Below are 144,179 nucleotides of genomic sequence, written 5' to 3' on the forward strand. Positions count from 1 at the left end.
TAAGTAATCCTTATTGGGAAGGGAGTTGTGTATCCTACAGTAAGTAATCCTTATTGGGAAAGGGGGAGTGCAATCTACAGTAGTAATCCTTATTGGTAAAGGAGACATATATTCTACAGTAAGTAATCCTTATTGAGAAAGGAGGCGTATATTCTACACTAAGTAATCCTTATTGAGAAAGGAGGCATATATTCTATGTTCAGTTATCCTTGTGGGAAAACGGTGGAGCATATCTTGTGGTTAGTAATCTGAATTTTGACTAAAAGCAAAAGTGTAGAAATTAAGTAGGGTTTTGGTACTCAGCAGTGATTAGATTCTTTTAAGTATTTTTGTGTCGCCTGCAACGCAAGGAAAAAAGGTTTCCGTGCGATTAGTTTAGTATTTATCGTCCGATTTCAACCAAATTTGGTATATTGCTTTATATCAATGTGATCTGGGATGAGTTTGATACTGTTCAAAATCTGTCAATATTTGAAAGAGTCATGGGACTTAAAATGTCAAAACAGATAAATCCATTTATTGTCCGCTTTCAACCAAATTTGGTATATTGTTTTATATCAATGAGATCTGAAATGGGATCGTTACTGGTCAAAATCCGTCAATTTTTGCAAACGTTACGAGACTTTTAAATTGTAAAAACAGATGAATCCATGGTTTCCGCTCGATATTTAAATATTTATTGTCCGATTTCAACCATATTTGGTATATTGTTTTATATCAATGAGATTTTAGGTTTTGATAATTGTCAAAATCCGCCAATATTTGCAAGGGTTACAGGACTTTAAAATCGTCAAAACGGATAAATCTATGGTTTCCGCTCGAAATATTTTTTGAAATAATATTTATTGTCCGATTTCAACCAAATTTTGTATATTGCTTTATATTAATCAGATCTCGGAGTGGTTTGATACTGGTCAAAATCCATCAATAATTGCAAGAGTTACGGGACTTAATAACCTAATTTTACAATAAATTCAACTATAAATAACTGTTTTTTGTGATGCTGTGCAGACGACACATCCACTTCCGTGGAATTCTTCTTAAAATGTAGTATAAAATAAATGATTTTGTTATATATACACCCTCTGCACGCTTGCTTATGTTCTTATTAGATGGGCAAATTTCAAATAAATGTTTCCAAAATTATATCATTATTAGAAAGAAACTTTTCGTAGGTGCTGAGAATTAAGCCACCAATGTGTCTTACAATGGAAGATGCCAAGTTTGCCGTAGCTGTGTTCCGCCGCGCACTTGAGAATCATTCAGCCAAGTGAACATATTGGAGTGTAAGACAAAATGTTGCTGCCAAATTAGACTTCAATTTCGGCACTGCAGGGAAACAAATGTGTTACAATGCACAATTCTTCAAAACAAATGAAGAACTTCTAAATCCAAGCTCTTCTGTCTTATAAAACATATTGTTTCCAATTAAAGCTATTGATTTTCGGCCGTAAAAAATACATCTGTATCCAAATCTATCTATGTGCATAGATAGATTATAATTTTACTACCAAATTTAAAGTTTCTGTAGGTTAATGATGGAAAAGATAAATGTCCTGATTCAAAGTTCTACACAACGAAAAAAAATTGACTGCCATATTTAAAGTTTTTACTAAGATTATTCATAAAGTGAATAGTCGGCAAAGAAAACTAGTAAAGTTATGCTAACATTTGCATTGTTGACCATTGAAAAGCCCTATGTATTGACTTAAGCCTTCCTTTGCCCGACTATCCATTTTAAAGTATGTTGTGACTAAGACACTTCATGAATTTTGAAATATGCATTGCTTGTATTTTTCGTAATGTTTTGATATGTCTCTCGTCTGTTTCATGTTTTTTATATGCTATTTGTATTTCAACACTATTAAAACTATGCTAGTCATGTAATACAATTATTATATATGCTTTTATAGAGGGAATACCAAATGTGAATTTTGGTGTGTCTCTTCATATACTGGTTCATTAATCATTTGTATATTAACTAGTACTGATCTGTGTATTGTATACTACACATGTACACAGGTAAAATGTCTTCAGGTAAATTCAAGTCAGTTTGATGTGATCCTTTTCAAGTCAATTCTATCAGAAAAGCGTAAACACCACACCGTTAATTGATGGTAGAAATTTCCCTACTCATGTGAAATTTCTACCATGAATACATATCGAAAATGGCATGCCCATTTGACTTGAAAATGATGTTTTGTTCATTCAAAATTTATATTTTGATGATTTAAATGTCAGGCCAAAATCTTCCTGTGTCAATGTTACCTGCCAAGTGATGACTTTAGTCTGTGTTCTTCATCTTCGATAGTGATTTTTATAATCAGCTGAAATCCTGCCATTTAGATAATCATAAGTTGTTCAAAGATGTAAGGTATCAATGTGAATATGTAATTATTAATTAATGGTGCTCAGTAATTGTGATAACCGTCAGACATAAGGTAATAACCATTTGTTGACATCAATAATACGGGGGTTTCGGGATCCAAAACCGACGTGGGTAAAGTACAATTTACCTTCCAGTGAGTGTGACGTCATCTTTTGTCATCCAATCGACGGTAAATTGTACTTAAGCCACGTCATTTTGGGTTATCGAAACCCCCATATTGAGAATTAATGGCCTGTGTTTATGCACATCATGTGATCACTAGCAATGCTGATGCAATCGCTATATTTTGTCTTATCTAATCTAATTTCTTTTTTAATTTTGATTATAACATTTATCACTATTTTTATATATATATATACAAATGAAACTTTATTCTTAGAAATGCTCGAATCACAGTTTACATGTATACAGAACACTTTGATATAAACAGATTCAATTCGTATGCACAAATTCTTGTTTTTATTTATCCGTGCAATACCTTCTCTCTCCATCTCCAAGAAAACACATAGTTTGGAGTATACTGGAATATCCCTATATCTGTCTGTCTGTTCTGTTTATTTGTCGGTCTGTCCGTTCCGTATGTCTCTCTGTTCTGTCGTGTTTGTCTGTCTGTTATGTACTTTCTGTCCTGTTCCGTTTGTCTGCCTGTCTGTACTGTTCGTCTGTCTATCTGCCTGTCTGTTTTGGTTCCATCTGTGTGTCTGTCAGTTTGTCGTTCACACAATCTTGTTCAGACAACTCTTACATATGTGGACCAACTTTGGTGAAACTGTTTCTTTGTTATTTTACTCTGGATTTGTGAAATGCCAGATTAGTCTATAAGGAAGTAAATTTTTATAGTCTCTGTATGGTATACAGGGCAATGAGATATTCCTTTGTGATAAAAACTAAATAATTGTAATAACACGTATGAGAGATAAATATGTACTTGTAGTATAAGTGGTTATGAAGGATAGGAATGTCCACCCGGAGGTACCACAACATTTTGTGAATACCTTGGTAAGCCTCGGGCTTTCATATTAATACATTGTCGCATTATATAAATACCTTAAAGCTGCAAACGCAAAACGATCTTTAGTAATCAATTAGTGATACTCTTCCGAATGTAGTACTGTCTACCTGTATCTTTGTACAATATGTATTATGTGATTCATTTGAATGCCATGTATTAATGTATGTATGTATATCCAACTGATGAGTCAGCAGACTCAAAGTAAATAAAACTTGAAACTTGAATATGACCCTCGGGTAGAATATCCCTATTTTTCATATCCACATATATGAGTATTTCTTCATACCTCGACATTTCATTACATTTAGTTAAGTTAGATTAACTTCAGTAATGTTTATTTTAACATTAAACAAAAAACACCTTCCTTATATAAGCTGTGATATAGTATGACGATTTACAAAGCGGAAAGTTTCTTTGTTTCTTTGATTCGTTCATGTACAAAAACGATAACTGTGCGAAGAGAGCTTCTTCACGTTTGGAGTTTTCTGCCAGATGATCAATCAATCGATCAGTTGAGATTCGGACCGTATCACTAAAAGTACCAATGCGCCATAAAAACTAGTGCGAAAAATAGCCAGTATATTTAATGTATTAATCTAGTTTTATCACGCACGTCATTATCAAAGCTTAACATGTAAATGATTTGATAAATGAAGCGACAAATTCTATGCAAGCAACAATGTTGAAATATATCACTTTTGTAGAGCATAAGCGACTACACATTATAAACACGTTCCACAAATGGTTCCCGTATGTTTACGGTCCATGCTTGTCTACGTATGCCCTGTATTGCAATTGTTCCTCCTTGTATGTTTGTGTAATTGTTACATGTACATGTGTTCTCTACATGTTTTGCTGTATTCGATGATTCGGTGTAATACCGTTCTAGACGTTTTATTCTTTCTCTAGAAGGATCAATGTATTGCCCTGGTCGTTTTCCACCCAGGGAGTCCTCATACTTCTTCCGCGCCCTAACTTTGTCTCCGACCATTTCGTAACAAATCCCCAGAAGATTGTGCACAATCCACCATTTACTCTCTCCATGGTATCCGTCATACTTCACGGTTCGTAGGTCGATCAGTTCTGCATCACGTCTTCTAGTGTCACCTATGTCATGGTAACACAGAAACATGAGGAATACAGCATAAGGGGGACAAACAATATGCCGTAGGTAGATTCTTGCAGCTTTGCGAACTCTGGCAGCAACTGGGATTGGCATAACCGGGAAGATGTTTTAGTATATTCAACTTTTGCCTCGCATGCCTGTTGATACTTGCACAGTAGATCACATCCACGGTCAATGTAACGCTCTTCATGCCAATTAAATTTTACGTTATCGGGAAAAGTGACATAAAAGATCTTAAACAAAAACACGCGTTGGCACATTTCCAGTGTTTTTATGTAGTTGCCAGTCTGATGATAGTGGTACGATGCCAGAATCAGAAGTCCGGGACTTCTGCAAGCTGATGCCAATGGTGTCATCAACATCTTACATTTCTTAAAGGACTGATATTTCTTTCCTACTAGAGGGACATTTTAATTAAATGTCTCTGTTCTCTGTTCCCGTAAGAGACAACGCACGTACTGAACTAATGTAAGCTACGAATTCACCTGTGTCAGTATTTGATTTACACAGGAGCTCTAAGATAATGTCCGGGAAAGGTAACTACTCTCAATAGATATTGAGTGTTTTTGAGAATATCAGTCCATCACATTTTCTTTATAACTGAGCCTGTGTAAGCAGCACTAGTTCCCATTCCCCATTGTTCACTCTACGGATATACTGCCCTACAGATGCATGGTTTGAAGAATGATCCATGTCAGATGAACATCCCGCTCACCTTATCCCTAGACTAATTTATTTTGGGATCTTTCGTTAGGTATATTGGACGATATTTGTTAGCTGGACTATGAAATGACGACAGAGGCGTTGAGATACATTTAACATTTAATTAGACATAATAACAAAACAATAGGGGGTGTCGAGTTAACACAATAACACTATAATTATACCAACAGTCTACTGCCGCCCGCGCTGTGACCCAATTTCCACACGGTGTACACACATACACAGCCGTCACAAAAGTTCCACACGTATTACACCGACATCACAGTTGATACACACGTTCATGACGTTAACAAGGCAATCTCCTTCAGTTCATTTCGAAGACACGCAATGTCGTATATATACAGTTCATGGTCACACCGCTCCTTCTTGAGTCGTTGTCCCCGACGCGCGTTCCTGTCACTCTCCAACTAACGCTGTCGTCCCTCCTTCTGAATTCAGCGCGTTCTCTTTCATCTTCACATCCGGTGAAGGGCGATAACTCCTCAGTGGACACAATATAGGGAGCACAACACCATCTTATATATATGTCCATAGTAGTGTATAGAAAAATCACTAAAATTTATTCTGACAATCCAACAGATAAACATCCCCATGACATACCACGGAGTTCGTCAAGAAAACAAATCAGAGTTTGCTGACTAGGTAAATGCATTTTTCCCTAAAACATATTGTGGTCACGGATGAAATAATTCGGACAGTGCCTTGCCTTCACCCACAACGCTAAGATTTTAAATAGAACATAAAACAAAAGAAAATATTTCTCTCTTGCCATAAGAACTGAGGTTATTATCCAGAGCATGAAACATAGCTGTTTTAAGTATGTATGACGTAATGATATATGCATCCCCATATATAGACTGGCCACCAGTTTCTAGAATATTAAAAAATCACTAAAATTTGGCTTGATTATTTTTGTCTCTACTACATGCCTGATTCTAAGTATTAAACTAGGGGGAGATAATCTAGTAAAGAACTCTGCTGAGAAAGTAACTTAGGGTTTGGTGGCCAGTCTACCCCATATATAATGTTCAACTTTTCGGATATCTGTTTAAGGAAGTACTTGAGGAGGCAATACACCAGAAACATGATATGGGTGAATGAATGTACGAGTTTTCTTTTGGCAATGACAAATGAATTCCTCCACTGTAGGAATGTCTCGGTTGATGTTATATCTCTCACCGGAACAAGATAACAGCCACTTTGCACTATCTGATCTCTCAGACGTTTATCTGGCCAGCAATGTAATCTAGGTATACTTTTCAATCCTCTGACTTCGTTTGTCCACCAATTACAATGGAAAACGTCCATAAGTCCATGAGTCTCCGGAGGTATAGTTCCCATTGGTCCGACATATGTACGGTTATGCCATATATGTCCTACAATGGAAAAACAGAAAATCATTTCTGAAATACTGATTTTTTTTGATTTTTTTTTTTTTTACTAAAAGGCTTCTAGCTTCCAGATATTCTACCAAGAAAATGATATTTGATCTGGGAATCTCCGTATCATTTTCATTTGTCTGACTATCAATGTATACTATTTAAATAGTATAGCAGCTAATAAGCGATTTTTTATAATAATAACACAGATATGGACATAAACATATTGCCCGTAAGCATTCAAGATAGCCACCACAAAAACTCTCATAAAGTTTTAAAGGGCCACTACCTTTCCGAAATGGCTTTTAATTTTTAAAATAGGAATGTGAAACGAGATCAATAATTTTGTAGAGTCGCAGAAGTTATTAACTATACGTTTACTAGCACACTTATCACCACCTTCAGAACTGTTTAATTAGAATAAATAAAATGTTAATTTTCATAACGCGGGTCGTTTTATGTTTCCCGCCGTCGTCCTAAATGCCGCGCGGTAGTTGACTATCACTGCGCCAGACGGCAAAACAGCGAAATGAATTTCCACTGTTATCGTACATTAGACAGGAAATCTTGCATATGTTTGGTGTTGTAACCTCATCTTAAGCCATCGATATATATTTTCTTTTGTTATTAATGTTTTTAAGAAACCTATAAATTTTGCTCCGGAAAGGTAGTGGCCCTTTAATATAAACATTTCAGCTTTGTATGGTGAAAGCTTCAAAGTTTATGATGTTAAAACATTGGAGATATGGATCTCTCGCCAAATAAATCACTATTCCAGGTAAAAATTTAAGATTGCGCCGCAAAATCTTACAAACAAACCTTAATCAAAAACTTGATTATGAAATATTAAATCTTGAAAGTTGGTACGAACATAGTTGATGGTGTTTCTCTAACACTAACTGCTAAATGCAAACGTGTCTGTCTGGGGAAAAAACTTTTTTTGAGATGATATATTATATGTCATATTAATTTTCAGGTTTTTCAGGATAATTATTTTGTTTGTATCAAGCGGTATCAAAAGGGGTCGTAATAAATAGAGGATCTTACATGTGTGACTATATTATATGGAATTTATGTATTAAGCAGGTTTAATTCGTTCTAAAGATGTGTTATATCACCAAACTGGTACGTGATTACTGTTAAATAACATAGGATTAAAATCGATGTATATTGTATTATTTTTGTTTAACTTTGTAAGTAGAATGACTACTCGCCCACGGCGGTCCCTACATACCTGTATTGTTTTACTGAATCGGTAGATAACTTACCAATATTAGATCAGTCACCGTCCATGGTGTGACCAGGAGATGTATTTCTCCCTGGCGAATCACAGTACAAATGTAATATGATCTGTCCATCACTGCTGTCATAGTCCCTTTTATTGTTTATTTAACCCCCTTAACTCCCGAGAATTTTTTGTGGAACTCACGGAAATCCAATATTTTGTTTCAAAGTGATTTTTCGCCCTTTTGCATCAAACATTTTAGTAAACAACCCATATATATTTAGAAACTTCAGATCACATCCTTTTAAGATTTTGTATGAAAAAATATGTTTTTGTGTTAATGGCGTTACCATAGCAACCGGAATTTAGAACTTTCATTAAGAATGTAAAGTTTCTTACATTTAAAGCTCTGAAGCCGATGCAAGTGATTTAGATGCTCATTTAACAACTTAATAATCAAGGATATCATTGAAAAGGAGATGAAAGTTCCATTGGATGTCACATTTTCTATTTAGTTTTGGTTGTTACCATGTTTACCAAGAAATAATCATTTACCAATGATTTTTGAAAATGTTTTGATTCAGCGCTGTACCTGTCTTGCTTTCGCGATAGCAAAAATGCTTTATATTATATTTTTGGTTACCTTTCAACGTGCATATCGATTTTGAAGAGAACATGATAAAATTGATGACAAATCGTTTATTTTTGGCACTAAAATTTTACCATGGCAACTGAAAGCGAACCTACAAAAAATGCATTTTTCTGCTTATAGAAACATTTATGTGAGTCTCCAGTCGAATGAAACATGGAAAGATATCTTTATTATGTTGTACAACGTTTTGTTTGACTCATTAACTTTTAACAACATTAGATATTTTATATTTATGCACGGGTTTTATTATTTTAGATGAGTTTTGGAATGTCAGTGATATTCAACAATACATGTATAATATTCTATATCAATTCTTCCATATTTCGTCATATGTAGTAAACCAATGTTACTATTTTTTAACTTCATAGGGGTATGAAAGAAATTTTGTTTGCAAACTGTGTGAATCTGCGTAGCATCAAACCCACTCTTTCACACCCAATGGTTCTTTTACTAGGTACAGTCTGAACTGTGACACGTGATCAAATATCTACAGAACATTGTACACTAACCATGGCTCAATACAGACGAGACAACAAAAACACACAACTGACGTCACTCAACAGAACCGATAGAAATACATAAATCACTACAAATGAGGTAGAACTTTCGTCTATTGGCCAACGTTCTGACCGTCTAAACGGTACGGGTACCGCTCAGAATGTCACTAACTGCCGAGAGACATTAGCAAGCTTCTTTCTTAATCATTATCATGCAGACAGACGAATTGACAAACAAACGCAGACAAATGAATGGACAACTATACATGCATACAGTCAAAACATAAACTCAGAATTGTTTTTATAATTTTTGTTTAGATATTCAATGATCAAATCAATATGACCAACCTCACATTCAAACCACATACATGTACAAACAACCCATTCATTCAATCGCAATGTCTCAATCTAAAAAGTATCATTTATGTATGAGGTCCAGAGTGAAGTCAGAATCGTCGAATTCGATTATGATAAGGGATTTTGATCATGTTTCTTGCTGTGAACAAACAATAATGAGATTGATAACAATTATGATCTATAGATTTGCGAATGGATATATTATGTATTTCCAACCTTAAAATTGGCACTCATTTAATGTTCACCTTGACGAACACCGCGTTTGGATCACCGCCTAATTTTTAGGATTGTAACAAATTCAGAAATACACAATAAATGTAGACTTAACGCCAATTTTACCACTACATATGTGACCTCTACTCTAGCTTCAACTAAAAAAGTCGTGTAGTTAACAAGAGATGAAACAAGACCCAAAATATAGTACAGAACAATCAGCAGAAATTCAAGACAGAAAACACGCAGAACTCTTCGTTGAGGAAAGAAAGGATGCAATCTGATTAAAATACAGATCCATATCACCACTAAGTTCAATAGAGGATATGACAGCATTCTATACAGGGTCATGTTCAGATGACCTTTTTGCCACGTGTACGTCAGATCAAATGCATTGTTATGTCAATTGATAACTCTTTTTCGTCCCCGTTTATATATACATATAGCTTTGTTGTGCGCTTTGGGTGAGATGACTATATACATGAAAATAATGAGATTTCGTCCCAGTCAAGATTCTGACAGCAGCAATTTGATTGGCCATTATTTTCCAAAGATCACCAGAACGTGACCCCTAATGGGATGTTGTCGGATTCTCTTATCGTAGTGATAATAAGGATCTGTATTTTAATCAAATACGAAAGGATGGAAAGAAAGAATATAGAGACGATATAAGATAAATTGAGGAAGATAACAAGATAACAGTATAGATGGAAATGGAAACTAAAATGAAGAAAGTAAATTAACAGACAGGTAGGAACGAAGGAAATAGATTGAAGCTGGAGTGTTTTCTACAAGTTAAATTTATAACAATTTGAATATCGTAGATAAATACCTGAGTGGAAGTGTGGCCGTTACTTTCATTTATATTGTGAACGGCATCATGACTGGTTACCATGGTGCAAGGATTTATAAGTGAGATATATATATATACGTCCTTGTCATGGTGACATCAGTAGAACGTTCTGATATCTTGGTCACCATTGATGCGGAACAGGAACTTGGAAGCCGTTTATTTATTTATATATATAAATTTATATATACAATTCTAACACTATGTATTGCTGAGCCTATACAAGAGTTACGTCCCTTCTTTTTACACCGTGGCCGCTTTCGACAATGCGGTTTGACTGGTTGGACCTAGTTGTTCGTTACGGACCTGGTGACTTTATATTGTTTCCATACGAACTTTGACAAAGCCCTCACAGGCTTGTATCAAAACCTGCAGGTCCGTCTGGATTTTTATTAGAAATAATGACATTAACAAACGCTCGAACCGGTTGTTCCGAATAAACGAAAACAGCCCGTCAGTGAATATAGCTCATTATTATATGACTGGTGATTTTGCTGTATTTTGATTGGCCAATACGTTTCTAAAAAGTATTCATCAACTGCGATATCAACTCCGAAATCGGCGGTGAAAAACACGCGAGGTTACTGGACTCAGTCTAGTTGCAATATTGTAGCTCCAAAGACTTTTAGACAGAAAATAGTGTCGTCTTTAGAGCTACATTTGGTGCCTATTACTACTAATGGAGCAAAGTAATGATTATGCAAACCACTATAAAAACGTTTGTTTGCATTTTTTGAGATGATATATTATATGTCATATTAATTTTCAGGTTTTTCAGGATAATTATTTTGTTTGTATCAAGCGGTATCAAAAGGGGTCGTAATAAATAGAGGATCTTACATGTGTGACTATATTATATGGAATTTATGTATTAAGCAGGTTTAATTCGTTCTAAAGATGTGTTATATCACCAAACTGGTACGTGATTACTGTTAAATAACATAGGATTAAAATCGATGTATATTGTATTATTTTTGTTTAACTTTGTAAGTAGAATGACTACTCGCCCACGGCGGTCCCTACATACCTGTATTGTTTTACTGAATCGGTAGATAACTTACCAATATTAGATCAGTCACCGTCCATGGTGTGACCAGGAGATGTATTTCTCCCTGGCGAATCACAGTACAAATGTAATATGATCTGTCCATCACTGCTGTCATAGTCCCTTTTATTGTTTATTTAACCCCCTTAACTCCCGAGAATTTTTTTGTGGAACTCACGGAAATCCAATATTTTGTTTCAAAGTGATTTTTCGCCCTTTTGCATCAAACATTTTAGTAAACAACCCATATATATTTAGAAACTTCAGATCACATCCTTTTAAGATTTTGTATGAAAAAATATGTTTTTGTGTTAATGGCGTTACCATAGCAACCGGAATTTAGAACTTTCATTAAGAATGTAAAGTTTCTTACATTTAAAGCTCTGAAGCCGATGCAAGTGATTTAGATGCTCATTTAACAACTTAATAATCAAGGATATCATTGAAAAGGAGATGAAAGTTCCATTGGATGTCACATTTTCTATTTAGTTTTGGTTGTTACCATGTTTACCAAGAAATAATCATTTACCAATGATTTTTGAAAATGTTTTGATTCAGCGCTGTACCTGTCTTGCTTTCGCGATAGCAAAAATGCTTTATATTATATTTTTGGTTACCTTTCAACGTGCATATCGATTTTGAAGAGAACATGATAAAATTGATGACAAATCGTTTATTTTTGGCACTAAAATTTTACCATGGCAACTGAAAGCGAACCTACAAAAAATGCATTTTTCTGCTTATAGAAACATTTATGTGAGTCTCCAGTCGAATGAAACATGGAAAGATATCTTTATTATGTTGTACAACGTTTTGTTTGACTCATTAACTTTTAACAACATTAGATATTTTATATTTATGCACGGGTTTTATTATTTTAGATGAGTTTTGGAATGTCAGTGATATTCAACAATACATGTATAATATTCTATATCAATTCTTCCATATTTCGTCATATGTAGTAAACCAATGTTACTATTTTTTAACTTCATAGGGGTATGAAAGAAATTTTGTTTGCAAACTGTGTGAATCTGCGTAGCATCAAACCCACTCTTTCACACCCAATGGTTCTTTTACTAGGTACAGTCTGAACTGTGACACGTGATCAAATATCTACAGAACATTGTACACTAACCATGGCTCAATACAGACGAGACAACAAAAACACACAACTGACGTCACTCAACAGAACCGATAGAAATACATAAATCACTACAAATGAGGTAGAACTTTCGTCTATTGGCCAACGTTCTGACCGTCTAAACGGTACGGGTACCGCTCAGAATGTCACTAACTGCCGAGAGACATTAGCAAGCTTCTTTCTTAATCATTATCATGCAGACAGACGAATTGACAAACAAACGCAGACAAATGAATGGACAACTATACATGCATACAGTCAAAACATAAACTCAGAATTGTTTTTTATAATTTTTGTTTAGATATTCAATGATCAAATCAATATGACCAACCTCACATTCAAACCACATACATGTACAAACAACCCATTCATTCAATCGCAATGTCTCAATCTAAAAAGTATCATTTATGTATGAGGTCCAGAGTGAAGTCAGAATCGTCGAATTCGATTATGATAAGGGATTTTGATCATGTTTCTTGCTGTGAACAAACAATAATGAGATTGATAACAATTATGATCTATAGATTTGCGAATGGATATATTATGTATTTCCAACCTTAAAATTGGCACTCATTTAATGTTCACCTTGACGAACACCGCGTTTGGATCACCGCCTAATTTTTAGGATTGTAACAAATTCAGAAATACACAATAAATGTAGACTTAACGCCAATTTTACCACTACATATGTGACCTCTACTCTAGCTTCAACTAAAAAAGTCGTGTAGTTAACAAGAGATGAAACAAGACCCAAAATATAGTACAGAACAATCAGCAGAAATTCAAGACAGAAAACACGCAGAACTCTTCGTTGAGGAAAGAAAGGATGCAATCTGATTAAAATACAGATCCATATCACCACTAAGTTCAATAGAGGATATGACAGCATTCTATACAGGGTCATGTTCAGATGACCTTTTTGCCACGTGTACGTCAGATCAAATGCATTGTTATGTCAATTGATAACTCTTTTTCGTCCCCGTTTATATATACATATAGCTTTGTTGTGCGCTTTGGGTGAGATGACTATATACATGAAAATAATGAGATTTCGTCCCAGTCAAGATTCTGACAGCAGCAATTTGATTGGCCATTATTTTCCAAAGATCACCAGAACGTGACCCCTAATGGGATGTTGTCGGATTCTCTTATCGTAGTGATAATAAGGATCTGTATTTTAATCAAATACGAAAGGATGGAAAGAAAGAATATAGAGACGATATAAGATAAATTGAGGAAGATAACAAGATAACAGTATAGATGGAAATGGAAACTAAAATGAAGAAAGTAAATTAACAGACAGGTAGGAACGAAGGAAATAGATTGAAGCTGGAGTGTTTTCTACAAGTTAAATTTATAACAATTTGAATATCGTAGATAAATACCTGAGTGGAAGTGTGGCCGTTACTTTCATTTATATTGTGAACGGCATCATGACTGGTTACCATGGTGCAAGGATTTATAAGTGAGATATATATATATATATGTCCTTGTCATGGTGACATCAGTAGAACGTTCTGATATCTTGGTCACCATTGATGCGGAACAGGAACTTGGAAGCCGTTTATTTATTTATATATATAAATTTATATATACAATTCTAACACTATGTATTGCTGAGCCTATACAAGAGTTACGTCCCTTCTTTTTACACCGTGGCCGCTTTCGACAATGCGGTTTGACTGGTTGGACCTAGTTGTTCGTTACGGACCTGGTGACTTTATATTGTTTCCATACGAACTTTGACAAAGCCCTCACAGGCTTGTATCAAAACCTGCAGGTCCGTCTGGATTTTTATTAGAAATAATGACATTAACAAACGCTCGAACCGGTTGTTCCGAATAAACGAAAACAGCCCGTCAGTGAATATAGCTCATTATTATATGACTGGTGATTTTGCTGTATTTTGATTGGCCAATACGTTTCTAAAAAGTATTCATCAACTGCGATATCAACTCCGAAATCGGCGGTGAAAAGCACGCGAGGTTACTGGACTCAGTCTAGTTGCAATATTGTAGCTCCAAAGACTTTTAGACAGAAAATAGTGTCGTCTTTAGAGCTACATTTGGTGCCTATTACTACTAATGGAGCAAAGTAATGATTATGCAAACCACTATAAAACGTTTGTTTGCATTTTATCGTACTTGTTTGATATGACTTACCTACTAGGCAATAAAACTGAACCACATAAAATATAAAATTCTCATCGAAGCATTATATTTTTTCATAATACATATGAAGGTCTTTCTGAAGGAAATTTATACAGCAAGTCCACAAATTGTGAATTTGACGTCGTATGAGCGGTACAGTAGATAAAAAGAATGGTAGTTATGTTTGTTTTGGACAAAAATAATATGTTAATGCATGTATACGCATAAAATAGTTGGAAACTTACGAAAAAGTCTAGAAAGCTGTGCCCGAGTGATTTTCGGAGGCAGTGCTCCACTACGACACATAGGGACCAATTCATACCCGGCCGAAAGGTATAGTAGGCCGGGTACGTATATTCGTTCTAGACTCAGTCCAGATACCTCTCGCGAGTCCAGTAACCTGTGTCAAAAATAGATCGAGGAAAACACCCTTTAGATGTGACGTCATAATCACTTTTGACGTCGAGTCGTACCAAATATAGCGTACAATGACATCCTTGCGTACGCTTCACTGAGGACCGGTAGCGAGTAGCCATCTTGAGTGAGAATTCCAACTCCAGAATATATTTCTGCGCATGATATGTCATCATGGAGACGGCTACTTCCGTTAAGAGAAAATAACGTCATTAACGTCGTTCTATGAACACACTTAACCACGAAATGATTTCAAACTTAAGATCTTCATCGTTCAAATAAATTATTTAACGTTAAGATCCGTCGCTTCGTGCATAAAGGGGTTTCCCACGTCTAAAAAAAGTGATACCAGCGAACCGGATATGTAGATTGACCTATTGGTTACCCGACCGGTCCCTAGTGAGCGGAGCGCAGCCTGGCGGAGAGTAGAGAACTAAGGGAAGGGAACCAGTCTAAATGACATCGGGATAGTCTATTGTGACGTCATTATTATAGACGGCAACATATATGGCGGAAGGCAGCAAGTTTACTGCGTTCAACGGTGATCAACAGAAATGAACTGCAAACTTCAATTTATGGAAAACGTTCAAGAATGCCAGACGTGCTGCAGTTGATACAATATTCCGGTTCTACCAGTCTACACCGTTAGCAAGAAGCAAGAAGCATTAGCAAGGAGCATTCGGATATTTACCATTAATACTACATGTAGCTACTTTTGTAAACAGAAAGTTTGCAAATATCATCCTGTTTTTGTAGTTAATTCTTTTTGAAGAGCCGGGTAAATATATGTAAGTGTCATATAATAAAACAGTTATCGACCTATTTTCAGGTCGATAATTGTATAATATTTGGGGTGGTACATGTAAGTTAGTTGCAATATTGTAGCTCCAAAGACTTTTAGACAGAAAATAGTGTCGTCTTTAGAGCTACAATTGGTGCCTATTACTACTAATGGAGCAAAGTAATGATTATGCAAACCACTATAAAACGTTTGTTTGCATTTTATCGTACTTGTTTGATATGACTTACCTACTAGGCAATAAAACTGAACCACATAAAATATAAAATTCTCATCGAAGCATTATATTTTTTCATAATACATATGAAGGTCTTTCTGAAGGAAATTTATACAGCAAGTCCACAAATTGTGAATTTGACGTCGTATGAGCGGTACAGTAGATAAAAAGAATGGTAGCTATGTTTGTTTTGGACAAAAATAATATGTTAATGCATGTATACGCATAAAATAGTTGGAAACTTACGAAAAAGTCTAGAAAGCTGTGCCCGAGTGATTTTCGGAGGCAGTGCTCCACTACGACACATAGGGACCAATTCATACCCGGCCGAAAGGTATAGCATGTAAGTGAGCTACACGATGTTTCAATGGGGTTTCTACAAAGTACGGGTCATGACACCTCCAAAGGAGATTGTGGATGAACACAGTTATGGATACTGTTAATTACCACCACAAGCGTAAATTTTTGTGATTTTGGCTTGGTTTTTGAGGTGCCCATTAGAGCCGAGACGACATTTCGACCGGACAGGGAAATGTCTACCTAGCATATTTTTCGTAAATTTCCCGATTCATCAAGCCATAACTTCGTCAATACTTGGCCAATTTTGTTCATCAAGCACTCAATGGAAAGATAAATTATTTCTCTCTAAGGTAAGATATCCGTCAATGTTGTGTAGAACCCATTTATTAAAATAATCACGGTTTAAAAAAAATAGGTCCGTTTTTCTCTACCGCCGAGTTCATACCCTTGATACTATAATATATATATATGTATACTGTTAGTTTAAAAAAGTCGTGCCAGGTCCCTGTGGTCTGAAATGTTTTATATTTATTTTTATAAAAACCGGATATAAATGTCCGCTTTCGATTTTCTAGTGTGAATTAGTTTATTTTGAAGCGTTTAAGTGATCATGACCACCAGTTTACATTGGATTGGACTTTCGCAATATTCACACCGTCGGTAAGTTTCCTTATTCATTATGACGTCAGTTTGTAAATAGGGTCTAGAGCATAATCGATCAGCTCTGTTTAATGTTTATGTCATGTTGAAACAATCCATGTACCTCTGAGAGTGTTTTATGATGCGTATTCAAACTATTGTGTGCTGGACTTTGAAAAGTTGACAGCGATCCGCCATTTCTTACCTGGATACGCATTATGAGCAGCATTAGTAATACCTGGTTATCAAATTACGTGCGCAGCGGATAGTTCACTGAAGTTTAATGTACAAATCTAATTGTTTGTCTCATCAGCGGACGTTTTATTGTGATGTTTTGAAAACATTATTCACGGCCTTTTGTCAGAAGTTGAACAACACCATTGGCATTGTCCTGTTTTGTATAAAAACTTGATATAGGCCTAGAAGTCTGTGATTAAGTAACCTTTGACGAAAAAAAACCGCCTTAGTCGGATATACACCAAAGGTATATATTTGCAATCACTAATCATACGTGTATCTGTGTTTATTATACATCTTACAGTGTACATGTATAGGGCCTTTCAGGCTGACGTCACACTGGTCAGAGCCATAGATTAGGCCACGCCCATCTGTGTTCTAAATTGGCTTGGGTTTAGTAGAGACATAGAGTAAGAAAAATACAGGTAAGTTGATAACTATCGACACAGAAATGTCAGCGAAAATTGGAAGACATCATTGGAAAGGGAATAATCCTATCTCCATTTTGATGAATGACATTTAAGGATCCGTCGGAAAATAAGGAAGAAATCATTAATTAAAAAATTACACTGTACAGTAATGCAATGCCAAACCACGGCACCAAAGTTAGACCACCAGTGGGCGGAGCCTTTAACTGGCGATTGTGACGTCACTAATTACTGTATGAATGGGCTTATACTAATTTGCTTGGTTTAACATTTCTTCATGTGTATTTATATGTACATTCATTGTATTTATGAACTTGTAGATTTAATAAAAAAAACCCACCTCACATACTCAATTTTAGCTGAGTGTACTTCACATAAGTGATGAAAGATGCCCCATAATCTAATAAAAAGGTTTCTGATGTTGATCAATACTACGTGTATATACATAATTGTATACCAAGATTTTGTCCCTATAGCTGCAATTAATATGTAGTGGGATTGGACTAGGACTATCATTATATACAGTTGTAGTCATAGAACCTGATCACCATCCACTGTGCAATTATCCTTCTACCAGTACATGTACAACACAATTTAATCATCCATGTTGTGGGAATTGGCACAGATTTAGATTAATTTGTCAAATCATCAATCATATGTTTCCAACATGTACAAAGTGTTAACTATAACCTGTCTTTAAGTTTTTTTGTTTTATTTTGCATCATGGTTTGGGGTTTTGAAGCATGTAAAGTTACAACCATTACACATCTGTATTGCTAATCATTATTTATGTGTATGTGTATATTGACATGGAAGATTGTACTGTGAAGCATGTGTGATGAGACAGGGTATACATTGTATGTGTACTCTAGGCCTAATGATTTATGATGCTATATATGTAATTGTAAAATACAATATTTCTCAGTATTCCTTATTTGTCCTGTCTGCCCTATATTTATTTCATTACACAGGATTTATTCTGTATTCTTATTCTACAGTAGTTGAAGTACTGTATATGTATGAGGCATTTATGTAATATACATGCAGTATGTTATATGCACTTATAATTACCACAAGAAAGCACACATTTACCAATGGATTTGTTTACTACATGTATATATGTTGACACTGATAAATTGTATGCATGCATGTATGCAGATAACAGTTTCGATGTACATACTAAGTGCATACATGTTCGTTGTATATCAATTCATTTTTAGCTCACCTGGCCCGAAGGGCCGGTGAGCTTATGTCATGGCGCGTCGTCCGTCGTCCGTCCGTCGTCCGTCTGTCGTCCGTCCGTCTGTCCGTCAACATTTCCTTTAAATCGCTACTAGTCATAGAGTTCTACATGGATTGTAACCAAATTTGGCCACAAACATCCTTGGGGGAGGGGGAACAGAACTTGTATAAATTTTGGCTCTGACACCCCGGGGGCAGGAGGGGCGGGGCCCAATAGGGGAATTATAGGTAAATCCTTTAAATCGCTACTTGTCATAGAGTTCTACATGGATTGTAACCAAATTTGGCCACAAACATCCTTGGGGGAAGGGGAACAGAACTTGTATAAATTTTGGCTCTGACACCCCGGGGGCAGGAGGGGCGGGGCCCAATAGGGGAAATATAGGTAAATCCTTTAAATCGCTACTTGTCATAGAGTTCTGAATGGAATGTAACAAAATTTGGCCACAAACATCCTTGGGGGAAGGGGAACAGAACTTGTATAAATTTTGGCTCTGACCCCCTGGGGGCAGGAGGGGCGGGGCCCAATAGGGAAAATAGAGGTAAATCCTTTAAATCGCTACTTGTCATAGAGTTCTACATGGATTGTAACCAAATTTGGCCACAAACATCCTTGGGGGAAGGGGAACAGAACTTGTATAAATATTTGCTCTGACCCCCCGGGGGCAGGAGGGGCGGGGCCCAATAGGGGAAATAGAGGTAAATCCTTTAAATCGCTACTAGTCATAGAGTTCTGCATGGATTGTAACTAAATTTTGCCACAAACATCCTTGGGGGAAGGGGAACAGAACTTGTATAAATTTTTGGCTCTGACCCCCCGGGGGCAGGAGGGGCGGGGCCCAATAGGGGAAATAGAGGTAAATCCTTTAAATCGCTACTTGTCATAGAGTTCTACATGGATTGTAACCAAATTTGGCCACAAACATCCTTGGGGGAAGGGGAACAGAACTTGTATAAATATTTGCTCTGACCCCCCGGGGGCAGGAGGGGCGGGGCCCAATAGGGGAAATAGAGGTAAATCCTTTAAATCGCTACTAGTCATAGAGTTCTGAATGGAATGTAACAAAATTTGGCCACAAACATCCTTGGGGGAAGGGGAACAGAACTTGTATAAATTTTGGCTCTGACCCCCGGGGGCAGGAGGGGCGGGGCCCAATAGGGGAAATAGAGGTAAATCCTTTAAATCTCTGGTCCCCAGGGCAGGAGGGGCGGGGCCCAATAGGGGAATTATAGGTAAATTCTATAAATTGCTACTTAATTGTCCTAGAGTTTTGTATGGATTGTAACTAAATTTGGCCACAAACATCCTTGGGGGTAGGAGAACAGAACTTGTATAAATTTTGGCTCTGACACTCAGGGGGCAGGAGGGGCGGGGCCCAATAGGGGAAATAGAGGTAAATTCTATCAATCGCTACTTGTCCTAGAGTTCTGCATGGATTGTAACCAAATTTGGCCACAAACATCCTTGGGGAAAGAGGAACAGAACTTGTATAAATTTTGGCTCTGATCCCCTGGGGGTAGGAGAGGTGGGGCCCAATAGGGGAAATAGAGGTAAATCCTTTAAATCGCTACCTTTCATAGAGTTCTGCATGGATTGTAACCAAATTTGGCCACAAACATCCTTTGTGGAAGGGGAACAGAACTTGTATAAATTTTGGCTCTGACCCCCAGGGGGCAGGAGGGGTGGGGCCCAATAGGGGATTTAGAGGTTAATATTAAAATTCCTTTAGAAAAGAAACAATGAACCTGTATTCAGAAAATTATTTGGCATTACAAACCAGGTGAGCGATACAGGCCCTCTGGGCCTCTTGTCTTTTAATGGACAAATGAAAATATTTTGTAGCCACTCAGACTTTCCAAACTTGTTAATTGACCTCAAAATCTACTGATAATCAATTCATTCACTTCCATTATAGTTGTGTTTTAGCTGTGTCTCCAAATCTAAGACATGGATTATTAAACGAGTCAGTGTTTTTTCAGTGAAGAAAAACAAAACCAAGATGGCATACAGTCAGATTACTTTTAGTCGTGTGAGGGAATATTTGATGAACGCGAATAATTCGGGTCTTGAAGGTCCTGCTGGGGCACAACCAACTGTGATGATGTTTCAGTTTCCAGCTTCACCTAAAGATGATTACAATGAAGTCTATCCTGGCATCATAATTGGGAATAAGTAAGTTAACTTTATTGTCTTCTACACAACTTTAATATTTGTAATATTCAGATGTGTTGATATGTCTGGTTTTTAGCTCACCTGCCCGAAGGGCAAGTGAGCTTATGCTATGGTGCAGCATCCGCCGTCCGGCCGTTCGGCGTCAACTTTTCCATTTAAACAACTTCTTCTCCAAAACTTGAAAACCTAGAGTCCTGAAATTTTACTTATGGCATGCTGGGATGAAGGGCTACCAAGTTTGTTCAAATTTTTCAACTAAATTCTTTCAACTACACGTGGATATTTAAAAATAAAACCGGAAGCGAAGTTGATTGGCTGCCGTTTGCTCTACTAAATGTGTATACGGCGGCCATTACAAATGTGTGAAATAGAAGGGTCTCGGAAGTATTTCATTGTACACAGTTGTTTAATTTCATAAATGGGATGTAACATGGGGGCAAAGGAGTACATAAGATCCCAATATAAAGGTATGTGTACGTTTTCCGGCATTACATGGACGATATATTAGAAATATGCCACTGACGTAGCGTAGGCCAAATCTGGCCTACGATTTCACATTTTTAAGAGGTACCGCGAGCTGACTATATATTAGGCAAAAAAAAAAATTTAAAAAAGCCTAATAATATAGGCAGGTTTAGCGGACTAGGGTCAAATAGGCTGAAATATTTAAACAACTTCTCCTTAATAACCAAGAGGGCTAGAGATCTGATATTGGACATGTGGCATGCTGGGATAGAGGCCTACCAAGTTTGTTCAAATGAATGACCTTGACCTTCATTCAAGGTCACAGGGGTCAAAAAGGCTAAAATCTTTAATTGACTTCTTCTTAATAACCAAACAGCCTAGGGACCTGATATTGGGCCTGAGGCATGCTGGGATCAAGGGCTACCAAGTTGGTTCAAATGAATGACCTTGATCTTCATTCAAGGTTACAAAGGTCAAAAAAGCTAAAATCTTTAAACGACTTCTTCTAAAGAACCAAAAAGCCCAGGTTACTCATATTGGGCTCGCAGCATGCTTGGATGAAGGGCTACCAAGTTTGATATTTTAAACGACTTCTTTAGAATAAATAGGAGGTCTAGAGACCTGATATTGGGCCTTTGACATGCTGGGATGAAGGGCTATCGAGTTTGTTCAAATGAATGACCTTGACCTTCATTGAAGGTCACAAGGGTCAAATAGGCTTAAATCTTTAAACAACTTCTTCTCAAGAACTAAAAGGCCCTGGATACTCATATTGGGCCTGCAGCACGCTGGGATGAAGGGCTACCAAGTTTGTTCAAATGAATGACCCTGACCTTCATTCAAGGTCACAGGGGTCAAAAAGGTTAAAATCTTTAAATGACTTCTTGAGAATAACTAGGAGGCCTAGAGACCTGATATTGGGCCTGTGACATGCTGGGATGAAGGGCTACCATGTTTATTCAAATTAATGACCTTGATTTTCATTCAAGGTCACAGAGGTCAAATATGGTAAAATCTTTAAACGACTACATTGTATTGTGCTAATAGTCAGATGACTGTTAAGGCCCATGGGCCTCTTGTTTACTAAAACATTTTGTTACCTATTTCGTCACACACACATCATTCATTCAACATGTTTCTGCACTAATACTTCAATAAAGATATGTTAGTTATAATTTAACATCATTTTCTTCCTCCCATTGTACACATATCTCTCATTCTACACTCTCTCATTTTATTACAGTCATACTTCATTTCCCAATATTATAACAAGTTTTTCCATCCTCCGGCTCAGTGTCCCGTCCATTGCAAGTTCTGATCAAATTATTTTCAGTGTGTAAAATTTTCATCATGATCATTGTTTTGATATTTAATGATATTTTTATGTCATCATTATAATGAAGGTGATAATACTTTGCTGTTGATATGTCTGCTAATTATGATAATGAATTAAAATATGAACAACCATTAAAACATTTATAGGATGTTTTAAGGGGAGTCCAGAACACCTGACTATATTTTGAGTTTGTCGAGCCCCAGTACTATGAGACATATACATGTAGTGGGTTCTCAAAATTTTGGTGAGTCCCACAGGAAGTTCACGGGTTCAGGTCCGATTTCTCAAAAATTAAAGATGCTCCACTGCTCAAATGATATTTTTTCACTGTCAAAAACAGGAGCAGACGATTTAGTATTTTCTTCATTTACGAAAGTTACTTACTTTACACCATTACTACCATTGAAAAGTTTGAGCTTCTAATTTTACTTCAAATTTAATATACAGTATTGAAAATAATTAATTGCATCCCGAAAAAATTGCGTGGCACTATATCCTATATGGAATGAAGTATTAATTGCATGTGTACCAAAGGCAAAATAAATTGATTTCATATACTTCAGAACTGCTAATAAGACCCCACCCCACCCCTCCCCACCACTTTTGACATTTGAGTACATGTATTTATTTATTCTTTGGGGTGTGTGTGTCTTATTTGTGGTAAAATATGGTATACAAATCAAATAAAGAACTTTAATAGTGATGAAATTGATAGCAGAATTAAGTAAGCCTGGACATTTTAATATTTTTGTTATAGGGAGTGCAGTAAAAATAAAAAACAGTTAAAAGCAATGGGAGTGACACATTTGGTGAACTGTTGTCAAGGAATCAAACCCAACCAGATCGACAGTGATGCCACTTACTTCCGCAACGTCGGAATATCATTCCATGGCATACATGCTCTGGATCATAGCTCCTACAACATGAGTCCACATTTCAACTCAGCTGCCAATTTCATTGACAAGGCATTAGAATCTAACGGTAAGTTATGGACAATAAACTTGTGTTCATGTTCGTTGATTTTCACCTTCTTTATTCAATTTTGCATTAATTATCCTTTGAGATTGCTAAAAAACAACTCTCGAATGTGGTTTATCATGCATTGATTTTTATAAATCTCATACAACTATAAAATGTTCTAAAACATTGTGTACTGAATGAATCAATAAATTTATCATAAGATGTATCAAATTTTTTATAATTACAAAAAATCAAGATGCCAAACATGAATTTAAAAACTAGTAGGTATACTCTTTAAATTTCATTCAATTTAGGTTACAAAAAAATTCTCGTAATTTTTCATATATGTATACTGAACAGCTAATTTTCAATTCTACAGGTAAAGTATATGTACACTGCAGTATGGGAATCAGCCGGTCTGCCACCATTGTTTTGGCTTTCCTCTTACTGAAGAGAAACCTTTGTCTGATGGAGGCTGTGAAGATGATTCGTTCTAAACGAGAAGTGTTTCCTAACGAGGGATTCATCAGACAGTTATGTATACTAGAGGGCAGTCTACAGGCATCTAAATAGTAAACACCTATGTTTTTTTCTTCATTTTAATTCAAATACTGCTGAAGGGCAAAGAAAACTAGATCAAATGCCTGGATTGAAAAAAGGAAGCAAAAAATATTTCAGATTAAGTGAAAGTTCTTTTGGATTCAAGATTAGCTCCTCTCTACAAGCTCACTGATCCTAAATAGAATTCATTTAATGGCTAATTATGCATTTGATTTGTTATGACTTTTTCAGACTGACATGTTTGGAGTTAGAAATATCATGACTGTTTTTACTCAACTTTTGATGAAAACTTGACAAGGAGTCAATTTGAGAAAATCCTATTTTAACAAAAATAGGTAAAACTGATTGAATTCTCTCTAAATTTCATCAATTTTCCGTATTTTTACCAAGTTGATTTAGGAAGTTTAGATTTTACTTCAATGCTTTGGGTAAAAAATTTTTTATACATTTTTGTCTCTTAATTTTAAAATAGATAAAATACTGTAATTGGATCATCTTTCAATTGTAAATAACTGGCTTCTTTCCTGGATCATTGAGAAAATTTTCAGTTTTACTCTGATCAGTCAATTTTCAGCTCATCTGGCCCGAAGGGCCGGTGAGCTTATGTCATGGCACGCCGTCCGTCCGTCTGTCCGTCAACATTTCCTTTAAATCGCTACTAGTCATAGAGTTCTTCATGGATTGTAACCAAATTTGGCCACAAACATCCTTGGGGGAGGGGGAACATAACTTTTATAAATTTTGGCTCTGGCCCCTCGGGGGCTGGAGGGATAGGGCCCAATAGGGAAATAGAGGTAAATCCTTTAAATTACTAATAGTCATAGAGTTCTACATGGAATGTATCCAAATTTGGCTAGAAATATCCTTGGGGGAAGGGGAACAGAACTTGTATAAATTTTGGCTTAGATCCCCCGGGGGCAGTAGGTGCGGGGCCCAATAGGGGAAATAGAGGTAAATCCTATAAATCGCTACTTAATTGTCCTAGAGTTCTGTATGGATTGTAACCAAATATAGCCACAAACATCCTTGGGGGAGGGGGAACAGAACTTGTATAAATTTTGAATCTGACCCTCCGGGGGCAGGAGGGGGATGGCAATAATGGAAATAGAGAGAAATTCTATAAATCGCTACTTGTCCTAGAGTTCTGCAAGGATTGTAACCAAATTTGGCCATAAACATCCTTGTGGGAAGGGGAAAAGAACTTTTATAAATTTTGGCTCTGACCCTCTGGTGGCAGGAGGGTTGGGGCCCAATAGGGGATTTAGAGGTTAATATTAAAATTCCTTCAGAAAAGAAACAATGAACCTGTATTCAGAACATCACTTGGCATTACAAAACAGGTGAGCGATACAGGCCCTCTGGGCCTCTTACTATATTTTAACTTAAAATAGATAAAGTTATCAGTATTTTTTGGGTGATAAAAACAAAATCCCAATCACACTCACAGTTCTACCTCTATGAATTTTCTTGAATGAATTATTTTTATTTGTGTTTCTTTTGTCATTTAGTATCATTTAGTAATCTGTATTGGTGTTATTGACAATATATAACATTAACATGTATTCCTTATAAGGAATAAGTAGGAATTAACCTAAATAACACAACATCTGTATATCCAAGTGCCTTCTTCACTCTATGGATACTGAAACAACTTTGTGATAGATATCTTGTGGAAAAGATGAACAGAGCAATCAAAATTTATTGCTTAATATGTAATACATAGATGCTTAAAATTACATTGAAACTTGTTTAACCCAGATGTCACCGGGCCCAGTGTATTTGGTCGGTCAGTATAGCCAGGTTTCCACAAAATTCTGGATTATACAAACTTTTTAATAACAATGAATCATTTTGTATTCAATGTTGTAGTATGGAATATTGTTTTGTGATATTTTTAATGTTGTGTATTTTTATTGGTAAGATATGAATGTAGTTTGTGATTACCTTTATACTTATCTTTATGATAATTAAGGCTGATGTGATAAGATGTTACAGTTTTTGTGATAATTGTTATGCATAAGATGTAAATACTATTTCAAACAATTTTAAGATCTCAAAGCTATTAGTGGGTAATGAAAACCATTAACTGAATAATTTGCTCTACATATGTATTTTTATATGGACATTTGATTTACTATATGACCGATTGTCTTCTGTGCTTTACTGCTGTACATTGGAGGACAATACAACAATGAGTACTGAACTTGCCATTGTTTTATATATATATTTAGTATACATGAACAAATCATACTCTACCATCATATTTATGTTAATTCAAGTGACCATGACCTAATTATTGTGAGAGACAATGCTTATCAACACTAGCACTACATCATATGTTCTAACATACTTTCTGGCCTCATAATATACAGTTGTTGACTGAGATTGAGGGCAAGAAATCATCTGTTGTCCGAAAACCCAGTTAATAACTGTTTTGTTATACCCATTGACTCAAAACAATGCATTGACATCACGAATTGTATATGTGACGTCACTCTGGTCCAAGAGCACATTTTAACAGTCAATTTTAACAGTTCTTTGGCCCGTTCAATGAAATAGTTCATTTAATTAATGGCATTTTTATCAATAGAGTTTATATAGAACGATTGTGTGGGGGTATATCAATGAATATTAATTGTTGACTGAAATCCACAAGACTCTGCACTGCAATATATGTATCGTTTAAGTCTCAAATGATTATGCATATGATTTTATATATACGGTATTTGACCCAATGAGTGCCCAGGGCGCTTAATATTTGAAAAACTAAGAGGGGTGTTTATAGAACCAAATTTAGACTAGCCTTTCATGAAATTATTACATAAATTAAGCCATAAATCAACACTCTTTGCAAAAGAAATCAAAGTGAAAAACACACACAGTTTTCATATTTTCAGTCTGCATTTAATACCAAATAAGTGAAATTGAGGCTTCAAAAAAGGTGATTGGGCACTGATAGGGACAATGGCACTTATTGGGTCAAATATGGTAGCTATAGTTTGTGATAGTCCTATTGATATGTATTTTTATACTGGTGTCATTGAATCTTGCTACTAAGTACATGTACTTCAAAATGTTATCAATGGATACAAAATACAAATTGAGATGAGTGTATTATATACATGTATAGTCTTAATTAAACTATTCTTGGAATTTCACCAGGCCTCCATTTTGGAGACACAGGAATACCAATTTAAGTCAAAACTTATGTTATACATATATATCTGTATGTCAAAACTCTTACTTACCAGGTAGGTTTGTTTTGAGAAATGTTTTTTTTATATGAATGAAGTGCCATTATAATCATAGATGATATATTACAATTTGTATTTTATTATTTATCATTTATATTATGTTATAAATTGCATATATATTACAGAGTTAACTCCCATGTTGGTAGGTATCCATTGTGACGTCATCAGTTTGTGTGCAAAATTCTCGTCATTTTCTCTGAAAAGTATGCCGTTATACTCGCCCCTATTTCTTGAAAAAAAAGTGCAGACTTAAGTGAAAACTTAAGTTTTTCTCCTTATGTAACTTATATGAAAATTTATGATTTACCGTAAGTCAGTTTTTGACTTAAAGTTTGTTTTGAGAAATCGGGGCCTGCTGGTCTCACAAATGCATGATATCACAATTAATACCTACCCACAAGGGCATGTAACTATGTAATATACAAATACAGAAAAGGGGGATAGCAGATGTTTTCTAACCAAAGGATAGGTGTACATATTTTATTGTTAATGTTGTATGGTATTTTATTCATTTTTAATCATGTTCTGTTGATTGTCAAAAGTATGCATGTGATGAATATGAGCCATTTCAGAATTTTTTAATACTCAGAAAGAGTTTTTCATGTAACTATTAATATTTATCAAAACATATGAAATGAATGATGTTATGCTCTGATACTTTTATGTTTGTAGTACTGTTCATTATGGCACTAGTTTTTATCTGTTATTTTGTGTTTTGTTTGACTTTATTTTTTATGAATAAAAATACTTACTAACTGAATATTTTTCCGTGAAGTTTTTTGGTGAAGTTGAAAGTTCATATAAATGTATACTATAAAATTTATTTCAATATGTTTCAAATATGTCAGCTGTCCACATAGATAGTTTCTGTCTTATCAATCGACTCAATACTTTCTGAGAAATCCCATTGTTCAAATTAAATCATTCATCCATAAAGACACATTTAAACCCTTCTAAATCAAAGACCTGATCAGTTTATTATGAAATTTCAGGGATGAAATAGTTTCATCGTTTATAGCTTGCTGTTTCAAATTTATGAAAAATATTGTTATTTTCTAATGAAAAATATGTAATGGGAACCTATGACTTTTTAACCGTTAGTCTGTTTATGACCGAATTGAACGGCATATGATAGCGATAGTTTTGTTATATTGTTTTTATCAAATTTGTCAGCCTTATAGAAATATTACACAAACGTTACAGAACATACAGAATTGCAATAGTTGTAATTCTAAGAGATCTGAGTACTGGTGATCACTGATGAGTATCAGTTTATTTTGCTAAGGGAGATCTACATGTACTTTCGTTTTCATTCTGTCCATATCGATAATGAAACAGAATCGTCAGGTTTTTCTTTTGAAACTGTGTTATCGCGTTTGTACTCTGTGTATGAGATGACAGTTAAGAGTCTCTGACTGATTGACTAGAGTCTAGTCATTTTCTCTGGTAAATATGCACACAGTTCGTATTGACATCCAGGTTCAAAAGCTGTGAGCACTCAGGAGGACGCTAAGGCCTCTTCACATAAATTATTATATGAAAGCTGTGTAACCATTAAAATTTTAATGAACACGATATATTTCTTTGTGTTTTAAAAATATACGTTAATTCATCAATGCATCATATAAATATAGCATGTATTACATTCGTTGTTTTGTATGTTATTTCATATTTTATTTTAAAAAATCTTGATTGATTCTTATTCAAAGTTGTTAGATAGAAAATGCACGTTAATGTAATGATAATGTTATACAACCTGAGAACATTTTATGTGACGTTTCCATGATAAGTGCTAAGTGTACAATGTCTCCATCAGACAAATGGCAAGGCAGCACAAAGGTGTACAAGTGTTAAAGTTGTCTTTAAAATGAAAGTAGAAGCTCGATGTCGATTTCGGAACTACTGAGTATACAAAAATATTTTATGTTATTGTAATTAACCGAATAAATGACTCGATTTTGCTACCCTTTGGCTTACAGCGGCGTAGCTAGGTCTGTATAGGCCTGCATGCCTTGGGGTGCAGGGGCGAAGCCCCGGTAGGGGGTATGGGGGGCGAAGCCCCCCAGAAGCTGACGGGAAATTGTTTCAATGTAGTAACCATTTTACTTCTTTGGTAACTTTTAACGTATATAACAAATGGTTAAATGGAAGTCACAATATTTAGGTGATAACCATGCAAAACTATATACATTGTATACATACTAGACTCCCGTGACAAGTGCTCGAACAAAAAACACGGATTTGGGTGTAAATATTAAATTAGTAAGTAATGGAAGAATTTTGAGTTATTTTAACTGGTGAAAAACTTATGGAGACTATTTTAAATAAAATTATAATTAAGTTTACGTGTTGGTTTGTTTATGACAGCGAGTCAAAGACCACTGTCAAAATGGTGGAAATTGCGTAAGAAGGGACCAGTCCTCGACCACCTCAATAAAAAAAAATTGTATTAATGACCTATTTTTTACTTATTCTTTTCTATTTCTAACAATTACAACAACAAAAATTCTTTTCTAAATCAAAAATCTGTTCATATTCGACAAAATAAAAGTCAACTATTTCGTGACACCAGAAATCACGGATTAACACGCGTTTTAACGGGGCGGGAAGTGAACCAAATTTGATCAATTCACTTTTTCGTTACTAAGGTCAAGAACATGTTGCAATTGCTTTAATTAAGTTGTTTTGCTATCATTTTTAAGATAATTATATGTTTTTAGAATATTTCTTTTCATGCGATGTTGTTTATTTTGGTATTCGTAAGTGTTTCCCGATTCAAAATCCACAATTGCTTGAGGGATTTTGGTGAAGAAGTCTTCTTCTTTAGTTTAAGTCTAATATTGTCTTCGACAAAATTCAAACATATTTAACAACTTGTTAACCGGAAATATATAGACTATTCTAATAAATTTCCAGAATTGCCAATCTTCAAGTCTTCAAATGTGCACAAAGTTATGTTAGGCATTCAGTTGGGCATATCATATGTATTTATACATAATTTATATTCTGCAGTGTCACGTGTATTCAAATGTTGTGTTTTTTCTGACTGTTCAAAAATGTAAGTCAGATTAATTTTTGCATGCTTGAGCATGCAAGCATGCACGGGCGCTACGCCACTGGCTTATACCTGGTCATATGCATGTATGTGAGAGAGGGAGTTATCAAAGAGGCCCTGAAATTTTGACCCTCTAATTTATCTACACGGTTAGAATACCTTTGTTTCGCTAAATTTACTGTTTGAAGTAATTCATATCCTACATACATACGTTTGTAAAGCGATGGCGAATACGGCGTGTTCACCTAAACTCACTGGTCGATATTTTGGATTTATTTTTATTTTCATGTGTAGTACAAATATAGATATTTGCAGGTCTGGATAAAGACTTAGGCGAAGATAAAGAATAAGTGAAGATAAAATGTCGGAATCGCACATAGAAGATGACTGTGTTGTCATTGACAATGGATCCCACACAATCAAGGCAGGTTATGCTGCGAATGATGCACCGCTAATTTTATTTCGAACAGTGACTGGAGCTCCACTTCATCAGGTAATTTCTTATTAAATCAACTTAATTTAAACAATTAATTGACACTCTAATAAAATAAAACATCTGTCAACCAATAATGCAAAGGTCATCTGGGAATATGTTGTAAAAAATATCAAGAAAGATAAAAGGCCGCAATTCCACATAAGAAATTAAGAGATGTGTCCGACTCTGATGTTAAGCATTGTCACCAAAGCTGGCAAAATACCGTATATCGAGACGTTAGGATCCATTGAAAGGGGATGCTACATATAATGTGATACAAGAATGTAATTTCCAATTCGCCATGCCGTATGAAGAGAAATGGTACTAGACAGAGGTCTGTACTTAGTATTCTTACTTCCCATTTTACTCTCGAAGCTCAATGTAGAATTTAACATAAATACCATTTTAATTAATTGTCAAACATATTCAGTGTGATTTTCTTCTAGGACAAAACGAACGATGGCGAATCGAAGAAGTGTTATGTTGGCGATGAGGTTATTAATGATATGGACGCCCTTGATATCCGCCGACCTATAGAGCGAGGCGTTGTGACTGATTGGGACGCCATGGAAAGAATATGGGACTTCACTTTTAAAAGTCTTGACGCAACACCATCTGACAAAAACGTACTTCTCACCGACTTACAAATGAATCCAAAATGGAACAGAGAAAAGATGGCACAGGTGATGTTTGAGAAATTCCAGCCACAAGGAATGTTTGTATTCAGCCCGAATGTACTGTCTCATTATGCAAATGGGCGGGTATCGGCTCTCTTGTTAGAATCGGGATTTGAAGTGACGAGTGTTGTGTGTATTTACGAGGGGCGTAAAATCGCTCAGTCTATGTTCAGATCAGATATAGGTGGTAATGACGTCACTCATTATTTGATCGAGCTGCTAGGAAAACGAGGATACTCCTTCACCACACCAAAAGAAATAGAGGAAGTAAGAACGATGAAGGAAACGTGTGCGTTCGTTTCTTTGGATCCTGAAGCGGAAAAAGAGGATAAAATAAAAAAAGAATTAACATGTTCAGACGGAACTACAATTTGTCTCGGAAACGAGAGATTTCAGTGTATGGAAGCCATGTTTAATCCGACTTTGATTGGAAGTAGTGCATGCGGTATACATGAATTGATCCTCAAAAGCATAGAGGCCTGTCCTATACATGTACGAGCAGATATTTACGTCAATCTTATACTTTCCGGGGGAAACACGAAAGTAGCAGGATTGGCAGATAGAATAGACCAGGAATTGAGGAAGGTATTGCCTACCAGATTCAGAAAACGAGTCATTGCGCCTCCTGAAAGACTTTATTCTTCGTGGATAGGGGGGTCTATCGTGTCAAGTCTAACGACTACACAAAATTTGTGCATGAGATCTGCAGATTACGAAGAGTTTGGACCAAACGTTGTTTATAATCCAGGATTTTCTGTGGTATGGTGATATTTCAAAAGACCTAACCAAAAGCATGCATTTTCAGGGGCAGTAATCCGCATCCTGATGACCAATTCTTCATATATACTATGATTTGTATCTCGACGTATAATGTGTGTTAATACTCCACCCAGTATCAGGTCTGACAGTGAAGCGGATGTGCTGCGTTGATGCTACGAAATTAAAAGGGAACACTATCAAGTCTATCATCACCATTTAGATGCGTCCATAGCATATATATACATTGCAATATATTGTTTTAATGGTGCTATTATATTTTGTGATATACTGAATTTTTTCTATGATTGCCACTTGATATAAACAGGCCTAGGTACCACGTCTCAGGATTGTTGATAGCTAAAATCGAAAATTAACGGCGAACATTCTATAGTAAAAGTTATGAAAAGCAATTCTATTTCTATTTCAATCTTTCATTCAATGAGTTTCAATTCAGGTATTAAGAAATATAATACCCAATTAATGAAAGACTGTATGATGCATGGTCATTTTATTTCGTACAAGAAAGCAGGTTAGCGGTATTGGTGTAGAATGCAAATACATGTACAACAAGATGGCGACTGTCGTCCCTTTCTCTGTTTTATAGTAAATATCCCGATTTTTTTAATAATTTTTCAAATCTCGTATTTAAAAAAAAAATAACATGACTGTCATATACTCATCAGTCCATCCACCATATACAAAAAATGTATGACAATATCCATTTTCATTGAGTTGGCCCCCTGTGGATATACAGTGTTGAAAGCTTATTTTTCTCAATGTTTTAAAGGCCCACTTCCTTCCGGAAACAACACAAAATTCTTCTAACAATAATAGCATCAGGAAATATAGATCGATGGCCAAAAATGAGGTTACAACAACAAACAAATGCAGTGTTTCCTTCTCAATCTATGTTAACAGTGAAGATTTATCGTCAACACGCGCGATAATTAGGATGACGGCGTGAAGCATAAGACAATCCGCGTTATGAAAATTTGTATTTAATTTATATGAATTTAATTGTTCAGATGGCGATGATAAGTTTAATATAAACAGTAAGTAAATAACTTTTGCGATTCTACAAAAGTATCAATATCGTTTTTACATTCCCATTAAAAAAGTCGATTCGGAAAGGTAGTGGGCCTTTAAAGATGCTCCACCGCTGACAAATGGGTTTTTTCACTATCAAAAACAGGAGCAGACGATTAAGTATTTTTCTTAAGTTACAAAAGTTACTTACTTTACACCATTACCACCATTGAAAAGTTTGAGCTTTTAATTTGACTTCAAGTTAAAAATATGAAAAATAATTAATTGCATCCCGAAAAAATTCCACGGCACTATATCCTATATAGAATGAAGTACTGATTGCGCATGCACCAAAGGCGAAATCAGTCATTTTAGATTATTTTTTTGTGTTAATTAGACATATATTTGCACAACTAAACACCAAATATTTTTCAAATGATGAATATCATTTATGCTCTGTCGGCGGTGGAGCATCTTTAAGTATTCATAACTTTAATTTATTTTTATTTTTTGTTAAAAAAGACAGATATTAGAAGAAAAGGTCAATGATTTATTTACGATGTTTCATGGCCAGTGTTTGCTTTTTAGTAAAAAGAAGGTTAAAGCATAAGATAAACTGCATATTGTTTTAAGATAAGCTCAGATATTTGATTGTTTTCAGTCTGTATGTAGCAAAGTCTAATATTTTATCAAAACATTGGAAATCTCTTTTTTTATTATATAAATATTAAGGCATTTATATATTCATTTACTTATACTCATATATTAATTACTGCATAATTATATAACTGTGTATAGTAAATAAAAAATGTATTGCCACATGTGTTTATATTTGTAAATGATAGTGTGGTTTCAGGCAACTTAGTATTTTAAATGGGTCTTAGAACTTTTATCTTTGGCCTTGTCTAGTAAAAACGTTACTTTCAAGACTAATTTCATAAAAAGAAATTATTGATTCATGACAGATCCCGATCTAAATATATTAAAGAGGCCACCTATTTATTTCGTTTACTTGCGTTCCTTATGGCTGATACTGGGGTGATTTATAATTTGATATTTAAGGAATACCACATTTTAGTTTGTGATCAAATTACATAGCTTTACATCAGATATGTAGAGAATACATGGTTAGTATCTTACAATACAAGGTTTATTTTGGTGCGAGACTTAGGAAAACCGAGCATCTCCGCTTTCTGTGTCGAGCATTAGTAATTGATTCTTGTATTGTAAGATACTAACCGTGTTTTCTGTTTATCCTGCAACCATTATGACATTCAAAACGAAAGCAAATTGCCAGTTATTTACTTGGTTTTACTCGCAGCGAGACGCTTCTTTGATGCACAGGAAAAGATTCATTCACTAAACCGAAGGAGAGTATTATACTCCTTTTTACTACCGTGGGAAATATATAAGCGCATTCGAAAACAGTACTTGTATTTCTATTCAGTGTGTAATATCACTGAAACAATGTGAAAATACTGAGAAAAAAAACCAATAATTACCCACCAAAGAGTTACTTTACAGTACCGACCGAAAGGTATAGTAGGCCGGGTACGTATTCAAGAAAAGACGACACCACCATACGAGATTTTCGATATCTTAAAAAATTCCGTAAAGTATTTCATATTGACGGATAAAGCACAAGTTTATCCAGCAGTAGTTATCCGGCAGTATGTGGGGCAGTTGCAGGATAAAAAATATTATATAAACATAAGTCATAGTATCACCAGTGCGATTTTGACTTGCATTAATGCATTTTCAAGTCAGATGGTTATCGGATGGCGACAACAAACTGATCTGTTTTACCCGCTGTTTTTGTCATAAAACACCGAACTCTGCTGTGATTTTTGCACGAAATATATTCTTGAATGTTTTGTGTTTTATATTAGTTAAATGAATGCCCGGAGCAGAACTACTTAATTATAATGCTGCATGTTCATAAAAATGAAATTGACACTAGTGGGTTTTTAATGCTGTGAAACAGCATTCTTAGGTACACTCGGCGAGACTGTGCACATCAAAACAATGAAACCACTCTGCGATGAAATTTAAAAGTTGTTTTGTTCATTTCACGTAATACTTGATAGTATGAAAAAATAAAACCCCAATATTCAAAACCACAGACATAGAATTTGTACATACGTATACACCATGAATGGAGTGTTTTAAGTATTCAGTTGGGACTCTATGATATTTGTATTACTCCGAGAACACTGGTCTCCCGAAAATCACGAACAACGCCTTCTTCGCTGTCTTCCTCCGCGACAGACTTTCGATGGATTTTGGATTGTGTATGTTTATTTAAATTTTACGTAATTCATGCTAATGATCGATTATTGTAATCAAATGTTAGGAAGGTAACTGCAAAAGAAAGTTCTTATAACGCTTATAAAGTTTTTTGTGTTGGTTGTATTGACGAACTATATCTGAGATATTATTGCGCAGTAAAAGTTAATAGTTTTTAGTACGTACGTTTTCCTCCCTTGATCTGTCACTGGGAGTTCTGTCTTTTGTTTAAACATAAACATAAAATTACAAAATATAATGATGATATAGATCTATTTATGTACGGGCAACTTAAAGTGACAAATAAACATATTGCCGTGTAATGTACGGTAGCCTTATGAAGACTTGCTAAAGTCCGATGTATTGCAGGGAGTTTTCATGATGTTAGCGTTCTTATGAATTCAAAAGAAATTTGACTGTTATAAGTAACCAAATAATGTACCCTTTACTTGACACACGATAAATGTTCTGCACGATAATATCTCGCCAACCAGTTACTGTTAGGCTTACGAAGACTTGCTAAAGTCCGATACATTACATGAAGTTTTCTTGATGTTAACGGCTAGCGTTCTTGTGAATTTAAAAAGAAATCTGAGTGATATACGTAATGAAATAGTGTACCTTTTATTTGGCAAAAGTATCTGGCTATGATTTATTAGTCAAAAGTCGTCAAAGCAACCCATGTTAGTTTTCTAAAAAGGAAACCAAAACATATCCGGAAATGGTGATATTTCTAATGTTATATATTTCCGAAAATATTCTTCAATGTTAAGTGGATATCAAGATACGAAAATGTTCACTTATTATTTTTTTGTCTTTGAAGAAACATTGATGAAATTGATAATTTAGTAATTAATAAAGAATTATAAAAAATGATACTCAGATTCTGAACGGTTTTATTAGAAACATATATACATATATGTATTTGTGTTTCTGGTTTCATTGGTGTTGAAATCGTTATTTCAAAAATAATTTAGAAATAAAATATTACAGTTTTTCAGGATAATAAGTTATTCGACTTATTGTTCTTGAAAAACTTCATATATCATAAAATAAATAGGGTATATCGTAAATATTTTTTGTTAAACTCCGAAATTCAACACTGCACACTTATGTATAGTTTACTAAATTCTATATTTAAATGAAAAACCAATTTCTTTATTCCTTTGTTTGAGTCCTTCATTCACAGCATCTATGAGTGGCCTTGGCACTTTGATTTTAATTACCAGTATAAGTATTTAAGAAAATCCCAATATTTAAAATGAATAATCTTTTCCATACATTGGTTATTAATATAATTAGAGTGTGCTAAATCGAGATGATCGAATAATATTATTATGTCATACATGTATATCCATGTGTCTTTTGTCTAACCCCATCTTAACTCCATCTTAAGCCAATGTAATGAATAATCAGCTCAAAAGAGCGACGGATTCCTGCCCAAATATTGTGATAATTATACTTCTTTCTACAAAATGTACCTTTATGGCGTCATTTTTACTCTTTTTCTAAAAGTGTTATAACCGAAAATCAAATATAATGTATCTAAAAGCATAATGTCATTTGTGAAATTTAAACCCATCCAATGCAATATATGTAAGTGTTCTAATTCAAATGAAAGTGCACATTTAAGAGGAATAATAATCAACGAAGAAAGAGTTCGATTATATACACAAAGTAATGAATTCTTAACGCCGAGAAGCTGAGTGTATTTATTCCTGTATGACATATATATACATGTACAGGTGGAACCAAATGGCATGATTCTTCAGGAGATAAAACAGGCTACCAGCAATGGCGAGTTTGGAGGACGGATATCCATGTGTTATCCTTGACAACGGGTCCTATCAGATCAAATCTGGGTTTGCTGGAGAGGATGCTCCGAGATATATATTCCGAACGATTGTAGGATCACACTTCTATGAGGTATTGTACTTATTCCATTATCATTGTTTCAGAAAGTTTGAATACATGAGAAAATGAGTCGTGCAGATTGACAGTTACCCATTTATACTAAATATCATTCTTTGGCATTTAGAACATAACATCAAACATAGTAGGAACTATACATATTGTAAGTCAGTACTTCAGCAACATAATGACTTGTTGATGTAATTATAAGAACGTACATATACATTTTTCAGGGAAATGGCTTCCTTGGTGGGGATCATTGTTACATAGGAAATAAAGCAATCGATATGACCGACGTTCTCGATGTTCGAACACCAATCGAGCGTGGAGTAGTGACGGACTGGGATGCCATGGGGCAGATATGGACTCACGTATTGAACGATCATCTCATAAAACCATCTGAAGGCTTTATACTTGTGACTGAATCAGCTATGAATTCAAAGTCAAACAAAGAAAAAATGATACAAGTGATGTTTGAGAAATTTCATCCGCGAGGAATGAACGTGATATCTCCAAATGTGTTGTCAATTTATTCTCCTGGACGATTGACCGGTCTTGTGGTTGACTCCGGTTATGAGACAACAATTGTTGGATGTATCTACGAGGGATTTCTAATACCACAGTCCATCTTCCGATCCGATATCGGCGGCAATGATATCACTCATTATCTTATCGAACTACTGAGTAAACAATGATACTCTTTTACCACAACGAAAGAAATAGAGGAAGCAAACCGGATGAAGGAACAATGTGCTTTCGTATCTAACAACCCTGAAGCAGAAAAATATCACATCAAAACAGATTATACATGTTCGGGAGGGACTGTCGTCTCTCTTGGCTATGAGACGTTCCAGTGCATGGAAGCCATGTTCAATCCGACATTGATCAACAGTGATGCTCCTGGTATACACAAACTTATCATAAACAGCATAAACGCCTGCCCAAGAGACGTTATCAGAGACTTTTACTGTAATATTATTCTTGCTGGTGGCAACACAATGGCTATAGGACTGGTAGCTAGATTGAAACAGGAATTACAGGCAATGCTACCGATTGAGTCCCGGATCAAAATTGTTGCGCCTCCCGAAAGACGCTACTCTACCTGGATTGGAGGGTCCATTATAGGGAGAATATCAGCAGCTCAGACGATGTGGATAACGGCCGCCGATTACGATGAATATGGACCAAGTGTATTCTTCAGACAGGGACGTCCCCAATATTCGTGAACCTTTGTTATTTGGTATTAAACAAATGATCGAACGGTGTTAAGGAAACCATGTGGGGCAGTTCATCTTTAACACTGTTTATAAGATTTACGACAAAACATTTTTTCTAAACTTTGCTTATGCATTATAAAATGATGCTACACTGTCAACTGAGCTAACATTTAAAACAAATTGGACAATAAAACACGTGTACTACAATAATTGTCGATATCAAAATTAAATGATTGTTTCTTACATCTTTGTGACGAATCAGTGTTCGTTTTGATAACATAATTTCGGGCTCTATGGCGATATATCTGTAATAAAAATGTTTATTTATTAACACATTGCAGTCTCGACGTTATTTGTGTTATGTCAATGCTATATCCATGTTTATTACATAATTTGTTTACACCAATCTATATATGAAGAAATATAATATTTTCAACTATTACACCGACCGTTCAATGAAACCTTGTTATATTGCACGGTTCGAAGTTATATTGCACGCTCCCATGGAAACGTTATATTGCACGGTTCGAGATGTTATATTGCACGGCTTTAGGAACACCTCGCTCTTGTTGTCTAGTTTTGTAGAAAACCTCCGAGGAATCGCGCGTAACAGTGAGTTACGTTATTATGACGTCACAAAGGTTCACGTTCAATTTCGCGCTAGCTTTATAGATCTCGAAACAAGCACGTCATGTAGACGTTTATCGAGTAGAGGACGGACACGGCGAATGTATTAGATCAAAAGGCTGCATGCAGGTCTAATATTGTTAAAGAAGACAATAAGACATCCAAACCGGAGTTACAACGTGCCGTACGTGGTTTATACGTCAATCTTCAATAGGATTTGAAGCTTTTCCGTACGGTACGGTGCTGATGATTTTGTTAAGTGATTGTCGTATTCATTTTATAATAATATTCAACTGAAAAACTTGTGATTATGTAATAAAACAAATATTTCATGGGTTACTGTGCTCTAGTTCATAATATTTACCCCTCGGTGATGGTAATTAACAAATATTGTATTGCACTCGGCCTTCGGCCTCGTGCAATATAACATTTGTTGATTACCACCACCTCGGGTTAAATATTATGAACTAGAGCACAGTAGGCCATGAAATATTTGTATAATAATGACTATACACTGTCGACGTTATTTGTGTAATGTCAATGCTATATCCATGTATAATGACTATACACTGCCGACGTTATTTGTGTTATGTCAATGCTATATCCGTGTATAATGACTATACACTGTCGACGTTATTTGTGTAATGTCAATGCTATATCCATGTATAATGACTATACACTGCCGAAGTTATTTGTGTTATGTCAATGCTATATCCATGTTTTATGAATATTCACTGCCCTCAAAAAGTACATGAAATATTCTGACAAACCATCTCTGATTAAACTATTGGAAAACATTTTATGAGTTGGATGAAGCTAAATAAGTAAACAAATAATATATACTGATGATTATTATAACAAAACTCATTTTCTCTGGTGTATATTTATAAAAATGCATGCGTAACAGAATTTGTAAAGGCAATGCATTTCATAATTAGAGATATTTTCTGAGCATACTCACAAGGATTTGGTTTTGAGAAAAGTATGATATAATACAAGGCCTTCTATACGTTATGTCTATGGTGAAAATATGCATATCCAAAATAAACAGTGCCGTGATTAATAAATCTACACGGCTTTAACATTCTAGAGACTCAGATATCAGCCTAGTACTAAATAGGCCTAATTTTATTGCCACGTAACATAATGAACAACTTTTGCTATTCATTTTGGTCTTGTATTTTTCTCGGCAATTGCAATTGTAATTGTCACTTCCCTTGTGTAGTTATAATATATACATTACCCGTTTTGTGTTTTAGATTGTTTTATATGAACTAATAACTAATAGTTGATTGATTTCGGTTGTACATGTTTGTAGTTGTTCTGGCAAATGACACATGATTCCAACTTAGATTCTGTTAGGTTTCTCTTAATATCTCGCTGATGTTAAAAATGAAAACAGTTAACCAGATATACTAACTTTCCACCTGTATCATACGATGGCCGAGATGTGTAAGGTATCCAACAATCATCCTCGATATTCCAGGGGTTACTACCACTGTCATTATATCTGCCCGTTGACTATGTCCTAGTAAAATAGAAGGCAGTCCAAGAGAAACACACCACAAGACTGCAGATTCTTCCTTTGAAGATTCACAGTTCAACGCCACATTTGTATTATTATAGTGAACCGTTGTTAGATTCTTTTGGTAAACATAAAAGGACCAAACTACTTGTTACATCTGTTGCCACACAGCTATCCGGTGGTGATCTTTTTGTACCTAAATAATACATGTAGGTATTTACAGGTGAAGGTTAAAGAGAGTTCAATGAAGTGATAGGAAATGTCTACCAGCTCAGATGAGGAGGATTCCGGTATTGTCCTTGACAACGGGTCCCATAGGATCAAAGCAGGTTTCTCCGGGGACGATTCTCCAAGGAGTATATTCCGGACAATTGTTGGGACGACATTCAATGAGGTAAGATAAATCTGCCTTTTCGTAATTGAAAATACATGTTTATTTGGCATTGTTTCCCTTCTAGATCTTCTAATCAATAAAGAGGAATTTAAAAATTTTCCCCGCGAATCATATATCAACATGCGACTCGCTAATTTCAATTGGCGAATCCAAATTTTGACCCAGAGATAGCCCTGAATGATAGGCCTACTCATTCTATTTGTTGATTATAAATTCAAATGCAGATTAATTCCAATTTAACCGATGAACTTTTTTGATGTCGTTCTTTTAAAGGAAGCAAGGACTTATGGGAAATTACCAAGACATTTCTGCATTGGTGATGAGGCGATAAAGAACTCATTGGACATTAAGAAACCGATAGAACGCGGAATCGTTACTAACTGGGAAGCTATGGAGGCAGTGTGGAGCCATGTGTTCGATGATCTCCGTGTAAAGGTTTCTGACCATAATGTCCTATTAACAGAACCTCAAATGAATCCACTATCAAACAGAGAAAAAATGGCGGAAGTGATGTTCGAGAAATTCCAGCCGCTAGGACTACATGTTATGAGCCCAACTGTTTTGTCGTTGTATGCCAGTGGACGATTGTCCGGCCTTGTAATAGACTCTGGATTTGAAGTGACCAGTGTCTCATGTATATATGAAGGACACAAAGTGGTTCAGTCTATTTTCAGATCTGATATCGGTGGGAATGATGTAACTCATTATTTGATCGAGCTACTCGGAAAACGAGGGTACTCCTTCACCACCACGAAAGAAATCGAGGATGTTAGCTTGTTGAAGGAACGGTGTGCTTATGTATCTCGGAACCCAGCGACGGAAAACATGGAAAATGTAAGAAAGGGGTACACATATTCTAATGGAACCAGCATTTCTGTGGATTACGAGAGATTCCAGTGTATGGAAGCCATGTTTAATCCGTCTTTGATTGGAAGTGATCTGTGCGGTATACACGATCTGATTATTAAAAGCATACAGGCATGTCCAGTAAATGTGCGAGGAGACATCTGTCGAAATATAATTCTCTCTGGTAGTAACACAATGGTAATGGATATAGCTACTAGAATAGATCTAGAACTGAAAAAGGTTTTACCGGCTGAAATAAAAGTTGTCTCCCCTCCTGAGAGACGTAGCTCTACCTGGATAGGTGGGTCAGTTGTGGCAAGTCTGTCGTCGGTACAGGATAAGTGGATCCGACCGTCAGACTATGAGGAGTTTGGGCCCAATATTGTGTGGAGACCGCAGTTTACTCTGTTTGGTTGACATCGACATGTCATCATAAGTTAATTATGAAGGCAGCTTTCGTATCTGTAATACGTCATATGTAATGGCTAATGCAATGTATACTGGTATTATCATTGGAAGATAAACCAAATATTAGTTTTGACAGAAATAGGTAGAAAGTTCTAACAGAGTGCTTTAAAATCACTACACATCTTATGTATTCAAGCGATGACAAATATTTTTGTGTATCTTTGATGAATAATCAATGAATGTTTTGGAACATTGTCGTATAAAGAAATCCTGTTACTACTAAACTATTCGGAATAATACTAAAACAATTAAAGGATATTGAATCATTATTAGATGACCTGGGAGTCTCACGTGAATAAGTGTTTAGTAATGTATGAAATATTCACGAAGTATATCACTCTTTGGTTTGTGAGAAGGCTTGTAGCAATCAAATCATACCATTTCGTTTTAGAAACTTTTTGCCTAGAGCAAGATGTTATATTTTTGTGCGATGAACATCACGGATTTTGAGATGATAATAACAACGTAAAATGAAGCAAGGTCGTAACAATCAATATATGTTCCGTGTATATCGATACGAATCGATACCGGTTTGGTAAGTTAACAATACTACATATACCTAAGGAAAAGGTTGGTTATCGTCTGCATTTTTAGCCCACCATCATCAGATGGTGGGCTATTCAAATCGCCCTGCGTCCGTGGTCCGTCGTCCGCCGTCCGTCGTCCGTCCGTAAACAATGCTTGTTATCACTATTTCTAAAAAACTGTTGCAGGGATTTTGTTCAAACTTCACATGGAGGTTACCCTTGGTCCCTAGTTGTGCCATACAGATTTTGAGGCTGATCGTAAAAACAAGAAGGCCGCCAGGCAGCCATCTTTAATTTTGGCAGTTGAAGTTTGTTATCGATATTTCTTGAGAACTACTGAAGGGATTTTGTTCAAACTTCACATGGAGGTTACCCTTGGTCCCTAGTTGTGCCATACAGACTTTGAGGCTGATCGGAAAAACAAGATGGCCGCCAGGCAGCCATCTTTGATTTTGGCAGTTGAAGTTTGTTATCGATATTTCTTGAGAACTACTAAAGGGATTTTGTTCAAACTTCACATGGAGGGTACCCTTGGTCCCTAGTTGTGCCATACAGATTTTGAGGCTGATCGGAAAAACAAGATGGCCGCCAGGCAGCCATCTTTGATTTTGGCAGTTGAAGTTTATTATCGATATTTCTTGAGAACTGCTGAAGGAATTTTGTTCAAACTTCACATGGAGGTTACCCTTTGTCCCTATTTGTGCCATACAGATTTTGAGGCTGATAGGAAAAACAAGATGGCCGCCAGGCGGCCATCTTGGATTTTGATAGTTAAGGTTTGATATCACTATTTCTCAAAAAGTGCTGAAGGGATCTTTCTCAAATTTAATATGTAGGTTCCCCTAGGGCCCTTGTTGTGCATATTGCATTTTTGGACCAATCGGTGAACAAGATGGCCGCCAGGCCGTCATCTTGGATTTCGATAGTTAAAGTTTGTTATGGCTATTTCTCAGATAGTACTGAAGGGATCTGTCTCAAATTTCACATGTAGGTTCCCCTAGGGACCTAGATGTGCATATTGCATTTTGGGACCGATCGGTTAACAAGATGGCCGCCAGGCAGCCATCTTGGATTTTGTTATTCAAAGTTTGTTATCGCTATTTCTCAGAAAGTATTGAATGGATCTTTCTCGAATTTCATATGTAGGTTACCCTAGGGCCCTAGTTGTGCATATTGTGATTTGGGACCGATCGGTCAACAAAATTGCTGCCAGGCAGCCATCTTGGATTTTTATATTCAAAGTTTGTTATGGCTATTTCTCAGAAAGTATTGAATGGATCTTTCTCAAATTTCACATGTACATGTAGGTTCCCCTAGGGCCCTAGTTATGCATATTGTGATTTGGGACCGATTGATCAACAAGATGACCGCCAAGGAGTCATCTTGGATTTTGATAGTTGAAGTTTGTTACCGCTATTTCTCAAAAGGTACTGAAGCGATCTGTCTCAAATTTTATATGTAGTACACTGTAGAGTACAGTAGAGAAAAGATCCATCTTTCCTTTGTCAGATATAGATCATTCTTTGGTGGGCGCCAAGATCCCTCTGGGATCTCTTGTTATTGTATGGGACTTGGCACTTTGATACTGTAAACTCACTTTCTTTCGCATGTTATTTACTTTCGCGAATTTCGAGATTCAAGTCAAGCCGAGAAACAAAATCACCGCGAATAAGCACCTTCCTCATCTATATTGATAGCAAATTTCATTCATTTCGCTAATGTTAATCTTCGCGAATTGGCTTTGAAATGGAGATAGCGAAATTTGATATCCACGAAAGAAAGTTGGTTTACGGTACAATGTTTCTGAACAAAGTATTGTAAGACATTTAATATTGTAAAACATTCTTGTACGTACCAATAGCGTGACACATAAATTAAAGTAAAACACACATATATGTGTTATTATATGGAACTTGATTTTGTAATAAATTATTGTTTATTTATTGTATGAAAGTATTGCTTATCTGTTTAAAAACGCCAGCTGTGTGGTGTACCATAAAGATGAGTTACCATAGTTACGTGATATGTATACTACAAACCACTTTATTTTAGCATATGTAGTATTTTCCGTTTTTCAACATGTTAGTGTATATATAAATTAGGAATCAAAGACTAATATTGGCAATCTTGCTTTCATATACACTGTATAACGTTACGTTTTTACAATTCGCGAAACATTTGATTTCGCACTTGAGCTTTCTCGCGAAATAACGCGAAAATGAAGTGGTATGCAGTGGTCCTTCTATCCACAGCCACACTAGCTAGTACTATTATCTCGTTTTACTTAAGCAATATCTACGTATTGTGTAAGGGAAACTAGAATAGTGATTTAATTGAACACGACGTCTCTCATTATTAATATTTTCCAATTTTGACTCTGGATTACAAAGCAATTAAATATTCCTGAGAAGTGTATCTTATACACACATTTGTAATAACATGGCTATTGATGACACTTTTTAAACCTTTGTGTACTATCCTGGTGAATTGTCTGATAAGGTGATATTGTACACATTGTATACTACTCGTCATAACGTCAGTCACTGGTTGGGTAACATCTCCTAAACGAATTCTTGAAAATTTATTCGAAGTCAACTACTTAAAAATATGAGCATGATGGAAGAAAGGTGTTAACTCTTTTAAGAGTGATAATCGTGATTTGTTTTGATAATGATTTCATATGAAATGGATGTATGAATGTTATACTATGATACAACAAAAATGTTTTACAGATATTATCATGAGCTTTTCTCCTATATCTTGTCACAATGCTGCACTGTCCAATGAGAAACGGTAATAGAACATTTAGGTATATAATACAATCTGAAACTCAATTTGTGTAACTGTTGATGAACTTTTCGTTTCTTCTGTGTTATCAAATGGAAACAAGTTACAGAACATTGTTTTTCTACTTACAGTTTGATGAACCGAATCTTTGTGCCTGTTTTACCTTTGAATTGATTTACATGGTGTGTGTGCATCGTTATCGAAATGTCCAGTACCGACGAGGATGACGTATGTGTAGTAGTCCTTGACAACGGTTCCTATAAGATCCAAGCCGGATTTGCCGGAGACGATGCTCCACGGAGTCGTTTCCGAACCGTCGTAGGAATACCTTTGTATGAGGTATGATTTTTGTTCCAATAATGCGTGATAGGTAACTACAAGACTCCATGTAAGATTGCATTGATAACATGATAAAACTTTTCGTATTTGTATCCTTAACGTATGGTCATCTGATACAGGATGAATAAAGAACATTGCTGCTATTGAATGAAATATGATAGAATGTGATAAATCATGTAGTAATTACTTTACTACCATTTGTACTCATATGATAATATTTTTTCTTTAAGTGATACACGTTCTTTTATAAATTGAACAATCTTGGTAAAATGTATTTGCACTTACTCTTTCAGGGACAAACAGTCGGCGGAAGGCCACCGAAGAATTGCTATGTCGGTGATGGGGCGATAGCATACATGGATATCTTGGATGTAAGAAGGCCTATAGAGCGAGGGGTTGTAACAGATTGGGACGCCATGGAGTCAGTCTGGAAATATGCATTCGACGACCTCTTCGTAAAATCCTCCGAAACAAATGTCCTGTTGACTGAACCACCTCTAAACCCGAAAACGAACAGAGAGAAAATGACGCAGGTCATGTTTGAGAAGTTCAGTCCCCTAGGGTTGTATGTAATGGGACCTACTTTACTATCATTGTTTTCCTCAGGGCGAGGAACTGGCCTGGTTATAGATTCGGGCTATGAGGTGACTACTGTTGGATGTATTTATGAAGGTTACAAACTCCCACAAACCATGTTTAGATGCGATATCGGTGGCAACGATATAACCAATTATTTGATCGAACTTCTCGCCATAAAGGGTTACACGTTTTCCACGGCCAGTGAAATAGAGGAAGTTCAAAACATGAAAAACCTCCATGCCTTTGTTTCTGCCACTCCCGAAGAGGAAAAGGTGAATAACATCGAAATGGATTACACTTGTTCTGATGGAACTACCATCCGTCTTGGTTACGAGAGATTTCAGTGTATGGAGGCTATGTTTAACCCCACTTTGGTCGGTAGTAATGCATTCGGCATCCATGAATTGATTGCGAAAAGCATAACGGCATGTCCACAAGATTTCATTCGAGACTTGTGTCGTAATATCATCATCTCAGGAAGTAATACGATGGCACAAGGACTAGTAGCAAGACTGCAAAAAGAACTGGAGACTTTAATGCCGTCATTGCTTCGGGTCAAAGTCGTGGCTCCCCCTGAAAGAAAATCCTCCACATGGATAGGAGGATCAATTAGGGGCAGTCTATCAACTACAGAGAGTTTGTGGATTACACAGACCGATTACGATGAGTTTGGACCTAACGTGATATATAGGTCTGACTTTAATCAATATTGGTAAAACAAAGAAAGTACAGAGTGTAATTATTTTATCTGAACTAACTGTTATGTAATTGTGGTAATGCATTTAGTGACATTTTGAATTCGTAGGATTTACACTTTCGTAATCACGACTATCGCGGAAGACCTACTGTTAATCGCACAACGCTACGCTTCACTTATCACCCGTTGACAAACTAATGAGTGTAGGGTAGTATCTAGACATGGAACCTACGTTTTGAATAAATTGTTTTTAGTAATTAAACTTAAACAAAGAATTTGATGGCGTGATAGAAATAGGGATAAGGTAGAAGAATCGGGGGATTAGTTCAGTGATTCTAGGACCAGACAGACCTAGAGACAGAGACACATAGGCTGTTACTAGGACGTTTAAGTAATCAACACAACCTTTTCAGATAACAAATCTGTTTAATTATAATACAGATTCAAGTGAGTGCTTTGAAATCACTACTCATCATATATATTCAAGTAATGGCAACTGTGTTGGTATGTATTTGGTTAATGTTTTGGTGAATGATCAATGAATGATTTCGGAAGATTGTCGTATAAAGAACTCCCGTTACTCCTTCCACCAATATACCATTCGGAATAATACTAAACATTTAAATGACATTGAAGCATTATTAGAGCACCTGAGACATATCTCATGTGAATAAATGATTAGGTATAAAATGTTTAGGAGGGTCTGTTATAATAAAATCATACCATTTCGTTATTTATTTCGTTTTCTAGTACAAGATGATATGAATATATTTGTACATATAACACGATAACAAGAACCTAAAATTAAGGTATGAAGATGTAACAATCAATGTAATGTATATGTTTTCGTGTATATCGCAACGACTCGATACTGATTTGGCAGTTAACAATACTTCATATATATAAGGAATCATCTACATTTGTTACTTGTTAATCTACATTGTTATTATCTATATTTTCGTTTAAATTGCATGGGATACGTTATTGTAATTATGTAAACCATCTTCCTTTCGCGTGCTATTTACTTTCATAAATTGTGCGATTATCTCTTCGAATTAACGAATCTTCGCGAACTTGTTTTGAAATGGAAATCGCGGAATTCTTCATAATACAAATATTTCTAAAATCATTTTATACTCAATATTATTAAAACAACTTTATAAATTATCATTATAACATCGAATGTAAGAAATGTATTCATCTATCAAACATAATTTTCAAAAACTTACCCAATAGACCTTTTTATAATAACGTGCATATCAAACACAACCGACACCGTCTCAATGAAATAACCACTAATAGAACAAGCATCAACATATGATACAATAAAGTTGACCCTCCACCCATCCATGTCACGTGAAAAGGTATTTGACATTGACATGTTGACCCATATGCGTATCATCCCCTAACTCTAACCCAAACTCTAACCCTTACCCTAACCTAACCCTAACCATAACACTAACACTAACCCTAGCGATAGATAAAGGGTACGTGTAAGTGTAAGGTCAAGTGTAATTGTAAAACTAAGTGTTAAGGTTAGGCCTTCCAACACAAACCACTTATTACTTAATTATACTAATTAATAAATGATACAGAAAATTAGCATCGTAATAGTATTTATTCACACATATTTTATCTTCATAATATAAATGTTTCTAAAATCATTTTATAATCAATATTATTAAAAACAACTTTATAAATTATTATTATAACATTGAATGTAAGAAATGTATTCATCTATCAAACATAATTTTCAAAAACTTACCCAATAGACCTTATAATAACGTGCATATCAAACACAACCGACACCATCTCAATAGTTTTGTAATGAAGTATTGTATATTTTAAATAAAGTATTGCTTGTCTGTTTCAGTAGATATGTGTTACGTTATATGTATGCTACAAACCACCTTAATTTGTGTATATAATATTTTCGCACCGTCCTTATTTTCTACATGCTAGTGAATATATAAATTCTGGACAAGAGCTTATACCGATAATCGTTCATTCATATACAAATGTATACTTTTTACAATTATTTGCAAACCATCTGAATTAGCTTCCAGCGAGCTTTCCCACGAAATAAATGTTTATCTAGCTAATATAAAATGGTATGCATTAGTGTCCATATCTTCAGCCCACATCAACAGCCTTAACTTATCAATATATGTTGTGCTTGTCACCTAGAACAGTGGTTTAATTGTACGCGTACGTCTTTTATCATTTTTTTTCCCGTTTTTGATCCTGATTTGCAAAGAAAGTAAATATTGCTGATAATTATACCTTAAATTTATACTGTAGTTAGAAAGAACTTCATTATTGATTAATTATCTGATAACATGCAGCGTGTTGATTAAAGTTGTATGTTTTATGAGAGTTTGTGATGGTGAAAATTACAAGAAATACAACTTTATCACTTGATATTAATCTAACACAGTTAATCAACATTACTTTAATTACTTTAATGTCAGCTTGAAAACACAGTAAATGAATTATTGTATATTTCTAAATATTTCAAAGCCATTTGACTGATGAAGGTGACGGTATACCCATCGTTCTGAGTTCTGGAAGCAAATACTCTTCATAAATTAAAAAGTCAAATTTATAAAATAACTGACAGACTTCAAGGGCCAGTATATTGGTGTTTTTATGTTTTTGTTTAATTCTATATCCGAACTCAGGTGACCGATAAGGCCCATGGGCCTCTTGTTTTATCTTAATTGAAAAAAAAAACTAATAGTATAGGCAGGTTTAGCGGACTAACTTAAAGAGACCGCAGAACCAAATCATTGCTATAGACAAGGTGAATATTTACCACTGTCAAGGTTAAATGAAGTTTTCAAATCCGGTCATTCATCACAACTCTTGAAGGTCATCACACTTTTAGAAGTAGTATCTTGATAAAAAATTTAGGTGGTTGATTGGGGTTCCATCTTGTCTTTTATTTTAAATTCCGCACTAAAAATTGACCAATATACCATCTTGATTATCTCTCCTCTCAAAATTTCATTTTTTTTACATATTTGACATGTACTTGTATTGCCCAACCCACACATTTTTCAAGCATGTGCAACTAATGCACCCTGAATACCCAATCAGCAGGCTCCGAAACTTTTACTTCGGTATGAAATCTGCCCAAAAGGGGATTTTCAGAAATCTATTATTGTTTGATTCTGCTGTCCTTGAAGAGGAGAATAAACAATACGAGGCAGATCGTGAGTAAAAGCAGTGCTAGAACATTAACGTGTGATATATTGGATCTATAGAGGAAACAGTCTGCTAGTTGGGCTTCGAATTTAAGTGTGCTCCAAAAAGGTCCCAGGTGTTTTCACCATTGTCTATTAATAAATTATTAGATTATGATGTTTTGAAAGCGGTTCTCTTCAATAGACGCGGAATGACATAAGAGGGATTTCGGAGTCGGTTTAGATCAGGTAGACCTGTCACCCATTTTTATCTCCAAGTACAATGGTTAAAAAGATGTTGTGAATCGTGTATTGCATCAAGACTTATACGGGGCTAGGTATTACATACTGTATCATCCTATAAAAGTGATATAAATGTCAAATGCTTGAAGTACATCTTAGGCTGTTAAAAGTCGCTGTGATTTGAGGTTGACTCAGACTTTGACCGGAGTGGATAACATTAGCTCGGAGTTCTTTTTGATGCAAATGGTGGATTGAGAAATAATTAAGTTGAAGGGGTCTTTTGGGTCCGATTCGTAGCACTATCTTTTTAATGAAGTACCGAGGCCGAGTGAATGTATCCGATACCATTATACTTGGGGCTCTCCTCCTAAAGCTGATTTGTAGCACATTTGTACAGTACTGATATATTTACTGACTTTCACGGGAGAAAACTCCGACTTCCAAAATGGAACATGGCATTTCAGTAAAATGGATGTGATTTTATCAAATTAACAAGAAAGCTTGTTTATCTAAACATTTGAAATGAATATTACTTTTTCAGTAAAGGTTTTTTGAAATCTTAATTCACTTACATAATTGGTTCAGTCAATGGTTGAAAACATTTTTTAGGCGGACGAGGACGAACAAAATGCGGTTAGGCGAGGTCATTAGGTATACTGAAGTTCGAGAAATTGTGGTTGATGAAGGTAAGGGCGGGGATATTATGGACCTCATCATAATTTCGTTTAGAGCAGAACACATTTACAATGTACTTTTCTGGAATCTCTCATGACATTTTAGTGGATTCCTTTGTAGTCTTCTTGTTTTCTTTTTATAATTATCATTATTATCACGCATTGCAGATATTCAGACCAAAGTAAATTTAAATGTTCCACACAAAACTTTAAGGATGGGCCAGTTTTGTTTTAAAGGCGCGTTTTTATCAATTGTTTGAAATCGCAAAGCTGAGATTGGCTAGTTGACTTGAAGGTAGAGGTCATGATACCGTACCACTGTTTTACAGCAAGTTGTAAGAGGTGACTAAATTTAGGATTTTTCATTTCTTCCTTGAAACTTTGGATTTAAATTACATGTAAGTTTTGAACTGCATTTAAACCATCTCTTTATGTATATGTTCATTTATCTCTGTCGTTCCACTCAGATATGTCTTTCAGATAAAAACGAAACAAGGACAAATACAATTTTAAATTACAACAATTTATCTTGATTTATTCAAATTCAGCATTCCTAACTAAGAACAATGAAGCTGAAATTCCAACAAACTGTCGAGATAGGATCTCAACAATTATCACCTAGATGTAAATCATCTAATAGTAGTGTCACATTTAATCACGGGACTACGCGTTGTGTTAGATCTGGCAAGCGGGGTCGTGCCCTGATGACGTCAGTCACGTGGTGGTCAGCCCGCGTTTCCGTCTGCAATGGTGGCGTCTCTCCAAAGGAAACAAGGAAACAGCATATCCTTGTAAATGGGGCTCGGGGTTCCTCCCAGGTCGTCAACGGATATAATGCATTAACGCCATTTTCATGGATAGAGCAGAGGGTTCACTGATAATACACGTTCTGAACGAGTATTATGTCGGTCGGTACGTACGGTGCGGCCTGTTCGTCTGGGCCGAGGTTCATGCGATGGCGGCGACAAGGGTCTGCTTTTGGTCCACTCCAAGCCTCGTGACGGTGACTGACGGCCATTGTTACCTGATAAGAACATATTAAACATCTGCAACCGCATGTTCTTGGCTGTGGCATTGACACTGGACCGAGAGCTGAGATTGGGTTGCGGAGGGTTGAAGTTGGATATATAGTGCTGAAAGATGGAAATAACAGTTGAGTAGGAGTGAGAATTAAAATAGTCAGGAAATGAAGACATGGAAACTACCAGCGATATATCGCCTCCACCATTTGCATAGGCAAGAAAAATGCATCTTAGTACCACCACCGCTACCAAAATCTTGAGAATGAGGGTTCAAGAAGTGTAAAGAAATTTTCCTATCTATAAAGATATCAAAGTATTGGCTGAAAAATAGAAATTGGCCTAATGAATTGAAGAGAAAACCGATTAAAAGGAAGTAAAATGGTACCATTTTCATTCTCAAATGTCTGGGATTGATGAATATCATCAGAAACTCTTTCCCGATTGCAACAAGATTAGAAGAGAAAAGATTATAGATATAGAGGTTGGAAATATGAAAAGCCGCATTATGCGAACCATATTTTAAATTTCTAGTAAGCAAGTAATAGAGGGTATTCGACTCATCCGAGGTTGGTCACGATCGATCGTCGACATGTCCGGTTTTAAACTATGACAAACAATGCACGTCATAATTACTCCTGAATATAAACACAATCATCACCGATACCTTTTATGTTAGTAGATGCTACGAATGATATGATCCCTGCCCCACCGACGCTTTGATGCCATCATACAACAAGAGGCCCATGGGCCTTAACGGTCATCTGACTATTAGTACAATACAACATAATCGTTTAAAGATTTTAGCCTATTTGACCACTGTGACCTTGATTGAAGGTCAAGGTAATTCATTTGAACAAACTTGGTAGTCCTTCATCCCAGCATGCTACATGCCCAATATCAGTACCCTGGGCCTTCTGGTTCTTAAGAAGAATTCATTTAAAGATTTTAGCCTATTTGACCCTCGTGACCTTGAATGAAGATCAAGGTCATTCATTTGGACAAACTTGGTAGCCCTTCATCCCAGTATGCCACAGGCCTAATATCAGGTCTCTAGGCCTCATAGTTATTCACAAGAATTTGTTTAAATGATTTTAGCCTATTTGACCCCTGTGACCTTGAATGAAGGTCAAGGTCATTTATTTGAACTAACTTGGTAGCCCTTCATCCCAGCATCCTACAGGCCAAATATCAGTACCCTGGGCCTTCTGGTTCTTGAGGAGAAGTCGTTTAAAGATTTTAGCCTATTTGACCCTCGTGACCTTGAATGAAGGTCAAGGTCATTTATTTGAACAAACTTGGTAGCCCTTCATCCCAGCATCCTACAGGGCAAATATCAGTACCCTGGGCCTTCTGGTTCTTGAGAAGAAGTTGTTTAAAGATTTTAGCCTTTTTGACCCTCGTGACCTTGAATGAAGGTCAAGGTCATTTATTTGAACAAACTTGGTAGCCCTTCATCCCAGCATGCCACAGGCCTAATATCAGGTCTCTAGGCCTCTTAGTTATTCACAAGCAGTTGTTAAAAGGATTTTAGCCTATTTGACCCCTGTGACCTTGAATGGAGGTCAAGGTCATTTATTCGAACAAACTTGGTAGCCCTTCATCCAAGCATGTCACAGTCCCAATATCAGTACCCTGGGCCTTCTGGTTCTTGAGAAGAAGTCGTTTGAAGATTTTAGCCTATTTGACCCTCGTGACCTTGAATGAAGGTCAAGGTCATTTATTTGAACAAACTTGGTAGCCCTTCATCCCAGCATCCTACAGGGCAAATATCAGTACCCTGGGCCTTCTGGTTCTTGAGAAGAAGTTGTTTAAAGATTTTAGCCTATTTGACCCTCGTGACCTTGAATGAAGGTCAAGGTCATTTATTTGAACAAACTTGGTAGCCCTTCATCCCAGCATCCTACAGGGCAAATATCAGTACCCTGGGCCTTCTGGTTCTTGAGAAGAAGTTGTTTAAAGATTTTAGCCTATTTGACCCTCGTGACCTAGAATGAAGGTCAAGGTCATTTATTTGAACAAACTTGGTAGCCCTTCATCCCAGCATCCTACAGGGCAAATATCAGTACCCTGGGCCTTCTGGTTCTTGAGAAGAAGTCGTTTAAAGATTTTAGCCTATTTGACCCTCGTGACCTTGAATGAAGGTCAAGGTCATTTATTTGAACAAACTTGGTAGCCCTTCATCCCAGCATGCCACAGGCCTAATATCAGGTCTCTAGGCCTCTTAGTTATTCACAAGAAGTTATTTAAAGGATTTTAGCCTATTTGACCAGTGTGACCTTGAATGAAGGTCAAGGTCATTCATTTGAACAAACTTGGTAGCCCTTCATCCCAGCATCCTACAGGGCAAATATCAGTACCCTGGGCCTTCTGGTTCTTGAGAAGAAGTTGTTTAAAGATTTTAGCCTTTTTGACCCCTGTGACCTTGATTGAAGGTCAAGGTCATTCATTTGAACAAACTTGGTAGCCCTTCATCCTAGCATGTCACAGGCCCAATATCAGTACCCTGGGCCTTCTGGTTCTTGAGAAGAAGTTGTTTAAAGATTTTAGCCTATTTGACCCTCGAGACCTTGAATGAAGGTCAAGGTCATTTATTTGAACAAACTTAGTAGCCCTTCATCCCAGCATGCCACAGGCCTAATATCAGGTCTCTAGGCCTCTTAGTTATTCACAAGAAGTTGTTTAAAGGATTTTAGCCTATTTGACCCTCGTGACCTTGAATGAAGGCCAAGGTCATTTATTCGAACAAACTTGGTAGCCCTTCATCCCAGCATCCTACAGGGCAAATATCAGTACCCTGGGCCTTCTGGTTCTTGAGAAGAAGTTGTTTAAAAATTTTAGCCTTTTTGACCCCTGTGACCTTGAATGAAGGTCAAGGTCATTCATTTGAACAAACTTGGTAGCCCTCCATCCCAGCAACCTACACGCCAAATATGAGTACCCTGGGCCTTCTGGTTCTTGAGAAGAAGTCGTTTGAATAAAAAGTTTACGCACGGCGCACGGCGCACGGCGCACGGCGCACGGCGGACGGCGCACGGCGGACGGCGCACGGCGCACGGCGCACGACGACGGACGGTGCATGATGACAATAGGTCATCCTGACCCTTCGGGTCAGATGACCTAATAAATTTATCATTAGGACTAGGTGCGATACACCACTTGGGGTATGTAAAAGAAACGATTCTCTAATTTAAAGGTAGCATGTATGTTAACAGTGCCCCATACCAGCTTAATAATAATTTTAAACTTCCTGCAATAACCACATGCTTGTGATGCCGAGTAGTCGTCGGCGCTCTCAATCAAGTTCTTAGCACACACAGGTTAGAGCTGATTTGATTTTCATTTTGTGTTCTGTAAACAAACCTGTTTTTACATGCGACTAAATTTCGCGTATTTAGCGGACATTAAGGAATCGCGAAACCAATAGCGCCTTTTAAACACAGATCACTAAATTAAATCGTATCACAATAGCTCTGTTCCGGGTTAGTGGAAACTCCTGTGTGGAGGTAGAAAACGGTGTCCATGGAAATGAATATCGTTATGCATTGGAACGCGAAATGAAGTCGTCGCAAAAACAATTTGGTTTACAGTATATCTATCAATGTCAAATTTTATACGTTTAAGTGCGGTAATAACGACTAAATAATCTAGACTGACAGCAAGATTAATATGAAAATATTTTGTGTAAATAAAATTTCACCAATTGATTTTTAATACCTACTCGCACAGGCAATATTTCGCAATATGTTGTATGCATGCACATGTAGTAAAACATCCCAAGTTTAAATACTCAACACAACCTAGTTCTGCATGGGATTTAATCTTCCACCATAAATGTACCACTTAATATCATGCAAACTATAGTAACATGAAATGACACGCAACACGTTGATGAATTACGACGACACATTTAATGTAAGTAACACTACACCAGCGTCAACATATGGCGTACATACACCAATGATAACATATATATACTGCAAACATACTCAATTTAGTGTGCTCATATTTACGCCGCGTCGCGAGATTTATTGCTAACAATGACATTACCGATATCATTTCACTGTAAAGTCAAATATATGATATAAAATATTATGAAAGCAACAATCGGGTTTTTTTGTTACATTGTTTCAATTTGCGTGAGTCTGGCAGAAATATGTGAACTTCTAAAACAAACATGTATGCAGTAATCCTTCAAATAATTATAAACATAATGGATTTTATGTAGATCGTAAATGTAACTAGTGATAAAACAACATAAAAGTGATTTCATCGATTATATTCTCGAAAATGTCATCTACATTATTTAAAGTAATCAAACAAGTTTAAACGACATTTAAGTATCGATAGTTCTAAACAAACTGTATCTAAACAATAATATTATTGCGAGCGCATGAACTGGATTTCAGCATTATATAAACAGGACACTTATATCCAACAAAACGTACTGGAGACAACGTTATGTGTGTTGTTCCTATGAACTTGTGACATCAACCAAAGTGATTTGGGAATTCATTTCATATACATCAGTCATGTAAATTACACAAAATATGGTTGTTAGCACCATCACGTAAAATGAAAACATTGGGATTTCAGCTTCTATGGAATTCATTAAACGTATAAAATATACATTTGGTGTCTTAAGGAGAGCGTCATAAGGTCAGGATTTCATCTTCTTAGGGGACAAGCATTTTTTGCGATTTCAATTCAGGGACAGGATAAATTTCGTTGAAATAATAGTTTTAATGTTCAATAAATAAATTTAACTATTTTGACTAGGTCACTGAAATCGCAAAAAGTAACAGGCTATATCGGAAACATTCAGAACGTCAATGTTTAATACGAGGACACGGGAGGGCAAAGGTAATTAAAGGATCAAATGTCTGCAGATCAGGAAACACATATAAAGACTCTTTCTCGGTTTATGTCATTCTATCATCAGGATAAATTTGATGTCTTTCGTCTTAGTCTGTTTAAAGTAATGTGCTTTTAAGGGATGTAAATGGAGATTTTTCGTGTCAGTCAGTGTGTATTATTCTGATAGGGAGATAAGTTTTTAGGTGTCAGTTATATTATTCTCCTTGAAAGGTATATACTTAGAAATGTTTTTGTGTCAGTCAGTGTAAATTGTTCTGCTTGAAAGGGAGATAAATAGAGATGTTTTCGTGTCAGTCAGTGTACATTATTCTGCTAGAAAGGGAGATAATTAGAGAAGTAAATATAAGTACTGGTTGGACGGTGGAGTCGTAGTAGGTACTGGCTACGTCAGTGCCCATCACGAGAGGATAGGAAGTGGACTGCTGGGAACCACATCCGTTGTCCTCTTCCATACTTTGAGTCTGTGGTGTCCAATCCCCGCAGCGTGGGAAGTTCTTAGGGGGCGCCGGCATCTGTTCTACATCGCCTACCTGGATGATGACACTCATACCCATGGCCATGTGGAAGGCAATATGGCAATGAAACAACCAGAAACCTGAAGGTATTTATAATAAAATATACAGACACAATACAATTTCTTAAATAAGAATTGGAAACTAGAGTTAACGTCCAGATATAGATTTTGTGCATTATTGCAACCAAGTAAGTATAAGTATCATTGAAATCATTGCGAGGAGTATCTGTTAAACATTTTGAATAACAAAGGCGCATAACTCCATCAATAGTTATTAGTTATATCAATCGTTTAAGTTGATACAATTAGCACACTAAAGTGCTTTTTACGTGTTTCATTTCAAATTAATTTGAATGGGCTTTTTATTTAACGGAATTTAATTTCTGATCATTCTCGCAGTGAAAAAATTAATAAGATATACGACGTTTGGTCTTATCTTTACATTTTTATATGGAACATTACAATATGTTATATAACAGTAGTCTCGGCACCAAAAAGATATATGTTATACAGAAAGAAATACAGTATGACCATATCTTACACCAAATGACATTTTCACGAGTTTTGTTATGCATCATATTACTACTTATATACTATAACAATATGCCAAAACGTTTGTGATGGAGGGAAGTCGAGAAAAGGACATTACAACAGACAAAAGTAGACTCTGAACTCGCGAGGTCATTTTACGACAAAAAAAGCATCAATAAAATAAATACCTGGGTTTTTGGCGTGGAACCTGACGATAGTGTAACCACCATCCGGGACATTCACGGTATCCTTAGTAACAGGTCTGTCAAGGTTTCTACCAATCAAACCTATCCGGTCACGCATCTTCACATACTCCACACTTGTCGAGGTGTTCAGCTGTCAAACCAATGGGGTATACACATTGAGTTACTGGCTATTTTATGTTTATTGAGGATATCTACGTTTTCTTTTTAAAACAAGAATTCCACTGAAGTGGATGTGTCGCCTGCACATCAGTTTCAAACATAACACGAATAGTTATTTGCAGTTGAAAAATATTGTTAATAATTAGGTGAAGTTATCAAGTCCCGTAACTCTTGCAAATACTCACGGATGTTGACCAGTATCACACCAATCCGAGATATCATTGATATAAATCAATGTACCAAAATGAATTTATCTGTTTTGACAATTTTAAAGTCCAGTTACTCTTGTTGTTATTGACGGCTTTTGACCAGTATCGAACTCATCCGAGATATCATTGATATAAAGTAATATACCAAATTTGGTTGAAATTGGACAATAAATTTATCACACAGAAACCTTTTCCGGACGCCGCCGACACCGACGCCAACTCCGGCGTTGCAGGCGACACTAAAACACTAGCACTTTGTTCAAATGTTTGTTGTTATTTATACACCATGCTGGTGTTCAATAGAAGGACAGGAACGATAATAGGAATTTAAAACAAATCCAAAATGCTACTTTGCGCAAGAACTTATGTTTTAGTAAAAAAAATGTTGACGCGCAAATATAACCGGCTACACAGTATTGGCCAAGATGAACCCTTTTACAAGGTCTAAATAAAAAACGGCATAAAATAACAAATTCTAAAAACGACAAAATTCATAAATCGAACTCAAAATTGAAGGAGCATGTACAAAATGAACTCAAAATTATCAACAAACTGGTATCGGAGTTCAGAATAAGAAGATCATTAAAACAAGCCAAAATACTCCGATTATTGCACTATCAATACATTACATGCCCTAAATTATGAATTATATGTAAACACATAAAAATTACTCCAGATAGTTTGAATAATATATCATCATATTAACAAAAAAGTTCTTGGCAAGGGGTAAAACTCTTATAGATTTATCCATATAAACGAGGAGAATAATTCTGCAAAAGGCCCAATTAGTGTATTAAAAGTGCAGCATTGCAAAAACCAAAAACAAACAATTGCAGCATGTTATGCGGAACAAAATTTAGAATATTCAGCAATTATATGACGCAGTTAATACATATCTTAATAATAACTCATAAACTAATGCAACAATTAACACATTTGCAGAAATACTGAATTAATTTTAAAGATGACTCTTCAATATTTATAGAAAAAACCAATTTCGTCTAATTTCTAATCCTATTGGTAGAAGTATTCGTTTGAATGCGATTCATTCTGACATGTTTTGATTATGTCTAATGAAGTGACACCCAGAACAATCCATCATTTAATTTTTCATATAGACAAAAAACATGACTTGCGGTGAATATGTTAATTTCGTGTCATTTTAAGGGTTTGAAACACCATCAATCTTCATAGCGCAACGTACTTATTCTACAACACGACCCTTCACACACATTTAATGGACTAAGTAATGACTTACATCATGTTAAAAAAACATTGTTTTCCCAAATTAGAAGGCCTATAGATGTACCAACTGATACAGATAGGGCAATCATTTATCCTTTTATTCGGTCTGATCGATCACCAACAGACAGAAAGGACCAGACACGAAGTAGGGTCATGCTGTACTCTCATTAATACAATATTGTAAATCACTTAATTGTCACGTCTACTTCATTTATAGCATTGATAAGTGTGAATTGACACGAAAACTATGAACCTATGAATTTAATTTCTAGTTTCAGATTTCTTATTTTCTACCACAAGCCCTCCGCCTCCAGGTTGAGGAGTCCACAACAACCAGGTCGACAGGACTGAGATAGAGAGGACTAGAGCCAGTTTCAAGAAACAATTTTCAAGTACTTAAGAGAGTTCAATCCTCCAAAAGTTTCTTTCTTTAACGATTTTTTTTTTTAAAACAGGTGATTTTGTTATGAACCGATGTTTATGAGGATTAAAAGTCATTGAAAAATCCATGGCCTGATCAAAACTGACTTAACCTTTGATATACAAATGAATATTTTATGTGGTGAATATGAACGAAACAAATTGTTCTTTTTCACAAATGAAATCACTTTTTATGCAAGAAAACTTATTCATAAGTTTAATTCCATACATATATTTGAAACTACTTAAAATTACGTTATGTCATGTGAATCATCACCACTAATGTATGCACATTTACCTGCATCACTGCTGTCTGCATACTTCAATCGTGCATGAATCAGTTCATTAATATTCGACATCAAAACTACAATTATAATTTTGAACACCTGTCTGTTGTCATTTAACACTAACTGTGGTTTTCTTTCATTATACAAGAAGAGAATATTAAACGACTCGTTCTCATTTATAAACGGTGAGTGTATTCTAGAATCGACCAAGGGTATCTACTGATTGATGTTAGACCGGCTGTCAAGAAGATAGACAGAAATGGTCAGTCAACCCTGATTATTCCGACCACTGTATTAAATGACATCCTCCACCTTAACACATAAATCTTCACAGAGAATACTCTCTATTGTAATTGCAAATCATGGCTTGAACGACAGACTGCCATATCCACACATTGGCTTGGTTCTACAGCGTATCTAGTCATGTTTTGCTGTATCGTAGGTTTCAGTGTTTTCTGATAGATACTTAGTGGTTATCAGTTGAAGCAACGTGTGATTATAATTATCCAAAATATTAAATATATATAAAGGCACACTAATGAAATGATGTCTTATTCAATTGAATCCTAAAATGAGAGTAATATTTTAGAAGCTATGGAATAGTTGATTTACAAATACCAAGTAGTACAACTCCTTATCATGATAATATTATGCGTGTGTTATTAAATACTGACATATAAAAATTCGAGAGGAAACTCTATTATCCAAAATGTATATTATAAACAAATCATCAGGGTCCTCTGGATTTCATTACATGTATATCCGGTTTATACGGTATATATATTTAATTTCCATGAATGGGAAATTAGGTTTCACTTTATACATATACGCATAGGAATCGTCCTTCATTTAGAATTATATAAATGGGAAATTTAATTTTGATTTTCACAAGTAATGAAATAAACAGATTTCGATGCATTGGAAATAAAAACAATTCATCTAAAATAGATATATAACACAAACTCAATTGCATTCCCTACAGGCATCATATAAAGAGAAAAATATATAGAAGATAGGAGAAGAATGGTATAATCAAGCGATTTAATTCATTTTACATTACAACTTAAACCCAAATGTAACAACATCAATAGCAAGTGCAAATCACATTAATAGATACATAAATGATCAAACGAATTACCATTCAACAAACAATTCATGGAATATGGCGGCAAGGTTGTAACATGTAATAAATTGACTTTAAGAGATGAAAATAAACACAATTATTTTTGAAATATCGTTGAATTTTTATCAATGAACGGTCAGCAATATGTTCACCAGATGCATGTAAATGACTAATTAGTGGTTAGCGGTATAGCTGTTAAGTCATTAATTAGCGGTTACAGGTAATTAAGTCAGTGATAAGAACATAAAACGATATACATATATCACAGGTAAGTGGTAAAAGTCGTTAATGTGACAGGACTTATACGATATAACGGCAATGGTCCACAGATAATTAACTTTGGGTGAACGAAAGATGACAGGTAGCGTGTTTACAAGGTGTCAATATATCGGCTCCCGAGCCAACCATCAATCATCTGTATTACATACTATCATACATTCACAGCACAATGCCTTCTGTTGCATAACATAGAGGTTTACCTCTACTAGTAAGCCGAAGTTAGTTTTTTTCGTCTTCAATCAACTTCTTTCGGATTACCGAAAAAACTGAACATTGGCAATGTGACCAAGAACTGAACGAACATTGGCAATGTGACCAAGAACTGAACGAACATTGGCAATGTAACCAAGAACTGAACGAACATTGGCAATGTGACCAAGAACTGAACGAACATTGGCAATGTGACCAAGAACTGAACGAACATTGGCAATGTGACCAAGAACTGAACGAACATTGGCAATGTGACCAAGAACTGAACGAACATTGGCAATGTGATCAAGAACCGAACGAACTTTGGCAATGTGACCAAGAACTGAACGAACATTGGCAATGTGACCAAGAACTGAACGGTATATCTAATACCGCTATATAAAGATACCACTAGGCCTATAGTCGTTTAATAACTTATAATACCCGTTCTATTACTGAAAAGGTCATATTTGATTGGCTAAATCTCAAGATTGTGTCATGATCCTGGAGCCATGAATAATGGAACAACTGTTTCATCGCCCTAACATGCTCAGAAGAGACAAAGTGGGGCGAAAAATGTATGGTATCCTGTCCAAGATTACACATGTTACACAATATTAAACGTAAGTGAAACAAACAAAAACATTCTAATTGTACACAAAAGTAAACTTGAAATACCGTATAGCCGGTTATTATCGCGATTTCGCGGCACATTGCGATGATCGCGAAAAATTGATCCGCGAAATAATGAGAAATGGTTGAATAATATCTACCTTTCAAATCCATTTTGCGAAAATTTAAAATCGCTAACATATGATTTTCTGGTTTTTAGATAAAATCGCGAAAATTCTGGTCCGCAAAAATATCCAGATGTACGGTAGTTCTGATTTCCACCACTTCAATTGATCAGAAAGACTTTCGCAAGAATGTCTCCTACTGAGGCGCATCTAGTAGAAGAGAGTTTGTCTAAGCGACAAAACCACACACGATATTATTTATTCAATACAGACGATGACTAAGGCCTATTGTAACATGATAATAAAATTGAAAAGAGGTCATCATAAAACAACTACATGAAATGTCATCCAAAATACACTAAACCACAAACCGACCGTCGGTAAATGTCAGAGGGCCAGTGATTAGCATTTACTTTGTATACGAGTATAGATAAGCACAAATGACGGCAATATCTGTCTTTTGTCAGCTCATAGAATTTATCACACTGAGAATACACTATGTGGTTGACCATGTAAAGGTTTTATGTCCGTCATAATTAAAGAAAGATACATATCATTTAAGTAGATATATATTTTTATCAATTCATGATATAATTATAAATGACGGCCATACATGTTTTTGTCAGTTAATGCAATTTATTAAGAACACACTATGTGCTTGGCGATGTAAAAAGTTTATGTTCCTCAACATTTAAAAGAGAAATTTTATCAATTTAACAATAAGCACGCTGTTATATAATAATGTCGATCCTAGTGCACCACACAATACTCATATCCCAAATAACCATATCGAGCTGATTTGTAAATGGATAAGGCGCTAGTAAGGTTCGAGGAATTTCAAAGAGCTGAAAGCTAGTTATTGGAGAGTAACGCGAAGGGAAGATAACTCGGATTCATTGCTATCACGGGAAGACGGAAAGACATGGATGTATCCAGCAAGATTATCTTTGGGCAGGCACACATAAATGCCATAGTGTTTCCTATAGGATAATAAAACTATTGTCATAAAAAGCCATAAAGCATACATAAATATATATTTATTCATTATTGACTTCTCATGTATTTATCGCAATTTGTAATTATTGATGTCATTGATGTTGGGAGAGGGCTTTTACAATCTGTGTTAAGTTGTGCCCAATCCTGTTGTAAAAAAAGAATTGCAATAAAATAGTTTAAACTCATGTCAAGCATATATCTTACAAAAGAGGCGTCATGTACCAACACCGAATGTCAGAATGGGCAAAAACCTTGTTTTGTAATACATTGCCTTTTAAAACTGACAAAAAAACTTTAGTGAAAAATGATACTGTCCTGTAGGCACTTATGTTACAAAAAGTCAAGAAAGAATGCATTAACTTAAAACTATATATGGTTTATTTACATTTTCCATAGTCAGAACTCTTAAAGTTATATCCGTTTAAAAATGACTTGAAAAATGAGATTTTCTTTTGGGCACTTATGTTACAAAAGTTTAAAAAAAAGAATACCTTTTCCATAGTCAGAACTCTTGAGAGTTTTGTCAGTTTAAAATGACGAAAACAATCTTGAAAATGCTAAAAGAGGAAGTTAGGAAAGAATGCATTAATTGTATGTTTGATTTACCTTTTCCATGGCCAGGACTCTAAAGTTGTGTCCGTGAAGATGCATGGGGTGACTATTGTCCAGGTGCTTCCCCTCATCAATCAGCACAAGTTCTACAACCTCTCCAACCTTGACATTTAGGCGGTGAGTGCACTCGCATAACTGCGTCTTACAGTCAACTAGGAAATCGTTTTCGTCACAGAAATATTGCTGGAGGGAAGAAAATGAGGATGTGATATGTGACCGTGTTATGTACAGTTGGTGTTACAAAACAAACACTCTAGATAAGAATTATAGCAGTATAAATATAGCTGGACAATACGTGGATGTGGCAATTCATTTCCCGTTGTGTTACTATATATATATGTAAAAAGTTAATGTATTGTCTTGCGTGTATATAAACAGCTGGGCTAAAAAAATGTTACTTCTGAGAAACGCATGGAAAATGAAACATTTATCATGACGAAGGATTTAGTATGAAAAGTACAATGTATATGACTGTAAACAGATATATCAAAAGTACATCTTTATGTAAACAAAACATGTCGGTAGCTCGAAGGAATGTTTATATAATATTTCATAATCGGATTCAAAAATGAAATAGAATGACTTGAAATGAAACAAATATTAAGTTACTGCGAAAAGTCGGTACTAATATGCGAGACGAAAAGAACAAACGGGAAAGGCTATCTATAAATTCTGTTCATCTGATATATATATTGCTTGCTCTGCAGTTAACTCCCTTTTTTACTCTAATTGGCCCTTGATACATCTCCTCTTTTCGCGAATGGGCCATGGGGACATCCCCCCACACACTTTTCCCTAATGGGCTCTTGGGACATCCTCCCGCCTATCTCTACTGGGACAATAGGACATTTAACCACTTTTCTCTAATGGGTCCTTGGGACAGTCCTATTTTCTCTAATGAGTCATTTGGGAACCTCTCCCCACTTTTCTCTAATGGGTCCTTGGGACAGCTCTATTTTCTCTAATGGGCCATTGGGAACCTCTCCCCCCTTTTTCTCTAATGGGTCCTTGGGACAGCCCTATTTTCTCTAATGGGCCATTGGGAACCTCTCCCCCTTTTCTCTAATGGTCCTTGGGGCAGCCCTATTTTCTCTAATGGTCATGGAACCTCCCCTTTTCTAATGGGTCATTGGGGCAGCCCTATTTTCTCTAAAGGGCCTTGAGGACATCACTCCCCACTTTTCTCTAATGAGTCCTTGGGACAGCCCTATTTTATTTTCTCTAATGGGCCATTGGGAATCTCTCCCCACTTTTCTCTAATGGGTCATTGGGATAGCCCCATTTTCTCTAATGGGCCATTGGGAATATCTCCCCATTTTTCTCTAATGATTCATGGGGACACCCCTAATACCTTACCTTTATCGTTTATTCGTGTAAAGACCTGATGAAAACGAATCATCAAAACAAAAGGATTTCATTGCATTACAATCCTGTTTGTTCATATATTTTATTTAGTTCCCAAAATATCCGTGTTTGTTCTATACTCATGAGACCTAAATAAGAATCCTAGCAACACCCGGACGCAAAATAGACAAAATAAACAAAATTTGATAAGCTCCATCACATTTTTATAAATCAATCCCTTATCTTTTCAAAACAAATTGCTGCATATAAGCTAAGAAAGTAATTCTTTCTTTTGATTAATTTTCTATCATATATATCATTTTTGTTCTTTGGTGAATACAGTATAAAAACCTAACAAATTTTATTATTTACTAGAAAACAAATTTTACCGGGCACAAACTTTCGCGCGTTCATGCATAACGACATTTCTGTGCGACTGTAATTCGTGATTTACAGAAACATATATATTGTATACATTGCTTGCATCTACAGTTTTCATTATATTTTTTTTTGTGAAATAATGTGGGTAGTGTGAAATCCAACCCAGAAAAATGAGTTATAAAAGTATTCTGTGGATGAACAGAGGACTCACAGACGCACGTTGGTACTGAGACAGGGGAGGGGACGGTGGGTTGATAAAGGTGATGCCATTAATCTGGGGCGTGAAGAGATGGTGGGCATGGTGACCGCCTCCTGAATTCATCTGTGACGCCAGGGAGTAATAATTAGGGTCGTGGAACCGATAGTTTTCCACCATGTTGAAGTCCATCGCTAAATAAAACTGTCGGTCTGGAATAGGTTTTAGCGAGATGTCATTCGGTTCCGTCGACACCAGGTCGGCCACTGTTAACACCCCATCTGCGTTCATCTCGGCATTGAAAGGATTCAATTTCTGAAAATATGATTAAAATATACAAGAACGATCCTATTTTGCTTGCTTCATCATTCCATATCTTGTTTTAAATATTATAAATGTGACTATCTTCAAGGTCGGTTTTTATCGCTAATCCGATAAAATTCTAATGACCATGATCAAACATTGAATGGAAAACAAAACAGTTTATTTGATAAACAAATATGGTTGAACGGAATCTTTAACCTAAAGAAACAAGGCAAAGTGGCACTTCGATAACGTAATGGTTAATAACAATGTTATATGAATGTACTTTCATAATGTGCGAAGAGAAATCGAATGTACAACAATGGTTTATAGGCGGGCTTTGGGATGAAATGACAACACTTTAAAAGATACTCAAAGCCTAGCTATTTCATGGTGAGTTTTAGATTTTGGCCATCGTTACTGAATCATTTGGTCCATTGCCCGAACATCTGAAAGTGAGAAACATCTTCATGGACGATTTAAAACCGACGACTTAGATGGGAACTATGGTGAGGTATTGGAAACAAAAACAACGGGAGCGGAGACGATGGTCGTTTCAATTGAATTTGAATATTTTCAATATATTTCAAAATACATTTTGAATATGTTAACAATAATATACAAAACGTCAGAATTGGAACTGTTAAGCCTAAGTTGCGTTCAATGCGCCGAATCGAAACAAATTACATTATTTACCAATTCTATTTGGCATTGAAATGTCTTGGTATTGTTTTGTCAGCATCGGAACGTAACGCTCGTCGTGGCGCCTTCAAACATTCAAGCTCAGCAGGACTACGAAGCCATGAATGAATTATCAAATAGTTTATCAGATGAAATACCATGGTGACGTATCTTTTATTTCTCCATCGACTTAGCTAGAATATTTAGTTTTATAAGATTAAGGTCCTAATAGCATCCAGGGTCATTTAAGGATGTACTCCTCTGAGAAGTCAAAATTATCAAACTTTTTTTCTCATATAGATTTTTGGAAATAGGAGTTCATACCATAAAATAAAATGGAAGAAAATACATATGTCTGTGTGCTCGTTTTTAAGCTATTGTCACTCAAAGATACCTAGTTGATAAAATGTTGGATTTTATTGGAATTTCGCCGTTTTGACCATATACACAAGAGATTAAAGCCATAATTTCCTAATGAGCTGTTTGATATGTATAAATGTTTGCAGAATTTATTTTCTAGTAGTCTTCTTTAAAAATATACCAGTTTTGATTAATAAGACTAATATTTTTTCTCAGAATAACAACATATGCTACCCCTACCCCTTAATTTTGAGCTACAAAATGCACCGTTTCCAGCCATTTTTGCCAAATTTAACCCTTTATAGAAAAAGTTCCGGTATTAAACTTTTGTTAATATTTTGCATATCAACGGGGAAAGGGCTGTTCTTTCTAAATCAGGCAGAAAAATGGGAGGTCCGTGTGCTTAGTTTTTTGTCCCATTTGAATATTTGTTATTTTTCAGTATTTTAGAGTAAAAATTAAAAGTGCTCAAATGTAAAAAAAAAGTGACAAAAGTGCATCATTTTACACACAAATGCTCAATATTTTGATAACCACGAACCCAGTAAAGATTTACAGCAAAAAATTAGCTCGATACAGCTAAAAATACTGGCGCAGTGATGATTTAAGTAAAACCAATTTCAGTAAAAAATGGTAAAACTGTGGCTCTACTCAAAGCGAAAAAAGACACAATTTCAAAATGGCCGCCAAATGGGTCATTTCGTAAAACCCGCGTATAAAAAAATCTACTAAAAATAGAAATGTAATTTTTTGACAAAATTTGCAACTGGCAACTTGCTACAGATATTGATAAATTTTATTTGAAAATCTTATAACTTCTTTGATCTATATCGAAACGAGACTTCAACGGGACTGAAACCTCAGAAGAATACATCCTTAAGGACGTGCCAGGTTTGTTATTGGGGGAAAGGCGAAGTACTCGGGAAAAATATACTGACCAGTGGCTAACATCTGGGAACTGCCTGCACGGGATTCGAACTCGCAACCCAGAATTACATGGCTTGTGGTAATATGTTGGGACATCCTAACCACTCGGCCACCGCGGCCCCAACAAAAACAAGTCTTTCAAAAGATATACTGTTTGTACTAAGATAAGAAGCAAATCGTAAACATTCTTTTCGGACCGAATGCAAAACAAATTTACAAATATCACTTTACGACGCTATATTCACTATGAAAGAAGTGTGAAATGTCAATACTAGAGACATAATACATCTAATCTTCATGAAAATATCTACAAATTATGAATGAATATGATAAAAACACATTGATAACTCACCAATCCGTGTCTATGACCGCTTTCATAATCGGTACATCCTGAAGGATGAGTATCTGGTGCACCGACATAGCGCAGTACGGCAGTCTGTGTGGCACCCTTCATTTCCGGTCCACAGTCCGCCATACCGCGCGTTCGGATCCAATAGTTATCAACATAATTAGCGGCATCGATGATAACATCGTAACGTTCACCGGCAAACATATTTAATGACTCAACCTTGATAGGTTTAAATGGAGATCCATCAGAACTTATAACAATCAATGTGTGATTATCGATAGAAAAATGAATGGGACAATTGTTGACACCGTTACTGATTAAACGGAACCTATACCGGAAACCCGGTGACACATAAAACACAGCAGGCGGCGTGCGCACAGTATTATCCTGATTACATCCGGGTTTTTCTGAGCTCCTTTTTGACCTGTGGTTGTGATGGTGATGACCTTCTGTAGTGCTGTCCGACGACCTTAGACTTTCAGTATGCATGTTTTCACGAGCACTTTCTAAATTCCCTTCTGGAGTTGTGACTGTGTGAGTTCCCATCGAAACGCCCATGTCACCATGGGCGTCATGTGACGTCATGCCCTGGTGGTCACCGTGAGACATGGGCGATTCGGTGGCTAGCATGGATGGAGTAGGACCATGTGATAGATGATTGGTGTTCTGGTCATGTGACCCGTCGCTATGCGTGTTACCATGATGACCAGAGAGGATAGAACTTTCGCTGTTAATGGTTGGTTGACTATGATGCATTGCTCCGGTTGAGTGACCATCATGATTATCATGTCCGTTGTTGTGTGCCATTTGTTCCCCGTGTGCATGAGCATGATCATTATGTGATGGAGACTCACTGAACAAGTGTTTGGATCCGTGACCTGCGAACAGAAAGCAAGTCATATAAGAGAAGACGCTTTCTACTCTGAGGCAGAAAACCTTACCCCGCCCCCGCCCAATCTGCTTTTTCAGACTTCTATTCAAATGTAAATAATTTATATAAGTTTTCCTTTTTATTGGCTTATGAGTTGTTGTTCTTTGAAATGAGTGCAGCATTGATCAAAATCATTCATTTAGCGGATTGGTCAATAAAATCTTTTTTTTTCATATATTGATATATCTTTTCTATTCCCTTTAAAGGGACAATTCAATCTTAGAGAACATTAAAATTTGTACATATATCGGGAAAAAACTAGTTCTAATGGAAATTAGATCAGTCGGTTTTACTGTGATATGTCTGAAAAGCCCATGGTGGTGACATGTGTGTAGATGTTCAAACTCGCTCGCTGTCCGCCATTACACATTGTGGTCGAACTTCTTGTATGCCGAACCCTGTCCTTTGCTCGTAGAGTAATGCAACTTTTGTCTAGAACTGCTCAAATCGCTCTGACAGTAGTGGTTTACATTATTAGGTGAATTGTTTTGCCTAAAAATCATTTTATTACCTCCTCAGTGGTTATGTAGTTCATTTGTTTAACATGCGTGACTTTGGCTCGGGTATGGGTACAGAGTACATACTGTACCTGCTTAATCGTATTGATCAACGATTTGTAATTACAACAGTATCAATTAAAATACTTAACAATGACGTGGAATTTGTCAATATATTGAGTTATATGTTTCATAAGAAATGTAGAACAATACATTTACGCCATATTTTGCTTCTTAGTTATGTAAAAGAATTAGCCTGAGCGAATTGTCCCTTTAAGAGAAATGCATCAGGCAGTTCACACTAATAGAACGCCTACTCGCCCCTGTACCAGTTCAAAATGGTGATATGTTTATAAAAAACACGCATTAGTTCGACAATTTACTTACCGTTAATGAGGATTGAATCCGGGGCGTGTTCAGTCATGGCGTGGTGGTGGCCAGAGTAGCGGCTCGCACTCATTTCCGACAGCCAGTCATTCATTATCAGCGTGTGGTCTGGGAGGTCAAAGTCATACTCATTTGCATGAATGTCACGTGATCTCGGTTGACGTATCACAAGAGCCCCGAAGAGACCATCTGCTCTCTGAAGACCAGCGTGGGCATGCCAATAGTGAGTGCCCGGAAGTTCTGCCAAAAATCTAATAATATATTTCTTCTTAGCACACAACGTTCCTGCTGAACATAATTTCGCATTCGTTCAAAAATTTAGAGTTTATAGACTTTTATTTCACTTGACAGTTTTAAAAATAATAACAGAAATTTTTCAGAAAGCGGAATATACCTACTGATACTGAAACGTTGAGTGTGCATGGATCGGACACTGCGTCAACATAGAAACGCCGTCCATGTGCGGGGTACCTTGTTGTAGGACCCCGTGCCAATGAATGGTGGTCCCCTCAGATCCTTCCATCATGTTCTTAACATTAACCCGTATCGTATCTCCAACACAAACCTACAAAAATTAGATATATATCATCTTGACAGTCATACATTATGATATATATTATTTGGTCAGTTTTGTAAATGATCTTGAATCATCCGGATCAATTTTGTGCGGTTATGAGGGGCTTTCATGAACACCTCACCACAAAATCTGATCGGAGATCATTTTGCTTCTAAGAAGACCAACTACCTGTATTGTTCGAAGTGTTCTTATAAATGACAATATTTTTATAATTGATGTCAGCCATATCCAGTCAAACGTGATTCATACAGCTTTCCAGTTTACTTAAGAATAAACCATATTTGATATATAATCATCTGACATTAACCTTTAACCTGATCTAATTAACATACTCACGTGAATTCCTGGACCTGGAACCATTCTGTTTACAGTTAGTATACCACGTGACCTTCCATCTGCAGGCACGCAATGTGGCCGTGCGCAATCCGTCTGGTTGTACGGGCAGCCATAACAGGCTCGGGTTAGGGTGTAATAGTACTCAATGATAAAGTCGTATTCGCAAACCAATGACGGAGCGCCCTCTACACACTCTCGTGAGCACGGATGATTGTGGTAATCTGGCGGAAAAAGAAAAGTTGACTATAATTGTTCAGACAGAATTTGCGTGTGCTCAACAGTTTAGATTATTAACATCACCAACGAAGCATTAGTCTTCATTGGTAGCAACGTTCATCTATCAATTACCTTGCTTGGAATGCTTTCATCTGTTAGCAATCGAATTGAAAAAAATAAGAGTTAGTCTAAGTTGTTTAAAACTGCAGGGAGACAACCATTTTCTGGTTCCCATTTAGTTGCTTGCAATGTGCTAACCAAAGTTTCTAGAATCCGAATACAATTGTGATGTCTAATTCCTCATATGCAATGGCATAGCAATTCCATTTTTAACCCTTCACTATCCCAATGTTGTTCAGCGCCATCATTTTGTAAGGATATTATGTATATACTGTAAACGTGCAATTTACTATCGCAAATTTCGCGATCATGAGCTATTTCGCGATCATGAGCTATTTCGCGAGAGCTATCTCCATTTTGTAATATCTTTACATTTCTATCTATTGGAATTTCCAGTCGTAAATGATAATCTTAGAGAAGGGGTTTTGAAATGGAAACTGTGAAGTTTAGTTGTCGCAAAAAAGGTGTTTTACAGTCACTGCAATGACCAAACAACAGTGGAGGGATAACGTATGATAGCACCACTCGACACTCACAACCAGTCCGTTATATGGACACCAACATCATGGTCTCACAACATAACAATTAATTCTCAGACAGAAATTGTTATAAAGTCAAAGGTTTGACTCAAAATTGGAGGCAAGAGAATAATCTTAATATTTGAAAGCTAACAAAATTCATACATCTTCTACTTCACAACTTCGCCACTGCCTTGAACTATTGATTGAATTTGATGTTTTCTCCTTACAGAGTCAAATAAAATGAAACGCGTACAATTCCAACAGATTTGGTATTGAAGTACTAATAATGTAACGACCAGAGAACATCGATTATTAAATTCTTCACAAGGGAAAGACGATCGACGTCATAGCCAATTAGCAACAGCAATCTTACAGTATTGATTATACGAATACAAATATTGAAGGCAAATAAACATCTTTATTTGAAAATGAATTCTGTCCATTTTTCTTGCCTCATTATCTCCGGCTCTCTTAACCCTATTTAAATATTACTTCAACTATACCCTGCAACAAAATATTTTTTTCTGAAATTCATCTCCACGAATGCAATTTCATTTTTCCAATCGGTACGTCCCCATTTTACAAGAAGAAACAGGTTGTGCTAACAAGGTCGGTCGTTAAACATTACGTTTATGTGAGGAAACGTTAATGGTGTCATATTTGATGGTTCCTCATACGTTATTATCCCCACAAAGGTCATAAAACCGTCCCAATTTTATATGCAACTCAGGAAATCCAATATGATTCGCCGAAATCCCTTTATTAAAACAGATGATATGAGTTATAACGTAAAGAGAAAATACATATAAAAAAGGGCAGGGCTTGTAGAATTAGAAAATTAATCACTCTTTTGGCAAATCCTATTTTTTCACTGTAGAAGGGATGGGATGATCAGACAAGGGAACTTGTCAAACCTATTACAGATAGAAATGTATTTAGATTTTCAGAGCAAACCCTTGCTCGCCTGGTTTCCCAATAGCATGATAGGTATAAAGTGAAGTGTCCAATAAAGAACGAAATGTATCACTTTTTATGTAACGATGAAAAATATTCACTTATTTGACTGAACGTTGAAACATTTAAAACCTGTTCACATTAAACAAAACACGAAATGTGGAGTTTTGTCTCCCCGCGTCCATTATTATTCCGGAGCCTTTAGTATCGTCAACATAAAATTTGCCATTGCCATAATTCTCTAGAAGACCCATCAATTCAATATTGAATGAGATAATGATATGGTCTATCGATGGATAGACTGGAAATCAACGCGTAATCAAAAAGATTTAAGTACAAGTTCTTATCGGTATATAATTTTATAATATAATTTTATATAAACTGAAGAAACAAACATGCATATGGCGACAACTATTTCGGGAAACGTATTACTTATTGATCAGAAAGTGTGCATACACTTTTGGTATATCACTTGAAAGACATTGCAATACCCTCTAACTTCCAAAATGACATGTCCATTTATCATTTTATCCACATGTTAATTCTACCGGTCAGGACAATAACGGCGTCACCATTAACACCATTCGGAACAACTTGAACAATTTTGTAAACAGTACACGTGTGCTTTTTGAAATAAATGTTATTATTCTGTTAATCATGATACTTCCCTATATATGTGCCGAAATAAGTAAAACCTACAATTAATATCACCCATAGGTGTTAAAATAATTCGTTCCTTGTCAATAAACGTTTGTTTATGACGTCATAACTACGGTGCTCACGATGAAAAGCCACACAGCTCATGAAACACAATCACACAACGCGCATGGATAATTAATTTTACATACATAGGATAAAACGCATTTTGCACAAGGCTGGTACTGTACTTTTAGTTTTGGACGAGTTTGCAGATTTTAACCTCTGTCTGATGAATTTAACAGAAAAACATAATACAAATCTCTACACTCCATGATTTATGTTTAAGAAACGCTACCGGGCCGGTTATAAAACGATGACATTTCCGCAGTTTGAGTTATTTTAATTGTCACCAGCTGTCTACAATGCGAGACGACCGGACATTATTTATAACATACAGTGTTACTGCTATCACATGGCATTAGTAAATGCGGTCAGTGTTAGTACTAGTCTTGGACGTGACGACAAGCGAGGGATTTTTGTTATCACAGACCTCAATACATCACTAATCTAGTTTAATGGGAGGATAATTGGTTTGATAGTTGGATGGTCGATCAAGTTTAAAATCCTTATGGTCCAACTCTCATGTTTGCAATGAGTTGCGTGTGATGTTTTTCCTTTTGTATTTTGGGGCACTGTGGTATTTGTTTGCCTTGTTTCTCCTGTAGATTTGCTGCTAGAGACACCGTACAGCACACACCACCCAGTCACATCAAACTACCATCGGGCAAACCAGTCGTCTCATTTCCTATCTACTATCATTTCGTCTACTAAAGTATGCCTCATCCATGGGGCAAAACCAAACGACTTCCTCACTGATGCGAACCATCGTTTGAAGACCAAAAGTGAGGCGATGTCAATGGAGCTGTTATGGAGTAGGTATTTGGGAAGAATACAAAAACACATACTCCAGTTTTAGCCTTACTTTAACCACAAGTTCACTGAAGCCTTTCGGATAACCATGAATTTAAATAGGCAATGTAATTTCTCACGAAAAGGAAGCATAGGGTATAGACAGACACATTCCGCTGGAGGTCTAAGCTCTGCCTTCACTGTGGTTTGTTGATCGGCCCGAAATAAGCTCTGGCTACATTAGATGGTCACACTTCTATCTACTATAGACACACACCTCATTTCTGACTAAAGCAATTCAAAGTAATTAGTGTCTTTGGCGTGAATCACTAAAGTTGGCAAAATCAATCCAATTCACATCTTCCTGTGAACACACAAACCACCAAGGCGGACACTTAGAATCATTAACTAAGAGGCTGGCGATTTTTTCCCAGCGGAGCAAACATGACCACGAATGGACGCCGTTCTCTTGACGAACCCAAAAGCTGCTAGCGCAACCTCGGGATGTATAATAAAAATCAGACTTCAATGTAATTGAAACCTACCTAACAACCGTGAATGCATGCGCCAAAATCCCTTTCGATCTGGAATTTGACCGAAAATGACAAGAGAAACATTTAACTGACTTTCCACCGATTCAACTTTGTTGTTTTAGCTACAAAGGCAATTAATGTCGAGCGAACCTTTTGCTCCTTTTGCGACAATGAAATGTATTCGGGCTAATGCCGGAAACTGTCCAAATGGTAGAATTGTTTTGACATGAAGACAAAGGTGAAGGAGATGGGAGAATTAATTTAGGGTATATCACTGTGGGATGATGTCAAGTCAGGCATGTATGTGTCAAATCTGTGCAGGTACGCATTATATAATTGCATATATCCATTGTATTACCTATTTTTCATAATATGACTAAGTTTTTGCATTTGAGGGCAACACGGAAATAGTTATGCATATGACATAATTAGGCTCACTTAAATAAAGTGAAAGGTGAACTTATAAAACTGTGCGTTTAACTTTGGTACAGGATGGAATGTCGCTTTCACCAGCGAACCGAAAATCCTTCGATGACTCAAAATTCAACTTCAAAGGTTTACTTTCTCTTGATCTAAGTCATGAATTCTGTAATTAGGTATTCATAAAGTAGGTCTTCCTTGTGCAATATTTATATCAGAATACTAGTTATTATTGTATCATATGCCATTCATGTGACACAGTGATACATTTATTGTCACCATACTATCAGTAACAGTTTGTTTGTGACCTAGTAGGCTAATACGGAAAAGAATTGGGTCACAAAAAACCGTATATATTGTTTCTTGGCTGTTTATAGTTTCAGCCAACCAACTAACAATAATACACGAGAAGATAAGCGTCGTGTTTAACAGTACACTAGTTCGCCCTTTGTCAGTAAAATATAAACGGGTGGGTGTGTTGTTTACAAAATAGGCAAGAATTTTACTATGCAAGAACATACATCACGAATATACCACAGTCTCCCAAAACACGCAGCTCGTACTTCCGACACACACATGACTCCACATAATAGGACATACATATAATAAACCAAAGCAAAACGAAATCTGACAATTTCGTTATAATTCCAGACAAACAGTTTCCGAAGTCTTTCTTGTGGTATAAATCTCCGAGGATATACAATATTTGTCATTCAGAAACGTATTTATCACTTTCGAACATGATTGAGTCTTCGTACAAGAAAAAGTATGTAACCTAATATAATTATTTGATTTATTTCAATTTTCAAGATCTTTAAAAACAACTTACTTGACATAGTTGGCTTCCATGGCAACGATGGATTCCCAGGCGTTACCGTGCGGGAGGTGGGGAGGGAGCCGAGAATCACTATAACAACAGCCCAAGTCGGAGATGGCAAGGTCATCTTATATTGTATGGCGTGTCTGTAAAATGAAACAAAAATCAAATACACAATAAAAGTGAAAATATATTCAGACATGTGCTACAAGTCACTGCTTTGTAATAACGGGAGTTACACATATCCGTTGGTACGAACCTATTGACCTGTGTATATCTATAGACGGTTGTCTGTAGTTATAAAATTGGCACGTGGAGTCAGTCGTTTGTTGACATTTTAACCATTCATAGGAAATGTAGCCACCATGTTAAGATACAACGGGATATCGCTGTCCGTAAAATACACCTACACACTCATATGATGCTCTATTACGACTCCTTGCAATGTTTACTATCCTCGTAAACACAAATGTGAACACATATTACATGTCGTTCCGATTTACACGCGTGCGCTCTTTCATTGGCCGTGCCGCACGCGACTGATGACCCTACCGAGGCTCACGTGCAGATAGTCTTGGTGTGCCAAATACCTGCGTGTGGTAAAACCTATATTACATAGGGTATCAACATCGACATATATCTCATTTGTGTGTCGGCGCTTTTTATCAAAATCATAAGCTGAAAAACTCCATTTCCTGTCAATTTATTTCCATACACAAAAATCTATAGAATGTCTCGGAACGATTAGTAACCGAATTTGAATACACAACTGCATACATGTTTACTCCGAGACTACCGTTGATAACTACCGGTAAAGGCGGTGTTTGTAAAGATGAAGGGGGGAATTCTTGACAACGAGATAAGCATATGGCACAAAGACACAATTTTAAAATGATTATGTATTTGTGAACACATTCTTGAAATATTAATGAGATATGTAGATATCGAGATGTCGCATGTTTTATCAGAGTAAAACAATGGTGTTATTTGGGAATACATATCTGCTTTGTGATGCTAAAGAACTTAAAAAGTAGCATTTGTGACAAGATAATTATCGGCAGAAAATACTTCATTCCATTTTTAACAGTCATGCATGACCAGTAAACTGCTGAACGTGATAAAGTCATCCTATCTGACTATTTTGTAGATACCACAATATTGCAATGGAATTTTCATTTGACAATAAACGATCTCAGTTCAAGACACGATAAACCATGTAAACAATCAGGGGCGTAGCTTGCTCTTTAAAAAAAAGCCCGGGCTTGCACATAAAAAATCCTAGTATGGGTTACTCATTGTCTTGTAAAGTTAAAACATCTATGTAGATCCGTCAAAGTCTTGAATGTAAATTAAAATCAAAGTAAAATAACCTAAACGTATACGTAGATGATTTATCTAAAATTAATAGTACTGAAAAATACGTTATGCGTTAATATGAATCTTCTAAGACACAAGATGGCTTGTTTAATATTAAAACGAAAGACACGCAAAGTCAAAGGACGACAGATGAAATATCGAAAGTGACACCTCGCAAATTATAGTGACACAGAGTAGATTCTACTTAGATAGTCCGCTAAAACCTGCTTATATTATTAGGCTTTTTATTTATTTTTTTTGCCAAATATAAAGTCTATATATTAGACAAAAAAAAACTTATAATATAGGCAGGCTTAGCGGAAAAGATTCTATTTAGTAAATGCACAATCTACTGACACATACTCTTGTTGGAGCGATACATTGTATAGAGAATTAAAACTTCCCGTCAAGAAAGACTTTAAGAAGACAAAATACTATTTTTTCAATCAGTGCGACTTTTATGCCTTACAATATGAGGCGCTGTTTTTATATTCATTCATTTTTTCACATATATGTATAATTCGATTTTTACACATAAAAAAATTCGATAACGTAAGAAAGTTCCGTCAATCTATCATCAAATCCCATTAGAGTCACTCAAGATACATGCAGGACTTATCATGAGATTTTCATATACTTTTTAAGTACTAAATATTAACACATAATTATCAGGTACAGGTAGAAAACAGTCCTATACCTTTGATTTTAATAAATATAGTTTAGCAATACCAAGCATTATCAAATATCATTTTCGGTGCTAAACATTTCCTTAAAACGATTTTCCGTCGGGGGGCTTCGCCCCCCTGAACCCCCTAACCAGGGCGCTGCCCTGGACCCGCTGGGGGCCTAGGCGGCCCCCAGACCCCTCGCCTGGGCTTGCACATGTAAAAGACTCTAGCTACGCCCCTGACAATGTACAAAAAGAACGATCACTGTCTATCAGTCAAGCGTTCATGAGGAAACATCAACAGCCAGGTTCGTGTGTCAATTATAATAACAAACAAGACCAGTTGCCATGGAGATACAAAACAACCCCGGCCCAGTTGATCAAAAGGTGACTAGCTGATTAGTGATTTTCTTATTTCTCATTTCCTGCAAAACATGTGATTATATTGTAACGGGAGGGATGGAGGGGGGGGGGGGGGTCGAAGTCCTGGAGGTTCTTATAGAATTGTGTTAATTGTGTTAAGTTAGTATTTTTTATTCGATCTTAATTTGAAAATAATAGTTAATCTGTGGTGAGCCTAATCACCTTTTGAACAATCAGACCTAAGAATTTTCAACACAAGTGAAACAATCATTTATGAGAGGGCGAATTCCAAGGAGACATATGCGCCTCCCGGGCCGCGTCAGAGTCGCATATTGCATATAGGACGTACTAAATTATTTCAAAAGTGTCCTAGGTACGCATAAACATTTGTATGTTGTTACTTACTTTGAAAAATAGGTGAACATCATTTTTCAACAAAAATGCTGATGTTTAAAATGGCTCTCTTGAAATCGGCAATGTGTTTGGAAAATTCGTTTTACTATTTTTTAGACTGGCTTATGGATAAAAACACGCATTTGATTGGATAAGGTTCCACACATTAGACCAACCACGCACGTCACACCAATTAGATTAAAGCGGAGGCAAAAGGCACCATGAATTTTAAATAGACGACTTTCAAGAATCTAGAGAAATGTTTGTGCAAATAGGGCTACAATCGTCTTAATGAAAGTACATTGTATTGATGTGTAGGATGATTTTGAAAGGAAAGTTATCGCTCTTTCCAACGTTAGTAAACGTTTTTATGAAGATGTGCTGGAAATGTGTTTTTATAACCGCATCGCTAGACGGGTTAGAAATTTCGGGTCTAAGAGCTTCTAATCCTTCTCGTATATAGTACTAATTAGAGTATGATTCTTACCGTTTTATGATCTAGACTAAAAATGGTCAATGACACCAAGCAACACATTCCATCCGGTCACATTATACTGACAACGGGCGAACCAGTCGTCCCACTACATTAATGCTGAACGCAAAGCAGGAGCAGAAACTACCACTTTCATAAATTTTTGTGTGCAAGGCCAGGGGCAGAACCCAGAGCATGCCTCACGGGTGGCAAGCGCTCAACAGAAGGCCAACAGTGAGGTGGTGTCAAGGGATACGTTAGGAAGAAGAGAAAAGATAATATCCTAAATGTATTCGCCTTTTACGATAATGCAATAGGGGTGACAGGTACAATTCTAACGCCCTACCTGCAGGATTGAATCATGTACATTCTTTAAGACCCTGATTATATTATTGACAGTCTGAGTTTCTCCTTGTATAGAAACCCCAGATTTGTCACAACATTAACACACAGGCTTACACAAGACTCCTAACAACAAATGAATATGTATGTATAGGAAGCATGCCATCAAGGACACACAAACAACATAATGAATGTTATTCGTGGACGATATCCAATGTTGTATGGTGGCGGTTGTCAAGAATATGCCAATAGGCAGGAATCAATAGAGGTTTGTAATACACCAACAAGCCAAGCTGAGGACGATTTTAAAGTGGACTTAAACAAGTTGGATTATTGAGGACGATTTTAAAGTGGACTTAAACAAGTTGGATTAAATGAGGACGATTGTAAAGAGGATTTAAACAAACAAGTTGGATTATTGAGGACGATTGTAAAGAGGACTTAAACAAGTTGGAATAATTGAGGACAATTGTAAAGAGGACTTAAACAAGTTGGATTTATTGAGGACGATTGTAAAGAGGACTTAAGCAAGTTGGAATAATTGAGGACGATTGTAAAGTGGACTTAAACAAGTTGGATTTACTGAGGACGATTGTAAAGAGGACTTAAACAAGTTAGAATAATTGAGGACGATTGTAAAGTGGACTTAAACAAGTTGGATTATTGAGGACGATTGTAAAGAGGACTTAAACAAGTTGGATTAATTGAGGACGATTGTAAAGTGGACTAAAACAAGTTGGATTAATTGAGGACGATTGTAAAGTGGACTAAAACAAGTTGGATTTATTGAGGACGATTGTAAAGAGGACTCAAACAAGTTGGAATATTGAGGACGATTGTAAAGTGGACTTAAACAAGTTGGAATAATTAAGGACGATTGTAAAGAGGACTTAAACAAGTAGGATTAATGGAGGACGTTTGTAAATCACAAACCATGGCGCATCAATTTAAAACAGTCCAAAACATACATATTCATATACTGTGTTGTCGGTCCATGTCGATTCACTCCCGATTATCAACCACAGAATTATTTCTCAGAGCTGAAACAGAGTTCTCATTCACACGCGGTGTAATAAAACTTCATTCATAAAACTACAACACTAAACCAAGCAATGTTTTCATGCTGTTTGTTTGCTAAAACCTCAAATACACGCTGGGAAGACTACTTAAAGGGTGAAATCGGTTTACCATGGATTTAAATGTCAAGGCCAGTTGAAGCTTTCGGCTACTGAACAATATCCTTTTTATCACAGATTAATACAGAAAGTGTTATCTTGTTTGCTTTCACTTTATCATTAAATCATTTCTGTGCAATGAACATATAATGAATCTGATATCACAATAATGAACAGTCGGCGATTTTACGAACAGAAATAAGCGAGTATTACTTCATCAGTTTTACAAGTTAATAGTTTCGATGGCACCTCCTAATTGTTTCTGTCATACCACCGTGCTTTTTTCCGTGAACAAAGTAATTAGTGGAATACACACGCGTATTTCAAAATAGGCGTTAAATGAGAGAAAGACATTACGAAATGTGTTTTTCATATCCTTCAACTTCTAACTTCGAGAATACTACTAGCCTAGTACAATGTAGCTAGAAAACGAAATAAATGTACAAAGTAACGACGTTAATAAGTGTCTTGGATCGAGAACTGAGGATAGGAAAGGATTATTGTACAATTACCATATGTGATATAATCTTCCATTGAATTTAGGCTGATTAGTAATAGGGATCTCTTTATAATCCATCTGACGGTTTGCATGTTTTGTTAGCTGTTTGGAGAAAAACGTTCAGATGTTTTTAAAAGAACATTTAAAGGACTTATCAACCAGTTGTATAAAGGCCAATCCACATTCTGGCATGTACATATAATCATGATCGATTATCGTACAATCTGAGCCCAGTTTCACGAACATTTCTTAATTGGAAAATTTCCACAGGAAAACATCACACATTTAAAGAAAGGCTGCTTTAATAAATTAAGTTTTTTTCCTTAACTTCTGTAATACTCTCCTATGGGGAATTTTAAGTTATGGAGTTCCTTAGGTTAGTTAAAAATATTCGTGAAACTAGGCCCTGGAGACAGGTCAGAAGTTTAGCTAAAATGAGTTTACTTCGGTTAATTCTGACAGATTTACCATTTTTCTATCAGAACTCCGAAGTCTGTTTACGCCTGTGATAAACCACTAGATAAACATAGCATGAAATATCCCTCGAAGGATTTACAATAAAACATTGGCGTATTTTTATGTGTAAGATAACTCAATGTATGTATAGCCTCCAGGTGCTATACGAGCCAACAATCACTGAAAAAAGGAATAAAAGGGGAAATATCAACTAGAAAATGAATCATACGAGCCAACAATCACTGAAAAAAGGAATAAAAGGGGAAATATCAACTAGAAAATGAATCAAAGGACGAAGATATATAGAAAAGAGGGGGCTTACATTTGTTTTATTTCGCGATGTTTCATTTTATTTCCTCTAAATTTACACTGTTATTTACCATGTTTCAATATGAGTGTCGTGTATGTACATCATACGTTTTATCTAAGATAAAATAAAATAACGGACTACAAGTATTAGCTATATATTCCACACTTCAAATATTGTTATACGATGTGCAGTGTATGTTATCTGAAATTTTAGATATGTAATTCAGATGAAGAATCAATAAAAACATCTTAACTCTTACCTTGGAGAATATTTGATGATAATGATATTCTATAATAATCAGAACCAACATGAAACATCCATCTACCAGAATGTCTCAATATGATGGCTAGGTCAGGGGAAATGCGGACACGTAGCAAAGGTTCGACCAGCTGCTTCAAACCCGATCGGTTAATGGCACGGATTCCACTTTGAACATGGAAACGTTTGTTCATAGTACATGTTTCAACGCCTTATTGACAAGTTATTGTAAACAATCATTTCCACACAGCAAGTCCTCGTTTAAGACAGTTCAATAAATTAAAATTTCAGTTTGAAGCCTGCCAGAATGGTTAACGCAGTCCAACCAATGTCGGTAGATTTCTCTGAAAGGTCGGCGACATCGATCTAATCTCACAAAGTATACATACGTAAATAGTCAAGTACTCTACATAGTAATAGCGCCATAACCCGGTGTGAAATACTGTTACCATATCATTAAAAGGTGAATCTACCGAGGTTTACCGTAAATCTCTCTTACCCCTGCTAAAACACAATCGTCACAAATACATGATGTAAACAACCTAAATCGAAAATAAAAAGGCATATGATGCCATCAACTACAAGTACTACATGTACGAGATCAAAGAATCCATTGTTAAGGTTGTAGATTAAAAAAGATGATCATTTTTGAAGCATCCGGTATGAGAGATCCTTTTTTTTCTACATTTGACATAAATGCATTCATAACCGGATGTGCGATTGACAATGAATTGATTGTATATTTATCCGGAAATTGATATGGTTCTTCACTTTAGAATTTTACAATATTTATATAGCCATTACTTACGGGGTGTTGAAGTTCATCCTACGAAAGCTGTCCGAGATGACGAATCGATTCATTCGAATGGTGTGCATTAACAAAGTTGTATTTTAAGAACCATCGCATTTTTGTACAATTAAGTGAGGATTTTTCACGTGCATTAAGGTGGTATACTATATAATTTATCAATTGCCTATTCCCTATCTATCCATGATGATGTGTCTCGTGTTTTGACTAAAGGTGGTACACTACATATATCATCATTAAATATGTTAGTGCCTGAAAAATGTCAGATTTCTATAGCCTACCCCCAAGATCCTGTCTGAATTCGATATTAGCGGGAATATGCACGGGGTGGTCTTAGAAATCAGACTTAGTAATTATCTATATTTGTTCGCATTACAAGAGCATTGTCTTTTTAACACTAGTGACTGCTCCTGGTGGTAAGAATGGTGTATTAACCGACAAGATAGTAAAATGGCTGTTATTACAGTACAATCATATAAAAAAACAATGAGATTATTTATTGTTATAATGATCATTGGTTGGTGGACTATACTTTATTTAAGGATGATCCACTATGTACAACTTTATGAAAGTGTTTGTCCGTGTGTTTTGGGAGACTGTGGTATAGTCGTGTTGTATTTGCTCCTTGTAAAAGTGAAAAACTATTGACAATTTGATAGTGCTTTATCATTGAAACATGCAGCCAAAGACATCGAACAACACATCCCTTTCGATTGCAATACCGACAATGGACAAAACACTCACAGAACCCAAAGCCTTCATCACAAGAGCGAACGATTAACTCAATGGAAAAATTGGGGCGATGTCCAGACGGACAAAGAAAGAAAAAGTCAGATTGGAAGAAGAAGACGTATATTTATCGCCCTTAAGTGCTCATTATTAATCTTTTTATCACATAATCGTCATATACGACGGTCTCACCACTCGCAATCCCAAGATATCCGTACTATAAGTTTGACAGTTTACATCAAATACTTTGACACACTGACCGACAATATATATATATATATATATGGATTCATGCAAACTTTGAAATAGAAGCGCCGTCTGACAGAAATCACGCCACTATCCTCTACTCATAGAATGCACGCGAAAGTGTTTAGTGTGATTGACAGACGGACATTACAGATGTCACTTTCACACTCGCACTTGTACACGGTAATGGCCAAACGTCTCCATATTTTGTTTCTCTGTCACTAATCCTTCTACCGCACGCCGATGTAATAAATAGGTAATTTTTGTCGGACACTGGACGAACGGACATGTTTCTTGGGCTAGGAACAAACACGTGTGTAACACGCAGATCTCATTCTGTGTAAGTCCGATTGATATGTATTCGGACATAAATTGTGCACTTATGTAGCATTATAAACATTCCAATCTACAACACCTTCTCCGTATAAAAATAAACCTATGGACTAAAAAAAACCCATCATAAACAAGCAAAAATACACAGGTGCATACATGAAATTGAGTCAATGTTCGAAAATGTTCGTTACCGATACATACATATATCATATTCCGTTCCCGATTTCTGCCAGATGATATTAATGTATTTTGGTGATGTACCGAAGCTTTGATGGCGAATTAATATTTTTGAACTCACCAAACTTTTCTTTTTAAAAAATTAATTCCAATTCCATTATGCAAAATATATACAACCTTTGTCAGATCCGCGTCAATCTACAGCGGTTGGAGCTTTAATCATGTTTTGCTTATATCTTCATTAGGGAAAGCGCATTTTCTTGTTATGAAAGGAAACCTGTCCCAAAAAACAATATCAACCTAGGCCTATATGGGGGTCGATATTGCGACACAGACACCACGTGTTCCCGACAAAAGATAGAATTACGTTATGAAACTGCTGAGGTTGTGTGTAAAGAACAAGTTTGCCTTGAATTTGTAAATGAAAACCAATAGTCAAAAAAAAATCGAGGGAAGGAAGCAAATTGAAAATCAATCTTTACTCCGGAAACCGGTTGCTATGCTTTTATAACTTACATGTCTGTGTACGAAACACGTGTTCCGAAGCGGTCTGATGGAAATATTACAATATATGACGAATTTTCAGAATATTTGAACCTGAATACAACCAACTGAAAAAAAATCAACTTAAATTGTTAATTACGTAACTTATAACTGCAATGAATTCTTAAAAAAATACCAAAAAGTCACCTTTTCATGAAATACTAAAATAATATAATTTACCTGTAGTTATATCAGCTCACAGCCTCACCCCCGGGCGGAGGGAGTATTCACGGCCTCACCCCCGGGCCTACGTCCTGCCTAAGTGAATCCGTGACGTTAGTATTCCATGTTAAGATCGTGTCTCTATAATCCACATGTCCGTTATAATATTCCCTAATCACAGAGCCATCATGATGTGTCACTGATCCTCTACTTTCATCGCTAGGACGAGAACTCGACAGTCCACGATTCCAATTAGCCTAGATCAGATCACGTGGTTTGACGGAGATGAGAGAACGACCATTTTACGCTACGTGTGTGCCCATTCGACCGCAAGCACAGACGGCTGTAGGCCACGCCGTTTACATTGCTGCAAACATATGCTTTACATAGTTAAAACGACTACGATTTAAGGTCAGATTTAAAACATTAAGATTGTCAGATACAAGCCGTGACGTATTGTCTAAGGTTTGTCTTACCCCCGGGCCGCGAGATGTGCACTAAGGATATACCATGATCACTCATGTTATCTATGTGTCCCAGGGCCCCGGGACACAGTGCTAGCACATGGCTAACATCTCCTATGCTAGCTTTGTCTTACATGGATCTGATACATTGTGTTGACTGTACCGCTATAGCTGACAACTATATAGATATAATGTATGTAGACTATAGCATGTATATGTATGGTACAGACCACAGACGTCCTAGTGGCAGGACGAGAGAAGAAAGTATAGTGTTTCGGATAGGTTTAAATAGTTTAACGCCCTATTAACATCCAATGTCATTTAAGGAGGTGCCAGGTTTAGATGTTGGTGGATGCCTGGAGTATCCGGAGAAAAATCTCCAACCACCGATCAGTATCTGAAACTGACAACTACCCCTCACGGGACTCGAACTCGGGACCCAGAGGGCTTGTGGTAATACACGGGGATGTACTCGGCCACTGTAGCCCCTTTCGGATAGGCATGGGCGCCAGGCTGTCAACTAAGTTAAATTGACAAAGAGATCAGATTGTCGTCATTGGTAGACGTAGGCGAGGTAATCATGTTGAAGGAGGTTAATGAAAGCTGGAGCTAATAAAAGTAATCTAAAGAGTCAATATAGAAAAGTATCAACAATATTCATTTCTGTTAAAATTATTTACATCCTTTCGACAGGCTGCTATAGCTTCTAGTCATAGGTCACACAAGGAGAAATAGAACCGCAATGGCTTTAACTGAGTATTAAGCATTAACCGCAAAACCACAAAATGTACCATCCGAACTCACGAGTCGATTTCTCCTTGAACTCCAGCAGTTAATCCTGCCAAGTTCATCTAAACAACACACCAAAACATTTATGATCACGGAAAGCGTTACTTTGACATGTGATCGGAATGTCATTACAATCAACATAGAAGCTTTTTAATACTTGCAATTTCTATAGACCTAATATACCGTTGTTATGTCGAATTGTATATTAAGAAATGAGAATCGGCTAGACCGGTGGTTCAAGGTCTATTTTAAGCCTTTGCTCGAAAAAAAAGTACTAAAATAGAACATCGTGAGTTGGGATGATGTATTTTGCGGTTTTGTTTTTAAAGTATAATACTCAGTCAAAGCCATAGCGTGGTCCTACCTGGTAATTTGTAACGGGTTTTCTATTCGTCACATCTCGGCAGAGTCCGTACCTAAACAAACTTACGGCCATCGACAGGCACTGCCTCCGAAAAGGCTGTCGTTCCCATCAAGCAATGTTCCAACACGTAAGCATCGTTGATCAAAGTTGTTAATGAAGACAAAATATTTCATTGCTTTCTGTTTTCTTTTGCAAGCTATTCTTAATTTGATTAATCTACGAATACTTTAATGGTCAGTAAAAGAAATGCCTGAGCAACCAGTAAAGCATCGCTGACCAGTGCCAAGTGTCTAAGAACTCCCACACATAGCATAACAAAGTTGGCAGCAGTAGAATGACAGACACCTTAACCACTTTGCCTCGCCTCCGCGGCAAATCGCATGAATAACGGCCATCTAAAATAAATACGTGGTCAGCCGTTTGGCGTTTAGCAGTTTCAATATTTTCATAATGAAATCAAAAATTACATTTTTTTTCAAGCAAAAGTGTGTCAGTGGGCTTGTCTTATGTAAAAGTGCCCTACTCTAGACTATTTATAGCAGGTGGTAAGACGTAAACAAACCATATTCTCTGGTTCAAAGTCTCTACCATACATCACTTTGTCAGTCCGTTTTTATGAGTCCACACTTGGTCCATAAACACATGAAAAAAACCGACGCCAGAAATGAACAGCTGACTATCTTCTGAGCACATTAACAAATGACCAAACGGTCTGAAATAATGCATATATCTTTAGTGATTTACGAGCGCGGCTTTCTATCTGCAGTGACTGTCGCAGATATTATGATGAACGTTTGGTTATCCAGATATAAAAAAAATATTGTTATATAAAGGAAAGTTTGCGTTAATTATTGAGGCATGTTGGTTTGTTGTGCAAATGTGAATAACGTGTACAGTATCCATCAATGGCTATACCAACTATGTATTCTATGCCAACAGTGATAATACTTGTGTGTCTTTAGTGAAATATTGGGAGATAACTGGTGGTAATGACTGTTGCCTTTTTCTCCTCGAACCTTACCGTGTTGCCTTATGATTTAAAATGTACCATGTTCGTAATGTTCTTTTAAAAGATGTTGATTTGTAGGCTCTGCGAAAAAAATTAAACAAACTTAAATAAATTAAAACCCTGTTTTAAAGGTATAATTGGTAAATCTATACTTACTTAACAAACGATACCATCCATTTTACATATACCCTAATTATACCCCATAGCCTAGACCTTGTGACCCCTTAATGTAATAATCGTAAGAAGTGCTACATGAAATCATGTAATTAAAACACCAATTTAAGTCCTCTTGACTTCTGGAGGCGCATCCTTGTATATGATCAAATAATCGATCAGGTAGCACTATAACAAGTAGGAGAGAATTTGGAGGGTTCATTGTGTCAGTGCTGGTTAAGGCGCGATTTGAAAGAGTTCACAGACTTTTCAGACACTAAGTTTTCTGGAAAATTGTTCCAAATATCTACAATTCTGCTGTTAAACCGATGTTTGGTTACTTCTAGCCTGTATACTAGCTTCACGATCTTTTTAGAGTGACCTCTTGTGAAGGTGATGGGAGACATTGTAAACAATTTATCTTTGTCGACTTTATCAATGTTGTTGATAATCTTGAAAACTTGGATGAGATCGGAACGTTTTCTCCGATACTCAAAGCTTGGTAATCCTAAGGATCTTAGTCGCTATTCGTAGGATAAGTTGATTAAATCATTTAATCTTTTGGTCGCTCTCCTCTGGACATTCTCGATCACAATTTTATCCTTAAGTAACATAGGGTTCCAAATGCAGGATGCATATTCCATTAAGGAACATTGTTATATCGATGTAGGTAAAGGGTTTGAAGATCAGACCAGTTAATCTGTTGGAGGCATGCTCACTAAATTTCATTTTACTATCAAAAGTTACGCCAAAATCTTTTTCGAATTAAGTTTTGGTGATTTCACTCTTTTGACCTCCATTTTCGATTTTATATTTGTTAATGTTGTCCTTGGAGTTACCGATACACAGGTGTTTACACTTTTTGGCATTAAGTTGCATGTTTCAGGTCTCGGTCAATTTGCAAATGTTCTCAACATCTCTCTGTAGATCTTCTTTGTCATCATTGTCGCTTACTCCTTTCAATAATTTTACGTCAACGGCGAACATTTTAATTACAGTTTGCACTACTTCCGGCATGTCGCTCACAAAAATTAAAAAAATAATTCGCCCTAAAATGCTCCCCGGGGACACCGCTTGTGACGTCACTGACGTAGGAGAATTCACCGTCAATACTGACCAGCTGTTTCATTCCAATGAGAAAGTTTTTGATCTAATGTAAAACATTTTCTTTGAAACCATATATTTCCAATTTAAAAGTCATCTTTTGTAAGGGACCCTGTCAAAAGCTTTACTGAAATCGAGGTATATGATGTCGACGTCGTTTTTCGTTTTTCCCTTATCCATTTCAATTTTTTTTTTCAGTTATTCACATCCTCGATCCCATGCAGTAAGGTTTGCTCATTCGCTTATTCACATCCTCGATTCCAGTTAGGTTTACTAATTCCCTTATTCACACCCTCGATTCCAGTTAGGTTTGCTCATTCGCTTATTCACATCCTCGATTTCAGTTAGGTTTGCTAATTCGTTTATTCACATCCTCGATTCCAGTTAGATTTGTTTATTCTTTTCATATTCTCGATCCATATTAAAATAACATTTGCTTATTGACATGCTACGTCCAAAGCGAAAATTCCAATCTAACTTTGATTTTACAAAATTGCATTGTCAATTGAAAGCATGGGAAGACTATATTTATGCCAATTTGGTAAAGACTTCTCCCAGTACAAATAAACATGTATAATGTTTGATAATAACAGTAACAATCCCGTATCAGCAAAAAGTAACCTATTTCTGAACAGAGGTGACAATATGTTTATTCTTGTTTTCGTGAGGGTTTTTTTCAATTCGAACTACAAATCACTTTTGGTTAGATATATCATATTATGACTATTTCAACACGTTAGAACGGTTGAAACATTTTATACACAATCACTTATATGTAAATGGAGATTTAGTATTACTATTACTTATTGTTGTGTTAATCGATAAAATCAACTACATGGAAACACAAGTTCGATGAAAAGCTGACTTAATAATACAGCAGAACAATCAAATTTGTTAGTCATACTTGAATTACAAGTAAAGATTTGACTCATCAACCATCATCCGATAGTGATATACATATGTAAGATTACTAATGAGATATTAAATATGAGTCTAACACACGTATATATATGTCTATATCAGACCTATTTTTGAACAGCTTTAATGTTCACACATCAATCTATGTGCATACAAAACATCATATGTATGCAGCACGACAATCGCTTACATGACAAGTTCACGAGCTGTGATTTATCTTCGTAATTAATTTCAAGCAACGTCGACTTAATTTACCAACTTTCTCAGAGGTGATTCATTGATATATGTCATTCGATTCATCATAAAATTTTAACTACTTTTTTCAAGTACGTTGATAGCTTAGGTACATTGATGCGCGGTATCTTTTCTATAGATACCACACTAATCATACGTATACCGAATAAGGCTGAAGCACTACCTGAAATTGTTTTTTTTTATATTATTATTGAATATTTTTCTATAATACTGTAAATCAACTTATTTTTGCGTTCGATCAAATTTTGCATATGATCCGAAATCACGAAAACCAAGATACAGTAGAAGTACATATGATCAGAAATCACGAAAACCAGGATATAGTAGAAATGTATATGATCAGAAATCACGAAAACTAAGATACAGTAGAAGTATATATGATCAGAAATCACGAAAACCAAGATACAGTAGAAGTATATATGATCAGAAATCACGAAAATCAAGATACAGTAGAAGTATATATGATCAGAAATCACGAAAACCAAGATACAGTAGAAGTACATATGATCAGAAATCACGAAAACCAGGATATAGTAGAAATGTATATGATCAGAAATCACGAAAACTAAGATACAGTAGAAGTATATATGATCAGATATCACGAAAACCAAGATACAGTAGAAGTATATATGATCAGAAATCACGAAAATCAAGATACAGTAGAAGTACATATGATCAGAAATCACTAAAACCAAGATACAGTAGAAGTATATATGATCAGAAATCACGAAAATCAAGATACAGTAGAAGTACATATGATCAGAAATCACTAAAACCAAGATACAGTATGATCAGAAATCACGAAAACAAATCACCACGAGAAAATGACGTTAGATATGGAAACGCGAAATTAAGGTTTTTTACAGTACATGTATTCACTATCACCGAAATAAGTCTTTGATTTCGTTTACGGTACATCAGTTGAATTTAAGTTTCTTAATCTTAAGATTTTGTCAATTTCGAAACTTTCGTGAAATCATGGAGGTTTATATACATATCTTTGCAACTACCCCACGAGGGATTAAAGCCAGAGATTGAGAACTATAGTGCTATTTCGGAACACCTTAACCATTCGGCCACCGTGGCTCCATATTCAATACCCTCAGTACCAAGGGAATCATTAACTCGACAAAACGAGAGATAATTAATCAAAATCGAACCAGCCATCGGACAAAAAATAAAATAGAGGAAAGAAAAGTTGAAATCGCAGCGAGAAATGAAGTGAATTCCCAAAGTGCTCAAAAGTCAATTCTAGTGAGACCAAAATGCACACTGAAAGAACACGCATTACTGTGAGGACTAGTGATGTCTCTAAAACTCAACGGATAGAGGATCTAAAGGGCCAACTGAGGGTTGGGGATCGATCCGTCACAACACACCCTCCAACCCTTCATCGTCTGTTTGGGTCCAGAAACGTATTCAAAGTTAACCAGGAAAGATATGCAATTCTGTCAAACACCCTTAGGTATGTTGTTAACCACTAGCCGAAGAAGGATGGCATGCATACCTAAAGGATAGATACTAATGGTTCTCTGGTTTTACTCATTTCACTGATAATGACGCTGATCACACCTTTGACATTTCCATGTACTGACTCTGACATATTAACCGCCAATAAAATAACTGAGCCTAAAAACTGAATTGATACCTACGCCCAGAACTGATATAGCTGAAAGATTTTTTTACCGAAAAACCCACAAACACCAACCAATTTGTAATGTTACAACTCTTAAAAGGATTTTTGATATGCTATTTGGATAAATTCATTGAAGAAGAATTGATATTCACAGTAGACAGTGTCTTACTGTTGAACAAATCTGCTTTCAATCTGAAATTCAAATAAGTTTGCATGTCGAATCAAACCTAGACAATGCTTCGTTATGGTATCATACAATTATCGACCTATTTTCAGGAGGATAAGGTGAGTTATCAACCAGAGGACATGATATAACCTTCGGCATTAGGTGATATCACTTCCTCAGGTTGATAACTCACCTTATCCCCTGAAAATAAGTCGACAATTGTAATTTCACCAAAAAACCAGATACAGAGAAAATAAATCCCCTTCAGTACTTTTTATATACATAAATCTTTATTTTTACTAATGAAGTGAACGTTATTGATGCGCCAAACGTTTTCCCTGGTCTAGGAAAGGGTTATAATACAGTGTTGTCTTTCAAGTATATCGGATGTATCTACAACCCGAGAAAAACAAAAGGTACTGCTACTAACCCAAAATTCTATGAAGGCTTTTGACAATAGTGAACATCGGAGGGATGTCAACAAAGTGTGGACACACCTTACTTTTTCCTTCACAACTTTATTGAAAAGTTGATATCCGTAAATAATGAAATAAGTAGCGATGCCACTCCCACGCCCTTCTTTAATCAAGTTTCTAAACAAGCAAGAAAAGATAAAAAGCATATGAATGTGGCAAAAGTATCTACACTGCATTTCGGCCCAAACTTTCAGCTTATAAGAATGCTAGGAATATAATACCATTTGGTCAAAGAAGTCAAAAATCGAAAGCCATCCTAATTTGTTTTGGATAAAGACAACAACTCAAGGACAAAATCTTAATGGTCAATTTGTTATCGATGACATAGACAAACATTTCCATAGTTTGTTTATATAGACGAGGTCTTATTAGAGAGACCTACAACGATATAGCTGAGCCTCTGGTCATACTCGTCAAGAAATCGCTGAATTAGAGTACCCTTTCTATGGATTTCCGAGGAGGAAATGTGGTAGGTATATACCCATGCATATCAAAAACATTACAACTATCGACCAATCAGCCTGAAGTATATCTCCTGCAAACTTCTGCAACAGATGTAAGAGATGCAATACTGTCATCGAAGGTAACAAATAGCTATCTGAACATCAACATGGTTTCAGAAAATCAACTCCAGGAAACTTTCATAACGTTTTTCAAACGTTAAGGAAATTATTATATGGTCAATCTTATCGGCAAAACCAAGATCGGTGTGCAATCGGATAGGAAATATATCAATCTATACTGATCAACTAAAATAGATCTATGCCATCAGCTTAAACTGGCCTTCAACCCAATCACGTGGTTGAATATGCCCTGAAACTTTGTATACAGAAATTATTTAGACCAAAGCCTAAACGATATTTATCAATGTGCAACGCGAAACTACAAATGACAAGCGTCTATGCAAAAGCACGACACTGCATCTCTACAAAGAGCGTCTTTACAAAGGTAGCAGACCAGAGAATTATGAAGTGGGGAGCCCCTGTTTTGAACCATGCATAAACAATTAAAAATCAAATATATTCTGAAATTGGTACATCCAATATGGAGGGTTTGATTTAAGTTTCAATTTTTTTCAAAAATAAACATAAAAAATGGGTTGAGATTACAATTCTGGGATCCTCCGGAAGTGCGTCTTGACCGTAAATGCTAGCTTTACTTGAAGGAAAATCCATGGCGCGGGTTTAGGCAAAAATATTGAAAATTCCACACAAGCGACCTATGAAATAAATTAGCTTATTTTGCCATTGTGATAGAAGTGCTCAATTTAAGGTAGGTCTTAAGAAAAATATTGAGTACAATTTTCTGCAATTTCGGGCTAAAAATCATGATATTTTGCAATTTTTCATGTATTTTTTTTTGTTGCTGCCATGGTATTCACATGCATGAATAAGCGCAAAATATGGCCAAATCTGTATCAAAATATCAAATTGTAATTGCAAAAGTTGTGCTAATTAATTATATATATACTTTTGTACAGATATTTTTTTACAGTTAAGTGACTATATCTATATTTCTAAGGCATGCGCCTTATTTTCATAGATTGTCCAAATATACTGTTTTATGCTACCAAAGAGCCACATTTAGCGTCCTTAGATCAAATGACGAATGCATGGCTAGTATGTTGTCTGTACTCGAGTCGAGGTACTGCCAAATTTCCATGCGCAACAATGTCATAACGCAGATACGAAGTATGATTTTAATTCGATTTCAGTGTGTCAAACGATTTTTTTCGACTGATGAAGTCCTTTTAAAAAAGAGGAAGAACAAAACGATTTACCTGAAATGCAAACTAACTAAGGCTATCAAAAATAATATAAATGTTTGTATGCTTACCTTTGGGTTTGTTTTCTTGACTTCTTCTCTCGATGTATAAAGAATGTGCTTAAAAAGACGAAATGAACACCGCTGACGCATTCACTCAAAATGTCTGCGTCGTACATATTACCGCACAATTCAAACTTGTTATGGTCTATTTTGTACGCATGGGATGAAATACCCATTAAACTAAATTATGCAAATGAACAATACACTTCTTAAAATAACAAGAGTTCGTTTTTTCAAATAACATTTTTTTTTCTTCTAAAATTAAGTATGTATATCGATCATTAAGTGTATAATTAATCACTTATTTACGATAACAATGAGTATACCTGTGGAAACAGCTATGACATAACTCACTCGTCAGCTAAATTATATATTAATATTACTTTGGTGTAAAAACGAAACAAACTGATCTATTAAGTATTGTCGTGGGCTATAAATCATTTTACGAAATATAGCGGCGCGTCTCCACGTGGATGAATGCTTTATTTATTTTTTTATTTTCTACCTACCTTTTTTTCATCAGACGGTGTTGGTCATTCAGGGCAATGTTTGCTGGTAACCAAACTGATGTAGATGTTGACTTTCAGTCAACGACAATTCATTCCACCGTCATTGCATCTAGTATATTCCAATGTTATTTTGAAGAAGAAAAGGACAACTTTTGGCTCAGTCATTCCATCTTGGCCTTTTGGGATAAATAAATATATAATTGACTATTAATGGATTCTGAGAATTTTCACCGAAATTGTTATGCAGGCTATAGATATTAAAACGTTTAAATGAAAACAATAGGCCTACTTGTCCTTTTGGGTATAATGTCGTCATAGAAAAAAAAAACCACACACACACAGAATATTGATTTTTTTTGTGTGTGTTTTATCTCCATAACAGGAAACATTTTCAAGTTAGTCCTTATAATTGAACTTAATTAACAAAGCTCTAAATCTTGAAGGTAGATTTTCTCTCCTATATCGATGTGCCGTTGCAATTGTCGATCAACGCCGTTACGGACGATGACGCCATTTTCACTTTTTCACAATAACATCAATTTAATTAAGCCAATGAAAATACTCTTTTTAAGTACGATTTGATTATTCATGCAGTACAATAATAATTGATAATTTCTTCGTCGCTCTCATCGAAACACTATCGCCCTTGTTCCGTAAACCACTTTAAATACATGAACGAAACCATGTCTCTCCATATATATACAGGTATATGACAAAGGTTTACGGCAACCATAAATAACAAACGTATGTATCCTCTTATTTATAGACAAACGTATGATTGATGTTTAAAGTTAACTGTGAATTAATTACGTTATCAAAAGCCGACATTGATTTTCGTATAAAACACATCAATAAAAATGTCGTGAACAATTTTGAAAGCTGTGTATTGTGTTAGGAAATTAATTGTTTGTGTACGGTGTATATATCTTCTGAAAGGCTCTAAGCACTATATTATGACTGTCACGTTAGTCCGTAAACTGGGTTAAACTGACCGGAAATGTGTGTTATATCATAAAGGTTTTTCACATATATGTGAATTGATGTTGATGTGTCAAATATTCAAAATGTAATGTTTTACTTGGCAGGCACTTGTAAACGCCAACACAACATAACCGTAGTTACTGGTCTGTGTAAAATTACAATATTATGGGGTCAGTAGGTCAAACAATATGCGGAAGTCGGTCGCCACATCTGGTACGGTACGTCAGCGTCACAGCCAGCCCTGGCTTTGGCGGTGACGTTGACATACATGTACATATGTAACCTTATTTGGCTGAGACACGAATCATTTCACTTGTAAATGTAGCTTTGTCTTTATGATTTTAAAATATGCACAGTGTGAAATTTACCCCAAAAATACGTAATAATACAAATGAACATGACAGTACCTATAAAATTTTTTAATTGATATCAGATTTCTATATAGACTACGCAATACTTTTTTTGGTCTTTTTGTAAATCTGATTCGGCAACAATGGGCTTCGATAGATTTCCAAGTATAACTGATTTACAAGAACAAAAAGGTATATTATAACTTGGCCTGTTAATTCAAACAACCGGTTATGTAAGAGAGAAGGATTTTCAAAAAAAATGTTTCTTTATGATATATGTGACAAAATACTTTTAGATTTCTAAAGAACACAAGTTCACCGGATGAACTGGTTTTACAACGGAAATAGGTATGTTACATCAGTCATATCCCTGTGCAGGACATCGAAAATAGTTTTTTTATTGTTTTTTTTTACGTCCATTTTATTTTAAAAAAGCGGGATTCTTAGATGGCGCGGTGGTTCAATGTTCAAGTTATTTTTATACACACCGATTTGATTTGCGGACAAGGAATCCGCGTGGAATAGTTGTCGGGTGCTGATAGTAGGGCGGTGATGTTTCTTCGGGCACTCCAGTTTCCCTCCATCTTCTGAACCTGACACCACTTTTGATGGTCATTACTATGTAGCAGGGAACAAAATAAACATTGTCAATTGTATTATATACTATCTAAAATCCCCTGTTCAGAAATATATATAATTTAATATGTTTCTGCTCTGTTGAACACTTTTGAAATGCAACATTTGATCCACTATTATATACATTAATTGTAACACATGGGTCCCATGGGACCTTTTATTGTTTTTTTAACAATATCAAAACAAGCTATCTCTTATAATTATACTTAAGGCACATGTGATTTGTCAAGATTATTCGTACGAAAAAATCAATGTCAGCTGTAATAGGTCTTTTTTATTTTATTACCTTTGCTGTATTATTTTTAATTTAATTAACTGTGACCTCTAAAACGTCTGAAAATGTTTTCTCTTTTGATTCTATCATACTAACAACTAATCGAAAAATCTATCTAAAATATTCATTATTCATTGATTTACGTATATATTTCAGCCCGCTTTTCTTGCGACTAGAAATATATCAAGAGTTACTTCCCTTCTCACCACTCTCCTTTATAGCTATGGAAACTGTTTACAAATGGCGGCTGCCAGTGAGATTATGATCCTGTCAGGCGAAACAGCATACACATAAACCTAGCTGTTCAAGTTGTTTATATCCGATCACAAACAATGTAATTGTAAAGGTAATTGATATTGTTCTTGCAAATGTTTCTATTTTTATAATATTCTCGTAATTTCGACAGATTTTGCGTAACTGTAAGCCTGTTCAAGCGCGAATATATTGATTTCCGAAATTGGAAAAATGCACTGCAGTGTATCCGAAGAGTACCATTTGTTGAATTATTGGTAATACTTGATCACTTAATTTGATTTATTGACATAGAAAACAAAGTTAAAATCTATGCAATTTTTGGCGATATAGTTAGAATAACTTCCTGGTAAACAACAGCTGCGATGACGTAGCTCTGAACGACGGACGGAAGATTTCTGACAGATGGTCGTCGTCAGAGCTACGATTCCGTCCCATTGCCCGTAGTGTTGCAAAACATCCAGCGGTGAAAATGTTGCATTTCATGTGTGTCATGTAATTTTTTAATTAAATTCGACAATATCAAACATTTTTAACATAAAATGATTATTTATTTACCCATCTCCATGTCTAAATTATGTTTTGAAGCACTTTGGAATGGCTCACATCTCCGACACGGCTCACTTGGCCGCCATGATGCTTCTCTGTGGTAGTCGGCGTGGTAGTTGGTGGTCTCGTAGATATAGTTGGTGGTGCTGGCGTTGTGGTCTTCGGTGGTGGGGCCGTGGTAGTTGGTGGTCTCGTAGAGGTAGTTGGTGGTGCTGGCGTTGTGGTCTTCGGTGGTGGGGCCGTGGTAGTTGGTGGTCTCGTAGAGGTAGTTGGTGGTGCTGGCGTTGTGGTCTTCGGTGGTGGGGCCGTGGTAGTTGGTGGTGCTGGCGTTGTGGTCTTCGGTGGTGGGGCCGTGGTAGTTGGTGGTGCTGGCGTTGTGGTCTTCGGTGGTGGCGTGGTAGTCGGTAACTCTGGCCATGAGTCGGGATCGTCGGTAGGAAGGAACGATGTTACACTAGTAGTAGGCGATAAATCGGTCTCCGGGGTTGAGATAAGTACCTCAACGTAAGTCAGTGGTGCTGGTGTGGTGGTCTGTGGTGGGGGCTGTCGTGGTAGTCGGTAGTGGGGCTGGCGTGGTGGTCTGTAGTGGGGCTGGCGTTGTGGTCGGTAGTGGGGCTGGCGTGGTGGTTGGTGGTTGGGCTGGTGTGGTGGTCGGTGGTGGTGGTGGTGGTGGCGTAGTCGAACGTAGAGAGGATACAGTTGTGAGAATGTCGTTCATCACCCTATCTGTCCCCTTAAAACTCAGGTGGAGCCCGTCGCGACTGAGGAGAATATCCTGGTCCTGATGTCTGGCGAATGATGGGTGGGGTATGTAGCTAAGCCGGGGGTGAGTGTCTGCAATCTTCCGGAGGGCGATGTTGATGTCTATTGCCTTGTCATTCACGGTCTTGATGAATCTCGGTCTGGGGGTGGCGTCGTCGAACCTGGAATCAATCCTTGGAAGGATACCAGAAATTGCGATCTGCGTGCGTGCCGACACTGACCAGATCTGATCACACAGTCGCTGGAACCGTTTGAGTACCACTGAAACGGAATCTCTACCGAGGTTGTTCGCGCCACAATGTATAACACAAATGTCATACTTGGGCACCAACTCCTCGATTTCAACCCACATCTCCTCAATACGGTAACCGCTCCTGGAGACAACAAAAATGTCGTCGCTAGGGCGCAAGTACTTGTGAAAGTACTTTGCCTGGGAATGTCCAACAACGAGAGCTGAAGACATGGTGCGTAAGGTCAAAAGCGTAATTTTCGAGGTTTGATATCAATCAGATTCAATATCAGAATCAGTGGCAGAGTCTGGAAAACACACTCAATATATAGCCGATTGTATAATTGGAACGATTTCATTGGCTGCTCGGATTCATTAATTATTTAATTATTTGATAACTTATCGAGGGATTAATTATAATTATTTGATAAGTTATCGTGGGATTAATTATAATTATTTGATAAGTTATCGTGGGATTATCATTTGTGCTTACCGGTAATTAGCAGGATGCTCCATTAAAATGAATAGAAATAAAACGAGCGTGAACAGGTGTTCACTAAATACTCGGGTTAGAGACGCTGCGGTTGCTTGGATGATGTTTGGATAATGTCTTATATTCGCTAATCGCACAATTGATCGGCTAATTATAGTCTTTGATAATAGTGTTCATCTTTTATCACTTAATTCAGGTAAACTCAGCTTCTGCTAATTATTGTTACAAATAAATAAGCAACATTATATTGAAATTACAAATAAACAACATCATGAATAACTGATGTTTATTTCATACACGGATAAAGTTAATTATCTAATTAATTTTCATTTGTATTTCGTTAAGTTTTGTACTTAATGTCATTCAATTAAAATTCAAATATTAATATAACATATTAACTGCTATTATATTAATTACATTAATCACTATTGTAATAATAACGTGTGCATTTTACATGTACAGTTATTAAGCTCGGGATCGGGGAGTTGTCTGCCCTTAGCTCGGGCTCGGCTCGGGTAAACAATGAGATCGGCGAGACAGGTACTTGTCATCGAGGTTACCAAAAAAGCAGAATTCGTTATGAAATAATTGGATATTTATGTTGAAAGTTATATCTTTATGATCAGCTAGGTTTACTTGTTGTTTGGATGAAAACAATTCTTGTCAAAAAAGCATATTATTTTAATAATTTGGAAAAATCGTAAAATGTCACGCTCCATTGCGGGCTACATGGTTTAGCCCCCAGAAAATTGATAAATGTCGATTTATGAAATTCACATTAATTTTATGAAATGTGAATTATATGTATCGATAACAAATAACTCAAAGATTCTTTGTGTCAAAAATTGTTTTAATACGTGCTATTTTGGAGGAGAAAAACGAAAATAACCAAAGCTCGGGCTCGGGTTCAAAAGCTCGGGCTCGGGGCGGGCTACATGGTTTAGCCCCCACCTTCTCGTTAGAAAGTCTCGCGCTCCAAATATGGCACCTAGTACCATATATGGAATGACCTACAAATTTTCACTACAAAAGAAATATAATGTTACAAAGTTTTTAACATGAACTTTAAAAATTCTTTTTTGCTTAATTCTTAATAATACTTCCATTGGTTAAGTTTCACCATGTTTATTCTTAGTTTGTTGGCTTTTTAAAACTTTTAAACATACTTTACCTGTTGAGTGTTTCATTTCGTCACGGTTTCCGGTAAATCAAACATGGCGGCGTATTTGAACAGAATTATACATGTGTTGTGTTTGCCTTGGATTTTACCACTTATAGTTGATAAAAGATTATAATCGAAAGGTTTGTGAATTAAATATTGATCATAGTTGTCAGAACAATACAGTTACATAAGGATAATACCCGAAAAATATATTTTTATCAGTCTCAAAGTGCCCGATGTGGATCACATCGGGGCTTGCAACACTAGCGGCAACGGGGTGGAATTCATACCCTGCCGGGAACAGAGTGGAGGCAGGGTATGATTATTCGAATAACTTCCTGGTAAACAACAGCTACTGTTATCATAAGATTCCTACAATATTCAGACACTCCTTGTCTGGTAACATATGATTCAATCTATCTCACTGCCTATTGAGAGGTACAGGAATACATTCAATGTATGTATTGTTTACATTATTATTCGTGTATATTTGTGTTCATCATTTATTGTCATGCATGCATGATTGCATACTATACAATTTATTTTATTCTATTCTAAAATCTAGGTTTTATTAGGAAAGAATCCAGCAGGCTCTGGAAATTTAAGCACGAACTGTGCCATTCATCTTAACAGCACATGGTTTTCTGAAGATATTTTAATATAAAAAGACAAAATGGCAGCTGACTGGGGTAAAAAGGCTGCTAGTAAAATTGACAAGACTCAGTTCAGTAAAGATGAACTACTAAAATCCTTGGGAAATCAGTTTAATGTGGACTTTACCGACTATGATCAGTGGACTAGAAAGAACAAACCTGTAACTCGCCCTCCACCACCTCCAAAAGGTGAGTTATTTCTTTTTTGTTCTATCTGTTCAAATCAAGTGGTATGTTACATCAAAAATTAACAAATTGTTTAATTGTTCTATTTGTACAGTAAACACATGTTTATAAAGATGATAAATAATATATGTGCAGAGCTTTTTCTCACTGCTTTGGGCCTGTGACTGTGGCTTTGAATTTGGGAAAATGTGCTAAAAAAGCAAGAGTTAGGAAAAATTATAATAAAGTATGAAATACAGCATAACAAGTAAGATTTTTTATTTCCAGTGTAGTTTATGCATTTTCTGAAGCCTATTTACAAATATTCAAAGCCATAACCAAACCAAGTTCATTCAATATTTTTGGATAGTTTTCAAGAAATTTTGATTTTGTGAAATTTAAGGCTTGAATTGGGATAAATGTAGAGGCTTTGCCATGGGGAATGGGATCAAATATCGGTCCCAAATTATGCTGAAAAAAGCCCTGATTTGTGATCCTCATTCCTTAGTCATAAATACTCTTAGCATTTTGAAAGAACCAGAAGTTTTATGATTAGGTAGATTCAACACTGTTTGGCCAGTGTTTTAGTGATCTCAATGAAAAAAAACCACATAAATAATAAAGAGAGTGAAAAGAACTCATAAAAAATAAAGAGATCCATGTACATTCACACACCAGTAATTTTCTACTTCATAAAGCTATGAATGACTTTTTTTATGGAATCAAAGTTGAAACTATATAAATATTTTCAAATTATAAAACCAAATGTTGAAAAAGACTTTTGTGTTACTGATATACATTTTGTAGCTATGTGTCAATTTTGTGATCTTGAACTTTATTATACTACAGGGAGCAAATCTGTGACTATCCGGCGCACTGCAAAGTCAGCTGATAGCTGTCAGCATGGGACAGGACCAGGTCGGGGACCACATATGCCCACACTGAAGGAGAAAAAACAGGCGGCGCAGAAAAAGTCTCAGGACAAAGAGCGAGTGGAAAGAGTTAAAATCATTGAGGTAATTGAATAAATGAAGTACTATCAACCAGTAGATTGAATATATTTTACCGCTTACTGACCTACTACCATATCAATGCTTTTCAAGATGGCATCATTATCTGTCCAGAAGTTTTTAGATGTACATGTACAATATTGTACTTATATACCTGTGGATTTCCAAAAAGGGAAATACATGTACTTACCAGTACATGCTTTAGGCTGGTGATAGTTTTGTTTAACTTTTAATTTATATATGTATTAATAAAACATTTGAGTGAACTTTAGATGAAAGAAATGAACAGTTCTCCTGTGTGAAATTTTATTCATCATTTATTTGAAGAAGTATACATGTGTGTTTATTGTTTAATCAAACAAAATATTTGTATACAGCTGAGGATAAGAACAAGAAAGAAGACACTGGACGAATACCAAAAGAGATATCATGAATTGTATCCTTTTCTGTTTTCTTCATGTAGGTTTTTGTGTAAATATCATAAAGATATGCATTGTTGGTGTAATAAAACATATATAACAGTTAAAAGAATATATTGTCATTGGAAATTGCATTAAAATTTTCTTAGATTTAAAGATCTGCTGTCATTTTCAAAAATAGCATAATTTGCAAAAGTAACATATTAAGTAAATAGCATACATGTAATTATCTATCCATGGAATTTAAAGTTCTTTAACAAGCTTTTAGACTTGAAGAGAATATAAAGCTAAAAACAGAGATAGATGATGATGAAATGCACACAATGGACCATGTGAAAGGCTTGCTGCGGCGGTATGAAAAATATAGAGTAAGTTAACAAAATTATTGGGAACATTCATGGATATTAAAGTGAATAGTCGGGCAAAGGAAACCAGTCTAAATGCGGTCTTTGGCCTTCCAAAAGTTATTGCATACCATAATGATAGTCAAATTTTGCTTACGGTGTCCAGTTTTGACCAATGAAGTTATGGGGAAGCCCCGTGTAAATTTAGCACAGTTCTAAATATAAATTCGCCTAACTCTTTGAAAACGAGGCTGCGTGGAAATGTCATTAAGAGTGAACTGCACTGATAGCCGGTCGGGAAGACGTATTAGGATTCCAGTAATATATATTAATTTCTTCGTATACGGAGCAATTTTGATGGGAGATTTAATTTTTCTATTTCATAAGAAATTATACTGGATATATTAACACCATTTTCACCGACTTTAGCCTTTGTTTGTCCGACTATTCGCTTTAAAATATTCCAGTGGAATATTTACAGTATCATTCTGTCAGTTTACAGGAACTTAATGTTCATAAATCAAGATGAGTGACAATAGACTTATTATTATATTATATTCAGTAATGTACTTGTAATCCCTAGACTGGACACCAGACCCTAAGTTGTTGATAAGACTTTCTCAGCAGAGTTCTTTATTAGATTATCTCCCCCTAGTTTTAAATTTTTAGACATGTAGTAGGGACAAAATTAATCAAGCCAAATAATAGTGATGTTTTAATAATCTAGAGACTGGTAGTCAGTCTATTGTAATCCCCTATATTTCTTTTCTGTAAGCCTTGCCTTTTCCTGTAGGCCTTGCATTTTCCTGTGCCTTGCCTTTTCCTGTAGGCCTTGCCTTTCCTGTAGGCCTTGCCTTCTCCTGTAGGCCTTGCCTTTTCCTGTAGGCCTAGCCTTTTTCTGTAGGCCTTGCCTTCTCCTGTAGGCCTTGCCTTTTCCTGTAGGCCTTGCCTTTTCCTGTAGGCCTTGCCTTTTCCTGTGGGCCTTGCCTTTTCCTGTAGGCCTTGCCTTCTCCTGTAGGCCATGCGTTTTCCTGGGCCTTGCCTTTTCCTGTAGGCCTTACCTTTTCCTGGGCCTTGCCTTTTCCTGTAGGCCTTACCTTTTCCTGTAGGCCTTGCCTTTTCCTGTAGGCCTTGCCTTTTTCTGTAGGCCTTGCCCGAGCATTGAACTATGTACTATAAGTGTTAGATTGTTTGTAGTTTAAGCTGAATCAAAAGATGGTACACATACTAAAAACCAAAACATCATCTTGTTTTTTCTGCATCTACTGTTTTGGTTTTAGGGAGGTATAACAACAATAAACACAAATTTTGGAACAGAGTTTGAAAATGCACAAAGTGAGCTAGATGCCACAACTGCATGGACGACAAGCAAGCTGGGAGGTGAGGCACGTTTTAGTTACTCCTTCCGTTTATACAAACCCTTTAAAAAAATGTTTCAGAAAACTGAAATTTCTTTCTAACTCTTTCAATTGTACATTTGAGAAGAAAAAAAAAAACAAGAAAAAATAGCAATTTCCAAAACTGCCTAAGCCTGAAACAAAATATTCATCGATGTGGCATATCATATTTGTTTTTATTTTTTACACAAATCACCATTACCAAATTATCTGTAACTTTTTTGTTTTCTTCCCGAAGGGTCAGGATGACCTATTGTCATCATGCACCGTCCGTCGTCGTGCGCCGTGCGCCGTGCGCCGTGCGCCGTGCGCCGTGCGCCGTGCGTAAACTTTTTATTCAAACGACTTCTTCTCAAGAACCAGAAGGCCCAGGGTACTCATATTTGGCGTGTAGGTTGCTGGGATGGAGGGCTACCAAGTTTGTTCAAATGAATGACCTTGACCTTCATTCAAGGTCACAGGGGTCAAAAAAGCTAAAAATTTTTAAACAACTTCTTCTCAAGAACCAGAAGGCCCAGGGTACTGATATTTGCCCTGTAGGATGCTGGGATGAAGGGCTACCAAGTTTGTTCGAATAAATGACCTTGACCTTCATTCAAGGTCACGAGGGTCAAATAGGCTAAAATCCTTTAAACAACTTCTTGTGAATAACTAAGAGGCCTAGAGACCTGATATTAGGCCTGTGGCTTGCTGGGATGAAGGGCTACCAAGTTTGTTCAAATAAATGACCTTGACCTTCATTCAAGGTCACGAGGGTCAAATAGGCTAAAATCTTTAAACAACTTCTTCTCAAGAACCAGAAGGCCCAGGGTACTGATATTTGCCCTGTAGGATGCTGGGATGAAGGGCTACCAAGTTTGTTCAAATAAATGACCTTGACCTTCATTCAAGGTCACAGGGGTCAAATAGGCTAAAATCCTTTAAATAACTTCTTGTGAATAACTAAGAGGCCTAGAGACCTGATATTAGGCCTGTGGCATGCTGGGATGAAGGGCTACTAAGTTTGTTCAAATAAATGACCTTGACCTTCATTCAAGGTCTCGAGGGTCAAATAGGCTAAAATTTTTAAACAACTTCTTCTCAAGAACCAGAAGGCCCAGTGTACTGATATTGGGCCTGTGACATGCTTGGATGAAGGGCTACCAAGTTTGCTCAAATGAATGACAATGACCTTCAATCAAGGTCACAGGGGTCAAAAAGGCTAAAATCTTTAAACAACTTCTTCTCAAGAACCAGAAGGCCCAGGGTACTGATATTTGCCCTGTAGGATGCTGGGATGAAGGGCTACCAAGTTTGTTCAAATAAATGACCTTGACCTTCATTCAAGGTCACACTGGTCAAATAGGCTAAAATCCTTTAAATAACTTCTTGTGAATAACTAAGAGGCCTAGAGACCTGATATTAGGCCTGTGGCATGCTGGGATGAAGGGCTACCAAGTTTGTTCAAATAAATGACCTTGACCTTCATTCAAGGTCACGAGGGTCAAATAGGCTAAAATCTTTAAACAACTTCTTCTCAAGAACCAGAAGGCCCAGGGTACTGATATTTGCCCTGTAGGATGCTGGGATGAAGGGCTACCAAGTTTGTTCAAATAAATGACCTTGACCTTCATTCAAGGTCACGAGGGTCAAAAAGGCTAAAATCTTTAAACAACTTCTTCTCAAGAACCAGAAGGCCCAGGGTACTGATATTTGCCCTGTAGGATGCTGGGATGAAGGGCTACCAAGTTTGTTCAAATAAATGACCTTGACCTTCATTCAAGGTCACGAGGGTCAAATAGGCTAAAATCTTTAAACGACTTCTTCTCAAGAACCAGAAGGCCCAGGGTACTGATATTGGGACTGTGACATGCTTGGATGAAGGGCTACCAAGTTTGTTCGAATAAATGACCTTGACCTCCATTCAAGGTCACAGGGGTCAAATAGGCTAAAATTCTTTAAACAACTTCTTGTGAATAACTAAGAGGCCTAGAGACCTGATATTAGGCCTGTGGCATGCTGGGATGAAGGGCTACCAAGTTTGTTCAAATAAATGACCTTGACCTTCATTCAAGGTCACGAGGGTCAAATAGGCTAAAATCTTTAAATGAATTCTTCTTAAGAACCAGAAGGCCCAGGGTACTGATATTGGGCATGTAGCATGCTGGGATGAAGGACTACCAAGTTTGTTCAAATAAATTACCTTGACCTTCAATCAAGGTCACAGTGGTCAAATAGGCTAAAATCTTTAAACGATTATGTTGTATTGTACTAATAGTCAGATGACCGTTAAGGCCCATGGGCCTCTTGTTTGTTTTCTTCATATATTTTTGAAATTTTAGAAATTAAGGAAAAAACACTAAGGACTATGCAGCATGCAACTTTAAATGAATATACAAATTACTATATACCTTATTGTCATCTTGCTTTTTAGCTTTAGAAAAACAGGTGTCGGGATTAGACGAACACTTAAAACAGAAACAGGAAGAGCTGCACATCCTAATGAACTATAAGGTATGTAACACATAAGGGTGCTTTTTCAGAGAGGTGCGGAATCGGGGAGGGGAGGGCGGTTACAGTGGTTTGTGTAATTCAGTAAAAAGTTATGGTCCAAATATTTTTACAATTATAATGGGTTCACTAAAAATATATTCTGTTTTCTAAGCTTGTCTGTGCTGCAGTAATTTTAACAGGCACATTAAGTACAATGAAACATATTGAAACTTTTAACAACTTTACAGTTTGATAGAAATATGCTTATTACATATAAAAGTGCAATTTTAAACATATGTATATCATTTCCAACTGAGCACAGCTATAGGTAAACATGCCTTAAATGAAGCATGCATGTTTAATGCAAATTTGGTGTGACAGTGACGTACTAGACTATGATATATTGGCCAGCTTTACAGCTATTAATGTCACCTGCTTCAAGTTCACTATAAATTGCACAGTCACTGTGTTCATTTTCCATATGGTTAAACACCATACAGGTTAATGGCAAATCCATACAAAAATTCAGAATTAAACTGTAAAACAATAATAAATATATTAATCAAATATATATATATGGGATATTAAATGATTGTTCATTTCATATGAGATTTTATGAAATGAGTCTAAAGAAGTTTTTTAAAAAATTTTGTGCCTTGGTAAGCAAAAATTAAAACTTTGAGACGAGTTTCATCAAATCTGATGTGAAGTTAATACAAGTTTAAGATACTTTTTATCACAAAACTACATCAACCAACATTTTGAAGAATTTCAACATCAGAATGTGTTGTAATAATCCTGCCAAGGCCACTGTTTTGTCACAACATCCTCCAATCCTGATGTAATGTCATTGTTAACTGATGTCAATTAAGTTAAATAACACTACAAGGAATTTATATCATAGCAAGTTTGTGTTTGTGTTTTTGACAATATCTTTCTGTTTTTACTAATGTTTTTAATAAATGATTTTTGTTTTGTTTTATGCAGGATAAAGAATACCCTGTGAAAGCTATGAAGATAGCAACCTTACAAAAGGACATACAAAATTTACAGATTTCTTGTCAGGTATTTATAGAATTTCAACATTGAATAAAGACAGATTACAAAATTCCACCATTTCAAATTCAATGCAGATGATTATGAAGTATCATGATTTCTTAGCACCTTTTCATGTCTGTTAGCTTTATTGAAAGCATTCTGATATAATAAGATATTTTATATTGAGAAGATTTCATGTCTTGAAGTTATAATCTTGTGTATGAAACTAGATAAAACTTTCTAAAGGTTATCATTGATTCTGATCTATCAACGTTATGTTTAAAGAGAATGATATGTAGGCTTAGCCTGTTTTTCGATTCTATTGACAGTACCTCCTTTTGTCAATATAATGTGTGATTCAAAGTTACATTGTACTTTCCTGTGTTTCACTCAGTCAGTACTGAGGGAGTGACACAAAGGGAAATAACTCTGATAAATCAGGTTAACAGTAATTTTAATCTTTGTGTCCTGGTGTAAGGGATTTGTTATATTTTATGGTCATGTACTTTCAGGAAGATCAAGAGGACTTAGAGCATATAATCTATACCGAGCTTTCAAAGTATGAAAAAGAAAGAACGAAAAATATAAGTGAGACAACAAAAGAAATGACAGAAGTAAGTATATAATCATTAAAATGAAGTTTTGTCAACTTACAAAGGTGACACTTATGAAAGTATTTTGTAATGCTGTGGGGAACAACTATTAATTGATAACGAGTAATTAGAAGGCCTGAGAAATCATATTACTTTTGTAGCGCCTGCAAAAAAACGGTAACATGTACAACTGTAGGTATCACTATTTTGGTGTTTATATTACATTTGTAATTTATTATTATTCAACTAAATAAGAATTTAAAGTTCTACAAATTTGCATCATAGATTCTATTTAGTTTCAAAATAATATTTTACCAGTACTGTATAATATCTACTCTGTAGTTGATTTTCTATAGATGAAAGCTCTCTCCCTCAAACACTAAACAAGTTTCAAACTTCATCTTTAGATACATGTAGTTAAAAATCTCCTAAGTCTAAGATATTTTATATAACATCACAAGGGTGTACAATTATATACGGTAAACCTCCGGTTAATTCGAACCATGTGATAGTTCGAACACAGATATTTTCTGTGAAAAACAATAATTTTTTAGCTAGTGATAATTCGAACACTGACTTTTTTATCTCAATTTCGGATAGTCTGAAAACAGCGGATTTACCATGTAAATATTGAAAATATACACACTGTAGTTAATATTGAAATCAATTCACACATATATCTACTTATCTTATGGGAACCAGAATAGTATTCAAAGCAGAAACAAAATACTAAGATAAAAGATCTACATCTAATACTTTAAAGAAGACAATTCAAAGGGTCAAATTGCAACAAACATTTGCTAGTTTGATATTATATTGTAAATCAGGTCTATTTATGTGTTCCATTGTCTACTACCTCCAAATTTAGACATATCATTATCAGAGTAAGGAAGAATTGCTACATTAAAGCACACGGAAGCTGTAATGATTGTTTAGCTGGAGATTCGGATAATGAAAAACAGAATTCAGATATTTAATGCTATTAAACAAAATCTATCTTGACAGCTTATAATTACACATCCATGTGAATTTTTTTCTGAATTTACCTCCAAAACATTCTTATTTTTCTTTTTAAATGGCTCTCTGTAAGTAATTATGCAAACCTAATTTTTCTTGTGTCTTTATATGGTCATCGCCGGAGATCATCGGTTGATTGCGCTACGCTACGCTAGCATAGTGCTATCAACCATGGGTCTGTGATGATGTGATGTGGTGTACGTTAAGTACTCACCTGACCTGATGTAACAGTTGTACCTCAGTGTATTATGTAGGGAGGATATATATTATAATGTTTCCTCCCCAGTCTGGCTTTGTCAGATTGTCTCCTACATCTCCAGCGGACCGCAAAATCCATCAGGTACGGTCATAATACAACGCTTAAACATTATCATTTAATGCTTTATTATGTAGAAGAGGAGTTTTAAAGGTCATATATCAAAACAAACTTTTTACTAAGATTGTCTTTATTCAACCTTCCTTGCTTTCTGATTATATCCTTTCTGTCAGTCCCAGTAGTATAATATGGTTTCTAAAAGATTCCCTAGTGGTTAGGGTAGGTGGTGTATGGTATTTTTATTAGAATTTTAATTGGTCCAGGAGACTATTAATTTTGTTTTATTTTGCCCTATTAGACAACATTTAGAAATTTTAGATGATTATATATTTAAACGGAAATGTGATGTTGCTCTTTTCTAGGTTGTGATCTTGTTGTAAACCTGTCGCACGTTCCCCTCCCCACACACTTTAGATTTTTAGATTAACTTTACAATTTCTCTTATGGTTTTTTGAAAGATTTTTTTTTCATATTTTATTATTTTGTCGATGTCAGTCATTAATTTGACTGTTAATACACTAGAAGGCAAAATGATTAATGGTGTTTTTTAAAGATGTTGCAGCTCCGATGAATGGGGATTTTTATGTATTAAAAACAGAAGCAATATTAGTATTTTATTCAGCAACAAACGTTACTTACTTTACACTATTACCATTATTGACAAGTTTGAGCTTCTTATTTTACTGTAAAATAATTAATTGCATCCCCCCCCCCCCCCAAAAAAAAATGACACTATGCCCTATATATGACAACTAAAGGAAGGCAAATTATCTTTACATGTGTGTGTTTTTGTGTTAATTAGGCATATGCACAATTAAACATCAATTATTGTCCAAATGATAAATATCTTTTGGAGGTGCAGCATCTTTAAACATTATGTAAAACTATGATCTAAGATTTCCCAATATTTCACAACTTCAGCAGAACACTATAGCCATATCTAAACAAGATCATAATTGTTAAGTGCTTCTTACACAAAGATAAAAGTTTTGGGCCTCTTGCCTTTTTAAACACTTTATTAGCCCTTGTTTTTGAGGCCAACATATGGCTGTTGCTAGATTATTGCCAAATGTTTTGATTTTTTCTCTGGTACTCCTATTTTCTCATTTCCCATCACAAAAACCCAACACAGCATCCCGATACAAAATTCCTTACTATAAAATACTGTTTAAAGATAGATTCAGTACTGAAAAATACTGTTTTGATGATGCTATGGAGAATAGTATACTGACAAATACTGTTTTGATGATGCTATGGAGAATAGTATACTGACAAATACTGTTTTGATGATGCTATGGAGAATAGTATACTGACAAATACTGTTTTGATGATGCTATGGAGAATAGTATACTGACAAATACTGTGTTTTGATGATGCTATGGAGAATAGTATACTGACAAATACTGTTTTGATGATGCTATGGAGAATAGTATACTGACAAATACTGTTTTGATGATGCTATGGAGAATAGTATACTGACAAATACTGTGTTGATGATGCTATGGAGAATAGTATACTGACAAATACTGTTTTGATGATGCTATGGAGAATAGTATACTGACAAATACTGTGTTGATGATGCTATGGAGAATAGTATACTGACAAATACTGTTTTGATGATGCTATGGAGAATAGTATACTGACAAATACTGTTTTGATGATGCTATGGAGAATAGTATACTGACAAATACTGTTTTGATGATGCTATGGAGAATAGTATATACTGACAAATACTGTTTTGATGATGCTGCTATGGAGAATAGTATACTGATAAATACTGTGTTGATGATGCTATGGAGAATAGTATACTGACAAATACTGTTTGATGATGCTATGGAGAATAGTATACTGACAAATACTGTGTTGATGATGCTATGGAGAATAGTATACTGACAAATACTGTTTTGATGATGCTATGGAGAATAGTATACTGACAAATACTGTTTTGATGATGCTATGGAGAATAGTATACTGACAAATACTGTTTTGATGATGCTATGGAGAATAGTATACTGACAAATACTGTTTTGATGATGCTATGGAGAATAGTATACTGACAAATACTGTGTTGATGATGCTATGGAGAATAGTATACTGACAAATACTGTGTTGATGATGCTATGGAGAATAGTATACTGACAAATACTGTGTTGATGATGCTATGGAGAATAGTATACTGACAAATACTGTGTTGATGATGCTATGGAGAATAGTATACTGACAAATACGTGTGATGATGGAGAATAGTATACTGACAAAACTGTTTTGATGATGCTATGGAGAATAGTATACTGACAAATACTGTGTTGATGATGCTATGGAGAATAGTATACTGACAAATACTGTTTTGATGATGCTATGGAGAATAGTATACTGACAAATACTGTGTTGATGATGCTATGGAGAATAGTATACTGACAATACTGTTGTGATGCTATGGAGATAGTATACTGACAAATACTGTGTGATGATGCTATGGAGAATAGTATACTGACAAATACTGTGTTGATGATGCTATGGAGAATAGTATACTGACAAATACTGTTTTGATGATGCTATGGAGAATAGTATACTGACAAATACTCTTTTGATGATGCTATGGAATGGATAGTTTATAGAACCTTAAATCCTTTAATCTTCTGTCTACTGTTAAATAATATTAATGAATTTCTCTGTGATATAGATTTTCTAGATAACCTTCTGATTTTAACCTCAGTTATCTCAGAAAATTTAGAACATACCTTTGTAATCTTCTCTTTACATATAATTTAGTCTAATTAACTTTCTTAGATGTTGGGTTGAATTTTAGTTTAAAATATATTGAAATTTATTGTTTCCACTTCATACATTGGTATGTTTATTTGTTATTGGTCGAAGGGATTTTACCTGGTAAGTAGTATTATTCTGGTTTTGGACTTGGTTTTATGCTGCAATAATTAAGTCCATCTTTGAAGGCTGCAAATTTCTACGTTGTCATTTGAGTCAAAAGATATCAACTGAGAGTACAAAGTTATTGACTCCAAAGTGCTTGAGTACTTTCTATTAGCTCACCTGGCCAGAAGGTGAGCTTATGTCATGGCGCGGCGTCCGTCGTCCGTCCGTCCGTCGTCTGTCCGTCCGTCGTCTGTCCGTCCGTCCATCAACATTTCCTTTAAATCGCTACTAGTCATAGAGTTCTGCATGGATTGTAACCAAATTTGGCCACAAACATCCTTGGGGGAAGGGGGACAGAACTTGTTAAATTTTGGCTCTGACCCCCAGGGGTGTCATAGAGTTCTGCATGGAATGTAACCAAATTTGGCCAGAAATATCCTTGGGAGAATAAGAACTGATTTGTATAAATTTTGGCTCTGGTCCCCGGGGGCAGGAGAGGCGGGCCAATAGGGGAATAAGGTAAATCCTTAAATCGTACTTGTCATAGAGTTCTGCTGGATTGTAACCAAAGCCATAAACATCCTTGGGGGAAGGGGACAGAACATGTATAAACTTTGGCTCTGACCCTCAGGGCAGGAGGGGGGGCCAATAGGGAAATAGAGGTAAATTCTTAAATGCTACTTGTCCTAGAGTTCTGCATGGATTGTAACCAAATTTGGCCACAAACATCCTTGGGGGAAGGGGACAGAACGTGTATAAATTTTGGCTCTGACCCTCAGGGGGCAGGATTGGTGGGGGCCAATAGGGGAAATAGAGGTAAATCCTATAAATCGCCTCTTGTCCTAGAGTTTTGCTTGGATTGTGACCAAATTTGGCCATAAACATCCTTGGGGGAAGGGGAACAGAACTTGTATAAATTTTGGCTCTGACACCCCGGGGGGCAGGAGGGGCGGGGCCCAATATGTGAAATAGAGGTAAATTCTTTAAATCGCTACTAGTCATAGAGTTCTGCATGGCATGTAACCAAATATGGCCACAAACATCCTTTGTGGAAGGGGAACAGAATTTGTATAAATTTTGGCTCTGACACCCGGGGGCAGGACGGGTGGGGCCCAATAGGGGAAATAGAGGTAAATCCTATAAATCGCTACTTGTCCTAGAGTTCTGCATGGATTGTGACCAAATTTGGCCATAAACATCCTTGGGGGAAGGGGAACAGAACTTGTATAAATTTTGGCTCTGACCCCCAGGGGGCAGGAGGGGTGGGGCCCAAAAGGGGATTTAGAGGTTAATATTAAAATTCCTTCAGAAAAGAAACAATGAACCTGTATTCAGAACATTACTTGGCATTACAAACCAGGTGAGCGATACAGGCCCTCTGGGCCTCTTGTTTTGTTTAGTCAAAGCAAATTTCAGCTCCTTCAAATAAAAATTTATGCAAGAGTTATTCACTATCTTAGAATGAATCTTTATCAAGATTTGACATATCCTATTGAGAGGTTTTGATTCCTTGAGTATACAACATGGTCAGGTCCAATGAAGTCTGGAAGTTCTGTAAATCAGCCAAACACAAAGAATATTCTATTTTACTTTACTGCTTTAAATCGATTGATTTCCTAATCTGGACTTGTGTACAGAATAAATCTGGAAGTAAATGCTGATAAGTAGTTGTATATATCTTGTTGTCAATAAACATAAATATTATACACATATATTCATTCATCCACAAGGAGGTAGAGTACTGTATAACACTTGGATTAGACAACAGACTAGGCTCATACGATCCTTGCCATAACTGTTTATGTTAAAGAATTACCTTTTTAGCGTAATATATTTTCCACTGCACCATGCATTACACTTCACCTTACAATACATCAAGGGATGCCAGTCTGTCATTATATAAATAAAAGAGAACTGCCACCTCATTCATGAATATGTATTTTTTTTTAAATTTTAAAACAAGGTACAGCTTATGGAATTTTCATGTAAATTTGAATTTGGGAAGAAAGCAATCCCTATAAATATATATGGGAAGTTTGTGTGTACTTGTTACTTTGAAAAAATCATCATGTTTTAAACAGCTGGTTTCATGAATTATGCTTAAGTTTTAATTCCAGTTTTAAAATCTTGAGCAGTCAAATTAGTCAGCCCTAGTCAGCTGGGAATGTTTTGTATAGAACTAGTTATATGTTCACATAACATCTTTACCCTGGAGAAAATTTTATTTTTCCTTGTAAATTGTGTTTCAGACGGCAATATCTATGATGCACCCTAGTCTGAAGGACATGGCACTTCAAAACATGGTGATGAAAAAGGTATGTATGATAAACCATCATGGCTTTGATAGCTATTACCGCACTCTGTTGAAAGTCAGCCAAGCAAGCTCCCTTATACCCTTTCTGTTCCTGGTAGGCCAAAATAATGGACTGGTCTGTGCTGTTGAGGTTATTTATTTAAACTTAATATTAATTGCTCAGGATATCTTGTGATTACCATACTGTGGACAATGAAGATCATAAATAACTGAATGCCACCTTTGTTAAAAATAAAAATTAAAAAAGATGTGTTCAGATCTGCCATTGGCAATTACCCGGTAATGGTTACTTTTGTTTAAAGTGTAAACCCAATGGCAAGTCAGCAGTACCACTCAAATTGGCCATTGATAAAAATTGTTGCAGAAAAACTAAAGGTGTTAGTGATGCTGTAATAAACATAGCAGCACCAATTGAGTTGGACTGAAGTCATATATTTATGATAATAAAGATCTGCAAGTCTAGTACAGTCACATGATGTAATACATTGGATAGTATTTCATCTGAAAGTGGGTTCATTAAAATTGATTTATGATTGAATTTAGACTGATGTGAAACATTTTCATTCACATAATAAGTTTCTTAGTGAACTAAAGCAGCATAACAACAAAGCAAATATCGCATAGAAGTTTGAATTATGTCATGTTTTATCACACAAAACATTATTTTCTCTTGTGCTAAAACTGATACCAATTTTGTGATTGCTGCATTGGTCTTACATAGAACGTACCAACCTGTGTCGGTAATATAAATGTTTGTCTTTGTTATTGTTTCAGGAGATCGAGATGAACAAACAGGTTCAGGAGGACCTTCTTCATGATAACCAGTTACTGGAAGCTGAAGTAGAGCGACTTCTCAAAGATCCTAAAACCAACACCAGGCTACAAATGTTTCCAGAATTCTTCCCTACACGAGAAAAGTAAGAGAAAAACATGTTTACTTCACCAAGTTCCATTATCTGTGACCCTTATTTGATTGCACTACACTAGCTATGCTGTGACTGTGTGATAAGTGCAGATTAGAGTAATTAACCGTGGATCTCCAACAATGAATCAGTTCCTAGCTGTACCATAGCATTTAAATCATGGTGGAAAAAGAGGTAGTTAGCATTTGATATTTCATGCAAAAAGTTAAGGTCATTTTTACTATCTTTAACAAGAACAAATTTTAAAAATTCTTAAAAAAACTTGAACCGATATCCATGCATCGTCGGAAACCCACCAGTCACCGCTCTATTACAAACGATAAAGCAGTGACTCACAGGCTTCAGATGATGATATCCATGTACTGTACAGAATTGTTTCAGTAAATCAAACTACATGCGTATATTATGTATAATGAAATTAAAGAGAAAATGTTTATAATTTTATAGGTGTACTCCTGATATGGATGTGATCCTCGACATTCCAACACAAGAATGGCTACCTATATAGTCCATACCAAGTGCTGAGAACCCTTGTGCCTGTATTTGTCTGAAGATCTTTTACTGTTGAAGGATGGAAGTGCTCCTGATGCTCCAACTTTTGCAAATATGTCGCTGCCAATTAAGTAGTAAATTCCAGATGGACATGGGATACATATATAATATATTATATTATCAAAGACTTTCTACTGTGCTCTATAACTGTTTCTGGTGGTTGTGATACATTAGATTTTTACAATGTATATGATAAATGTTGACATAGAGTCTCAGACTTTTTAAACTGTCTGTGTTTTATGTATATTTTTGTTCTAAACTCAGGCAGTAAAGTTCACTTAAAAGATATCAAAGTGATATTTCTATCTATGAACAGAGGTCTGTAACTTTGTTTATAAGCTATATTTTATAACTACTTTATTGAATGTGGCTAAATATATCCCAAAGTATTCTTAATTAGCATCTATTATAGTTTGTCACAAAAAAGTTTTGTCTCTTTTGTAAACAAAAAAATAATGCAATATGTTAACGTTATGAAGAAAAAAATGCATTGAACCGCCCCCCTCCCCCCCAATTTGTTCTTCATATTGATTTTTTATATGAAATGTTGATATACAAGTAAAAACAATTTTTTTTCAAGTGTACGATAGTCAACTCAAACTGTATGGTTTGCTCTTAAAAAAGTTTCCAGTTCAAGTCAATCATTCTTCATGTTGATTTATTGAAAGTTCTTGTCTGAAAAAACTAAGATGGGATGAGTCATTTTGAAAAATACAGGGTCATGAAAAATAGGAAAAAGTACCATAACCAGTCTAATCATTATCAAATACTTTAGGTATGTCCATTAGTTAAGTAACTATGTGCTCGCCTAATAAGATGTCACTAACTGTCCAAATAGCTTTATATACCGGTATATATTACATAGAATTCAAGAGCTGATGATGTTAACATCTTTAGTGTAAAAAGATTTTATGACAAGTAATTATTATAAAGAACCTGGATTGTTCACATGTTAAATGTGTGGTTTATGAAGATTGAATGTGAGAGAAAGGAAATAAGTTAATATATTGAATAAATATGGTTGAATGTAACTGCTTGTTTCTTTTTCTGTATTTATAAATACTATATAATGCAATTTCATCAATTATCCAGGCAGCTATTGTACACCTACTTATTTTAGTTCAGTCACGTTTTTGTGCTATTCGGTAATTCAATACAGTGGCAGTGTATGAATAAGAGCTTCAAAGACAGCATGAAAAACATTAAAATACATTTACATTCTGAGTGTTTCGTCACTATATGAATCAACCAACTGACGAAAACAAACATTTGCCTATGAAAACACTATGAATACACTATGAATACAACGATTCTCGTGCATCGGTCAGCTGATTTCAAAATCAGAATCGCTCACCGGTCAGCTGATTTCAAAATCAGAATCGCTCACCAGCAATCTGTTAATCATGCATGGTTTGTACTTAACAAATAGAGTAAATAAGAATTTATATCATCCCTAAGCACATTAGAGGCCCCCTTACCTTGGTTATTAAAAAGAGGTCGTTTAAAATTTTTAGCCTATTTGACCCCTGTGACCTTAAATGAAGGTCAAGGTCATTCTTTTGAACAAACTTGGTAGTCCTTGATCCCAGCATGCCACAGGCCCAATATCAGGTCCCTATGCCTTTTGGTTTTTAAGAAGTCTTTTAAAGATTTTAGCCTATTTGACCCCTGTGACATTGAATGAAGGTCAAGGTCATTCATTTGAACAAGCTTTGTAGCCCTTCATTCCATCATGTTACAGGCCCAATATCATGTCTCTAGGCCTCTTGGTTATCAAGAAGAAGTTGTTTAAAGATTTAAGCCTATTTGACCCCTGTGACCTTGAGAAAAGGTCAAGGTCATTCATTTTAACAAACTTGGTAGCCCTCTATCCCAGTATGTCACAGGTCTAATATAAGGTCACGAGGCCTCTTGGTTATTAAGAAGAAGTCATCTAAATATTTTAGCCTATTTGACCCCTAAGACCTTGAATGAAAGTCAAGGTCATTCATCTTACAAACTTTGTAGTGCTTTATCCCAACATGTCACATGCCCAATATCAGGTCTCTAGACTGTTTGGGTAATAAGAAGAAGTTGTTTAAAGATTTTAGCCTATTTGACTCCTGTGACCTTGAATGAAGTTCAAGGACATTCATTTGAACAAACTTGGTAGCCTTTGATCCCAGCATGCCACAGGCCCAATATCGAGTCTCTAGGTCTCTTGGTTATTAAGAGGAAGTTGTTTAAAGATTTAAGCCTATTTGACCCCTGTGACCTTGAGAAAAGGTCAAGGTCATTCATTTTAACAAACTTGGTAGCCCTCTATCCCAGTATGTCACAGGCCTAATATAAGGTCACGAGGCCTCTTGGTTATTAAGAAGAAGTCATCTAAATATTTTAGCCTATTTGACCCCTGAGACCTTGAATGAAAGTCAAGGTCATTCATTTGAACAAACTTTGTAGCCCTTCATTCCACATGTTACATGCCCAATATCAGGTCTCTAGCCTCTTGGTTATAAGAAGAAGTTGTTTAAAGATTTAACCTATTTGACCCCTGTGACCTTGAATGAAGGTCAAGGTCATTCATTTTGAACAAACTTGGTAGCCCTTTATCCCAGCATGCCACATGCCCAATATCAGGTCTCTAGGCCCTTTTGGTTATGAAGAAGAAACCGTTTAAAGATTTTTAGACCCTTTTTGACCCCTAGGTGACCTTGAATGAAGTTCAAGGTCATTCATTTGAACAAACTTGTAGCGCTTCATCCCAACATGTCCCATGCCCAATATCAGGTCTCTAGCCTCTTGGTTATTAAGAAGAAGTTGTTCTTAACAAAAGATTTCAGACTTTATCCCAGCATGACCCCAATATCGAGTCTCCTAGGCTGTTTGGTTATGAAGAGGAAACCGTTTAAAGATTTTAGTCTATTTGACCGCTGTGACCTTGAATGAAGGTCATTCATTTGAACAACTTTGTAGCGCTTCATCCCAACATGTCATTCATATTAAGAACGTTTAAAGATTTAAAACTTGGTGACGAAGAAGTTCAAGGTTGTGACCTTGAATGAAGTTCAAGGTCATTCATTTGAACAAACTTGGTAGCCTTTGAATTTTAAGCATGCCACAGGCCTAATATCAGGGTCCCTAGGCTGTTTGGTTATTAAGGAGAAGTCGTTTTTAAGATTTTAGCATATTTGACCCCTGTGAACCTTGAATGATAAATCAAGGTCACTCATTTGAAAAAAAGTGGTAGTCTGACCTTTATCCCATCATGTCACATGCCAAATATCAAGTCTCTAGGTCTCTTGGTTATTAAGAAGAAGTCGTTTAAAGATTTTCACCTATTTGACCCCTGAGATGAAAGTCAAGGTCATTCATTTTATCAAACTTGGTAGCCCTCTATCCCAGTATGTCAACAGGGCTTCTTATATATAAGGTCATGAGGCCTACTTCGTTATTAAGAAGAAGTCCATCTAAATATTTTAGCCTAATTTGACCCCTGAGACCTTGAATGAAAGTCAAGGTCATTCATTTTACAAACTTTGTATGTGCTTCATTCCCAACATGTCACATGCCCAATATCAGGTCTCTAGACTGTTTGGGGTAATAAGAAGAAGTCGTTGAAAGATTTTAGCTTATTTGACTCCTGTGACCTTGAATGAAGTTCAAGGACATTCATTTGAACAAACTTGGTAGCCTTTGATTTTAGCATGCCACAGGCCTAATATCAGGTCCCTAGGCTGTTTGGTTATTAAGGAGAAGTCGTTTTAAGATTTTAGCATATTTGACCCCTGTGACTCTTGATATGAAGGTCAAGGTCATTCATTTGAACAAGCTTTGTAGCCCTTCATGTCCATCATGTTACAGGCCCAATTAGGTCTCTAGGTCCTCTTAGTTATAAAGAAGAAGTTGTTTAAAGATTTAAGCCTATTTGACCCTTGTGACCTTGAGAAAAGGTCAAGGTCATTCATTTTAACAAACTTGGTAGCCCTTTATCCCAGCATGCCCCCACATGCCCAATATAAGGTCTCTAGCGCCTCTTGGTTATTAAGAAGTCGTTTAAAGATTTTAGCCTTTTTGACCCCTGTGACCTTGAATGGAGTTCAAGGTCATTCATTTGAACAAACTTTGTAGCGCTTCATCCCAACATGTTCCATGCCCAATATCAGGTCACTCTCTAGCCCTCTTGCTTATTAGAAGAAGTCGTTTAAAGATTTAACCTATTTGACTCCTGGGACCTTAAATGAAGTTCAAGGTCACTCATTTGAAAAAACTTTGTAGCCCTTCATCCCATCATGTTACTGGCCCAATAGCAGGTTTCTACGCCTCTTGGATATATAAAGAAGAAATTGTTATGACCCCTGTGACCTTGAGTCAGGGTCAAGGTCATTCATTTGAACAAATTTGGTAGCCCGTTATCCCAGCATGCACATGACAAATATCAGTCTCTAAGCCTCTTGGTTAATAAGATGTTGTTTAAAGATTTTCACCTATTTTGAATGAAGGTCAAGGTCATTTATTTGAACAAACTTGGTAGGCGTTTATTCCAGCATGCCACATGCCCAGTATCAGGTCTCTAGCCCTCTTGGTTATCAAGTAGAAGTCATTTAAAGATTTTAGCCTTTTTGACCCCTGTGACCTTGAATGAAGGTCAAGGTCATTCATTTGAACAAACTTGGTAGCCTTTATCCCAGTATGTCACAGGCCTAATATCAGGTTCCTAGGCCTCTTTTGTTATGAAGCAGAAATCTTAACAAAATATTTCAGACTATTTGACCCCTGTGACCTTGATTGAAGTTCAAAGTCATTAATTTGAACAAACTTGGTAGCCCTTCATCCCAGCAGGTCACAGGCCCAATTTCAGGTCTCTAGGCCTCTTGGTTATGTAGAAGAAGTCTGTTAAAGATTTTCACCTATTTGACCCTGTGACCTTGAATGAAGGTCAAGGTCATTCATTTGAACAAACTTGGTAGCCTTTGATTTTAGCATGCCACAGGCCTAATATCAGGTCCCTAGGCTGTTTGGTTATTAAGGAGAAGTCGTTTTAAGATTTTAGCATATTTGACCCCTGTGACCTTGAATGAAAATCAAGGTCACTCATTTGAAAAAAAGTGGTAGACCTTTATCCCATCATGTCACATGCCAAATATCAAGTCTCTAGGTCTCTTGGTTATTAAGAAGAAGTCGTTTAAAGATTTTCACCTATTTGACCCCTGAGATGAAAGTCAAGGTCATTCATTTTACAAACTTGGTAGCCCTCTATCCCAGTATGTCACAGGCTTAATATAAGGTCATGAGGCCTCTTCGTTATTAAGAAGAAGTCATCTAAATATTTTAGCCTATTTGACCCCTGAGACCTTGAATGAAAGTCAAGGTCATTCATTTTACAAACTTTGTAGTGCTTCATCCCAACATGTCACATGCCCAATATCAGGTCTCTAGACTGTTTGGGTAATAAGAAGAAGTCGTTGAAAGATTTTAGCTTATTTGACTCCTGTGACCTTGAATGAAGTTCAAGGACATTCATTTGAACAAACTTGGTAGCCTTTGATCTCAGCATGCTACAGGCCCAATATCAGGTCCCTAGGCTGTTTGGTTATTAAGGAGAAGTCGTTTTAAGATTTTAGCATATTTGACCCCTGTGACCTTGAATGAAGGTCAAGGTCATTCATTTGAACAAGCTTTGTAGCCCTTCATTCCATCATGTTACAGGCCCAATATTAGGTCTCTAGGCCTCTTAGTTATAAAGAAGAAGTTGTTTAAAGATTTAAGCCTATTTGACCCTTGTGACCTTGAGAAAAGGTCAAGGTCATTCATTTTAACAAACTTGGTAGCCCTTTATCCCAGCATGCCACATGCCCAATATAAGGTCTCTAGCCCTCTTGGTTATTAAGAAGTCGTTTAAAGATTTTAGCCTTTTTGACCCCTGTGACCTTGAATGGAGTTCAAGGTCATTCATTTGAACAAACTTTGTAGCGCTTCATCCCAACATGTTCCATGCCCAATATCAGGTCTCTAGCCCTCTTGCTTATTAAGAAGAAGTCGTTTAAAGATTTAACCTATTTGACTCCTGGGACCTTAAATGAAGTTCAAGGTCACTCATTTGAAAAAACTTTGTAGCCCTTCATCCCATCATGTTACTGGCCCAATAGCAGGTTTCTACGCCTCTTGGATATAAAGAAGAAATTGTTATGACCCCTGTGACCTTGAGTCAGGGTCAAGGTCATTCATTTGAACAAATTTGGTAGCCCGTTATCCCAGCATGCACATGACAAATATCAGTCTCTAAGCCTCTTGGTTAATAAGATGTTGTTTAAAGATTTTCACCTATTTGAATGAAGGTCAAGGTCATTTATTTGAACAAACTTGGTAGGCGTTTATCCCAGCATGCCACATGCCCAATATCAGGTCTCTAGCCCTTTTGGTTATTAAGAAGTCGTTTAAAGATTTTAGCCTTTTTGACCCCTATGACCTTGAATGGAGTTCAAGGTCATTCATTTGAACAAACTTTGTAGCGCTTCATTCCAACATGTTCCATGCCCAATATCAGGTCTCAAGCCCTCTTGCTTATTAAGAAGAAGTTGTTCAAAGATTTACCTATTTGACTCCTGGGACCTTGAATGAAGTTCAAGGTCATTCATTTGAACAAACTTGGTAGCCTTTGATCCCAGCATGCCACAGGCCCAATATCGAGTCCCTAGGCTGTTTGGTTATGAAGAGGAAACCGTTTAAAGATTTTAGTCTATTTGACCGCTGTGACCTTGAATGAAGTTCAAGGTCATTCATTTGAACAAACTTTGTAGCGCTTCATCCCAACATGTCCCATGCCCAATATCAGGTCTCTAGCTCTCTTGGTTATTAAGAAGTCGTTTAAAGATTTAATCTATTTGACTCCTGTGACCTTGAATGAAGTTCAAGGTTGTGACCTTGAATGAAGTTCAAGGTCATTCATTTGAACAAACTTGGTAGCCTTTGATTTTAGCATGCCACAGGCCTAATATCAGGTCCCTAGGCTGTTTGGTTATTAAGGAGAAGTCGTTTTAAGATTTTAGCATATTTGACCCCTGTGACCTTGAATGAAAATCAAGGTCACTCATTTGAAAAAAAGTGGTAGACCTTTATCCCATCATGTCACATGCCAAATATCAAGTCTCTAGGTCTCTTGGTTATTAAGAAGAAGTCGTTTAAAGATTTTCACCTATTTGACCCCTGAGATGAAAGTCAAGGTCATTCATTTTACAAACTTGGTAGCCCTCTATCCCAGTATGTCACAGGCTTAATATAAGGTCATGAGGCCTCTTCGTTATTAAGAAGAAGTCATCTAAATATTTTAGCCTATTTGACCCCTGAGACCTTGAATGAAAGTCAAGGTCATTCATTTTACAAACTTTGTAGTGCTTCATCCCAACATGTCACATGCCCAATATCAGGTCTCTAGACTGTTTGGGTAATAAGAAGAAGTCGTTGAAAGATTTTAGCTTATTTGACTCCTGTGACCTTGAATGAAGTTCAAGGACATTCATTTGAACAAACTTGGTAGCCTTTGATTTTAGCATGCCACAGGCCTAATATCAGGTCCCTAGGCTGTTTGGTTATTAAGGAGAAGTCGTTTTAAGATTTTAGCATATTTGACCCCTGTGACCTTGAATGAAGGTCAAGGTCATTCATTTGAACAAGCTTTGTAGCCCTTCATTCCATCATGTTACAGGCCCAATATTAGGTCTCTAGGCCTCTTAGTTATAAAGAAGAAGTTGTTTAAAGATTTAAGCCTATTTGACCCTTGTGACCTTGAGAAAAGGTCAAGGTCATTCATTTTAACAAACTTGGTAGCCCTTTATCCCAGCATGCCACATGCCCAATATAAGGTCTCTAGCCCTCTTGGTTATTAAGAAGTCGTTTAAAGATTTTAGCCTTTTTGACCCCTGTGACCTTGAATGGAGTTCAAGGTCATTCATTTGAACAAACTTTGTAGCGCTTCATCCCAACATGTTCCATGCCCAATATCAGGTCTCTAGCCCTCTTGCTTATTAAGAAGAAGTCGTTTAAAGATTTAACCTATTTGACTCCTGGGACCTTAAATGAAGTTCAAGGTCACTCATTTGAAAAAACTTTGTAGCCCTTCATCCCATCATGTTACTGGCCCAATAGCAGGTTTCTACGCCTCTTGGATATAAAGAAGAAATTGTTATGACCCCTGTGACCTTGAGTCAGGGTCAAGGTCATTCATTTGAACAAATTTGGTAGCCCGTTATCCCAGCATGCACATGACAAATATCAGTCTCTAAGCCTCTTGGTTAATAAGATGTTGTTTAAAGATTTTCACCTATTTGAATGAAGGTCAAGGTCATTTATTTGAACAAACTTGGTAGGCGTTTATTCCAGCATGCCACATGCCCAGTATCAGGTCTCTAGCCCTCTTGGTTATCAAGTAGAAGTCATTTAAAGATTTTAGCCTTTTTGACCCCTGTGACCTTGAATGAAGGTCAAGGTCATTCATTTGAACAAACTTGGTAGCCCTTTATCCCAGTATGTCACAGGCCTAATATCAGGTTCCTAGGCCTCTTTGTTATGAAGCAGAAATCTTAACAAAATATTTCAGACTATTTGACCCCTGTGACCTTGATTGAAGTTCAAAGTCATTAATTTGAACAAACTTGGTAGCCCTTCACCCCAGCAGGTCACAGGCCCAATTTCAGGTCTCTAGGCCTCTTGGTTATGTAGAAGAAGTCTGTTAAAGATTTTCACCTATTTGACCCCTGTGACCTTGAATGAAGGTCAAGGTCATTCATTTGAACAAACTTGGTAGCCCTTCATCCCAGCATGCTATAAGTCAAATTTCAGGAATCTCCAAGTTTTGGAGAAGAAGTTGCTTAAATGGAAAAGTTGACGCCGGACGGCTGGACGACGGCCGGATGACTGACGCTGCACCATAACATAACATCCTTGGCGGCCATCTTGTTGATCAATCAGTCACAAATCACAATATGCACAACTAGGGCCCAAGGGGAACCTACATGTGAAATTTGAGAAAGATCCATTTAATACTTTCTGAGAAATAGCGATAACAAACTTAAACTATCAAAATCCAAGATAGCTGCCTGGTGGCTATCTTGTGGACCGATTGGTCCCAAAACACAATATGCACAACTAGGTCCCTATAGGGGAACCTACAAATGAAATTTGAGACAGATCCCTTCATTACTTTCTGAGAAATAGCGATAACAAACTTTGAATATCAAAATCCAAGATGGCTGCCTCGCGGCCAATTTGTTGACCGATCGTTCCCAAAACGCAATATGCACAACCAGGTCCCTAGGGGAACCTACATATAAAATTTTAGACAGATCCCTTCAGTACTATCTGAGAAATAGCGATAACAAACTTTAATTATGAAAATCCAAGATGGCTGCCTGACATCCATCTTGTTGACGGATTGGTCCAAAAATGCAATATGCACAACTAGGGCCCTAGGGGAACCTACACATTAAATTTGAGAAAGATCCCTTTGGCACTTTCTGAAAAATAGTGATAATAAAACTTAACTATCAAAATCCAAGATGGCCATCTTGAGGACCGATTGGTCCCAAAATACAATATGCACAACTAGGTACCTAGGGGAACCTACAAATGAAATTTGAGACAGATCCCTTCATTACTTTCTGAGAAATAGCGATAACAAACTTTGAATATCAAAATCCAAGATGGCTGCCTTGCGGCCAATTTGTTGACCGATCGGTCCCAAAACGCAATATGGCACAACAAGGTCCCTAGGGAACCTACACTAGAAATTTGAGACAGATCCCCTCAGTACTATCTGAAAAATAGCGATAACAAACTTTGAGATCAAATCCAAGATGGGCCTGGCGTCCATCTTTTGAAAAATTGGTCCAAATACACAACTTCAAAATCAAAGATCCAAGATGGCTGCCTTGCGGCCATCTTGTTGATCAATCAGTCACAAATCACAATATGCACAACAAGGGCCCTAGGGGAACCTACACATTAAATTTGAGAAAGATCCCTTTGGCACTTAGTGATAACAAAACTTAACTATCAAAATCCAAGATGGCCGTCTGGCGGCCATCTTGTTTTTCTGATCAGCCTCTATATGGCACAACTAGGGACCAATAGAATCCTCCATGTGAAGTTTGAACAAAATCCCTTCAGTAGTTCTCAAGAAATATTGATAACAAACTTCAACTGCCAAAATCAAAGATGGCTGTCTGGCGGCCATCTTGTTTTTCTGATCAGCCTCTATATGGCACAACTAGGGACCAATAGAATCCTCCATGTGAAGTTTGAACAAAATCCCTTCAGTAGTTCTCAAGAAATATTGATAACAAACTTCAACTGCCAAAATCAAAGATTGCTGCCTGGCGGCCAACTTGTTTTTCCGATCAGCAACAAAATCTGTATGGCACAACCATAGACCAAGGGGACCCTCCATGTGAAGTTTGAACAAAATCCCTGCAGTAGTTTTTAAGAAATAGTGATAACAAGCATTGTTTACTGACGAACGACCAACCACGGACGCAGGGCGATTTGAATAGCCCACCATCTGATGATGGTGGGCTAAAATTATAGTTACTGTATTCATCCCTATAAGCACTCCTACTCCCACTTTTTTAGAATTCAATTTCACACTTTGAATGAAATGCATATTGATAATATGAAATATGTTGGTTTCCTTCCTGTTTTCTTTTGCAAGTTGATTTATGGTTTACTTAGTAGAGACATTTTATGAAAGGCTAGTCCAAATTAGTTCTATTAAGCGTCAAATAGGGTAATTGTCATTTCAAAAGTTTTTAAGATTGAAAAAAAATCAAAATTCAAGAGATGAGCAGTAGAACTTCAGTATCACATATTGCTTCTGTTTTACAAATTTTCAACATTATGAGTGAAACTTTAGAAGTTACTATTTATAAATCAGAGGCATTTTATTTTAAGGTTTTACTGTTCATCAAATTGATAGCAAAGAAAACAGACACTGTTTTTCTTATCACATATTTTATCAACACAGCTACAAAACAAATACTGTGTACAATAAATCCTGAATTGTTCCTGAAGAAAACGTGTTATTTACATTGTCTTCATAAAATTCTTAAATACACACTTTTTCTGCTGGACTCACAAAACTTAAAAAATGTTCTTAGATTATTTCTTCTTCTCAAGAGAGCCAGAGCCCTTGGGTTCCATGCCTGGCTTGTATTCTCCCTTCTTGTAATCGTATCGACTAGAGATACCGAACATAATTCCATCTCTGCTTCTGACAAGGGTTTGCAAAATGGCTTCCATTCCTCCTTCCTTCAACATAGCTGATGGACGTGGTAGAACTGAAAATCAAAAAGAAAATATTTAGTGTTTCCAAACAGATTTAAACAATTTGCTTTATTAAAGAATGATCTGCTGAGATTGAATAGTTATAGCACAATTTATTCTGAATTTCAATTTTGATTGAATACACCAAGAGAGTCTCTACATTTGTAAATAGCGGCTTGAGGGGCGATAACAGCCACATACACTTTAAAGTCCATTGTAATAAAAACGTTTTTCGCAAGATTTTTTCACATAATTTTATGAGAATTCAAATGTTTCGCAAATAATTATATAAAACATAATTACAAAAGGTTAATAAATTAAATATCCCTGATCTACAAATTTACGTACTATATTCATGAATGAAATTAGCGAAAATGCATGATATAGTAAATGCAAAATTAAAAGTACTTCATCATTTTTTACTTCTTAATACCATCCATCAATTATCAACTTTATTTTAATATACCATACATTTAAGGATAATCCTACAAATGATGAAAGCAAACAATAAGAAAATAAATACTTACTAAGTTTACATATTTACTGCGCTATATGTATATCAATTGAATTAATTTAAAAACTTTCTAACAAAGTTAATATTTACAGTCCTACTAGTGGAACTTACTCTCATTTTGGGCTAATGGGTATACTACCATAGATATCAATACAAAATGTACTTACTGACATTATCTTGGAACCACAAGAAAATCTGTGTCATGGCACATCCAAATAAGAATATAATGAGTTGTCGCTTGAGCTCACCAGTGGGCGCCAGCATTTCTTCAAATGTGTTAGCATAGGAGGCTCTGTACACTACAAAGAGAATCAGATAAAATAGACACAAATACAGTGCATGGTTTGAAATAGGAAGCTAACATCACACAGATACAGCACATGGTTATCGGAAACTAAATTCTGGTATATTGTAAATGCAAACTTTACATTGAAACAGGGGAATCCATGTCAAATGTGGAGATTTTCTTTATATTTGAAACAACTGTTATAAAGCAATGTTAACGTTAAGATTTTTTGGAGAGGGGGGATTCAGAAAGTGTATATACTTTTATAGCATATACAGAGAAAAGAGCAAATAATAGATATATTTCAGTTCAGTAGGATATCCCTAACAAAGGCCCACAAAAAAAATCACAGCATGATAATTCCATTTATAATAGCATCATTCTTTACTATGTATACCATGATACTGAGTGGATATGTCGAGAATGTTTTGGTAATATCCAAATATTTTAATTCAATTTCAAAATTAAGTCACTTAACCTTGTTTCAATTGATCTAAAATATTATTGCAATTAACTTACAGAATTTTTTCTCCTCTAAGGTTAGTGAACTCCAATCACTCTTTTCCTTTTCCCTAAGAGCTAGAATTTCTGGAGTGTTAGCCTTGAAGCGCACTCCTGGGCAAGGCCACTCATGGTTATCGACGTAGCCACAATCATTTCCAAGTCCATGTCCTGTGATGTCTCGATCACCTGAAAACAGTATGTAATACTGTAATAAATGGTACTTGTTGCAGGGTTTTTGTCAGTGATTTTGGGATTGGGAATGGGTCCTTCTACCGGTGATTTTGGGATTGGGAATGGGTCCTTCTACCGGTCCCTACAAAGGCCTGGCAAAAACCCCGTATTTAATGCATGACTCAAATTTACTGTTTTACAAATAATTTCTGATAAGTATTAAGCAAATGCATTTTTAATAGTGAATTTACATGCATGGCACATCTGGTTTTTTTGGGGTTTTTTAACGGTTGTCCAGGTTATCACAAAATTTAGTGTATTAATGTATATATATTAATGCACAAAGCAATTAAAAACATAAAATACACACTTGACACAAATATAAATAGTTCAATTTATAAATGTACATTGTACAAGTGGACAAACTGTTTAAGGCCTTTACAATTATTTCTAATTCTTGCAGGATTATGATACATTTTAATTTTTAAGGCTAAAATAATGTTAGGATAACGTTATCTTTTGATTGTTGCATTATTCCAATTGCAGAAGCAGGGATGAGATAGAGGGAAATCTCTCATTTAATAAAGGAAACTCTCACTCTCCCTCTCTGTATACAGTGTTTTTCCTGCCTATATATTTGGGGCCGAAATAAGGCCCCATTCCCAATTGTATTTCTTGTTATTTTTTCCCAAATCTTTGTCTAAATTTCCCAAATCAGTGAGTTGACGTGTATTTTGTGCAATGAAACTAAAAAATTACGGAAATCCTAAGTGTGAACATCGTATTTTAGTATCCATTCTTACACTTGATTCTTAGAGAAGCATAATTGTCTATTTCTACCATTTCCAAAATTTTCATAAACACCCTTTAAGTTTTTCATTTCCTACTTTTATCGCACAAAATTTCCCAATTTTCACCAGGTGACAATTTCCCAAAATACCCAGGAAAAACACAGGTATATACATATGATGTTTCAGGCCACATCTATAACTTGATTTGTTTCTCATACAAAGTAAATGTCCTGAAAATAAGAATGAAGACAATACGAATAATTATACACAGGAATTATAACCTACCAATGGTGGGATAGTGGTGGTGTTTTGCTTCTAAGCTCATCTGGTCCATGGGATAAATTTTAACTTCATGAACTTTTGCTACAGCGGAACATGACCTCACTTGCTGCCATTTTATACTGTTGGCTAGTCGCCTCAACACTATTTGACCACTCATATTGGCTACTGCAATGAAGAAGAATAATGATTTTAGTATCTTATATCTTATATCGTACATAATATATAAGTTGGCTAAAACTGACCATAATCACAGACTCCGAATTCTTACTGATCGCCTATTTATGGTAAGTTACCTACTGATCTTGAAAAGCCGGGGATTGTAGTACAAATGTGGCGACAGCGATTGTAGGACTTCTGTAGGTTTAATTAGGGTCAAAGAGGTATTGACAGTTAAAAGAAAACATTTGGCACTCACTTTAATACATGTTACATCCCAACCTATCACATTAATGATGCTATGTCCCTAGTTGTGTTCGAGAGGTCCTAGAATCAAAGTTTGGGTAGCCATCTGAAAGTTAATTTTAACACCCAATCAGACAGCTGGGATCCATTATCGGTGAAATTCGACGATTCTGATTGGCTGTTAATTTTTTTCTTTTTACACTTTTGGTCTTCAAAGATGGCTACTAAAACATGGATTTTTGTATGTCTCGAACATAGGGCCAACATCCCAACCTATCACATTAATGATGCTATGTCCCTAGTTGTGTTCGAGAGGTCCTAGAATCAAAGTTTGGGTAGCCATCTGAAAGTTAATTTTAACACCCAATCAGACAGCTGGGATCCATTTCCCGTGAAATTCAACGATTCTGATTGGCTGTTAATTTTTTTTTTTTTTTTACACTTTTGGTCTTCAAAGATGGCTACTGAAACACGGATTTTTGTATGTCCCGAACATAGGGCCATAGCATTGTTAATGTGCTGAGTTGGGATGTGACAGACCAAGACATTCATTCAAGTGAGTTCCAAACATTTTCCTTTAATTGTAAAGGAATATTTGACCCCAAACCAACATGTAGAATTCTCACAATTGTTGTCGTCAGATTACAGGCAATCAGTCAGAATTTTGAGTCTGCGATTATGGTCAGTCTTAGCGGACTAGTACATGTATATGAACTATGAAGTACCTGTATGCATTAAGTTAAAACACATTCAAATAATATGGCATTCTTTAATTTGGCGGTATAAACTGTAATTATATAATATAATGTAATTTTTATTTATCTAGCTATAGTAGCAGGATTGGACTGGGCGATCATCGGTGACCAGGTAGCATAGTCAGTAGAGCACTTGGCTAGTGTTCAGAGGGTCCCGTGTTCAAATCCCGGTCTGGGGGCTACATTTTCTCACCCAACTAATAACCCACAGTGGTGGTGTTTAGAAGGGTCATGTATGTCTTTGAGGGCGAAGACTTTGAGAAAGGAGGGAGGATTGTAGCAGGATTGGACTTGGTCGTTCATCGGTGACCAGGTAGCTCAGTTGGTTGAGCATTCGAATAGTGTTCGGAGGGTCCCAGGTTCGAATCCTGGTCTGGCCACTACATTTTCCCCTCTCCTGTTACAAAATTATCCTATTTATCGCGAAGGTCAGACTTGATCACTTATTATAATTGAGAATGTGGAGGTAGGGGGAATCAGATCCAGAGTATCCAATGATTGAAAAAAAACCACAAACCTAAGGTCATGATCATAACCTAGCATTTTTTGAATGGGGGTTTGGACTTAAACTTCAGCTAAATGTGGCTTATTGTACATGCGGTCTTGTACATGTACTCTTTATCACTATCATGGACATTTATTTGCTTAACCTGTGTATTATAAATGTTAATAGCATACTGGTGGCGAATAATTCTTTCCTTCGTACACTGCAGAAGCACATAAGTCAGTTTTACTTTTTTAATCAAATACTAACGTAGTCTATCGTACAGAGTCATTCAATATCCAAAGGTCATAGAAATTTGAACGACAATGTTATTCAGGAGATTTAGGGGCATAATCTTTGGTAGACTAGCAAAGTGTATACATGCAAAACAGAGTCATTTTTTCAGATTCAGGTTTGGTAAGTATCGACTTTTTTAACTAAAATCAGCAGACGTCTATTGGAAATGTTTACGTTCGATACGAACGTGACTTTTTACAGGCTTTGAGATCGATGAAAATGTACAAGGTCATACGTAGTTATGACTGAAAACCAAACGAGCGTCTTTGATAAATTATTCATCAATTAAAATTCAATGAGTTAGTTACAATAATTACCGGTAATATGGTTTACAGTTATATTGACACGATCTTTCTTAATCGAGAGACAAACCTTTATCCCACGAGCTGTAGCCGGAAAAAAATGGCGGAGAGACCGACAAATCTCGCGAGCGATCCGAGTTAACGAAACGCTTGATAAAGCAAGCCTAAACTCACACTTGCTAAGAAAAACGGATGAAAAGACGTCTGACGCGTTTTGACAAAAAGGACACTGTTTATTATTATGATAGAAGAAATCAATGGCCAAATCATTTACAAGGAATTAATTACATATCAATCAGCAGAGACATATTTAGAACATTCACATATCTTGACAACCAAACCTTTAAAGCACTGTTTAAGACTCTGGTTAGACCTCATCCTCGTTACTCCAGGGATTACGATCACATACGATCTCTACACCCCTGGACTATCTCTTAGTAAAACTGGAGGCAACATAATAGAACACGTAATTCAGTCCTTTGATATTATATCAAAACAGCTGTATAGCGGTACACTGTGGTTGACTGTGTGGCTTTGAAGCTGGGCGTCGCTCTCTCTGTAGTCTTCAAAGGAATTCTTTGCAGGCTTGTGATTGGTCAGATATTTTCTTCTGAACTGCCTTCAGTTTTACTATGATATAGTCCAGGGGCCCATATAACGTCAGTTATTGTAACCCCTGGAGTATCGAGGATGGTTAGACCTCAATTGGAATACTGCTCTGTCGTTCGGTCTCCCTGGACAAAAAAGATATAACGTTAAAAACCATAGAAAACGTCCAACGAAGAGGTACAAAAAGACTTGTTAACCTTAAAGATCTCTTAAAGATCTCGCCTATCCTGACCGATTAAAGACCCTGGGTATCCCTGTAAAATCTAGTCTGCTAAACTTGCCTGCCTATGCCCCACATGTACATCTTAGGGAAAAAACGTAATAATATCTATAGACAGGTTTAGCGGAGTAAATGTGAATCAGCTCTGATCTATTAAAGCTCTCTTCAACAACAACAAAAAAGACTTCTAAGATGTATAATTTAGAAGAGGAAAATACACATGTACGTTCAATTAATATACGACCAAATCCTTTAACCTTATCTTGACCAAAGGAATATGAGAATTAGTAATTGTTATATATGGGCCCACCTGAGTGCCCTTTGACCATTTTAGACGTTTTAGGGGTCTAGCTCAAACTTTATTCATGGGAAGTAATCCATTAGATGATTAGCTCGTTTTGTCAAAACCATTTATAATTCTAAGCACTGGGATCATATCATATCGTAGTCTACTATATTAAAGAGTTGGTAGACCCCAAAAAATCAGTCTTTCCGATATTAGAAGAAACAAATCCTTCTCCAACATGGTGAATGATCGTTTTATAATTCCGATGAGCTTATTCGGCTTTTTTGCACAATTTGCTACACGTAGATTAAACTTCATGTGTCGAAAATAACTCCAAGGTCTTTCTCACCTTTGTCACAAAAAATGTGTTGTAATGATTCGTCTTTTTCTCTCTTTTGACGTCATCAAAATGTGAATTTCTTTGTCCAAAATGTAGTGTGTTACATTTTGACGAGTTGAACTTCAATTGCCATAGTAGTTACAATTCACTTAATTTGTCCAAATCACTTAGATTTTTTTCGGAGTCTGTCATAACTCTTGGCATCATCAGCTTTGATTTACCGAGTATTGATTTTGACAATCCTTGAGGAACTCCACTATTTACTTCTACCCTGTCAGAAGACTCTTTGCCGTGTCTCCCTTCTAAGAATGATGATATCCATTTGACAATTTTGCCTCTTATTTCAACATTCATTAGCTCTTTTATCAGACGCTTACATGGCAAGTCCAAATATATCGTATCCAAATTTCCTCTCTCCTCCAGTTTTTTGGTAATTTCATTATGAACTTCCAGCAGTTGAAGTGTTGTTGATTTTCCTTTTATGAAGCCAAATTGTTTGTCAGCGAAAATATTATTCCGATCTAAATGTACCATCATATTGTCGCTAAGAATAGATTCCAAACATTTTACAGTGAAGCTGGTCAAACTAAATGGTCTGTAGCTTTCCTGTTCTTTCTTTTTATAGATTGGTGTTATATTTGCCTCCTTTCATTCTGATGGTAGAACTCCTACTTATATTGATTTATTGAAGATTATTGATAAAGGGAGACTAATACTTTAGCTTAGTTCCTTACTAAGAACTTTAGGATGTAACCAGTCTAGTCCTGGGGATATTGATGCATCTAATAAAAAGGTAAATGAAAAATATCAATCGCATATCGGATAAACTTTACATATGTACCTAGTTTTTAAATCGGAACCTGTCTCCTTCAAAACCCAACATATGCTGGAATCAAAACTGTAATACTGAGTCATTAAGATAAAAAACTAATAATTCGCGCTCGCGTACCCCATTTCAACTAATAAACACCCATCACTATAGGCGCCACTTCCCCTATTTGAGGCACGAGTTTCACTTACTTCGTTTTAAATGCAGACTGAAAATATGAAACTTTGTAGGGTTCTTTTATTTCTTTGTTTTGCAGATTTTTGATTTTTTTTTTATGCAACTTGTCTTATTTTACGTACTTTAGGTTAGTTCCAGTTTGCGGTGCCATGGGCGCCTATTGGATCAAATACGATACGTGTATGTATTGTTTCTAGATTTGCAAATACCTTAGACATTGTTGAAAAAGTCGTCAGAGATATCAAAGAGGTAATACTATATAAATCTCCCCGGGAGATATCATACACCAAATTACCGACGAGCTGTAAACAGAAACGTATATAACGTTAGGCCTATGTATATAGAGGCTTATAAATATGTTTCTGCTGTAAATAACAAGACAAGAAATTAGCAAAACTAAATTACAAATCAAATGACACATAAATCTAGGTGTTTGTCATGATGATGATGGACATTTGAAAAATAACAGCATGCATAAGCGCCTTAGTGTTATCAAATGCAAAATGTTCAGCCCGTGCAAGGTTTGTCGTTCTTGTCACAATCGGCAAGACTACAAAGTGCGCGCCCCGTGTGGCCTTTTGCGGCATTTCTGCAGACGGTCATTACATTCAAGCGTCTTGATGATACAGATTTGTCGTGACGTGATGAGATGTGACACACTGTTGTGTGAGGGAAGAAACTGGGAATTTCATCTTAATTTAGACCCAACTGAAGGGATTAATGCCAAAGCAAATTAAAATCAAACGCTCTGAACATATTGTATAAAATGAAGTGATGGAGAATATTGGAACTTAATTGGGTGATTGCCTATTCGTGTGTGTCCATTCGACACTGACTCATCTGTTCGACTCCTTATTTTCACTTTCCAGCATCTCCCAACACCATATTGAATTGTCAGGCATTACCCAGCTGCTATTCTCTGGTGTGTGATGACTTCAACTCGAGATAACAATGATTTCTCCTCGTCATATTTCGCCAAAATTGATTTTGGCCATTGATGTACCAGAAAGTTAGTTTCTCTTCATTATAGAAGACAGTTCTTGCATGACATATTGGGAGAAATTGGAGTTGCTCCCACTTTTGACTTTGTATTTAGGGTAATGCGTAGGTTCCTCCAGAAACGACTGCCAAAGATGACGGGTCATTTTCGTAGTAATGTGTGGGATCCAGTGTTGATCATTTCGCAGATCATTGCCATGCAGAGTCAGTTTTATTTACTACTTGGAGTCTGGAATTACTTGATGAACATGATAGGCAGTTTTGATTCATCTTTGGATAAGGTGTTCACTGAAACAGTAAGTAAATTAGCAAGTAAACACTACATTTGAAGGGTGCGATCTGATCCCCTAGATACAGTCTGTCACAAACGCAATATTTACTTTTGGTGGATCACTCAGATAAGAGTTAAATATTTGGTCAATCTAATTAAAATTAGACTTGTAATTCCACTCCACTACGATGTTATATGATACGCTCCAATAAAAGATCTAACATTAAACAACTCCTAGTTTAGGGTCACCTCACTGAGGTTAGCATGACCCCTGTGGTTAGCCAATTAGCGTCGCTTACGGAATCTTCGGTGTGGTTGTTTCTCTTGGAAGAATAAAAGGCTATCAGAGGTGTTCCGATTCTAGGCCAGGGGCCATGCTGTGGTGACCCCGAATTGGGAGTTGTTATATTGGTGTAGATCTAAGAAAATACTGCAAAGTTTCTCTAGGGAAAGGGGCCTTTATTCGGCCTCAAATGTACCTAAAAAATCACTGTATAGCACAATGAAATACTTCTGAAATATGACGATGTACAGTCTGATATGAAATCGACTGACCAGTGACCATGGACTCTCATATGCATGTTATTGGAGTAATTTCTGTTGTACCTGTAACAGATACAGAAAACAGACCAAATGATCAATGTAATGGAGCTTCATATGTCCCAAAAGTCTAGTCTCAGATGACATAAAATAATTTTTAGGGCAGTGGTGTCCAAGTATTAAGTTAGAAGTATTCTGGTATACTAACTCTCCTCTGGGTCTCCAGGTTGATTCCCACATTACTAGGTACTGACCATAGGTCATGGTTTTTCTCCAGGTACTTCAGCTTTCCCCATCACCTCCCCAGAGTCCTTAACCTGGCATATAGTGATATACCTAATGACCCTGTTGCCTAATAAATAGTAATAGAACATAAAACAACTACTAAACAAACAATTAAAATCATTACAATGTCCTTTTTTTTTTTTTTTCTTTCACACCAAGAGCCAATCATTGGGGGTCATCATTCACTAAATTATCATGTTTCTTATGCCCCTGTCATGAAAAGGAAACATAAAGTTACCCATCTCCTATTCCATGTCATTCTGTTAAGTTTAAATTCTCTTCCATCCAAATGGTGTATCATTTTGTGTCATATTACACTAGACGTTAATTGCTGGTTTCATTATCATATAAAAATGCATCAGTTTCATTTAATCAATGATTCCTACTATTGTCTATCTTTGCAGGACCTTGATGTATTAGAAACTTCAGGCAGACTTAATGTAATTGCATTCCTTCTTAACAGTTTAACAAGGTGAGTGTAACAGCTTTAACAAGATGAATGATACAGTTTAAATAAAGTGAGTGTAAACCGTAGTTTAACAAGATGAATGTAAACAAGTATTAACAAGGGGAGTGTAAACAGTTTGAACAAGGTGAGTGTAATAGTTTAACAAGGTGAGTGTAACAGTTTAACATGGTGAGTAACAGTTTAACAAGGTGAGTGTAAACAGTATTAACAAGGTGAGTGTAAACAATTTTAACAAGGTGAGTGTAAACAGTTTGAACAAGGTGAGTGTAACAGTTTAACAAGGTGAGTAACAGTTTAACAAGGTGAATGTAACAGTTTAACAAGGTGAGTGTAACAGTTTAACATGGTGAGTGTAAACAGTATTAACAAGGTGAGTGTAAACAGTTTTAACAAGGTGAGTGTAACAGTTTAACAAGGTGAGTGTAACAGTTTAACAAGGTGAGTAACAGTTTAACAAGGTGAATGTATAGTGATGTAAGCATTTTATAGAGGAATGCATGGAGAAGGCTCAACATTGAACCTTTGTCAGATTTACTTATCACCAAAGATTTATTGCTAAGCATGGCAGCATGCAAAACTAGATTGTAAAATTCAAATGTTTCTATTATGACTAAATCAAATGTGAAGGTTAAGCAAACTTAAAAGGATTATATTGCCACAATAGCTAAATTGTGCACCCGGAGTTCTTGAAGTAGAAAGCAGTCGACGATCAGTTAATACTGTGTTACATTTACATGATTTGGCAAAATGTTTTCGTGATGAAAAGTGCTGAAATATATATGAAATTACCCCCAAAAATATCTTCATTTGCTATGCAAATTGCAATGAATTTTCTGAAAAAATATGAAGAAGAAAAATGACAGTGCCGTTGTATGGAAGAGTAACACTGAACACTGATCACTTTTCATTGCCTTCCAGTAATCTGTTCAATTTGCTAATGAAATATATGTATGATATTTCACTAAATCAGTACATGATGTTATATTTTTCACTTTTGTTCTTTCAGTGCTCTTGCCTTGTGGTTCATTGTTCAACGATCAAAACTCTGTTTAGACTTTTCTGTGACAACCCACCTTTTTCACCTTGTAGCATGTCTTATATACAACAGACACATCCCTAATTCTCTGCCGTGGTGGGTCATTAACGTCATCAGCATTGCTCTTATGACTGTCACCGGAGAATTCCTGTGTATGCGGACAGAAATGAAAGCCATTCCACTCAGTATGGGGCCAAAGGCAGATTTGTGATAATTCTCTTAGTCATGTCCATATCTATTTATTCATCTCATTAATTGTGTATATATGGCATGTAAAATATTGAATAAGTATTATTAAATAAACATGGTATAAAATACATGTATTTATGTCTGATATATTGATACATGTAATTCGATGTTATAGTTGAACCTTAACTTGCCACCAGTCTCTAGAACATTAAAATCATAACTAAAATTTGGTTTACATTTGGTTTGTAATAGTTCATGTATCTGCAACATGTCCAATTTCTAAGTGTTAAGCTAAGGGGAGATAACCTAGTACTAGAATTCTGCTGAGAAATTCTATCAACACCTTTGATAGTGTCTGGTGACCGTTTATATTGAACCATGTCAACGTGAACTTGACCATTCCGAAGACCTTGTGAAGAATTTTGCTGGTCCTATAACTTTTCACAATACATATATCTTTAAAGTAGAGAATAAATAATCATACCCTGCCTCCACTCTGTGCCCAGCAGGCAGCCATCTTTCAGAAATATTGCAGATTTGGTATAAGAATATTATTTCAGCATTTTACATTATTACCAACATATTATATATAATAAGTGTATCTGACTCTGAGACCTTGATTGAAGGTCAGTGTCCAGTATTTTGAATCATCTTGATATACCTTCATCCAATATCAGGTCTGAGCTTATTAGAAAAGAAGTCACTTGAAGATTCTAAACATATTTAAGTTGATATCATATAAAGAAAGACATGTATATATTAATTGGGTTTTAAACTTTTTTCAAAAGAAATTTACAATTTTAGTTATGACGAAGAAATAAAGGTTCATTTTGAATAATTTATTGGTGTACAATTTAATTGCATATCTACAACAAGTTTGAGAAATTCCACGATAAAGACATAATATTATAATTACCACGTGAAATAAATCTACAAGATTAACCTAGATGACACAATAACAACGTAACAAAATGTACAGAAGCAGCACTTAAACGTAAAAACACAAATGTCTTGTTCAACCAAATACTTGACTTACTACTTATCATAATGCATTGTCTTCAAGAGTCTGGGTGAAGGAGACTATGCCCAAATTTTCTTGGTACCGGGTATACACTATATAAGATTTAAAGTGTATTTGATTTTATTGTTAAAGCTCGTTACTTAATAGGAAAAGACGTACCCATACATGAAAGTTATTATCAATGAATGCATGGATCTATTTACACACAAATACTTTGAACACTGAATTTCTGAATTCCTTTGAATAAAAATTCTAGAATAGCTAGGTTGTTTTGTACGTTGAGAACATGTTTGTTTACAGATAGCATTAGTTCATGTTTTCACATCAAAAAGACTTTTATCTTTATCGAACACTGAAACTATTATCAAAATGATTTAGGCTTATTTTGGCAGTATTAGTACTGAACTTTTAAAAGGCAAGTAAGTTTTATAAACCTCTGCACCATATGTATTTTAAGACTGAATTGGGAAACATTTATAGAATGTTTAATATTGATTCTAAGAAATCAACAAGAACTTAATTAGACACATTGACAACAAAGATGTGACAGTAACATTAACAGTGGTCTGGCCACATAAACAGCTAGAAGAATTATTTTCTTTAGAATGTGTATGTAAAAGAAATATTTCATTACAATGCAACATCAACGAAAAATTAAGTTTGGAATATATCCATTTGAATGTATTTTTTTTCTATTACAAAATAAATTACTAGTAAGCCCAGGAAAAAATATCACAGTTCCCGAAACTTGATGAGATGTTTTAACATATTGGTCAAATGATAATTTCTTGCCTTGATAGGCAATATAACTAACAAACCTACAGTACAAAAGTTTTATTGCATTAATGAGTAAAGACTTACAATCTATTTCACAACAACACCAGAAAATAACTGAAATTAGCTTTTCTACAGAACATGACTAGTTTGTTCAGTTGACACCAGCCCACAGTCTCTCGTCATACATATAATAATGAATGAAATCTTAAAAGCTGATTTAATTCATTCACCCCTGTAAACACATTTGAACTCTCTTAAATCTATAAGGTTGGAACAGTTCATTATGCATTTTCAGGGGTGCATGAGTTAACCATTTCCATCTCAAATTTGATTATCTCCACGACTCTTGAATCATGATTGCTTTTCTATTAATAAACCTACTAGACCCAAATACTCCAAACTCCTATGGATATAATGTCTTTCTTTAACCCCATTTAATTCTTATTATGATGTTAAATCTAATCCTGGGGTAGAGTAGATATTTATCATTGAACTGTATGGCCAGCAATTTTTGCTGGTGTGATATTTGTTTTTCTTTTTTTGATAGCCAACATTTAATATTTAAATCATAGGCCCATGTCTTTATAGCCATATGTTGTAAAATTTGATTTATTGAAAGTTGAAATTGCAAAATATTTAATCTACGTACAAAAACAACTGGCTGCACAGTTATATATTATACTGATCTGCAATTCAGTCAGGATTTCATTCACAATCATAACACTCGAGGTATTTTTTTTTATTGTAACCAGACTGTGAAATTCATTAGGACTTTCAAAATATCACACAGACATCACAAATGCATTTTCAAACTCATGATGTGGCAAAACCTTCCATTGTTACATGATAAAATTTCAGAAATTCCTCTCAATCCAGCACAAAATATTGAGCTGTTGTCATTCACATTATAAAGATTCTGTTTCCATCACATTTGAATGTGTTGTCCTTTGAGCATTCTGGTAATAAGCTGTAGAAGAAAGCGTCCCACAGAACACAGAGATAACAAGAGTTTATACCATTAAAGAATCATACGATGGGCCGTCAGATTCAGGGTTGTTTTTCCTTAGTTGTAAATGTTCCGTAGTGTTTTGAAAATGTTTGTTAATTTGCTCGGTTTCTTCATTGGCTTCTAAGTTTGGTATTAATTCTTTAATTTTTGTTATTAATTGGTTCAACACTTGTACAGTTATCTGCAAAAGATAAAAACATCATCTGAATAACATGTAAATTAATTTAGAATATATATAGTAAAAAAAATGAGATACAGTAATCACAAATGCTACATGGCCAAAATAGAATTAATGAGCATGGTTTCTTCATTGACAATCGATGCGTTGTACTAGACAATTATAACCAGAATGACATGGGAACATGTAATTTAATCACATTGTGAAATTTAAAAAATTATTTATGTACAATCAAATACCAAAA

The 144,179-nt window shown here is 36.0% G+C and overlaps 8 protein-coding genes across 17 annotated transcripts in view; 5 read left to right on the forward strand and 3 right to left on the reverse strand.

Moving 5' to 3' along the window:
* LOC138315359 (alanine--glyoxylate aminotransferase 2, mitochondrial-like) overlaps nt 1–2,831 on the forward strand; it is a 21,955-nt gene extending 19,124 nt beyond the window's left edge. The window contains exon 14 of the mRNA XM_069256320.1: nt 1,176–2,831. Coding sequence (XP_069112421.1) covers nt 1,176–1,274 — 99 coding nt within the window. The 3' untranslated portion in view covers nt 1,275–2,831. The remainder of the gene's footprint in view (nt 1–1,175) is intronic.
* Nucleotides 2,832–17,090: 14,259 nt separating this feature from the next.
* Nucleotides 17,091–49,854, forward strand: LOC138315362 (uncharacterized). 5 transcript variants are annotated; one of them, XM_069256326.1, is made up of 3 exons: nt 17,091–17,149; nt 46,496–46,703; nt 46,997–49,854. In XM_069256326.1, exons 2-3 carry the CDS (start codon nt 46,569–46,571, stop codon nt 47,996–47,998), a joined length of 1,137 nt encoding a protein of 378 aa, XP_069112427.1. In that variant the 5' UTR covers nt 17,091–17,149; nt 46,496–46,568; the 3' UTR covers nt 47,999–49,854. The 5 variants fall into 5 exon arrangements, with proteins under 5 accessions (XP_069112427.1, XP_069112431.1, XP_069112430.1 ...); XM_069256330.1 differs by lacking the exon at nt 46,997–49,854 and adding an exon at nt 41,566–41,736 and having other exon boundaries at nt 17,094–17,149; nt 42,010–46,570; XM_069256329.1 differs by lacking the exons at nt 46,496–46,703; nt 46,997–49,854 and adding exons at nt 31,155–31,332; nt 31,761–34,595 and having other exon boundaries at nt 17,094–17,149.
* LOC138315363 (dual specificity protein phosphatase 3-like) lies at nt 17,157–28,544 on the forward strand. Its single transcript, XM_069256332.1, has 4 exons — nt 17,157–17,612; nt 21,016–21,208; nt 23,767–23,990; nt 24,349–28,544. The coding sequence occupies exons 2-4, from the start codon at nt 21,036–21,038 to the stop codon at nt 24,540–24,542; spliced, it is 591 nt and encodes a 196-aa protein (XP_069112433.1). The 5' UTR covers nt 17,157–17,612; nt 21,016–21,035; the 3' UTR covers nt 24,543–28,544.
* A 2,734-nt stretch (nt 49,855–52,588) lies between the features above and the next one.
* On the reverse strand, nt 52,589–87,555 carry LOC138315360 (uncharacterized). 5 transcript variants are annotated; one of them, XM_069256323.1, is made up of 11 exons: nt 87,191–87,555; nt 77,896–78,029; nt 72,755–72,975; nt 72,240–72,406; nt 71,842–72,092; nt 70,030–70,904; nt 67,422–67,721; nt 65,480–65,668; nt 59,212–59,359; nt 58,329–58,573; nt 52,589–53,214 (listed from the first exon to the last, which is right to left on the reverse strand). In XM_069256323.1, exons 2-11 carry the CDS (start codon nt 78,008–78,010, stop codon nt 52,933–52,935), a joined length of 2,793 nt encoding a protein of 930 aa, XP_069112424.1. In that variant the 5' UTR covers nt 78,011–78,029; nt 87,191–87,555; the 3' UTR covers nt 52,589–52,932. The 5 variants fall into 5 exon arrangements, with proteins under 5 accessions (XP_069112424.1, XP_069112425.1, XP_069112422.1 ...); XM_069256324.1 differs by lacking the exon at nt 87,191–87,555 and adding an exon at nt 84,176–84,665; XM_069256321.1 differs by lacking the exon at nt 87,191–87,555 and adding an exon at nt 78,294–78,415.
* An 11,737-nt stretch (nt 87,556–99,292) lies between these two features.
* On the forward strand, nt 99,293–119,648 carry LOC138315364 (uncharacterized protein C20orf96-like). 2 transcript variants are annotated; one of them, XM_069256333.1, is made up of 13 exons: nt 99,293–99,429; nt 103,096–103,372; nt 104,198–104,364; nt 104,736–104,794; nt 105,046–105,145; nt 106,402–106,501; nt 108,932–109,011; nt 109,978–110,055; nt 110,541–110,642; nt 111,925–111,978; nt 117,078–117,143; nt 117,917–118,059; nt 118,513–119,648. In XM_069256333.1, the coding sequence occupies exons 2-13, from the start codon at nt 103,204–103,206 to the stop codon at nt 118,571–118,573; spliced, it is 1,179 nt and encodes a 392-aa protein (XP_069112434.1). In that variant the 5' UTR covers nt 99,293–99,429; nt 103,096–103,203; the 3' UTR covers nt 118,574–119,648. The 2 variants fall into 2 exon arrangements, with proteins under 2 accessions (XP_069112434.1, XP_069112435.1); XM_069256334.1 differs by lacking the exon at nt 111,925–111,978.
* A 9,935-nt stretch (nt 119,649–129,583) lies between these two features.
* Nucleotides 129,584–137,312, reverse strand: LOC138316629 (cytochrome c oxidase subunit 4 isoform 2, mitochondrial-like). The gene is given in 7 exon segments (XM_069258303.1): nt 129,584–129,926; nt 130,594–130,725; nt 131,232–131,402; nt 132,464–132,625; nt 134,771–134,821; nt 134,824–134,879; nt 137,284–137,312. Coding segments are annotated over 7 exon segments (780 nt in total). The 3' UTR covers nt 129,584–129,747.
* Nucleotides 137,313–137,776: 464 nt separating this feature from the next.
* Nucleotides 137,777–141,078, forward strand: LOC138315367 (protein SYS1 homolog). The gene is made up of 3 exons (XM_069256337.1): nt 137,777–138,456; nt 139,661–139,728; nt 140,732–141,078. The coding sequence occupies exons 1-3, from the start codon at nt 138,262–138,264 to the stop codon at nt 140,970–140,972; spliced, it is 504 nt and encodes a 167-aa protein (XP_069112438.1). The 5' UTR covers nt 137,777–138,261; the 3' UTR covers nt 140,973–141,078.
* A 696-nt stretch (nt 141,079–141,774) lies between these two features.
* The window catches only part of LOC138315365 (vacuolar protein sorting-associated protein 35-like), a 17,778-nt gene continuing 15,373 nt past the window's right edge, over nt 141,775–144,179 (reverse strand). The window contains exon 17 of the mRNA XM_069256335.1: nt 141,775–143,938. Within this exon, the coding sequence (XP_069112436.1) occupies nt 143,759–143,938 (180 nt within the window). The 3' untranslated portion in view covers nt 141,775–143,758. The remainder of the gene's footprint in view (nt 143,939–144,179) is intronic.

Source organism: Argopecten irradians, chromosome 2 (genome assembly GCF_041381155.1).
Source record: "Argopecten irradians isolate NY chromosome 2, Ai_NY, whole genome shotgun sequence".
Taxonomy (NCBI): Eukaryota; Metazoa; Mollusca; class Bivalvia; order Pectinida; family Pectinidae; genus Argopecten; species Argopecten irradians.

Bases quoted from the DNA above. Each gene is read 5' to 3' on its own strand.
- LOC138315360 (XM_069256321.1), bottom strand. The intron at 72,976-77,895 runs GTAAGTTGTTTT...TTTTTCCGCCAG, and splicing joins ATGGAAGCCAACTATGTCAA to ATTACCACAATCATCCGTGC. The intron at 65,669-67,421 runs GTGAGTCCTCTG...TCTTCCCTCCAG, and splicing joins CTCAGTACCAACGTGCGTCT to CAATATTTCTGTGACGAAAA.
- LOC138315362 (XM_069256326.1), top strand. From the start codon at position 46,569: ATGTCCAGTACCGACGAGGATGACGTATGTGTAGTAGTCCTTGACAAC. The intron at 46,704-46,996 runs GTATGATTTTTG...TTACTCTTTCAG, and splicing joins TAGGAATACCTTTGTATGAG to GGACAAACAGTCGGCGGAAG.
- LOC138315364 (XM_069256333.1), top strand. From the start codon at position 103,204: ATGGCAGCTGACTGGGGTAAAAAGGCTGCTAGTAAAATTGACAAGACT. The intron at 104,365-104,735 runs GTAATTGAATAA...ATTTGTATACAG, and splicing joins AAAGAGTTAAAATCATTGAG to CTGAGGATAAGAACAAGAAA. The intron at 111,979-117,077 runs GTACGGTCATAA...ATTGTGTTTCAG, and splicing joins CGGACCGCAAAATCCATCAG to ACGGCAATATCTATGATGCA.
- LOC138315363 (XM_069256332.1), top strand. From the start codon at position 21,036: ATGGCATACAGTCAGATTACTTTTAGTCGTGTGAGGGAATATTTGATG. The intron at 21,209-23,766 runs GTAAGTTAACTT...TTTTTGTTATAG, and splicing joins GGCATCATAATTGGGAATAA to GGAGTGCAGTAAAAATAAAA. The intron at 23,991-24,348 runs GTAAGTTATGGA...TCAATTCTACAG, and splicing joins CAAGGCATTAGAATCTAACG to GTAAAGTATATGTACACTGC.
- LOC138315367 (XM_069256337.1), top strand. From the start codon at position 138,262: ATGCGTAGGTTCCTCCAGAAACGACTGCCAAAGATGACGGGTCATTTT. The intron at 138,457-139,660 runs GTAAGTAAATTA...CTATCTTTGCAG, and splicing joins ATAAGGTGTTCACTGAAACA to GACCTTGATGTATTAGAAAC. The intron at 139,729-140,731 runs GTGAGTGTAACA...TTGTTCTTTCAG, and splicing joins CTTCTTAACAGTTTAACAAG to TGCTCTTGCCTTGTGGTTCA.